Raw genomic sequence first — 110,028 nt, forward strand, 5'->3', positions numbered from 1 at the left:
TGGACGTGTGGACTAACGAGTGGACGTGTGGACTAACGAGTGGACGTGTGGACTAACGAGTGGACGTGTGGACTAACGAGTGGACGTGTGGACTAACGAGTGGACATGTGGACAGGCAGCAGTGACCCTGGGCTGTGTCGGGTGAAGGACGAGCTGTGACCTCTCAGCAGAGCTGCTACAAAGTTAACCATAAAAAAAATAAAACATGGCATCACATCGTGGAGGACGGATTGGGATGAAGACGGAGATGGAGGGGTGGAGGGGAGAGGAGGGGAAAAGAGAGGGGTTAATAACACACACACAGAGAGAGAGAGAGAGAGAGAGAGAGAGAGAGAGAGAGAGAGAGAGAGAGAGAGAGAGAGGGACTGTCGCACACACACAGAGAGAGAGAGAGAGAGAGAGGACAAAAACGTGACTAGGCAGACTAAGAGCTGTTATGCAACCGCTGACCTACTAACACATATTTCTAGAAAGGGAGCCGGAGAAACTGGAGCAAAGTGTCCGGTAGCGCACAACACACCCGCAGCCCGAGCCAGCAGCCTCACTCAGCATCCGCGCGTCCCAGCGAGCCGCTCAGCCGCCGCCGACCCGAGCACCGACGCACGGAAAAGCCGGACAAAGTTGCATTTTTCTCCCGTTTCATTTTTTTTTTCTTCTTCACAGGAAGAACAAGAAAGGAGGAAACGGGAGCGAGACTGCTTCTTTTTCTTTTCTCCCCCCTCCTCCTCCTCCTCCTCCTCCAGGACGCAGAGAGGTATGTTTTGACGGAGCCCGGCTGTGCGCAGGCTTTTGTCTTTGTCCTGTTGTATTTCTGAATATTCTCAATGCGGCGTGGCTGCGTGTGCACTGTGTGTGTTTCTCCTTCTCTATCTGTGTGTGTGTGTGTGTGTGTGTGTGTGTGTTGAGACAATAGCTTGACGCCTGTGGCCGGTTATTGTTCACATGGCGACTCGGTGCCGGTAAATCCTCGTGTCCGTCCGTGACTTTGACGCGTTTGCGGCCGCTTTCTGTCGCGACCCCAGCGAGGCTCAGGTGCCGCTTTGTTGTCACCGGGTTTAGTTTGTTGGGGGTTTTTTTTATGCTGTTGATTTGAAACGTGTGATGAAACACGGGACTGGGAAAACGTGGCTGCCTCATTATGTGTTCAATGTCAAGGCGAGGTAATTTCCCTCATGGCAGTGTTTTCCAGGGAGTCGGGGGGCAGCTGCCCGGCTCGGGATGAGCTGTCTGCTTAATTCAGACACAGCCATTAGCCTGTATTAACTCCTACACGTGGAAAGCTGCTGTTGGTTCTTTTGTTTTGTTTTGTCTTGTAATGTAGGTCACTAGATCACATCAGCTACTGAGATCATAATGAAAGGCTGAGGCAAACATTACAGCATTAGCCTGGATCACTGCATGGGGTCTTTATGGGGAATTTACTGATTGTGGCACATTTTTAAGTTTCATTGAAAATCATTTCATGATGAGGAATCCCAAACTGGTTTTATAGGCTAAAACTGTCCAACATGACAATATTACAAGCATAGACATCATAGGCAGCATTATAGAGATATTATAGAGGTAAACATGTGCCTGGTTTGTACTATTAAATAAGTACATTTGAATTCAAATGTCAATGTTTGTGTTGCTGTAGACCTAATATCCAGCAGATGTGCAGAGCATTCACTTCTGTTTTTAGGCTGCATCACTATCACATAATAAATGTTCAAGTTCAAAAGATAAAATATAATAATCACAAAATGTCAGATTTCCTCTCAGGCGTGAGACACCGGGTCATTCGTTTTTACTCGTTAGATGTGTTAAGTAAAGCACAGAGCTTTGCTTTGAGGGAGTTGGAGGGTATGACATAACCAGCACACAGCGGGGAGAAGCAATAAACAGCAGCTCTCTCCCGGGACAGAGAGGCTTGTAATTGATTCCCGTTCACACCCTGCGCTTTCTTCCCATCATTCTTACTCAGATTAACACTGGAACCTTGTTTCTAAAGAAGATAGATATTTAGCAAGTCAGCACAGTAGAAGCTGGATTGAAGAAAAAGCTTTCATCAGTGATGTAACACAGCTGCTCGGATGTCTGCAAGCTATTTTTAACTTGCTCAATCTTTCTCCTCCAAGAGAAAACATGGGACAGAAAAAAGCAGAAGTGTGTCTAAACCAGATGTAAAAATCTTCCTGCTTTCGTACAAAGTTCATCTCCCAAGATCCTGGCAACATGGTTGTGAAATTAGAATAACAACTGAACATCCAGGATGTGATGCAATGCATGGAAACCCCTGTCTGGCGAAGGCAGGCTGAGTTCTGGTGAGCTCTTTGTTCACCATATGCCAGCTGGACTGGTTTCAGAGCCGTCTGCATTGCTCTGTCCCAGCCAACTCTCAGAATATAGGTCAGACCTGTATGTGGGTGAGGAGAAACACGAGGTAGACGGGGCAAACCATGGACTACTTTAAGCACTGTGTTGCTGCTCTGAGGAATGTGAGCCAACAGATTGGCTATTTGTTCCAGTTTTCTTATTCTGGTGTTTGCTAATCATCATTTTCACTCTTGGTGATTTTACTCTATCTGCTAAAACCTTTTGAGTTGTTAGTATAACTGTCCAGGAAATTAGGTTAACTTGGGTTAATTAAGGACATTATGCAGATGTTCTTCACCAAATGTGTGACCTCTCAAAATGTAATAGTTAACTGATTTAGTACGTTTTATTGTCCATCCCTAATCGTCTAATTATTATTAGAATAGGTTTTTCTCTCATGTTACTTTGAGGAAGTGTTAAATGGCATGCTGTCCAGGTCAGTGTCACTAATTGACCTGGAATGTCTGGATTCCCGTCTCCTCGTTTTGTTCCTTGACACAAAACCGTAGGGCAAAATGGAGGCTGGTAGCCGGGGCCCTTCCACGTGTGTGGTGTTGGATCATCTAAAAGATGGAGGAGGGGAAGAGGATGCCGTACGTTTTACTCACACTTGCCTCAGAGGGGGTCAGAGGTGAAGCATTCCTCCCTGAGTGGCAAGTGCCTGGGAACTGTGTGGGGGCATTAATTTCCTCAGCCACAAACACAAGAATCTGCTTACTGCAGCTGCAGTGAATCGTTGGGAAAATTAGCAGTGAAAAACAGTTACACAGTCATTACACTCAGTATCTCTTTCTTTTCTGACTTTAGTGTTGGCTTTTATCCAGGGCTCAACATGTACAGAGTGGATAGTGAAAGAGGAGAATGCAGGGCATTCACAGCCAATAACCTACTGCTTCAGTTGCTATGTAATATGCATGCGTTACACAAGCTTTGCTCCGCAACAAGAGACATTCAGAGCACGTACGTTACAAGCAACAACAGCAGCCCCTCCCCATGCAGTCCTGAGAGAGAGCCTGTTATGTGTGAATTTGGCTGCAGAGATGGGTGTGTGCTCTGACGTCAAAGCCATCTCCCTGTGTCTCACTATCGTTTTTCATCTGCAACCGATGCACATTGTTATGTGTGGTAGGGTTTCTAGAGCGAGCAGGGATTAATGTTGCATAAAAATCACTGGGGCTTTCATAATGTGATTTTCGGGCAGATGATATATTCAGGTTCGTCGCTTTTATTCCTGCTGCTGCAGTCAGTTCCACCAACTGATTCCCTCATGTCACCCCACTCTCCTTCCTGCTTCCTCCCTCCCTCACCTCTTTCGGTCGCTCTATTTTTAGAGTGCACTCTAATACTCTCTTTCCCTCTCCTGCCCTCCCTCCCTTGCAGTCCCACTGACCTATTTTATGGCGCACCGTAGAAGACAGGAGGAGTGTTTACTGCTTAGCGTTGTTTCTAGGTCAGTGGGACAGCACAGACGTATGCGTGCTTCCTTTCCGCCCGCCTTTGTTACACTCCCTCCCTCCCATGGAAGTCTTTATGAAAATGATTCAGGGTTGGGGAGGGGAGCGGCTGACCCTACATTTTGTCCAAATCCCTTGCTGTTTAGCGGAGCATTACTCCAGTTCTTTGAGAAAAGAAGACAAACAAGAGACGGAGGAAAAAAATCTTTTTTCCGCCACTCTTGGCAAAATTCAATTGGAAGAACAGCCTGCAGCATATCTAGACGTAGCCCCTGAGTTACAACATACCACACACGGGTAAATAAATGGTTAATTATTCAGAGCAGTTGTCACGATGTTTCAAGGTCAGTGTGGGTTTTTTTGAAGTAGAGATTATGTAACAGGTTCACTGAATACAGTGGAAGCAGAGAAACGCAGTGAGCAGCCCAGATAAGACGTTCACTAGAAGAAATAGTTGTGTGGCATTGACTGGGTGGTCTGAAGTAAGTGCTTGGTGATATGGGAACAATGCACCACACTTTAGTTATACTCTATTTGGGATATCACCACGTTTTATTTTCTCACCCAAAAAACAAAATGGGAGTGTGAATTGTGTCCAGGAGCTCATGGCAGACTCTTTCCAGAATTCCTCTGCATCTTGCCACCTGCTGGTGACAAGTTTTGTCAGAGCAAAAAGGTTGCAGGACAGGTTCTACAGGGATTCAGTCATTGCTGCTGCAATAGTATAACACGCATCTATAACAGGACTCCTGTACCAATATGTAATTTGCATGCTCATGCTTCTCATTTGAATTTCAGTACTCGAGTAAGATTTGAAAGTCTCAATAAAAGTTGCTAGGCATTTGAGATGGAGAGAGGAAATGCACTGTGGTGAATATGAAAGTATTCAAGTTCACTGACTGAGCTTCACTGATTTCAGTTTCCAATTATTGAAATTGGGTGTTTCTGACAAATAACACAAAAATACAGAAATACCAGGCTAGTAGATGTATTTGTGATGATGAACGTTTAAACTTGTGGTCTGTTGTGTTCCAGCCTTTCAAATGAAAAGCACCACTAGAGGCTTTATTGTTACCCTGTGGCACAGTGACCTAGATTGAGTGTGTGAATGTTTTTTGTGTCCAAAAAAATGTAATCACGTTAGTAATGGAATCCAGCATTCAGTGTGATGGCGTGTTATTAATTTCTACATATCAACTTTGTACAGCTGTGCAGCGAGAGAACCAGAGCGAATGAGGAAATAGGCCTAAAACAAGAGCAGCTCTAATTATTACATAACACCGGTCTGGCATCAACATCCGTCTGTGCTGCATTCTGTATTGTTGTTAACTTCATGGTGTAAGACCTGCTGGGTGGGGAAAGCTTCCTGTTGACACAACATAAGGAAGCTCAGCAGCTTACGGTCTTGTGCAATTTCAGACAACGTGACAGCTATCAGGGGCACACCGTACCCAACACAGATGTGTGTCCAGATGTGTCAGTAACTTTGATGACTCCCATAAGCTCATTTTGTCCAATCCTCAAAGAATTTGTGACAGTAGTCCAACTACGATAAACTAATTTCATTTTTCTGTGATATATTGTAGAAAATAAAATATAAAAGCATAAATTATAGCTGCACACAGTTGGTTTCGTAATACATCACATTATAACCAGCATGTCAGTCTCTGCAGAGCTGGCACCAGGTCAGCCTGCCTCATTCGTAGTTATGTGAGTATGACAACGCTCTGTCTTACACAAGAGCTCTGCAGCAGCAGCGCATTTAGTATGCTTTGTCCCAGCCGCAACCTCTCATTTAGATTTTAGATTCCACTGATCCAATCACATTGTCTCTGTGAGGCAGGAAACAGACACATGAAAGACCAACAATGTAAAACTTTTGATGAAGGTTGAATTTATAGACTCTGTACTGATTGCATACCTAACTAACTAGTTACACTAAAGGCACCCACATTACAGCTTTGCGCTAAAGTTCATAAATTTAATTTGACCTGACTACAATGTACTATGTGCCACAATGAACTACAGTGGTTTTGCAGCTGATCTAACTGTCTCTCTTTGTCTCCCCCCTCCCTCTCTCTCTCTTACTGTCTCCATAACCCAGTTAGTGGTCAGCAAACAGCAGCACAGAAGCTGGATCCTCAGGGAGCTTTGAAGTTGACGCACTGACCTACATCCTATGTAAGATCCTGAGAGAAGCAGGGCAGCGACCTGACAGTCATCACAGCTCACAGCTGCTAAAGATTGAAGAAGACGAAAATAAACTCAAAATAACTTCCAGCAAGGCTCCGGAAGCTGCTTTCAAATACTTCTGCCAGGACAACTGGAAGACCCTTTGCTGAAGATATAAAATAGTTTCTTTTTTTTGGGCTCCTTGTTCAGAACACTAGTTCAATGTCTGAGGTTTTTGTGGAGTCTCACCTCTTTTTAATCTTCCTGGCTAATTTAGACACTTGAACGTTTTGATCTTGAGAAAAAGTAACAGAAATCAATGAGGCAATCTCTTCAAAGAGCACAAATACCTCATCCGGAAATATTTTCAGATCGTGTGACATAGGTCAAATTTCTTAGGAGTAGAAAGCTCATCATATAGTTTTACATATATTCCCTTCCCCCCTTTGCCCTTTGCCCTTTGCTAGAGTCACACTCTGGCCCCAAGCTAGGAAAAATGGAAAGTCTCAGTATACACCTTCCATCCACCAACAACAAGAGCGCCATGGAGGTAGACACTTTTTCTTCCTACAACGGGAGCCTCCCACCCCCCAGTCCCGAAGATGGAGGTCGGGTCATCCGCCAGGCTAAAGGTAGCAAGCCTACTGTCACTTCTCGTCGAAAACGAGAGTTCATTTCCGATGAGAAGAAAGATGCTTCCTATTGGGAAAAACGGAGGAAGAACAATGAAGCAGCCAAACGCTCAAGGGAAAAGCGTCGCCTTAATGACATGGTGCTAGAGAACCGGGTCATGGCGCTGAATGAGGAGAACGTTCGTCTAAAGACAGAGCTCCTTCAGCTCAAGCTGCGCTTTGGCCTCATTAGCACAGCCTCATACATGGAGAAAAGTCAGCAGATCTCCAACAGTGCTGCAGGTGGCGACACTGCTGGCAATGGGAGCTGCACCAACGGCACCCCAAATAATAATGCCTACCTCTCCAGCAGTGGCTACTCCAGTGCATCCCAGGTGATGCTGAATTCAGACTCATCTGAAACAGAACAGTCGAGCCGTGGTGAGCGCCACACCACACTCCACAACTACTCACCACGAGGCTCTGTCTCTGATATGTCTGATGGCTCCTCCAGGGACAGCCCAGAACCTATGAGCTACAACATAAAGAAGGAGCCCTCAAGTACAGAGATGGTCAGACTGGAAAGCAACGGGATATCCAATGGAATGACAAATGGGACTTACCATGGCAACCACGCCACTCTGGTTTCTCCTCACCAGCAGAGCTCCCAGTTGGCTAAAAATGCCATGGACTACCAGCACCACCAACAGCAGCTGCAGTCCCACGTGGATGCCTCCAGCCCCGCTCCTCAGGCCACCTCTGCACAGAGGAGCGTCATCCTGTATCGCTCCAGCAGTGCGTGTTATGCCAGGGAGCACCAGAGGCCAGAGGACCAGCAGTCCCAGCAGAGTAGACCATCACAGCATGGCCAGCACACCTCAACTTCTGAGTTCTCTGACTGCTCAGTTACGATCACAGAGGTCGCTGAGAAGCTAGAGAGGACGAAGACCCTGGACTCACCTCGGTATGACTACACCACTGGTCATGCTGAGCTGACAGAAGAGCTGCAGCAAAGATACAATCCCAGCAGCCAACAGCAGCATGACGACCATCATCATTACAGTTATGAAGGTCGGAAGAACTGTGTGCAGCACACAGAAAGCCACCAGAACTCCTTTGCCCCTGATTTGATCCACAACACTGAGGAGTGCGAGGGCAAGTCCTCCTTCACACAGCACAATGGCTACCTCAACACACTGGACGAAGAGCCTCCGCTGCTCACGTATGAGGGAGGCCCCAGAGCTGATGGTTTCTACCAGGAGAACTCCTCCACTAAGGACACTTCATCCAGTGATGGAGATCCTCGTAGCTCTGACAAGGAGGCCTCCACAGATGACGAGTCCCCCTCATCATCCTCCTCAGACATTAGCAGCTACCACCAGAAGGCAGTGGGAGCTGCCAGTTCGAACGGAGAGTGCCAGGCTGAGGTCAAAGCCACTGCCCTGCCTCACAAGCTCCGCCTCAAGTACAGAGCACTGTCCAGTGGGTCTGCAGGAGCACAAGTGGAGGGAACGATCAGCGCCTCCATGTCCCCCTCGCCCACCTTGCCCCAGCACCCTTACTTAGCACTACCTAGCAATCACAGCAGCCAGGCCAACGGGGAGAGTAGGGAGGTGGAGAATGAGACTGTGTACACAAAAGAGGTCAAACCTCAGGTGAAAGAGAGGGTGGAGGCTAAAAAGGAGGGAGGGAAAAAGGGATCTAACAGCGGGAGGGGTGGGCGTAACAAGAGGCGGGATTAAGGACAAGCCGGGCAGTGGCTCGAGCATTTTCCTGTCACCTCTCTGTTGTCTACAGCAGATAGACAACTATGACTCACATCGCCACCTTACAAGACAGAAAAAGAGCCAGAGATCTGTGTGAGGTGTAGTTAGGATGTGAATACACCATTAAGATTCACTGTGTCACCTGTTTCCCTTCTCTTTACTATCTCCTACCTCCCACCAGCCTCTCCTAATAAAATAAGAAATCACTTCATGAGGGAGGGGACAGAATGAAACTCTCCAGATCTGGAGTCTGGGTTACTTTTTCCTCATGGAAAATCTAAACTTAATTCAATTATTCATTCATTGTAAACTGCCTTGGTGGCTAGCAAGCATTTATTGTGGCATTATGGGAAGATTACTTTGACCAAAGATACACATCCTTCCTTTAGCGTCTCCCTTTTTGGCAAAGAGTTGCATTCTTCCTCCCTCTGAACACATCTGTACCATTTGATCCTCCACCCTCCTTCCATCTGCACAAGTCCCCTTCACTTCTGAAGCACTTAGATTGTATATTACTGTGTCATATAAATTTGCATATACGGAATATATATTTTACGAAGAAAATGTGGCAAAAACAAACAAAAAAATAATAATAAAGCAGTGGGATGTGGAAATTGTAGACTTAAAAGTGATCAGTTTGTTGTTGTTGAGACACCTTGTACAGTCCCTCTTTGTCTACAGAAAATGCCTCAAAATTTCTTTTAGTATGAGCCACCACTTATTTAAAAAAATGAAAAGAAAATGTAAGTTATTTTCAGGTTGATCAGCGATCCGCACTCTGAGACACACAAAAGCTGTCAAGTTGGTGGCCAGTTGTCCACATATCAGTCATGGCTATGCAGTTACACAGACACTGCTGTTGGCAAAACCTGACAAGCACAAGGCGAACCTCGCTTGCCAGCCGGTCAACTAAAATCGGTAAATCTCCATTGTCCAGACAAATATTGTCTGTCTAATAAATGAAATGGCTCTCCATTCACAACCAGCAAAGCTGCTCTCTCTTCTTAAGGTGCCTCTTTATTGTGTTGTCCCTCGTCCCCACATTGGCCATTGTCTGAACAATCCCACTCACTTCCACACAGAGTAGCGGCAGTAGATCATACAGTCTGTATAAGTTTTAACTGTTTCACTTCCTGGTGCCTGCCTTCGGCCACTATGTATAAATGTAAAGTTGTCTCTTTATCTCTTGTATACTGCTGTCATTATTTTATTATTATTATTTTATTAATATTGTTATTTTCTATTATATTCAGTTATTATTTTGGCTATCCTGTTGTGTCATTTTGCTCTATGCTCTTCCTGGTTGTGCTGTGTATTTACCCATTCTGCCCTCTGCCCCACTTACCATTTGTACTCTGTGTTACTGTATAATCTTTGTTGTTTGCCGAAAGGTTTTCCAAAAATTGAAAAAAAAAACTGAAACAGGCTTGTCCAGAAGTGATTATGTATTGCTATACTTCACATGGATATGCAAAATGGTTTCAAAAAACACACATTTTGAATTGTGAAAGATTCAAAATGTGGAAAAAATAAAAGGTTGTTGAATTTATATAAATATGTCTCTTTTGAACTTTTTGAGCCTCTCTTATGAAACGCATTCACATCCACACCAGGTTTTTTTTTTCTAGCAGAAGACCAAGTAGCTGATTCACAGCCCACAGACAGCAGCGTCCCAGTCTGCCAGTATAGTTCAGCGTGAGCCAGAAAAACTTCAGTGGTTCACCCCGTCATTACTACATACTCACTTCTGCCTCCTGGCAGAGATTCACTGAAAATAAAATCGGAACAATACACAGACTGTGTGGTGCAGCAGTACAGAAAGGAATCTGTTGGATAAATGTGACCTCAGTGTGAATATTTATGCCATATGTTAATAGTGACAGCTACAAAATACACACCAGGCAGCCTCTTCACCTTTATTTTCAGTAAGAAAAATATTACATTAAGACAAATATCGAGCTTAGAGCAGTCAGTGAGTCAGTCAGTGTACCAGACAAGGACTAGTTACAGTGAACAAAACAGAAATAAAATTTGTGCTGTATCTGTTTAGTAACACAAACACTTTATGAGACATAGTAGGTTAATGTCAGTGTTTTATTGCAGCTTGTTCCACTTTCCTCAATCGGCCAAAACAAACCAGTTTACTACTTTAATTAATTTATGATACAAGGAAATATTAGAGTACAGAGGAACTTAACTGGAAGAAAAAGGTCAGCCTTAAAACAGCACAGATAATAAGTAGTTGCCTGTATGTAAAGTTACATTCCTTTGCATTCTGTTTCTGATGAAGTCCAGAATTGCTTAATCTTATGAGCCAATACTTTCCCAGCTTTGCTTCAGCTGGAGAATCAGTGAGAGAAATTTTACAGAATGGATCAGAGTACAACAAGCAAAAACAAGTTTCACAACTGTCTTGGGAGAAAACGGCATCAGACTGTGAGGACTGAGTGTGGCAGCCTCTGTCTGAGCCTGGTGCTAATGCAGCAATGGCTGATGGTAAACGCCAGTTGTCATGGGCAGAGAGTGCCAGTGACAATAGTTACATAAGAGCCATTACAGCAATAACAGCTTATCTGATGTAGAGGTGTTGCAATTTCAAGGAAACACCTACGTTTCTTAAGAATCTCAGGATTAACACAGCTCCGGTGTGAAAGCCACAAATAAGGCAGCACCAACAGAACCGCTCGTGGACACGTTTTCATCCCCGGAGTTTATAACTAGAGTGCTTCACAATGGGCAATTCTATGACGCAAATGAAGTGCATCCACAGCACTTCTCATATACAGTAATTGAAGTTCCTGTGTCTTAGTTTCAGATGGAGGAAGGGTGCATGTGTGGAAGCAGCTGACCACGGACAGCCCTGCTGTTTTTTTCAGTAATATGAAACTCTAGTGTGTTTTTACTTCTGCACTCCATACCATCCACCAGACATCCATAAGAAGGCTGTTGCCTTCCTAAGAAAACCGCAGTGTTTTGTAGCACACTATCTTTTCCTCATTCCTTCTCCTGCCCCCCTCTTACACACCTCCCTCCCTTTATCTCTTGTTCATTCGCTCACTCATGCCCTTTTTTTCCCCCTAACCCATCTCTGAGCTGTAAAAGCTGCTTTGTATTGTGCAGAGGCTCCTGAAAACAGGCCAGGAGAGTAAAAGTAGGTCAATGAGCAAGGATAGGGCAGGATGGAGGAGAGGGTAAAGAGAGGAAAGGAGAGAAAAAGAGAGCGAGAGCAAGAGAGGGGGGTTATTCAGAGTGGAGGGCTGAGAGAGAGAGAGAAGGGAGAAGGGAGGGAGGGTTACATCACATGCCTTTACACTGTAAACTTGAGCAAACTACTCAGAAAGAAGCTCTCTTGTTGTTGCCAGAGGGATCGGGTCAGTAGCATTCACACACACACACACACACACACACACACACACACACACACACACACACACACACACACACACACACACACACACACACATTTGGCTTGGATCAATGATGAATCTGTTTGCCATTACATCAGGCTGACATTTTAAAATAAATACACACACTGCCTGATTAATTCCTCAGAGCTTATAGGATTATGTAATAAAAAGCTCCTTGAGATTTTCATTTGATTAGATTATTATTGTTATAATCATCAGTAAGTTTACTGAACTCCCGTCAAACATTCAAACTTATTATTGTAGTTCATTAGCTAACTGGAATTTGGGTGGGGGATATTTGTATTGCAAATAAAATTGCAAATATCCACTGTGGCCGTGACAGTAAACGAGGATGATACCAGCTGACAGATTCCCTTTAGAAACCAAACTCTGGACTATTAGTCTGACCTCATTTGGATTTTTGTGTTTGATGATACGCACCCTTTAAATCAACCTGTTTTTCAGGTGTGTGCACAACAGCACGGATCTTGAATATGGAAAAGTTAATAAATGCTTGTAGGTCACAGCAAAGAGAGCGTGCGTGTCTGTGTGTGTACATGTATGAAGGAGAGAAGGGGGTGTTGGCCCTGGGCTGCCTGTGGTGTTCAGCAGCCCTGGCTGGTTATGTAACCAGGATGCCGCAGTATCTAGGTCAGCAGCACAGGGAGAGCCAGGGGTGGGGTAGGAGGGATGAAGTCGAGCAGTGTGTGTTAGACTCCATGGTACGTCTGAGTGTGAGTGTTCACAGCTCTGTATTTCAGATTTCAGACATTTCAACCAGTCGTCCAGACACATTGTAAATTCACTGTTTACATCCTGCCAAGCAGATGTCAAATACCATCAGTCGCTGCAGAAATGTCTGCTGAAAAAGCTGAACTGTACAACATGAGAGGAGGAAATCATGAGATGCTTCATGCTGCATAAACTCGATGTGCAACTGAGCCAAACATACCTTTGTTCGAGCATTTAATGAATGTGCTGCTGCATGTTTGTTTGCTAGAGTTCAGTTCCAATTACCTTTGACTCACAGTGACACCAACATGCACTAAAAGACTAGTTAGTATATAGTACAGGCTTTGTTTAAACCAGGAAGGATAGAGACGTGTTGTGCTGTGTTAAAAAAAATCAAGATAATACTAATCATGATCAAAACATGATCTTATATTACATCATCTTAATACTCCACGCAGAAGGGACGCTGAGACGTTCCCTAGTTAACGAGTAAACCTCTGGAATGCATTTAATCAATTATTAAACACTTTGCAGCATGACTGGACACGGTGCTAATCGGGCATCTCAAGTTCACTCTGCGAGGTTTATTGGAGCAGTTAATAAACTTTAGGTGCAGCATTTGAATTTAAACCCTCATTTCCTGTACCGACAGCTGTATAATGTGAATAAATATCTGTGCTTATGGATCACCTTCTGTGTTTCTCCATCTGTCCATCTGTCCACAGTTTTTGGTATTTCCAGTAAAACCATGTATTTTCTGCAGTGGACATTTGCAGTGATTTTAATGCACTGTACATTGTATAATGACAGCATAGAGCCAAAACAATCCAGGCAATGTCACATTATCAGATTAACTTCCTCAGATGAATAAAAGCACCCACAGAACAACTGGTCAATGTGTTATCCGTACATATAACAATGCCTGCATATTATATTTCCATCCCAAGAAATGGGGCTCAGATTCAGTACACGCCTGTGTGAAGCCTAAAAGGGAAAGAACAGGAGAGAAAAATGACTCCTCTGCTGAACATGCTTGGTTGGCTGCGGTTCAGGACAGAGTTATGTTGCCTGCTGTGACCCTGCTGCCTCTGTCCCACACAGCACTGCAAAATAGGTCAGAGACTGTTTCTGTGTGTGTGTGCATTGCTACACATGTGTGCACAACAATGATTTGAGGGCTGCCATCCTCCCTGGCACACTGACACACACACACACACACACACACACACACACACACACACACACACACACACACCACTGATGCTTTTACATCACAGTGAAAATAGGCCACAAGAAAGTTGCGCGCTTTTGAAATGAAAGTAGGCCACTAGGAATAACTAAGTACGTGCGTGCCTGTGTATGAGAGATGAATCAGCTCCATGTTATGTAATGCTAAACCACCTTTGGGTCCCAGTGCCATATCTTGTGCCCTTGTGCCACAGGAAGTCGCCAGCTGACGAATGTGCAAATGTATGTTAATTGGTCCAAATGGAAGGTACAGTGATGCCCTTTTAGTGTCTGACGGGCAATGCAGTCATCTGCCTACTGAATCTGTCAGCTGTCTTCCCTTATTTTCAGAGTGTTGCCACAGCAGCAAATATTATTGTTGCTGTAATCATGGGATCCTCAGAGAATAATAATTAATAATTAAATAATGACGATGATTAAATAATTCCCTATCAGGTATTGCATTGAACCTGGTCTTTTCCTAATTTACTGTATGTGCAGCACAGTTTCACATTATCTACTGAAGAAGAGCTTTGTGCTCTCAGATGTAATCTGCTGATTCACTGAAGTCATATAGTTTCCCACGTAGCTGAGTGGTCTGACTCAGGTATTGTGAATGCTTCTCCAGAGCTCCCACATAAAGAAAAAAAAAAGATTCACACTTGTTGTCTTTATGTGTACCAGCAAAAATATTTTACTGACATCAGTAATGACCCTTAAACACATTAGCTCAAAGACAAACTTCTAAATCCAAGCTGCCTTGTTGTCCTAAAAACCTTTTAAGCAGCAACATCACTGGAGATCAATATAGTTAATTAAACACAGAGAGAAAGTAGACTACCTGCCTTCAAGTGGAACACGTTACAGAAGGCAATAAAGTTTAACATGTTGTTTCTAATGAAAAAACAAACAAATGTTGTATTATTAATAAGCTATTTACTTTAATGGTCCACTGATCAACAATAATCAATCAAAATGCAAGCTTTTCACTTTTTGTTCGTGACATTTTTCTACTTAAGTCATCATGTTTTTCAGTTTGAACTAAGTGCTCAAGCCCGCACCTACCTGGCTAACATGTAGCTGCCTGCACCTAGTTACATGTTAGCCAGCTTGGTGCAGTGCATGAAGAAACATGTCGTTTATTAACAGCATGTTTAGGGCGCTGATGAATAAGTCAAATCGGAATCTGGATTCATCTGTATATGTAAAAATGATGGCCTTATTTTTTTTTAAAGCCCTGTAAATTTAGAAAAATAGCAATTTGGGTAATGCAGAGCTGAATAAACCTCATAATAACATCAAATATATGAACCTGTCCTTTGACCCACATAAGTCTGTGCTTCACTATGGATACAGTAAATGGGTCATATTGTGCCGTTTGATTAGAAATAATGCACATGAGACAACTTCACTGAGCTCCAGCAGCCTGACAGACAAACAACATGCTGGAGAGTGAGGTAACCTGCAGCCCTTCTTGGTGGTTATTAAGTAGATTAACCCCTTTACATTGGTCTCAGCCAGTTCTCCCATCTGTCTACTGTTACGCGACAGGCCTGCTGCCGTACAAACACGGGAGAAACACAACAAAAGAGGAATTAGAAATATGTTTACATGAGCATATGAGCAAATCTTCTTTCACTGACCTACTAGCACGAGCAGACACGCTCAACACACCCAACAACGAGTGCTCACACATCACGTGTACGTTTTTTAATGTAGACATGTTCACACAGTAACCTCGTCCTCACATGCATGAAAACACGCACGTATGGACTAATCTGTGATTAGTCGTTGCTTATTATTTTCAGCTGGGTGAACAGGAGACACGCAACTCATGTCCAGTGCTGACACAATGAGGTGGAGAGGGTGACATGCAACTTCAGATTCGGCTGCATCTGCAGTGGAGGGATTTAGACTAAACGTAAAAGTGTGTCACTCTATGTTTGTGTGATTATGCTGAAGGTGAAACTCACACAACATTACTGTTTACTTAATGTTGTTCTCCTTGGCTTAGATATTTTGCTTGCCTTGTACTTCACTTGTAAGTCAAAAGCCAAATGACTAAATGTAAAAGTAAATGTAAAAGTACTGTCTTGAATTGGGTTTAAATATTTTTTGGTGATTTGGGTTGTTCAGTACTCATATACACAGTGACATGCAGTCTTGTATAGTCGTCTGTAATACCAGTGAGGTTAGGTTTTGGTTCCAGTTCCAATAATGAAAAAGTGAAGCACTATAACAAAACAATATCCCTCTCCCCTGGACCTCTTTTGTCTCTTTGCAGTCATTTGGTTTTGTTCTTCTTGTAGACATGTATACCTATTCTGTAATGTTTGACCTTTCTGAGTTGGACGGCATTGAACCAGTGAGTGGTACTAGAGCAACACAGTGAACCTAAACAACTAAAACTATTGAACATTCGGCACAATTCATCCTTGAACAAAGGCAGAGGAAAACTAAATGATGTTTTCCTCCTGAACCTGAACCCAAATGCAGATGAAAAAAAAAAAATTGACAGAAAATTGCCCCCTGGAGCCACTCCTAGTGCCTGGTAGACTCGTTTGGTAATCCATCCATAGTCAACTGTGGAGTAGAAGATTTTGCAGCACTGATAGCTGAATTTATGAATATCTCAGTGAATACCTCAAACAAGGTACTGTTTACATCACGATCTAGCCTACTGCTGTACCAATGCTTTATTTCTGTCATTTCGTGTAGACAAAGCGGCCTGATCAGAGTCATTAAGACTCAATTAGCCAAGAAGAGGACAAGAGGAAACCACAACCACCAGTGAGGAAAAAGAGGCTGCTCTGCCTCCCAGGGACAAATTGCTGCTTGGTTATTTCTGTATTTTAGCCGTGAACTCTCTCTCACACAAGAATGTCTTAATGTAATATAAGCAGTCTGCTGAGGGTGAGGGGGGGCGGGGGGGTTGTGACTTCAAGTATCAGTGTGGCAGCCTGCACAGGCGGTGACACACTGAAACTAATATAGCTAATGACACACACATATGAAGGGTGGATTACCATTTGATGTAGATAAACTACAAGTAGTAGGAAACATGTGGTTTTGGGGCATAAGCAGAGGATTGGAAAATATGTTGCCCCCAAACATAGATAGACATTAGTGTCAATAACACGTGTTACAGAAAAGAAGTCTTCAGGATACAGAAAATAGAGCTCTAAATATGCAGCAGAACAGGCCAGACAGGTCATAACCTCTTACAGCCGCACACACAGACACACAACCACATCTGACACAACATGTGACCTCTGACCTATTTAAGGCTAGTTCAGGGTGCAGAGGCGGGATCACCACCGTGTTGACCTCTCCTCTTTCTAATTTTGCAGCACGTCTGCTGCTCTTCACTCACGTGGTTCATCTCAATCTCATTTATTTAAATGCTCATCGACACTATTTCCTCTAAGAGATTTTCTCTGATGTTGCTTCGGTGTGGCCAAAAATGTAGGTCACTTCTGAAAAGCCTTGATGTTTGAATGAAGGATAAACCAGTTGTTTGTTATTGAATGCATCAGATTGAGAGGGTCAAAACAGTCAAAGTGTGTGTGGGCCTCCACCTAGTGGTCAGATCCAGGCATTATGTTTATCCAGATAGGGTCACTTGTGCATCATATTGACATAAAGTGACATCAGTTTTCTAAACCATTGTAAACTAGAGTCTTCTACAATATAAACTTCAATATTACTATATCAATAGCACGTAATATATTATGTTGATACCAACGACCCCACTACCAGCCTCTCCCCTTTTTCTTGGATTCATAACATATACAAGTACAAGAAAAGAAATAAAAACATAAGATTATAACTTTGTAAATTGGCTTTATTAGTCAACATTAAATACTAAATATTAACAGCAATTGCTTAGATTTAACTTAAAAATACAATAGAAATCTGTTAAAATAAAACATTAGGACAAATACATGTAGACTTAAAGTACGATGTGCGTAATGCTGATAGTTTTGTGTACATTTCCAATAGAAAAGGAAATAACTGATAAAAAAGGCGACTAATAATAAAGTTGAGAGACACAGCAGAAGTCCCGCTGTGGACCCTTCCTTCATAGATCGTAGCTGACAGACCTGATCATCAACCTTTCACTTGACTGTTCCTAAACCACAGTAGCTTTAAACCCTGCACGAGACTCGGCAGTCTTCATCAATGTGTATGTCTCTTTATTAAGTTATTTAACACATGGACGTGAACTACTCAGTGTATCTTCCAGTGACTGGAAAGCAGTAAACTGAATAGCACTTAGCACTTGCAGAAAGCTGACTGGTAGTTTTGGGAGGATTTTACATCACTGAGTTAATTCACATACTGAAACGTTTCATTTGCACATACCGGAGTCATTCTTCAGTTAAAACATAGAATTGCACATAGCAGGTGAAGTTATCTAGACACCACTTCCTAGCACAGGCCCTGTTCTTGCACGCTGACGTTGAGCTTCTCTAGATTCCAGACTTCAATGCAGCCTCGTCTCAATCACACTGTTTAACATACAACAAAGACGCCTCCATGTCACCAGTTCAGCTCCTCTTCCTCTTCCTCACAAATGCCACAGTCCAGGCACGACTGCTGGATAGGAACATTTATCATGTGCAGCTGGCATACAAAGTCTCCTTCATTTAATGACAGCAGTGTAAATCTGCTTACTTCATTTAAAGTGATGCAAACTTGAGCTGAGCTTATGAGATATCACAGATAACAGACATTAATGTCCGAGTGTAGCATTAAAGACAGAAAAACAAATATTTTGCTCTAATATGTGAATACTGTACTGTGTTAAATAATTTTAAATTATATTAAGTTACATTAAAACATTTAAAACCTCTACTAGAGGATGACTGAATACTCAGAGGACACATCAAATCTCCACGTCCGGAGAAACAAACACCATTTGATTTGGGCCACTGTCACTGTTGATCAGATTTCACATTTGACCCACATCAGTTACTCGTCAACAGTGAGCATCCCACACTCAGCCAGTCTCACTGGCTGTTGTTCTGTTATTTTGTTCAGCGGGGTTTTTGGAATCAGCAGCTCCTCGTGCTCATTCAGACAAACAAGCTGAAGGGAAAGTTCCACATCTGGTAGTTGCAGTAAAAGCTAGTGTTCTTCCAGGTTTGGCTCTGGATTCATGTTGAGCAGTGATCCACCATGTAATACCAGTATGTTTATTTAATATAAGACAGTCCTGGGTAAGTGCAGTTTATTTATCCACATATGTTGGATTTTAAGGTGAAAGTCACGTCTCTGGTTCTTCTTTGCATCCCACTCCTCAATACCTGGACATTTCCCTTGCACTCTCTTTAAACAGTCTACAGTATTTCTTGGTGTAACACATTTCCGTGTTGCTCTCGTTTTGGACTGTTTCACTGATGAGAACTCCTCAAGGTTATTTTTCAGCCAAAGCTCTCAGGTGTCCTTGTTTCTCCATGGAGCAGCTCACACCTGCTGCGCAGGGACAGTCTCATGGTGATGAGGGGTTTTTAACGGCCACAGATGTGGTGTTGCAGATGAACAGCTCAATCCTCTAGCTGGACTGCTAGCCTTCAGTCAGGACAGATGCTTTAGACTTGGTGTGGCGGATCTTGGGTTGAGCTCCAGGGCTGGAAGAATTGCAGAGATGTCCACCATGGCTCCTCCAGCGCTGGCGCAACACAAAGTCGTAGTTGGCGGTGGTACACATGGCATAAAATACATTGGCTTTGTCAGGGATCTGGAGCTCTGAGGCAGAAAGAGTAATAGTGTGAAGTGATGAAGTGTTTTCCCCAGCCTACTTCCACTTCATAAACTTGACTTCTAGATAGGAAGAGTCATTTTTGAAAATGTCTATTTTATGTTTAGTATAAAGATATAAAGATAAGTGAAGGCAGTGAAAATTCCACCTTGTCTCGCATGTTTTTTGGATTATTAATATTTATTAGAGGCAGAGTGGTGATTTACGTCTACAGTGAATTTTCTGCCATTTACTGCTGATGACGGCCTTTTTTCCTGCCTTTAAATGAAATATTGACTCTTATTTAGGCAGTTTATACACTTATACAAATTGTTGATGTGTCTTAAGACCAAGGTTTTAATTTTTAATGAAGCTCTGCTACTGCTTGACTGGCAGCTTTATAATTCAGGACCAGTACTGTCAAGAGGAACTTGTTCTGCACTGAGAAAACATCAGTCTGCTAGTCTAGAGGATATATTCACCTTTTCCATTGTTGAGCATCTGCCAGAGGTTGAAGTCCTGATAGCTGATGTCCTCCATGTTGTGTTTTTCAAGAGCCCTTTGAATCACCTGAGGTGTGTGGTCCTGACTGCTCAGCTGGAGAAGCAACATCAAGGTGAGATTTCAAAATCCAACCAAAGTCAATAATTAACATCTAATCAGACAGTGACATACTTTTAGGCCTGCAATTTTTCTATTTAGTATTTATGTAAGCATTCCTGCTTATAATAGACTAGGGACTGCAGTGACATCAGTCATAACTAGAAAAGAGACACAGTAATAATGTCTTTTTTAATGTTCCTATTTTTTTCATTTTATCACAAAGGTAGCATTTTGGGGATGGATAAATTGTGTTAGTTGCACTGTTAGATGCACAAATCCTGCAAAGAAGCTGTTTAAAGTGTAACTGTCAATAAAAAACCTTTTGATGAAACATGACGCCTTTTGTTTTCCATATAAAGGGGTTAAGACAGGTCATTAAGCAACAGCGAGTCCTGACACTTCTGCTTTTCTTTTAATAGAAAGTACTAAACTAAGTCAACCAACAAGAGGCTGGCTGACTTTAGTAATGCTCAATTACAAAACCTTTGCTCTTACCAATATGCTCTTGTAGACGTTTCCATTGCTGACACACTCCACGCTGACCCTGATGATACATAAGTCTGCAACCTGTTTGTTGTAAACAGGCAGCGTGGCCTGAGGAGCGCAGCAGGAGGTTGACGACTCAGGGCTCAGCATCAGAGATGAGGAGCTGAGGTCTGGATGAGAGGAGCTGCAGGAGGAGCTGGAAAGACTGGGAGAGGAGGACATGGTGCTGGAAGAGAAATCCTCTGCCACGTTGTTTAGAGAGCCCGAGAGAGACTGAGGACAAGAGAGGGGGGGAAAATGACATTATCTTCCAATTTCTAGTCAAGTCCAACTAATTGTAAGGCACCACAGAAGTAAATCTATGAAATAATGTTCATTTATGTTGTTAACTTTAATGGTCCCGACCTCCACTCAATACAAACCCATGTGTGTGAAGACCATCAGTGCTCATACCTTCACTTTAAGTCTGATGGGAGAGGGCTGAGGGTTAGAGAGGTCCTCCATGTCAGAACTACTACTGGAGCCAGATGACACACTGATCTGGTCAGCGTGGGTCTTTCTGATAGAGCTGTCACAGCCTGTTCGCAACCTTCATACACACAGTACAAACACCATTTAAGCTGAGAACTTTCACCTAAATGATTAAATGAGTTGTATATATCTATTTTATTAGAGGTTGTTTTCTTGACTTACGAGGTGAGCTTCTTAGCAAGCAGACGACTGCTCCATAAGTTGGGCGAGCTGGGACAGGGGTCAACTGGGGGCTCCAGGTCACGAGACAGTTCATGGCTGCACAAGGCAAAAAACACAGACTAATAAGACATGATGCAAGAGATTTTAATTGTCTTTATATTTATTTATATTTATACTTATACTGCTAGAACTGTAAGCATTTGTCTCACCTTTCCTGGTCTGTGAGCAGTGTGTGTGCCTGCAGCCATGATGTGATTAAAGGGTTCACTGGAAGTGAGTATTGGGAACAGGAAGTCTGAAGTTGTCGGATCTGGGAAAGAATTTCAAATTCCTAAAAGAGAAATAAATCAAAGAAAGGTAAACTCCAGGAACAGAAAATAATCAAAGAGCACAAAAATCTAAAATACATCAAGGTTATACATTTATACAAGACACCACTAGGAGGCGACACCTACCCGTCGGCGCTTCTCAAAGTTGATGAGTCCTCCCTGCAGCAAAAGAAAAACAACCAGAGTCAGTGTTTCAGTGTAAATACTGTATATACTGTATACTTCATACTTTAAATCAAAGTATCAAAGAAAGAGCAAAACAGGTGTTTGGCTGTGATGTGTACTGACCTCCACAGTGTCGGGCAGAGCTGTGTCCAGCATAGTGAGGACAGTCAGGTAAGTGCCCAGATATGGTACAACACCACTGCTGCAGTTCTGAGGACAAACAAAGACACGTTTACATTTCTGTAAAGAGTATGACTCCATAATTAACTCACTATACATATATTTCATTAGACCGCCTTTAGTTTTGATTAGAGCAAGATCTTGTGTTAATGATGGGAGAGTCAGACCGCTGCACAAGGTCTTCTCCAGCTCATCCCAAGGATTCTCAATGGGGTTAAGGTCTGGACTCTGTGGTGACTAATCCATGTGTGAAAATAATGTGCCATGCTCCCTGAACCACTCTTTCACAATTTGAGCCCGATGATTATGATGATGAGTCCTTAGATGAACACATTAACATCTTTTCCATGACCACAGGATGTGTCTTCAGACATGGTTGTTTAAGAATTGAGAAGCTACTCACTGCCTCAGTTAGAGTTAAATAACTTGTTTATAAGTTAACAAGTTTAGAACTTTTTGCCAGCTGAAACATAATCATCCATGCAGTAATTATCCAGTGGGAGGCTCTCACCCATTTGGTTGGTTATCGTTTATTTTGGATGGGCAGTGTATATTGTATATACTGTATGATACAGTATAAATACATAAAAAGACCACATTAGTCTCATTAACTTGGAGTAAAATTATTGTCTCTGAGCAAAGGATGGAGAAAACACAGGGACTATGACTTCCTGAACAAAGTGATTTTGGTAGTATAAAGAACTATTACATACATATGTGCTAAAATGTGGCACAAATTGCACATGCATGTAACGATTGACTGACTTGTTGAGTGTATAACCATTTTGTTCCACTGAACGGACAGACTGAAACTGAAGAGAGGAACTGGAAATTTAGTGTCAATTTTAGAAAAGTATTTCAGCTTGAAAACATGTGACTTTTGGGGAAGCAGAATTGATGATGCAGAGAAAACCAAACCTCTGCCTTTCATTTTTACTGCTTGGCATATTGATTTTATTTTGGTGGTGAAAAACAGAAACTGAGAGACCAAAAGGTTATTTTAAAGCAAATGATAACTGTTCTTGTGTGAAGGACACTCTTACCATCTGTCTAGACACCGAGCAGAGCCGGGATGATTTAGAGGTTGGGGTGGCTGTGCTGTCGGGTTGACTCCCATCCTGCACAATGACACACAGCAATGCAGTCAGATTTGATTAAATGAAATGACTCAAATTCAGCAAGTTCATGTGCGGGCACTTGGTGTGAGACGACAACAACGTGTTACATAACTGTTCTTTTTAAGGTTGAGCACCTGCTGACAGAGTGGGAGGGTAACTCAGCCATGCAGCCTGTGTGACAACTATGAGTTTGAGAACAATCCCATTCACTTACTGTAGTTACAGTCTATCTGCCCTCAGGGGTGTGTGTGTTTGTGTGCTATGAGAGCATTAAATAGTACATATACCGAACAGAATGTATTACTGCAGATAACTGCCCAGCTTGTCAGTGTTATTTGCGGTTTCATTTGAGGTGGCTACTAACGATGGCTTCATAGAAACCGGGTTCTGATAACAGCAGTATCACTAAATACACATTCATATGTATTGTTTTCTGCAGTGAACGACTCAGAACAAAGGCGGCAGAGCTGCAGGTAAGCTCAGGGACTAAATGTTCATTCTCTTTTGTTATTTAAGAGCACAATACATTCCAAGGTCCTGGAGAATAGGGAGTAACCTGTTATTTTCTTATACAGTGAACTGGACATCTGCTTTTTATCTTTCTATTAGACTTTAGGGTAGCTAAAGCTATAGGGTCAAAGGTCAAAAGCACACAGTGTAGTTACCTCCACCAGGATCTCCCTGCTGGTTAACACACAGTTCTCGTCAGGGAAAGTCTCACACAGGTTGTCAAAAGTGGCCATGCTTTCCCTGAAACCAAACAAGTTCAATCTGTTAGGACACTTTTAGTTTTGAAGAGTCAGTGTTCACCTTGAAGGTTCACAAGCTTTAAGTAAAATAACACTGCAGTGTTGCTGACATACCTGCTGACAACCGCCCAGGTCTTCTTGAGGCGATACACAGCATTGGACTGAAGGGCTGAAAGGATGGCCCTCAAAGATGAGAAATTCTTCAACTGTCTGCACTCCTATACGTGCACACAGATAGAGTACTGTTACATTGAGAGTAGTTACATTCAGCTGAGTCAGTTCCTTGAAATTATTTTCGACCCTGACCTGTGCAATAGCGATCCACCTCTCGATGATGCGTGCTCTGTGGGTGGGGCTGGTCTGCGAGCAAGGAGGTGAGCTTGGGGCAGTGGAGGGGTACAGGAAGGCAGAGGAGGAGCCGGGCGACGAGACGGGGGAGGAAGTCAGGGGGCTGGGTGAGGACGGACAGAGGAGAGAGGTGATGACACAGTTGGTGATGGCATTGAACTGGGAGATGGTGGCACGGACGGTGGGTGCCAGGCTTCGATTTTCTTTCTTGTCACGCTGGGACCAGATGCAGCCCAGGCAGTGGAAGGGCAACACTCTGACAAACAGTTCCTGAGGAAGACACAACATCAAGGACAGTGAAGAAGTGATACAGATGCCCACACTAACGCAGCGTTGAGATGTTTATTTCTAATAAAACCTACAGCATCCAGTCTGGTCAGCTGCTCAGCCACTTCTCTCACAGGGAAGTCCATAAAGCCGCATTTATCGTCCTCCTTAATGGACGTCTCTCCTCCATCCTCAAAATCTCTGTTGTCCTGCTGCAGTGATTCAACGTTGTGTTCTGACGCAGACTGGCTGCAATCTGTCAAACACATTGAATCATAAATGGCAATTTACTTTACAGAAATCATTTCTGTATCAGTGCACATGACCTCTCACTGTTCTAAAATTCTAAATGACACATTTAACATAATATAATCAGTGGATCTTATAAATGATGAATGATAAAAATGATGGATGTCTGATAATATCACATCATATTCACCTGTACCTTGTTCCTGGAGCCTCTTGAGCAGAGTCTGGGCAGTCTGAGCCAGGCGCCTGAAGCAGAGGCGATGTCGCAAGTGGACACACAGCAGTTTAAGAGCCTGAATCTGTGGCGGCCCGTTGAAGTCTTCGCTGTATTCCTCCAACCACTGACGGATCACAAGGTGTAACGGACTGATGGGGTAAGCACAGTCCTTCGTTACTGAACTAAGTCTACTGAGCTCAAGTTAAACGGATGAAAATTTGTGTAATTTGTGTCTGACAAATAGTCTGATAATTTATGTGAATAGACTTAAAATATGGGGAAAATACTAATATGAAGGTTCGATCTTACTCGGTTATGAAAAGTTCATTTGGGCGAGGGAAAAAAAAACAAAACAAAATCACAAAGAATAAACTGCACTCACCTGCGAGGGCAAACAGTGTTATCCAGGCTTGCAATTGAGTCATCTCTGTGAAAAAAGGTAAACACAATTATCACCTGAATGGTTAAGATACAGTATCACTATGTTGTTCGTTGCAAACAACATACGTATGTTCGCTGAGTTCAACCTTGGCATGTTCTCATCCTGTGGAAATGTCCTACATCGCTCTGAACCCCTGCACAGACCCTGTGGCCTCGCTACAGAGAGTTGGGAGCAAACAGACAAATGTCTCCCTCAGGGTTTAATAAAAGGTACTGTACATGTAGGACAACTGAAACATAGTGTCATGACCTCACAACTTCAAAACAGGATCTCTACTGTGTGAAACCTACACAGTGTTGAGGAGCGGCCATTTAAAATAAGGGTGTTTTTACGAGTAAAAGTCAAATTTATGAAGCAAATCAATAGATAATGACGATTTAAATGTATATAATAATAACAACAATTACAACGCAGTCAATTTAGGTAGTTTATAAGTTGACAACAGCAACAGAGGGCAACATCCTGTACAACATCCTGCAAGGCAAGGGTGGGAAAGCACTTCCCAGGTTGACCAGATGGTAATGTCACGTAAAGGTCAAAGGGAACCTGTTCTCCTCCACAGATATGAGGGCGACTGTTTGACAAATATAGCACCAGTTTTACAGTACATTCAGCAAAGAAGAGTCTTCAGCGCTTTATTATACTAATTCTCCTTATTTTAAATCAAAGTAGGAGAGATCACCTTACTCATTCCTATTCATGGCCTTAATAACCAAGTGAAGCAGCTCCTCTGCTGGGTGTGGAGGGTGTAGTCATGACCACTTTGCAGTGGAACAAAGAGTGAGACTGCTTTGTTTAACTCATGACGTTGATACCTGTCAAAGGAAACTGGCTAGTGTCAATACAGGTTTGCTTTATGAATAGAGATGGCGTTAAATGTCTCTCTTTTGTTGGATGTGTGCATCTGGCATTGTTAAGGCTGATTACTCATGTGCTCCACTTACATTTGCTTGAAGGGACAGTGTACTGTATTCAAAATTAGGGCACAATATGATATAACAAATCAATGCCAATACTTTAGTTTGGGGTTTTTGGTAAATGGAGGTGTCATTTGGTTGGAAAACTTAAGGAGTTTCTTTTTCAAATGCTGGAATTAGCACAGTAATTATAAGTAATACACATTTATTATAAAGGCTGATGGTTAAGCTTTTGGAAAGCGATCTTCATATTCAGCTCTCAGCAAGAAGGTAAATAAGTATATTTGCCAAAATATGGTACTATTTATTAAGAAATAGGCTCCATGAGGATGAATCTTTCATGCTACATTGAGTAGATCCCTGAGTCAAACAGCAACAAAGATCTCATGTTCCTCGCGGAGGATTTCCTTAACTCATGTATCGGCTAAACAAGAATCTCCCGAGCTTTGGTGTGAACTGTTTCTCACCTCTGAAAGAGCAGCTCAATGAGGGTGCTGGTGGAGGTGAAAGCCCTGTAGGTGGAAAGGAAGATGTGGGTGAAGTCGGGCTCCTGGTGCTCTGGGTCCAGCAGGTGGTTGACCAGTCGCTCCAGAGTGGCGGCCTTCAGCCTGCGCACCTTCACCGTGTGATACTGGACGAAGCTGAATGCAGAGGGCAGCTCTGCCGTGTCCGAGCTGGGCAGGACAGGCTCCCTGCGCAGCGTGATGCCAAACACAGCCCCATCCTCTTCCTCCTCTCCCCACTCCTGCACCGGGTCCTGCAGGAACAGATGGAAGGTCATCAAGATCTGGCAAGTAAGAAGGCTAAAAACACGATAAGGGTTTTCTATCCTGCTACTCAGATTACATATTGTAGTGTACAGAAAATAAAACCATATTCAAGCATGACATGATGGAGAAACAATAATTCACTGGACTTTATAGGGGAAATTTTTGAGGAACTGCGTTTTCCACCCTCACAATAATCTGAATTAACAGATTTAACTGGTTCACTGTGACAGCCTCATATATTCACAATAAACACCTCATGACTAATGCAATAAGCCCTCAAACTGAGTCATTTCATTAAAAAGGGTCAGGCTGACGCTGATGGGCACCTGCTGCCTGGAACGATCAGTCAGTGAAGCATTGACATACTCATGTCTTTATGTCCACAAACAAAGAGATTATGTATTGGACAATGACCCAGTTTGACACAGTTGGAGGAAAACTGTTTAGCAACAGCAATTTGTTTCCCCCTACACAACACTATGCTACACCGGTGTAGAGAAACAGAGACAAGTGGTGCGGAGAGATCGGCTCTTTCTTTGACCTCAACTGGCTTTGAAATGTTACAGTGCATGATGAGGTAAAGCAAATCACATCTTAAATCGATTTATGGGTTGTTGTTTTTATTTTATTTTATTGAGCATCCCATCTGTTGATCCCAACAACTAGTCACAGCCCTGGAACCCAGCTCTGTGACTGCATTGGAAGAAAAGCATGTCCATGTTATCTCAGTCTCTGAACAACACATTTGTAACAATAGACGCAGATCATCGTTGAAAAAGCTACACCTGATATCACCTGACAGAAAGTCGGACAAAAAGCAGTGAGCTGCTTTCAGCACACAAAGGTGAAACTGGTGGACCTGTACAGCCTGTAGTGAATGAAAACCATGAAATGTTTGTCCTGGTGTCCGGACAGAGCTGTAGAGAAGACATTATAAAATCTAATACAAAGTAAAACCACCTACCATTGATAGCTGCCATTTCCCCATGTTTGTCCTGCTCTTTTAGAAAAATAAATCCCCAAATGTCCAGTCTGTAAAGTCCTGTAGTTGAAGGGGACACAACTACGGCACGTAGAAAGGCAGAATTTAGCTCCTCTCTTTTTCGGACAGTTCCCCTTCAGTCTGAATTATGCCTGACATTAGTGACAGTAAACTAAATAAGTTAAAGTAAGAGAGTTTATCGGACATCGACAGCTGAGAGGAGAGGAGGACAGAGAGTGAGCGCCCTCAGACTGGGTGGGGCCAATTACACAGGTGTGGGCGGGGCTTACAATACTGACCAATAGGAAAATAAGATGACCAATGACATCAGCTATCGAGCAGATATTTATTAAATAGGATATTAGGCCTGACAAACACTAACATCCTATTTCAAATAAAATCACATTAAACTATCATACTAACTAATGACTACTGTTAACAATTGTGGTAGTAATTTATAGCTTATTAAAGGGTCAGTAAGGGAAAAAGGATTCAAACCCTTTAAAATACAACCATTTCATACTATATTAGCCCCGAAGGTCCTTTATCTGAAGTAAACAAATGTAATTGTGCATATCAATTATTAATAAAAAAAAAAGCATGATCCCAATAATCAATTTGGGTCTTACTACTTCAGTTGGTAAAATATAGAGATTATTTCATATTTAGTACCATAAAAACTTGTATGAATAGATAAATGTGGAGTGGAGTCAAATCACAACATGTCCCTCTAAAATTAAGTACAGTATTAAAAATCAATTCTGCACAGCGTAATCCATCCATCCATCCATTATCATGAATGCTTTTCCTCCTAAGTGTTGCAAAGACGCCCTGGACACGTTGCTGGTATACAACAACAGTTTTTAGAAATTTAAAGTATGACTGTAACAATTATCAAGGCCAATTGACATATATTGTGGAATGACTCATAAGTACATTCAGTGATACTACCCTTGAAATATTTTGTCATTAATAAGGCATCCTGCATTGTGTCTGTCGGTCAAGCAAAGCCAGTATTCCCAGTTACAGGGAAAGGCTGTGGCCTGTGGTGCCACAATCAACAAACTATGTTGTGGTTCTGCATGTGTTTGACTCCTGCAGTATGTTTGCTGGATGTTAACACACCCGCTTTTCTTGACAATAAGACGTTACTGTAACATAATTACCGTCAGGTGTGTAGTACCTTTGAATTATGTGCTGTGATTTGACACTTGATTAATAACACCTTAGGATTGTTAGTTTACACAGACTCAACTGTCACGGATTTAATCACAGTAGATATACTCTATTTAAACTTTCCTCCCTGTGTAAATGAATTGCAGAGACAATGTTGTGACATCTTGTGGCCAAATTTAAAACAAATAACAAAAAATAAATCAAATTTCCTCAAAATCACAGCTTCTGTTATCTACTGTATCCCACCTGTCTTCATTATTTTATTACTACTACTATTACTCTATTCTGTATTTTTGTACTATAATCTAAATTTATCCTGTTGTGATGTTTTTGATTTGACGTCATTTCTAATCTACTGCGGTGGCACCTTCATTTCTCCCTCACTTACTTTACCTCTCCTCTTTTTACCTTTCCTTACATTTCTAAACAAGCTCTGCAGGAAATGGTTATTTTCAGTATTACAAAGACACTAGTGATAATTTTACAGGAAGAGATTTAATGCAAGATACCAGAGGAAAAAAATTCAGCTAAATGCAGCTAAAGAAAGAAACTGATTTTAGGTTAATGTCACTATGCTGTAAAGAATCCAGCCAGGACTGTTTTTTTAACATAACATAAATTCCTGCTCATGGTGTCAGGGGTGTGGTGGGACATACCACATGAAACACGTCTATTGTGTTCCTACAAAGCAGGCTCTACGTTCAACTTTAAGGGAGTGCAATGTGAAGAAGCGTGTGTGTTAGCAAACTGTAAAACACTAAATATGATACAAGCAGATGTCTTCGAACACGCCACCCACTGCTCTTTTAGTTAAAAAGAGAATAATGATCTTTTTGTTTCCTTAATGAGCTTTTCTCTCTCTCAACTCCACAGAGTCTGAATCAAAGATCAGAGAAGCAAACAGTGCCGGGAGAGCTCTCAATTAGTGCTGATTAGACACATGAATGGGTGATGAGGCGGCAGGCAGGCAGGCAGCAAGGGTTGAAGTTGTTTCCTCAAAGACACGTGAGCAGCGCTCTTTTAGTTAGAAATCCACAACACACCCTGTGATACTGGATGCTTCCTGGAGAGTCTTCTCTCATTATTAACTAGTGTCTTTAAACGTGCTGGTCTTGATAAGACGGGGAGTGAAGCAATTCTCAGCTGAATGGAAACAATAGAGGAAGTTCCCAGAGAAAACACCTGCCACGAACTAAATATACGACAGCTGCTTCGTCACAGATACATAATTTATAGGGTGCGTTTGCTCAAATCAGGTCTAATAATTCACTGATTTGTCACATGTACACACATGAGAAGACAATAAATCTAATAGTTTATCTAATCTAGAAAAAAATAAAGTGTGTGTGTTAATTGAGACAACAGTGATGTAAAACAGCACCACCACTATACTGAGAGGTTGAGAATGGGAGACTGATAATTGATTCATCTATTATGTTGATTATTGTGCAGCAAAGAAAAACAAATATTTGTTGTAAAATTTGTGATAAATCAAAAATGGCAATAAGTGGACCTGCTGCAAATGGCACGTGACTTGTTTGTGACAACTTTGATTTAAGAAGACATTTAATTACTGCTAAACTTAGGTAAAATATTAAAGTGGTTTTAGGATGCACATAGACAGCAGCATCTCTCAGCTGGATAGGAATAACGCCATTAACTCTGTGTAGTTCTATTAAAACTCACCTCACACTGTCCATCAGTGTCCAACAGCTGGAAGCTCCGCAGCCACACGCCAGGCTCTGTGTCCATGTGGACGTCCACGCAGTGACTTGGCCTGAGCCACAGCAGCTTTCTCATCCTGCCCACTCTGCTGCGGAGGCTGCGGGACACCCCTCCATCACTGCCTCCGCACACAGGAAGAGTGGTCCTCATCTCAAGCTCTGTGTCACGCTACGGGCCCACACGCAGGTCTTTAGATCGCTCCCACAGTTGCTGCCTCATCTGTGGCAGGGAGGAGAGCATGAGGAAAAACCAGCCATGGCATCATTGTCACGCATTTGTATATATATTTTTTAGGTTATCTGTAAGCGCTAGAAACTTAAAATATTCTGTTCCCAGCTGAATTCATGAAACAAAGACCAGTATGGGCCAAGTGACTGGTTGAATTTGAGCGTAAAAATCATGATCAGATTTACAATGCAGGGACAGAAATAGGTCGATGTCTCATCATAACTCAGTTTGTTATGAGCAGCATAAAAACGCTGCACATAAAACCCCTAGACAAGATACAAACTACCTATAAAAAGCCTTTTTTATTTTTCTATATGAACGGGCAAATCTGAAACTGCCACAGCTTTATTATGGGCTACAACCTGTGTCACATAAAATACAAACACATCCAAGGATGTAGCATTTAGTGTAAATACCAGGGTGTCTATGTTGTAGTGAAATGACAGTACTTGAGGAACATGTGTCATGTCAGACAGTGAAACTGTGAAGGCAGCTGTAAGAGCATGACCTGTTCTCCAGTATACCTGGTAAATGTGCAATTTAACCAATAAATAAATCTTACAATTGTGCAATCCACCTTTCCCTACATAAAGCAAGAGAATCCCAGCTACAGAGAACCCATGTTTCTATTACATCTACCACAAGAAAACCCAGCATCACAGGCAGCACTGTGACTCTAATCTAAACCCTATAAACATTAAAAAATAGTCACTTAACTGTAATCCTGCTCCTGTTCAACGCGCGTCTCCTGGATCCTGATGATGCCCATGTTCAGAGCTGTATGTGTCCAGCTGGAATATTCACGTAGAGACAGTGTGAAACTTGGATGAAGAGACTCTGGCATATAAAACCTAGGACTGATTGTTCTTTGTGTTTGTGGGTGGATGATGCTCTGCCTGCATGTTTGTTTGTGCGTCTCTCTCTCTCTCTCTCTCTCTCTCTCTGTGTGTGTGTGTGAGTGTGTGTGTTGGAATGTCCTCCTCCCTGTTTGGCTCAGTGATATATAATTATGTGCCAGTTTGATTGCATTTCACATGTTATCATTCCAGGTCACTGCCTCCTCATTAGAATAAACTAATCCAAACTCTAGTCTCGTTTTCACGCTGGACATAGATGCAAATTATTGAAATAATACATTTATTTTTTGATTGTGGTAATAAAAAGCACGATCCTCCCCATTTCTAAATCGGTGTATTAACTGTGCCTGTCTGAGTTGAATCCAGTGACTGATGATAAACCAGCCCACGCTTCACTGATCACCTGTCAGACCTCTTACCTGGGAGCCGCTTCCTCCCTGTGGTTACATTATACTGTTCAGACACGACGATGAACGCACGATATCACGACAATATCCCAACGAGGAGCCAACACATACATGTTAAAGAGAAAGTCCTGTTGACAGATAGTGAGGAAGCACTGACGCTGCTGGCAGCGATTCAAACGCTGCACCAGGAAGCGCAGCGCCGCCTCCTCTAAAAGATTGGTTAAAAAAAACACCAATAAAACGTTTGATTACCATTAAACTTGTTTACTAGCCCCTATCAGCCTTTACATTGCTATTTATTTGGACTATACTGCGCGCATGATACTGTGCTTTAGCAAATGTCAGTGTCTTCTTTGGTTGTATTGTCCTCCTGTCCTCTCAGATCAGCAGAGACACATTGCTGAGGGTTCAGTGTCCTACCATGCTTTACATCATGCTTTACATCATGCTTCCTAACCTGTGGATCAGGACCACCCCTGACTGTGCAAATCACTGCTCATAACTTATGTCCACAGGTCTGTGATGTCTGGAGGGTCACTGCACTTTATTTGAAACCACAGGTGCAAATAAATACATACAAATGTTATAGTGTCAGTGGCTTCTTTTTTTTATTTAGACATACTAATAAACTGGTTAATGGTTAAACACTGATTGAATCTTCACAGTTTGTTGGGGGAAGAGTGGTCAAATCTTGTGATGCATTTTTCTATCATTTTCATTTATCATATATTGCTAGAATCCTGGTAGCTCCTGGTAATGTGTGCAAATAATTCAAGATTAAAAGATGCTTCTACTTTACATCCTGTTTCAAATGCTGGTAAATCAGTAAATGGGTGTGGCATGAATCTATCTGCAGTTGAGGTTATAACCATGGCTACTAATCCATGTGCTCCAATGACCTTTTGTTGACAGACAAATGTTGTCTGTCTGTTGTTGGTTGGTTACACCCATTCAATTACTGCTGCTGTGGTAACCGTGCATCGGCTGTCAGGCAATTAAAGAGAAAGAACGCCACCGAGGTTGTCCTCTGACGTTCAGCGATGACGATTTATTGTTCTGCCATCAGCTTAAAGGTGTAACAGAACAAGTCACTTCCCCCTAGAGCCCATGTGCGCGCTGCAACAACTGCAGAGGACGAGCCATCTCTGAAATGCTAAACATAGCTGAGATATTTGAGCCGATGGTGCTACATGAGTAAGTTCACATGCATCTTATACTGAGACAGAGTGTTTTTAGTTTTGATGTGATACACCAAAGAATAAAGGCCATGTTCGTGACAAGTGCTGGGTTTCAGTGCTGCCAGCTACAGTGTAACATGTCTGTAAAATAAAACCTATCCTATTCACAATGGGAAGGTTTTGACCATCAGGACAATAGCTGAGAACACCTTTGGTTACAGGTTGCCTGTTTCTCCCACATACTTTACAGCCATTTATTGTTAAAATAAAAACAGGTATCTATAAAAGTGACAGAGTTGTTGTGGTTGTTTTTTTCAGCTTCCCATTAAGCAGCAGGGTGGGACTCTGAAATGTGAGAATGAGGTAGACATGTGAGTGCTGGTGCAGGAGTGATGTATGAGAACACAACGCTTTGTCAAAATAAATTCACCTATGTAACCAGCAACCAGCTTCAAATGCACAAACATTTCTATTAATACATATAATCTAATACTGTGCTCATCACATGTCAAATATTGTTTTCATTCAAGTATTTAATTAAATCTAATATTCTTTGCAGGAACTGTTCTGAGTGTGAAACATTCAGCTGTTAAAGTAGCAACTCAAGTTCATTTTACACTTAGTTCAGAGTATTTTATTTTTTCTTGACATTGTGGTGTCAGATCAGAACTTTCCCTTCTTCTTCTTCCAGGGCTTCTTCTTGGACTTGGATTCAATGATCAGCTGAGACTGACGCTTCAGTGCCTCCCGTGAGATGATGTCAGCTTCGTCGTCTTCTTCACTCTCATCCTCTGAAATACAAACACTATAAGTTTAAGAAAACCATACAGTGTTACACTGTGTGTGTGTGTGTGTGTGTGTGTGTGTGTGTGTGTGTGTGTGTGTGTGTGTGTGTGTGTGTGTGTGTGTGTGTGTGAAAGCGACCCCCAACTCACCTTCATCAAACAGGTCCAGTCTTTGGTCTTCAGGGAGCTTGACACGAGTGTTGTAAGACGGCAGTTTCCCCTCAATCCTGACATAGAACTGCTCAAAGAAAGTGGAGAAGAACATGCACCATGTTATATAAAGGTAAGTTCACTTTATCTACAGTTTTCTATTCCTAACAAAATAAAATGAATGTAAAATACTGTACTGGTAGAGGTGCAAGATTGACCAGGATAGCCAAGCATATTCCAACTGTACCAGTCAAGTAAACAAGGCAGGACTGATTTTCAAATGATCAGCTCAGAGCTATGTCAGTTATGCTAGACTATGCCTTCTAAAAGTGGATCTGAGAGTCAAATGGTCAATGTCATTAGTAAATGACTACAAACTGTTACGTATTTCCTGAGGTACAATCTGATATCCTATGTTCTCAAACAGAGAAGGTGCTGCCAAGCGTTAGTAATCAAGAACAAACACTTCAGGCTCTAGTGGCTGCATTTCCATTTGGATAATGTGCAAGCACAGCGGCTTGCATACGTACATGCTCAGCCATGCACTGTGTAATGGAGGGTAAGCAGGAGACCTAGAAGCCAGGGTTTTTAAAGATCTTCTTAGTGCCACATAATGCAAATAAATACCTCACAGTTATTCGAGTTCACACCAGTCAAAAGTTTTAAAGTATTATGAAAGACCTCGAAGGCTCCAATGGCCTAGAAACAATTACTATTAAATCACTTTTGTTAAGAATGTCCAATCACGATATTACAATAATTCCCAATTATATAACTGAATCAAATAATCTGTACTTCCATTAGAGGCAGTAAATGGATGTCTGGATTGACCAGTTAAAAATGATGATAAGCTTCTTTGCTACTGTAGCTACAAATATACTGACAGTGTTTGCTGCTACAATGAGTAACATTCCCGGCTATGGTATGTCTTTGGAGGAACTGAATGCTTTTGATGACATTTCAAGACTTGTGCATAGCCTGGATCAAGCTAACACACTATGTTTTATGCATTTCATTTCTTTTCAGGAAGTTGCCAAAAACTTCCCTGTTAACAATTACACAGGTATTTATCAAAAATATGATATGATTGATCACATGACCTTCATTTGGCAACTCATCAGAGACACCTTATCACACGTGCCGTTCCACTCATGTGCCAACACTCGATACTCGTGTATCGTGTTCTTGTAAAAGAACATTTTTGCACTTTCGACAGACCAACAACCTGTACTGCAAATAACTGTGATGCAGGCTGAGAATTCAGAGAGCTTGGTCTCACCTCCTCTTCCTCCATCTCCTTCATAATAGCGGCCAGGTCCTTTCCTTGAAGCTCCTCGAGCAGTAACTGTAACTTCAGCTCACACTGGGTCATCAGCTCCACAACAAACTCATCTGAGTCTGGAGAAACCTCAGCCACTATGTCCTCACTCTAGAGAGGAATGGAAGATGTCAGCTTGGTTGTTTGCGGAAAGTTTGAGAGAACAGGGGAAAAGAATCTAGTCATGATGGCTGAGGTTGTATTTACCAGGGTGATGTGCTGAAGTTTGTCTGCCAGGTGTTCCACTCCAGCTCGGACAGTACTGAGGATTTTAACAAGCCAATCCAGGCGCTCCTTAGCCATATCACACCTCTGCTGCTGAGTCTGCAGGTGCTGCTCATGCTCCTCCAGCATCTGTCGGCCACTATTAAACACAAAGAGAATGACGGTGAGAAAGAGAACAAGCATAACTTTGTTCCTCTGCTACTGTCTACATGTCTCACCTGGACAGTTTAGCCTCTCCAGAGTATTTCACATCCTGGAACTGTTGGGTCAAAAGCTCCTTCTGCTCCTTCAGCTGCTGTAGAACCGTCTCATTCTCTACCTTAAGCTTCTCCAACTGTTGATGTGTCTCCTTTTGTGAGATAAATCGCTCCACTATCTCCTATATGTGGAACACATCAAATGAATTCTTTTAAATGTGTCTAAGCATAACTGTGTCCATTAAATATTAGGTGCACATTGGATATAGCAAATCCTTCTCTGTCCACATCCAACACCTGTATATCTGTGACTCCTGTGGCTTCCTTGATCCTTCGGAAAGCTTCCTCAAAAGTGGAGATGACTTTCTCCTCTTCACCTCCCATCCTGGTGGTGCTGCGCTGGGGCTCGCTACTCAGTTCATCTGGCTGCATAGTTGTTCTCTGTGTCTGCGGTTATACAGTACAGGTGTAAATGACTTATTTTCATTCTACATAATGTCTCTGTTTTATAGCATTGAGAGTATTGTAGGCTCTTCTGTGATTAAGCTTAATCACAAGTGAACACTAGCGGTATGAGAGGAGCATGTACCATTGAAATAAAGGTGTGTACTAAAATGATATTCTGACCGTGTGCATATGATATGTATCAATATTAGCATCTCACCCTTCGATCAACTTTTTCAGCCTGGGCCTTGCGCTCCTCAACCTTTTTTCTGTAGCTGGCTATAATAGTCTCTCTCTCTTTGCGCTCCTTGTAAAGCAGCTCCTCCTGCTGCTGTAATTCAGTCTGGCAGGAAGAAGAAAGAGACGAAATGGTGGAAAGGGAGTGAAGGAAATAAGGGACAGACAGAAGAAAAGAGATTTATTACTAACTATACGGTAATTTAAATACAACAGTGGTTTTATTCTTGTAGAAGACTGTGTGGACAAACACCTTTGACTATCACAATCTTCAGCTGGCAAACATGTTCTGGGAGGGCAGGGGGAAATGTTTGCTTCAGCAAAATACAGGAGATATCCGTACTTACACGTTGTATGCACCAACATGTTAACTAGACACTAGAAAATCCTTGTAACTGCTTAATTTTTGACTTTACTATCCACATGCATCCTGTAAAACTTGCTGAGGAGGTTGCAGGTCACCTTAGCAGTTTCTTTAGAGAGCTGGGCGTCATTATTCATGACCTGCAGGTTGTGAAGCTCCTCTCTGTGCTTCAGAATTTCAGCTTCCAGACTGTCCAGTTGGCCCTGGAAAGTCAGACTCTCCTCCTAAAAGCGTGCGATTGAGGAACACACAGGACATAAAATACAGATGGAAAGAGCAAGAGAGCAGGCACATATCTCCTGGACCACTGCATATTTATTATATACTAGATACTATAAAATCTAAGCATAAAGGCATTTCAGTAATTTAGGCAAGACGACGATAAAGTTTCTGGAATAGAGTACAGTACAAGTGCATCCAGAGGTAAAGTGAGTGAGGAAGCACTGTGGATATCTGTTGTTTCTACCTGAATGAAAATGATAAGCACACTGTGTATGCAACATTTATAGTGTCACTGTCATATGGGTACCTGCTGATAGCTGCTGTATATTTACATCATGTGTACTTCAAAGGGCAGCTCAGCTAAGAGGTTGTTTTATATACACAAACACTATGGGAGTTTATGTTAATGTGTCCTACGAAAAGAGGTATAAAATATTACTTTACGGCTAAAGATGTGTTGTTTGACACACCTGCAAGTGACTTTTAAGTTTCAGGTAGTTAGTCATGATGTTCTCAGCCTCCTTGCACTTAAACTGAGTCTTCTCCAGACTGTTCTCCAGCGCTCTCAGGTTCTGAAGACAGACGCAAACACAGACACATTAATCTTCATGTGCACTTGTATGTCAGTGTATTTCATCATAAGTGAAAGTTAACTCCAAGTAAAACAGAAACAAAAAAACACTAAGATAGTCGTAGTTTGGTCATCCCTGCAGAAGGCCGTAACTACCATGGCGTCTTCTTCTTTTTTGCGAGCTCGACCATCAGCTGACTGCGTTTCACTGCTGCCCTCTGGTTTCATTCTCTGGTATTCTGTCTTCAGTTCCTCAAGGCGTTGCTGGTAGGTCTGGGTTGTGTGTTTTAGGGCATTGAGACGCTTTGTCTTTGACAGCACCCTCTGGTCGAGTGTTGTCAGCGCCTCCTAACAAAAAGGCAGTGAAAAGCGTGTGTTTTACAGTGAGACAGCTGTACTGGTTAGAAACTAGGCAGAGAACTCTTCTCTAAAGATATATGTAATTTTAAATGTTGTTGACACATAGCCAATAACACAGAGTTATATATTAACAGTAGAACCATTATAAGAACAGAGTCAAACAGTAAAACTGAACTGAAACAGAACAATGCTATTTTGTCTGTATATATGTTCTTTTCCCTCTCACCTTCACTGACATGTTGCGGTAGGCATCCTTCTCCAAGCCTCTGTTCTGAAAGGCCACTTTGATGATACGTTCATCCCCCTAGGAAGCCAGACAGCAATCAGATGTGAACTGTCCAAAAGGTTAGCTATGGTGTGTTTTGTCGTATCTCAAACTAAGATTAACATACAGCATTGGCCTCTGCCAGCTTCCTGTACAGCCTCTTGTTGTCCTGCCTCAGCTGGAGGATGACCTCCCTGTTCTTCTTGATGGTGGACTGAGAGCTCTCGTAGAATGCTGTTCTGTCGCCCTCTGGTGGACACATTTCACCATTACACCAATAACTTCACGGACAAGCTAGCACAGTAGACGTCTCGTTATGTGTCAATATAACAGCTTTTCTTTTCTTTCCTTTTTTTTTTTTTTTTGGTAATGGGTTTACAGTGGCTAAGCACATGGACGCACTTCAACTAAGTTACTTAATAAAATCCCCCCTAACATAGCTAACTAAGCTAACAAACTAGACGCTCAGACTAACGTTACTTAAAAACAAACTTACCCAGTAGCTGGATTTTGCGCTGCATCTCCGTTATTTGGTCATGCAGCGGGGCCTTCACTGTCTCAGCACTGAACGGCATTTTTGTGCTGTATTACTTTTGCACAATTTGCTATTAAAATATCTCCCCCGTCAGTTTTAGCTTCATCCAAGTGCTCCTGTAGTGTCCAGTGTTGCCTAGCAACGTGTAAACGTAAAGCGAGGCTCGGAGTTTCAGTGTAAAAGCTCCAGAGCTGCTGCCATGATGGAAATAACACTGGAGCTTTTATATTATTATTATTATTATTATTATTATTATTATTATTATTATTATTATTAGTCTGAAATAAAAATGTAAGCCAAGGCAAAAAAGTAAAAACTCAAAATTGATACATTAACTTTAATATTCTCAGTTGAGAGTACAAAAACACACACAAGCTATTAAAAAAAGCTGTAAGTCCAAGCTACACAACTTGATTTTTATGAAATCTCTTAAGGCTTTAAGTATTTGTAAGCTTTTTATCACGCAGTTTAGCTATTTTACTTTGGTGAGTTTTTTTTAAACAGTGCAACATGTCTAAGCAAATACACACAAAAAAAGACTGCATTATGTATGTAATGACAATTCACTTAAAACGTCGTAATATAATCTTAAAGGATCAATAGTATACAGATACATGATAAATGACAGACAGACTGTCTGTACCCACTTAATGAAGCACAGAGAATGGCACTGTAATTCCTGCTTTTGTTCTGATTGTTGTTGATCTCTCTCTCTCTCTCTCACACACACACACACACACACACACACACACACACACACACACACACACACACACACACACACACACACACACAGTGACTTAATCTACAGATGTGGCCTCTTTATTGGACTTGTTTAGGAGGGTTAGCAGGTTCTGTGACATGAAATACGGCCTCTCTGCTGATCCATCGTTGCGCTCCAGGTCCTCCACTGTGACATGAACAGAAGCAGTTATAGGACAAACGAACTAAATTCCCAACAGCATGCCAACACTGAACTACTACTAACTGAGGCACTGTTTATCTATAGTCACTTTTGTCTCTTAAAATTAAATGGGTTCTCACGCAAGTTGTTCACAAGTGTGCAGTGTTGCAGCTACTAGTACAACCACAGAGTACACCTGCTTATTAGTGCAGCAAAGTGAGAAGATGAACAACTACAGGTAAACAAAACTAAGATATTCAGGTGGTGTTGAGTCATGAGATGAATTAAGGCATAAGTAGGAATAAAATGCATATTTGTTTTACAAAGATTGTTTATGTTATCAGACTTTTCTCTCATGTTTTTGTCCTACTGTGTGCTACCTGTTCTGATATGTAAAACTCCTTCCTCACTGCTTTTCCACTAAAAAGTCCACAACCTGTGACTTCTGTTAAGTTTGTTAACTACAGTAAGCAATTAAGAGAGTAACTTTCCTTGACTTTAGACAGAATACATTATAGAACTAATCTACAGATTGAATAGGGATTCTTGGGACACGTAAATTGCAAAACCTTTGGAGTGCCCCTTTTAGATAAACTCAAAGTGGTAGCTGAGTTCAGACATGAAACCTCACCTGTTTCTGGCTGCCAAACCACCTCGACCCACATGTTTACCCATTAACAGAACTACTGTGATTAAATACAATCACCTTTAATCGAGCTTTACATCCAGTAAATACGGAATGTCATCAGTAACTTGAGTGGAAAATCATCTTACAACTTTCACACTGTGACAAACATGAAAAAAGGTACAAAAGCATCCAGAGACTTAAAGATGTTAGTTGCGAGCATCCAGAAAGGCCATGTTTACACCATGCAGCACTTAGAGAGGGAGAGACAGAGAGAGACAAAGAGAGGATAGGGACAGAGCAAGGTAGTGTGTTCATTGAACAACTGGGGCGTCCGCAGCATAGATCACGGTGGCTGAGTCAAGGTCACACAATCACAGGACTTACGCCAGTCTGAAATACCAAGGCAAGTAGGTGGCTATACAATACGCGGACCCACTTCATGGTGAGGATCCCTACTGAAGCAAAAAATACATAATAGACATCCACTGCTGTATATACACACACACAAGTCCATAGGAAAGAAAGATCCAATAATATTACAGAATGTCAAACATGTCTCTATTGTTTTGGCGTCAGCTGGTGTTATTGTAAACAGTGAAAGAGATCCACCATTGATTGAGATGTCTTTGTTCTGACTGTAAACATTGTACATAGGTGTTTCTGTAGTGCATCCATTAACAGCTTTAAGACAACAAATATTAGTGACAGTAATCAGGCACAGGGTCAGCACTCACAATGTTCTACAGATCTTCACAATACCAAAACCAACACTGTTCTAAAACCAACACAACAGAGCATTTTTTATTGTCAAGCTACAGATATGCACTGGGCGGTTGACTTGCCTCTGATCTCTTATGTCAATCACAACTCTGTCCAGCTGGAAGCCACATCACTCATCTAGAAAGGCCATCTGAAATTTTAGTTTGCTTAATGGCGTACATTTAACAGGTCCATACCACAAAGCTGTAAGTACAGTTCTTTCATTCTTTATGCTCGACGAGGTTTTACCAAGCCTCACTATTCTGCTGTGACATTAACATCTACTCCTGTGGCTTGGCGGGGGGATTATCTTCCTTGGATTCTTCTTTTTCCACTTCTTTTTCACCAGTCTCCTCTTTAGCAGCCTCCGCAGCTGGAGGTGACGCCTCCTCCGTCTTCTTCTCTGGTTTCTCCTCCTGGTCTTCTGTCGGTTCTTTCACCTCTTCTTCTTTCTTTTCAGCCTCCTCTGTCTGACTGACTTTTTTTTCCGTTTCTGTTTTCTCCTCTTCTGGCTCTTCAGCATCTGTCTTGCTCTTCAGTGGCTGCTCTTCTTCGTTGTCCTGCTTGAGCACCTCCTGCTGTTTCAGTTGAATTTCTCCATCTTGCGGCTGCTGCTGCAGAGGCGTCTCCTCCTCCAGTTTCACGTCATCCATTTGCTTTGCAGAATCTGCCTGCTCAACACCATCTTGGTCGTCCTCCTTTGTTTTGGAGAGGATATCGTGCAGTTCAGGGGACATGAAGTAAGGCCTTTCAGAGGAGCCATCGTTTCTTTCCAAGTCCTCACCTTTTGCGGTTTGGGGATGTGTGTGTATTGTGTTTGATTGGGTTAATGGAAAATTAGGGGGGGAAATGTAAACATGGAAATAAAGGGAATGTGTGAAAATAAAAGTAAAGTGAAATTAATGAGGAAAATGAGAAAAAGAGAAGAGCAGTCAGAAACATGTCAGGAAGAAGAAACCAACAGCTCAGCTTGATGTAGTTTTATAGGTGCTTGAAAAAAAGGAGGACGAGATTTCTACAAAATGCAAAGTTACTCACAGAAGCAGAGGAAGAGTGTGTCCACACACATGGCGTAGACGCTGAAGAAACCATGGGCAATGAGGTAAGATCCCACCACCACGGTCTATATGGACAAAATCACAAATGTCAGGGCAACAGAACCTACACGTGAGCTTAAATATGAGGGATTGAATCATACAAAAGCAATAGTTTCTTACGAGTATTGGAACCCAATAGTAGTTCAAAGTTGGAGCAGCATCCTGTGCTGCTTTAATTCTTCCAGAGAAGAAGAAGAAAGAGAAGATCCCTGTATAAAAACAAATTGAAGTTCAAAGACACACAGAGATCTCCAGTGGTTTATAAAATACAGAATCTGGGTCCAAAACTAAAAGTCCCTTACCAACAATGCCAACAACGAGGAGCTTCCCGAGAAACAGCAAGAAGTCTGTGACTTTATCTAAAACAGCCACCCTATGTTGAAATGGGAACCGTGCAGAATGTGAGAGGGCATCAAACTAACTAGGCTGAGAATAGCTTAAATAGCAAATGCTCTAGTCTCATACTTCATATTATTTCATGAAATCCCACCTGACAATATTTCTCATGAGAAGGAAAAATGCATCTCGAGCTGAGGTACAGAAATTTTTTCCATAAACGGCAATCTATGGAGAAAAAACATAAAATGCACTAATTTAAAATCTGACCACATACAACAGCTCTTGTGGAGCCATATCCAGTTACCACAACTCACCATGATGTAGGCATTTCTGTTAAGGAACTTGATGCACTTCTCCAGACACCAGAAGCAGCACTTCATGCAGCTTAACAGAAATTTAGCAAACTTGTTCTGAGCACCTGAAGGAGAGAAGCAAGACTGTTACAACACAGGCATTGTGTTATTTTTATTTCTATATTTTTATAGTTATACTTTAGAAGCACAGAATAATATCTCTCTCTACTTTGGTTAAAACATCACTGATAAGTTGATGTTACCCTGTGTCTATAAATATATCAAAATCAAATCAAGCATCTATTGAAAAGGTTCCTACTGTATGGAAGGGGTTGATAAAATTAGGAAGAAAAAAATATATTTACCAATAGAGAACAAGACAAGGTTTTATAATAATAACACAATGAGTATTAGACTTCTTAACCAGGAGCTGTGCTAAAGGCAGTTTTTAATCTGGCTGAGTTAGATGAAATCAGTCAGATTTCCAAAGCCTTCTCGCTCGGAGTGCAGGTCCTATGTCTGTGAGAAGTTAGTGAACTTGTGTTTTATAAACAGAATGATTATGAACTTTAAAAAAAAAGATTTTTGAGTCCATTCATTAAAGACTGGACCAGCTTACCAAGAAATCAAACCAATTCAGTAACACTGTGGAAGAAGGACACTTACAGACATGAGGGACACACAGAGTCAAATCTGTGGACACTGCCTCTTCTCTCATCTCAGCATTTCTCTTTTTCCTTACTAAAGGTTCCTCTCAGCAGTTTTGTGAATACCTCTTAATTAAGAGTTTACAGCTAGACAGACTCCTGGTAAGATACAATTTTATACAGAGCCAGGTCTTTTATCATTAGAAAGTTTGTGTTATTCAGTCTTTACTGTCCATCTGAAGCCAGGATTCAGAAGTTACCAGCTTAAAACCAACTTCTTATATAATCACTCGTACATGTATGATAATCATGAAGGTACACAGGGTGTCACACACTCAAGTGTATTTATTAAGCTGGTTTGAGTTTAACATTTCTGACCTTTCAACTTGTGATCCAGGTACTCCAGGATGACTCTGATGACCTGAACCAAAGACAGGATCAGAGAGCCAAAAGCCAGGGAACCAGTGTGGTATCTATACAAGAGGAGGAAAACAGGCCAACTGTGATCAGTGACACTGGTAGGATAACCCACCTACTGACACCCTTGTTCAAATGTAGCTGTTTTCTGAACCAAGTCTTCATACTTACTAACCACAGACAACTTTATGTAGTGTAAACATCAGTTCTTATTATGCTGCTGTGCAGATGTCTGTATTTGCATATCACAAAGTAATATCATGTCTATAAAATAGCAGGAATTAAACAGAACCACTTAAAATGTTGACGCATACAAATTCAGTTTCTAACCTGAGGGCACGTCCCAGTGAGGAGAAGATGGGGAAGGAGGGAATATCATCCGGCTTCTTGAAGGCCCAGTAATATGAAGCAAAGGCCCCTGCAAGAGTGACCTGACCCAGGGCCGTAACAAAGTTGGCGCACCAGAAGAAGAGGAAGACGTTATAGAACTGGAACAGGATGAGGTATTTGTGGTAGAGGGTCTCCCCACCGTAGAAGGCAAACATGCACTCTGCATCAGGGCACTGAGCTGATATATTGGAGGTGTTAAATGTCTGGAAAAAGAAAGAAAAGAAAAAACTGCTGATTATTACTAGAAGATTTTTCATACAGTAAACCTTGATGAAAATTGTGACGTTATCCATGTAAACACCAGTTTTGTGAATCATTTTCTTCCATAAAAGGTGTCAAATATTAACAGACTATGTATTTCTGGCTTTTTTGGCAGACCTTTCTGAAATTAGCAGTGACATTTAGAGACATACCTTGGGGTCACAGTTCTTCCCTGAGTGCACACACTCAGAGTTGTTAAACACTTTGTACACCTGCTCATTAGAAGTGGACAGGAAACTGGTCAGATGTGTCAAGGAGATTATTCCACAAAGGGGAGGTAATCTATGAAGAGATCACCATCATTCCTATCTGTCTATATAAAAGGTCTTCCCATGCTCCAGTGAGATAACGTGAATAATTACAAAGTAAAAGGTATTTTTATGTCATTTGCTCATCATTTGAAAATTATAAGGATACACAGCAGTGACGGCCCAGTATGCAATCACCACAGCCAGGAGGGCAAAGGTCAGCAGTGGGTAGAAAAGAGATGACATCACATGCCCAACCGCTCTGACAGAGAAAACAGTGGTTAAGGTGCCATGTCAACATGATTTTATATACATAAATATAAAAGCCCAGCCCTCTTGAAGTCATGTAAGAACTAAAAGTCTATATGTTAATATTAAAGCAACAGTAACACAACAGAATTCAAAATAACACTGATATACAGTATAATTACTCTATAATTCTGTTACCCATTTATCCTGTTAGGATAAATATGTTAGAGAACAAGCAATCTAAGTGCAATATAATATAAGCTATGTTTCAACTCATTCACATGCAAAGTATTTGGCTCTGTAGCTATTTAATACTTTACTAGGTTTACCAGCTATGATAGTAAATCTAAACAGTAAACCAGATAAAAAAGCTAAAATGCTTCATAGAGCTGAGGGAATCACTTTGGTTGGCAATTCTATTTGTTTAGTAGTATTAACATTTTGAATAAATGCAGCTTTGAAATATGTGAGCAGGATATTGACAATTAGAATAATAAATAATAATAATAAATAAGTAAAGATAGAGACAATAATAAATAAATAAATAAACCCACTGTGACTGACCTGCTAGCCTCTTTGATAAGAGCGATAGCGATTAGGATTCTCTTCCTCAGGAAAAACAGCAACAAGATGATGATGACCTCCACAATGGCCAGGATGATCACTGAACAACAGTAAATGAAGCCGATTAACATGATTTATTAACATGTCCTACAGAGATATTACAGAATGAATGTGTGCTTGTGCTTACTGAAGGCCAGCCAGGTCTGTCTGATCTGCAGGTAGACAGAGAAATCTGTCTGGAGGCCCAGATCACGAATGGTGACATTAGCCCCAGGCTCTCCCTTCAGTTTAGCATATTCCATGTAACAGTGGAAAATACCTAAACAGATAGATAGATAGATAGATAGATAGATAGATAGATAGATAGATTTAAAATCTGCTTTTTTCATATTAATGAAAGCAAAACAATGTTAATACCCGGCCAACTTTTGAACATGGACTATCTTACCATATCCAATGACTAGAATAACTAGAACAATCATGATCCAGACCATGACACCAGCCAAGAATCGCAGCAGGACGATGAAAATCAAGCTGACGATCATGGCTATCACCAGACCTCTGTAGGGGGTGGAAACACACATCATTTTTATTCATTCATTCAATTACAACATACAATTATGATGAATTATGAAATAATTTAAGTTGGTTCTTTTACACATACACACACACACACACACACACACACACACAAATACAACTGAAAAACTAAAACTTTTCCTGTCACAGTAAATATAATATATAATATTAGATAGAAATAGTTTTTTTTTTAATGGCCAACATTTTCTATCATCCTGTGTTCTAGTTAATATTTTTGGTTACTGTAACTGGTAGAGAATGGACAGACTTACAGAAGGATCCAATGCCACGACTGAGTGTAGTCTTCAAAGATTCTCATAGCCACCTGGCGAGCTTCGACAACAACATTAGACTTCCTGTGAGAAAAGAAAATGAAATTAAGTATGGAGCCCTCAAACTGACAAACTCTAGCAAAATGTTATAATTAACACTGAGTATATCATTTTACTCTTGTTATGATATTGTGTTAGTGTGTCCTTATCACGTTTGCATATGTAATCTGATTCGGTGGTGTACGTGTAGCTCTACGTAGCATAATAACAGCACTTATCGTCTTGATAAATATAGTGATTATATTGTTTTTCTCGTCATTGTTAGGATGCTGTCTTTGACTTTCAGGTTTAGGAGAATGTGAAATTATAACAGAATCATGATAATAAAACAAGAGAGAGAAACACTGGTTTGTAGAAGTGTGTCATGGATTAAACATAGGAGATTTCTGAAGACCTTAGAATAAGAGTTCTTGACAGAAAGAACCTACTTTGATGCCTCCAGTATATCTGTGGCACTGACATTATTGTTTTCGACCTTAAAGGAGGTTTGGTTGCCCACCACCACCACCCCACTTTTTGTGGTTCCCAAGGCAGGAAGGCAGCGACGCGTGACTGTGGATGGAGAACACGATTACTTGGTTACTTGGAACCTGGTTTTATTTGTTTCACCATCACAGGAGATAATAAAAAGATACAACTGCTTGTTATGTGAGTGGAAAATGTAGGGAAGTGTCTCACTTACAGGGTTTACTGGGTATGATCATGGCTGGGCACAATTTAGCCATCAGGATTACAGGAGCAGAAGTACCCTTGAATTTAGTTTTCGAAACACTGTTTGTTAAAATGTGCATTTCACAGAATCATGTAAGCATACATTGAATGTAATTAATCAGCATATTTACCGGTTCGGTTAAATCCACTCCTTCCTTGCAGTATTTCTGGTAGTACTGATGGTCATTTTTGCTCACCCCACTTACTACTTTCGCCAATGTGAGAAACCTGTCCGGACATCTTTCCACACATAACTGGACACAAATAACAACATACAAAATTGGCATGAATAATATGACTGATAAGAAGGGAAAGCAGCTGTAATGAATAGGAATAGAAGAGCAGATCTTATTTCTGACCTGAGTAGTCGGACACTGAAATTCAAGCAGCACCAGAGGACTGGCACATTTCAGTATGTTAAAGTAGAACAGAAGAGGCTTCTTCCTGTAAGACCAGTGAAACAATATTATTATTAGGCTGGTATAAAAAACAATCAGATTACAGGAATACAGTATAAGATAAGCTGTATGTGAAAAGACTGAAGACGTATTCTAATCGTCAAATGACTCACTCCTGAGGTGTTCCAGCTTGACCACAGAACTGTCCCCTGCTGTCGGTGGGATAAATCACTTTCCTGGGGTCACCCTGAGACCAGGCTGCACGGACAAGAATCAAATATATTAGAACAAAAGTGGCCATCAAATTAAATTGCAGGGTTTGCTGCGTGCTCATTACCAAACAGTATGAATTATTGAAGTATGAAGTATTAGATGATATGTATGCAGTAATTATGAAGGCTATGATTGACAAAATGTGGAGTTAATTAAGGCTGCATTGAGACAGTTTAATTTCTTCTTTCTTCTGTATATTTGTCTGAGTCTTATTCGATTTAGTGTAGCAATGGTCTGGATTATATTAGCGTATTTTACTACTGATTTAAGAAGTAGATCAACATCTGAAGCTTTGTGCTCTCTGACAGGAGGCCTGTAGTGAATATATACTCTCCTGCTAATTTATATGCTACAAACCTAACACCACCTCTTTAGCTACTGTACTTTGTGTTCATCAGAGTGGCTGTTTCTAGTTTCATATGCAAAGTTTATCACATTTATCACTTATGTGACCTAAAGATGACCACAACTATACAAAACCACCAGCATCTAATAAAAATGTGCCCTACATCATTTTTCTAGTAAAGTGGTGTTGCATGTTTAGTGCTGATGGTTATTTATATACTGTGTGTGAAGTGAACATTATGCATAAGACAAACCAAAAAAAAAAAACAAAAAAAAAGAAGAAAATAGTATGGTACTCTGGAGAAGGTGCAAGTCTTAAACAGAAATAGACCATCAGTCTTACCGAGGATACCCACAGCAAAGTACCCAAGCAAGGCTATGATGAAGAGAATACAGCAGAAGATATCTGTGCAGCCCCTGAGGAGAGGAGAGGAGAGGAGAGGAGAGGAGAGGAGAGGAGAGGAGAGGAGAGGAGAGGAGAGGAGAGGAGAGGAGAGGAGAGGAGAGGAGAGGAGAGGAGAGGAGAGGAGAGGAGAGGAGAGGAGAGGAGGCAAAATCTTGTTGTTACTCATGTCTCATACTATAAAAAGAAATGAGAAGTGACAAAAACACACGTCTTACCTGTTGTGAATTGGCCCTTTGAAGTTTGGGTCAAACTTCCTGGACTCCCCTGAGGATAAAATGAGACCTGTTAATGTGTCTTCATACAAAGGCTAGTTAAACCCGCTAAGCCAGAAATAAACATCTGTGTTCAAATGTAGGTCACCCATCACACAGGATAATTAACTTTTTTTGTTTTTACTTCTAATTATTTATTAGGAAACATGTCAGGATATGGTAAATGTGTGCAGTGTTGCATATGAAATTATAAAACTGATATTCAGTGCAATGGTTTCTAAGATGTTCAGTTATTTCTTTTATAACAGACAAAACCTTTTTAAAACATTTTTCTAAAATGATCAAACTGTATGATCATATGGTATCACTTTAATACAAATCAGCACTTGTGTATACTCACAGTTGAGTACTTCCTGGCACAATAAGTGTAAATATGTAAGAATGACTATAGTACCATAGCTTTAACAACTGGTCGAATACAACTGGTAATTGGGTAACTGATCATCAAAAAAATAAATATTTCCCACTTAAAGGGGCTATATTTGGCGTTTTTTATTATTTCTATATACCCTCACTATTACAATGAACAAGCTGATCTGCTCAGTAAAATTTACTTTCTTTTCTTTCTACTGTATTTCTTTCTTTCAAGGAACAAAACATAAAACAGTTGATACAGATGTTTTTTTCAGGTCAGACACAGACGTGTGACAATGTTTTCATCTGTTCACAGCTACTCACTACACAGTATCGGTAGATTTTCCCTCAAAAACATTATTTTGTCTACTTCAGTAGCATTGTAGATCTAACAGCAGTAATGCTACACTGCGATTTGCTGCATACAAATGATTAACATAAAAAAGGTAGGTTAGTTACGTCTGTCAACATTAAAGTAACGTCACTGTCAATAAAATTGCAAATCATCCAAAACTATGAAGGTAGAGCCCCATAATATGAATCTGCATATAATTTAAAGCTTCCAGTTGTGATTATTTTCTGAATGTAAGTCTTGCATGTGATAATAACTTGTGTTTGACTCCAAAAGGTTGACTTTGTTTTTCTGAAACCATTCTGTCGTGTGTTTTCGTTCATTGGCCTGTAGCATCACCCAACTTCTACAGAGTTTCAGCTGACGTACAGACATTCTCACATTATCCTGAAGAATTTTTTGATACACTTTAGAATTCATCTTCCCTCCAATCAATGCAAGGTGGCCATGCCCTGATGCAGCAAAGCAGGCCCAAATCATGATGTTTCCTCCACCACACTTTATGACCAAATCTAGTGCTGTGTGTTCTTAGTAGTTAGTCTTAGTAGATCTTAGTTTCATCAGTCCACAAAACACTAGTCCATACCCTCAAAACAATTTTCAAAACAAAAACAAACAAAAAGTGCACGTCTGCTAACACTTGACTCTAGTTAGCTTTTTTGTTGACATTATTCTAAGGGTTCCCATACTTTTTCTGCTCCCACCATGAGGTTTTTATGGTTGTTCTCAATAAAGACATGAAAGATCAGAATTTTTTGTGTTATTGTTTTAGACACATCATATCACATCACACACATTAATACTCTTTACTTAAACAAAGATCAGATCATGTTTTATGACAAATGAATGCAGAAAACCACTAAATTCTAAAAGGTTTACATTCCAGTGTTTAAGACTAAGCCCATGCATTTGAGAAAGAGAGGCAGTTCTCACAAACAAAAGGATTCTAAGGCCTGACAATTGTGCCAAGAAACCCACAAAATGGCTTATCACAGACGACCAGCTTCCTATCACCCATCACCAGCCTTCATGAAAACACCTCAGAGACAGCAGAGGAGAAAAATCCACTGAGCGCACTCTGCCTACAGTGAGATTATCACAACACAATGACATTTCATACATCAAAATGACACGGAAAAAGTTTCACACAGGAAATCAGCTTGGTAAAGAATTTACCTATGCATAAACATCACCCTCTGGAACCAAATCCTTTTGTAAGATAGCCAGATGCCGCTGGGCTATTATATATTCTGTTACATTACTGTGACTGTCTGCCACACCTGCATATTAATTCACATTATAATGTAGTATTTAACTAAAATGCTCTGCTACAGATGCAAAGTCACTTGTTACTGCCTCTTGCTCAAAAATAGGACCTTTCTTACTTCACTGTGAATGTGGTAACACTCACGGTGAATTAGTAGGTGCTCATACACTCCTACTGCCCACACGTTACAGACTTTTCTGAAAGGCATTATTTTATATTTTAAACAGTGGTGTGTTAGCTGGAGCTGATATATGGCTTCTAAAAGGCCATTAGCTGTTACAATTATCAAACCATGAGCCATTAGTCAACGTAGCTTTCTCCGTGAAAAGTTGAGTCAAGTTAACAAGACATTCTGCAACAAATGAGCCTCCATCTTAACAGAAATCAAGCTGGGCAGACTGTTACAGTACCTTGTCTTTCGGATTTTGTCATTCTGTCGATACTTCTCTTGACATTTGTACGTTCCACGCAGTAAGCTGTGTTTCTTTATGTCTCCTTCCTGTGTGAGGTCTGCGTCTTCCAACCTCGAACTCTTTCCTTCCTTCTTTCTTTCAGTGCATTCCCTCTCTCTGGTCCCTGCTTCGGCGCAGAGCTTGTCAGGGGAGTTGCAGTAAAAACAGTATTGATGAGGGAATTGAGAGCAGGGCTCAGAAGCAACAAAGATTTGTGGCGCCTGCTGTTTACGCACACATACACGGTAGTAAATGCGTGAGTTTTACACTTCTGACTATGGTGAGTGTTTGCTTAGCTGAGGTTAACTGTTCTGACATCAAAACAGTCTTCTGGTCCACAACCATAACAATTATTTTCAGCCTAATAAAAGCCACTGAATCAATGTGATGTAGGCTGCTGTGTTCACCGTTTCCTTGTTTCAGCTGCTTTCACAGCATGCAACTGCACAAGAGCAGCTGCAGTCGTCTCACAGTAGTCACATGACCTAAATATCTGTCTCACTTCAACCACCCAGCACTTGAAAAAAGAAAGGGAACCACTGATCCACTACTATGCAGTTTCAATCCTTTTATGTATTTGCAGCTTCCTGTAAATAACATGAACTGCGATTTGCTACAGCTTTGTTCGCCTGCCAAATGACTAAATGTAAATGTAAATATAGAAACTAACTTCCTAAATGATAGTCAAAAATGTCCTGAAATGGTGTCATGCTTTCTTAAGACAATGATTTGATTACAATGAGCTGACTGGACATGAGAAATGAGAAGACCATGCTGCATCCTCTCTGGTGGCACACGACTCTTGTCACGTCTGCCCAGCGCGGCTGCCATGTGAAAGACTGGCACAGCAGAAAATACAATATTAACTACTGATCATGAACACAGACAAACATAGACAGAGCCATGTCCCTGCTTATACGAGCTCAACCAGGTTCTTCTCACAGAACAAACTAAAGTAATAGAGTACTTGGATAGAGATGTCTGTTAAAAGCTCCAGTAAAGAGATGATTAGCTGCGGTATAGTCTATAGATGTAATGCACATTAAAACCAAAGTGTAAAAAAAAAAAAAAAAAACCTCAACCACATCACAACCCGGTAGAAGCACAACGCTTCAAAACATACGAGGTAATGTGTGTGCGTTGGTTGATTTTTGTTACATTTGGACATAGAGAGCAAGCGGTTTGCCCCATGTTTCCTGTCTCAATGCTAAACTAACTAAAGCAGATAACACTTTGTTCATACTTATCTTTTGTAACTAGAAGCAAGAATGCAAAGAACCTTTTTTACTAAAATACTGTACTATTCTTAACATGACATTATGGGTTGTTTAGTATCCTGGTTGCAAATAGTATAAAGTTATTAATTCAGCATACTTTCAGTTTTCCTTTACACACACATCCTGATGACGGCTTGCTGTTGCTGCACTCCCACTCCCTTGCCATCAACTTTTCTGTATAGATTTTCCTTTTTTCTTTACCAAAGAGCACTGGAAGTGATTTTTCCACTATCCATTTGTTGTGCCATCTGCGAATGTGAGACACACAGCTCCATCAGAGCCTGTTCTGTGCCATAAAATTATCGCAGATTATTCTGAAAATCATTCCAGCAGATTTGTTGTAGTGTACGAGCTGCCAAAGTCGTGTAAATGGTTTTGTTTGTTTGTGTATGTGTCAAAATTAATGTGACAGTAGTTTAATGGTGTCAATCTGCTACACTATATAAAACAACTATAAGAAGAGCTGGTGTAAATATATGTATAAATATATTTACTGTATACAACTGGAGGATAAATGCTAAATAGGATAAGATATAGTTTTATAATTATGAGTCTGTGTGTATGTGTGCGTGTGTGTGCATGTGTGGAATGATGTCATCACTGCAGTGATTCACTAATGGGCCCAGAGGGGTTATCAGATGAAACCTTCCTAGACTACGTTAATGGGTTAGTGGCCACTGTGGTTGCATGCATGTGAGGTAGGAGAGGTGCATTTGGTCTCCTTTGCTTCTCACGTTTGTATTTTTCTACACAGAGCATGCAGATAAAAATGACACCAAAAACTCAGCTGCCACTGTTTTAAATAAAAACAACCTCTTTTACATAAAATAACTCAAATGGCTAGAGAGAAATATTTAAGTTGCTTTCTGCAGAGCTAAACGCATAAAAACTGGCAAGCCCTAGTTCAGATCGCTGTCTTTCTCTCTCTGTTCCTCCGAGTCAGTGCTTGGATCAAACAGCAACAGTTTGTCTTATTTTCCCAAAGCAACAGCCAAAATCTGAATAACAAGAGATCATTGTGAAGCGTTTAGCATAAGTGCGTGCGTGCGTGTACATAAAGTGTGTGTGGCGATGCATTCAAGTGTTTGTCAGCTAAATATTGACTGGGAGCGCCTTAACTGTGTCTGCTGAGTGGGCAGACAAGGCAAGGCTGAACACAGTCCAGGCAGTACAGGCTGCAACCTGCCTGCCTGCAAGCATGCATGCTGCCTGCAAGCATGCCATCCTAGAAGTGGGGAAAACGTACTGTAGTACTAACTAATGTCAGCAACCAGGGACAAAACTCTGCAAATAAAGACCGCTGCTATAGATAACTGAAGAGCAGGAATCCAGTGTTGGTCTTGTACAAATCTTTATCTCCGCTTTACAAAGACTTTTGTTTTTGACCTTTTAGCCTTTGTACTGTGGGAGCCACAGAAAAGCGCTGTTGACATGGTAACAGGAAAGCCCCACGGAAAAGCTCCACAGTGGATTGACTAGAGAGGATGTGTACTTAACATTGTGGGTACCTACATTATACATTATGAAAAAAAGGACAGTACTAGTGCCATCTTCTAATTAAATGCCAGTGTGAAGGTCGCTGTTGGCAAAAGTCTATCACCGTCTTCTCATGTAAGAAAAACTGACATGAGGTATTTAGTCGGGAACAACACTGAACTCTTCATGACTCAACAGTCCATATGAACCAGAACCCAGCCCAGACACAAGACTGCCACAGCAGACTGCTGCAGGCCTCTAAGTTGGTGCATGTGTGACACACATAACAATCAGCAATGAGTCATGTCTTTGGCTGGTACAGAGGAAGTATGTTTTTCCATAACGTGTGTATGAAACAAATCACTGAACAAAAGCAAATCCCATCTGTGAAAAATGTGTGTTTGTGAGAGCACATGTGTGTGGGTACGTGTATATGTTTACGTTAGTATATGACATATAGAAAACACCAAATGTTTTTTTGAGTCCAGGGGAAAATAAAATAAAAAATCATGCATTTGTGCACGCCTCCATTTCTGTAGCTGCACAGATGAACCTAATTTGTAAACCCAATAAATACCTAGGTTTAGTTTTTAGTTTCATTTAGTTCTATTGGGTTTGTGCAGACTGCAGAATGGCCAAACACACGCACCATTTAAACCCATGTTGCTTTTCTTCACTGTGTATGTGAAATGAAAAGACTAATTCTGTGCTAATTTTCTTGAGATTTAAAGTGTGAACTCCAGTGAAAAAAAAACATTTCGGCTGCGGAGGATGAGCACGTCTCCAGATCTGCATAAGACTCATGAGGTCCACACCCATCCATCCATTGCAGTCATTGTTTCCATTTCTTCGCCCGTTCAGAGAAAAATCAAAGCTCGTAGTAAAATCAGTAGCAGAAACCTCTTCTTACCGTATTTGGGGTCCGGATTTTTTTCCTCCAGCTCCATTCTCACACACTGCTCGGCTCCTGGCTGCTGATCAGACCTTAGACAGGACAGTTACCATGGAAATGTCGAGGAAAAAAACATCAATAAGTGCAGCAGCCTGCTGGAGCAGAGAGGGAGACCATCCCAAACAAAACTGAAGCCCAGCGCATCGCTGACGCAGAGGAGCTGCAGCCAATCAGAGAGCACAGTCTGATGACTGACGGCTGAGCCAGCCGCCGACAGCCAATCAGAGAGCCCCTTAACGGGTCCAAACTGAACCAGATAATATCTCGCCGCTACTTCAATGGAATGTGGGCGTGTCTGTCTGAGCTGCTCATGACCATTAGACTTTAATTAATAAATACCGCTTTTATGATTAATAATGAATCAAGAGGTTATTTATTTATTTATTATGTTGTTATGTACAGAGACGTGTCTCAGGGAAAGACAGGTTGTGGAAAAAAAAGTACTACTACTAACGTAGTTAAAGCTAGTAGACCTACTTGCAGAACACAAAATATTATCAAAAATATGTCACTTAAATTTCTACCACGCAATAATACAGAAGCAGCAGCCGAAGTGGAGATTCTTTTTTTTATCATATCATCGCTGTATTAACCTGCTGCTTTTTTTCTCAATAAATCCACTGATTGTTTGTCACAATTCTGAAAATAATTAGAAATAATGTCACAATTTCCCAGAGCTGAAGTGTCCCTGTTGAATCCCAGGTTTCTCTACACCTGACTCAGCCTCAAACCACCTCCCCTTACTCACTTAATTACACAGACAGATTATTTGTCTACTATTGAATTCTGTTTATGTGTTTTCATCTAGCCATAGGTTCACCTGCTCGTCCATACTTAAAGTTTACTTGATTAAAATAAATGGTTGGAATGGCTTATTTAAATCCTGTGTTTAAATGTGCACTCCACTTAGATGTTTTATGAGTCAGGGATACCATTACCCAAGTAGATTTTACATGGACCTTAGAGCCAGAGACAACATCAACACTGGTAGATGGATTCACAGACACCTTTCACCATAAGACAAAGAACAACAGAAAAGGACAGAGAGAGAGGAACCATCCAAAGTATTACTGTTTTATTGAGACAAGAAGTAGCAGGAATAAAGGGAAATGGAAGTGTTGAACAATATGAACAGAGTTGCATGTATGTAACCAGCCTTTTTATTATGAGAAATGTTTATGTTAAAATAAAAGTGAATTGAATAGTAATATTGGTCACGTGGCTTGAGGTTGAATTTCAAAATATTTGGAGAATATTTAGTGTCTGTAGCTTTTGCGCACTAGTAATAGAAGCGAATAGGTAAATGACCCAACGCTAAAATGTTTGATTACAGCCACAGGTTGAGTTGTTATCTTAGTCCACTGTTAGCGTCACACTTGTTCAAAGTTGGGGTGAGACTCTGATGACTTTTTATTTTACCAGCCAATGAGCAGTAAAGACTGGGCCGACACCCTCCACACACCCCGACACACGGCCGTCCATAAACGCCATTTTGAGTGTGGAAACTCTAAGTTACTACACTTTTAACTTCATATACGTTCAGACACAGGAGATAGGAACTGGTCCCAACAGATAAAACTCCATATTTGTATCTTTTCGCAGCTAAAAGCAGCATATAGCGGTACATTTTCCCTGCGTCCTTGTTGATCCGCTGCAGCGTGTCGCGCCTCACCTGTCATGGTGGAAACGAGCTCCCACGGCGACATAGACATATAAACACCCAGATGCCGCCTGACCCGCTTCTGTTCAGTGTTGGCGATGCGTCAACTCGGCCGCCATGTTGGATCAGGGAATCCGCTGCTCTTAAAGCATGTGTGTATGAAGGTAGAGGTTGAATCGTCATAACTCACTCATTTTACAGTCGATTTATAGCAGATGGGTTTGTAACAAATGCCAGAAATATATTTATGATACAGGGAAAGGTTAAATTTCAAATGCTGGTTATTAAATTAATTAAACAAGGCGAACTCCCCCTACGTAATTTAGTTTTTAATAATTTTATCATTATCATTATTTTTACTAGTAGTAACATAACATATTATATGTTATTTTCAAATAAAGCTATAAAGCCGTTTTCTTCATAGTGAGTTTAAGTTGCTAATTTAGTTAATAACTTAGTTATTCATTGCCACAACTTAACTATTACTTACTTTGAAGCTGTATATCACATTGTACGTTTTAGTGACACTAAAAAATTCTGAGATCACTTCTTACTTGTGAAATAATATTCCTCATTGCTTGGCATTGCAATTTCTTTCAAAGTCTGTAGTTTTCTATTACTTGAATTGGTCACTACAGGATGGAGTCCTGATCCAATATGGCGGCGCGACAGACGCATTTCAGCAGCCCCGAGGCGGCTTCTACGTGCACATATCTATGCCACGTCCAGACGTGACGTACACTGTGACGTTCCACCTGAGAATTATGACTTAGAAGTTACTGAACTGTCATAGCTCCTATCACCTCGGAAAAGTCTTGAGATCATCAGATAAACTCAGCGAGAGGAAAAAGGTACCGTACTGCTGGATGTTCAGAGTCAAGGCTCATGTATAAAAGTCAGACTGTTGCATGGGCAAGTTAATGTTGCTCTAATCCACATGCAGTGCTTTAAGGATTGCTCCAGACAGGGCAGCAAGGCAATGCTCTAAACATCCATAACAGGATAGAGCTTGATTCCTGAGAAAATATTTAAGATAATATCCTACGGTAATAGTAGAACAATACTCAAAGATCTACTGCATGTCTTGTAAAATAACAATACCTCTATACTCACTCGTATTCAAACTCAAAGTGTGTGTTTTTTAGCCCAATAAAGGGTAATGAAGGAAACTATAGTGTAAAATTCTACTATATTTGCCTTATATTTGACCTTATCTGTCTACTGACCTTGCAGCGTGGTTGCATAACATGAAGTGTAAAATAAGCTTACAATCTGTTATATTGAAATATTGTTATTTTAATATGTATTGCATGTGAACATCTTCTTTTCCTCTATGTACAGTAAATATATGGCCCTCAGAAGTACTGTCTCCCACCTGCTCTCCAGCAGCCAAAAATGTGCTGCTGTCCTGTTGTCCAGAGCCCAGGGCACGGCCGCTTCACCTGACAAACGTGTGTTTGAATTTTATTATTCATTTTTTCAGTGTACATAGAAATAGTCAGATACATGGTGGAGTGACAGTCTTAAGGGGCTAACTATGTTTCTTAATATGGTACAAAGTCTTTTCAATTGAAATAAAAAAAGACAAAGAACACACAGGAGAAATATATATATATATATATATATATATATATATATATATATATATATATATATATATATATATATTTGTGTAAGATGACGTAAATGCTCTTTTATTTTTCTTCTCTTTAGATGTTGAAGTAGTCAACAAGCCAGCAAAGGCACGTAAGTGAAAGTCTAACTAAATGACCCTGATCCGTCCAGATTACTTCACATGTGCTTCTACACCACACACACACACACGCAACAGTGACATAACCACTATGTGTGTTCTTGTTTTTACCCACAGCCAAGGTCCCATTTAACTGGCGGGATGCTCTGGATCTGGAGGGTCAACTGACAGAGGAGGAGATCATGATCCGAGACTCCTTCCGCGACTACTGCCAGGAAAAACTGATGCCCCGCATCATCATGGCCAACAGACATGAACGTGAGCTAAACACACACCCGAGATCAGAGCATATGGGGCTGTTATATCTGAATAACTGAACTAAACGAAATAACCGTAACAGATAGTTCACTGGTTTAAGATTTTTCCTTGTTATGTCTCTATTAAAAGAGTGTGAAAATATATTGAGATTGTGATGGGTATTTTATTGTGAGTTTTTATTCTCCTAACATGCACTGTACAACAGACTTCCATCGTGAGATTGTCTCAGAGATGGGAGAGTTGGGCGTCCTAGGCCCAACTATTAAAGGTAACCAAAAACAGAATTACCTCATCATTATTTTGAACTTTAGACCTTTTAGCTGTTATTGAAGCCATGTAGTATGTTGAAGATCTTTGTGTGCGTATATATGAGTTCTTTAAGTTGAAAAACAAGACTTGCTCTTTTGTCATATTTACTCCTCACAAGTTTAACCTACTTTTTATTTACCTTCCAGGATTCGGCTGTGCAGGCACTAGTTATGTGGCATATGGCTTGATTGCCAGAGAGGTTGAGAGAGTGGACAGTGGGTATCGCTCAGTCCTGAGTGTCCAGTCTTCACTGGTCATGCATCCAATCAATGCTTACGGCACAGAGGCTCAGAAGGAGAAGTACCTGCCCAGGCTCGGTGAGAGTCTGCTATCGTAAACATCTCAGAATAACTTCTTATAATCAGTAACTTTTACTTTAATTGATCTGGCTCTGGTTTGTGTGTTAACTTGTGTTGCAGCTAGTGGAGAAATCCTAGGCTGCTTTGGCTTGACAGAGCCGAACCATGGCAGTGATCCTGGCAGTATGGAAACCAAAGCCAAGTACAACTCATCCAGTGGTACCTTCACCATCAGTGGGGCAAAGACTTGGTTGGTACTGTAGAAACAGCATAGGTCTAAGTTCACCACTGTCTTAGAACAGGGCAAATGTGAAGATACTGATTCCCAGTCCTGGATAAAGAATTGCCTTGTAGAGAAAATTCAGGGTCTGCTTTAGTCCTGGACCATAAGGTAGTTTACTGTTCTGTTTGTCTATTGCTAAGGACTTTATCTGATGTGGACGTCTGGTATTTGATGAGACCATTATCCATGCTTCAAAAGCCCTTCACTGATACTTCACTTGTCATCACAATGCGTCATTCCTTGAGACATTTTCTAGTGTTTCTGTATGTGATCCTAACAGCTGTAGTACATTACGTTACTAAACCTATTGTCTTTTGGGATATCTTTGTGCCACAGCGATAGAAAACTTGAAACCTATATCAAGTATCAGTATCTTTGTGAAATACATTAGTGTGCAAGTTAACGTTAATAAATCTTTTACATTATAGATACATTATATTATACTGTTTTTTTTCTTCTTTCTCTTCTAGGATCACAAATTCCCCTGTAGCAGACATTGCAATAGTCTGGGCCAAATGTGAGGATGGAAAAGTGCGGGGTTTTATCTTGGAGCGTGGAATGAAGGGTTTTTCCACCCCCAAGATTGAAGGCAAGTTCTCACTGAGAGTGTCAACCACTGGCATGATCCTGATGGATGAAGTGGAAGTTCCTCAGGAGAACCTTCTACCCAATGTCTCCGGTTTAGCTGTGAGTGGTTGCTCTTTTCGATCAATTTCAAGTTGAACAAACCCAAATGAATTTTTCTAATGTTACAGCACTGATGTGACTATGTGCTACTCTTATCTACTTATTTGGTTGTTGACCTCTGTGACAAGGGACCCTTTGGCTGCCTCAATAACGCCCGGTATGGCATTGCCTGGGGAGCTCTGGGAGCTGCCGAATTCTGTTTTCACGCTGCTCGACAGTACACTCTGGACAGGTACATGATATTCTGTCTACAGTGTGTGTGTGTGTGTGTGTGTGTGTGTGTTCACGAAGGTCAAGGTCATTGGATCTGCCTGACATAACAAAATCCATATGCAGCGAAAAATGTGGACACATTATCATTATCATACTGTGTATCTTGATAGATTGTCTCCACGTGTTATGCCATCCTCAGCTACTTTTGGAGAAGGATCTGTTTTCATGGCTTTGTTTCCTCCAATCAGAATCCAGTTTGGGGTGCCACTGGCAAAGAACCAGCTGATGCAGAAGAAGATGGCTGACATGCTGACAGATATCACTATAGGGCTGCAGTCATGTCTGGCCCTGGGGAGACTTATGGATCAGAAGAAGTGAGTCTTTTCATATTTGTCATATTTGCTTCGCTTGTCCTCACTTCTCTTTTAAACAGTTTTCAGCTAATGAGATCGTTCTCATCCTAACAGAACAGCACCAGAGATGATCTCCATGTTGAAGAGGAATAGCTGTGGCAAGGCTTTGGATATTGCCAGACAAGCCAGGGACATGTTGGGAGGAAATGGCATTGCAGATGAGTACCACATTATTCGTCACGTTATGAACCTGGAGGCCGTCAACACATATGAGGGTAGGCACATACAAACGGTCAACTCTGAACTTGAATGCTAAACATTTTCACAATTACAGCCACCTATGGTTTAAGAATTTAGCTGCAGTTATGGTTTTGCACCACCAGATATCAGTAGTACACACATTATGACACACTGACACTGGAGAGACACATTTTTAAATTTGTTTAAATGACAATCAAACTTTTAAGTAATTTAATTTAATTAAGTAAAGTATCTCTGAAGATAAAATCAACTTGTTCATAATGTTTTATGATTGTTTTGTTTTTTTAGGAACTCACGACATTCATGCATTGATCCTGGGTAGAGCCATTACTGGACTGCAGTCTTTCACAGTTGGAAACTAAAGCATTTCCATTGTCCCGTGAGCTGAGCGGGAACCTTCAACACCGTGCTACCTGTTCATCTGTTCACTGAGAAACTAATGTCTACAAATTTGCAGAAACACAAGGCACAATAAATACACCTCACATTAGGACTGTGAACAACAAGCACTAATAGCTCATCAGATTAAAACTAACTGTATGTAACAGTTTTCTAATGGCTGACTGTCATCATTTATTACTTCCTCTGTTTGGTATCTTCGGTTAATTCAGTCAATTCAGCAAAAGATTAGGGCCAAGTCAGCTGACAATCTTCTGAAATGTGTTTTACAAGGCAAAGTGACAAACTGTGGCATTCAGAGTTAGTTTTATTTATGGTAACTGAATAATGTGTAAATATATAGTTTTGAATGAGACAAGGTATGAGCTTAACAGAGATGCTGAATGTGCAAGCATCTTTATACTGTGCACTTAAATTCTTAGCCAAATTAAGTGCATGACAAATGTATAATAATCTTTATAAATTATAAAATTTTAACACCAGTAAGACAAATTATCTTTGTTGATAGTTGCAATTTTATTCACTGAATCAACAGATATTGACATTGCACATAAATAAAAGTTTCAGCTTTTTAAATTTGTATTCTTTGAGTTGTGAACTGTAACGGTAACCACCAGGACACACACGACCTTGTGTTCTTGGAAAAAACAGGAAGAAGAAGGTGGAAACTAAGATGAGTAATCTTATTCTGAATATTCAATATAATAACACAAATAACTGACTCAGAAAACACATGAATCACTTCAAAATAATATGGACATCAGAACAGAAACTAGTTTATTGGGATTCTGATGTCTGGCTAACGGCCAGACCCTCTCTGAGACTTGCCAGGGCACGGTTGGCCTCCAGGAGCTCATTATTGAGCTTAGTACAGCTCTCAAGCACCTCAGACAGCTCCTGCAGCTTAACCTGCATCTCATTACCGTTGTCTTCATAGACGGTGTACATGTGCTCCTTCATCAGCAGGCACGTCTCTGTCACCTGGCACAGGATAATAATCAGATCACTGACAAGATTAGAAGCTTTTGTGGGCAGAGATACTCCAGGATATGCACTGGACAACTCCACTGTAAGCATTTTTCTCCAGAACATGGAGGCTTTTCAGGGCAGTCATAAAAGGCATATTGCATATGCATATACCAATGAAATCACATGCATAATTGTTGTACCTTTGCCAATAAGTTCTCCTGAAAGCTGTCCATCACCTTCTGGTTGCTGGCACGGCTGTTGTTAATCTTTTCTACCAGTTCCTGCGCTCGTTTGCTGATGACATCTATGCTTGAGCTACAACACATGGTTACATACAAAAGTCCATATGGGAGCAGCTTAAATTTGGATTTATTGTCATGTCTTATTCATTGAGGCAGTAAATGAAGCAGCTTGTACACTGGGTAGTACTGATATCATGTAATGCACGAGTTATTACTTCTGTGAATGAACTGTACAAGCTGTAGGTGATTGTCTACCTGCTATGCTGCTCTTGAAGCTCTGTCATGCTCCCACTTGAAGACTTCTCTCTTAATGAACCACTGTCTGTGTTTTCTGCCTGCATTAGCAGAGACAATGTAAAACAGTCATAAAGTTTTCACTTTGCAGTTAGTATTATTTCATCGAGACTAAAACCTGTGGCAATAAAATTATACTACGAGAACAAACCATACAGTACAATCCTATCTCCAGCTTATTGTGGTAGCTAACTTGAACCTAACAAGTTGACTGGTAGCTAACCTGGTAGTAGCTCACTCGTGGATCATGTTCTTCACTGAATCATTGCCCTAGTTTAGGTTAATGGGTTAGTTACACTATCGTTAATAAACCACATAGGACACCTTTGACATTTTCTAATTTCATGTTACCAGGTGTTGATCTTCATGTCCATTGTTGGGAGAGGCTGGTGAAGTTAGGTCTTCTAAGAAAAAATCCATGTTCAGTCGAAGTTACACCTGTTAGATTGAAATTAAATATTAAATATCAGTATGTTACCGGGAAAAAAAACAATGTGAATATCTTCAAAAATAATTGACGTCTATATAACATTAGAAAATACAAAGAACAGCTGGTCAGTCACTAGCTAGCTAGGTTAACGTTAGCTACGTCAACTTTAGCTTTAGCTAACATGAAGCTGTAACATGGAGCTTTACTAAGTGCTGCAAATGTCCTATAATGTTCAAAGTTATACAGTTATACAGTTAGCTCAACAACTATACAACTATTTGGGATTAATTACCTTAGAGTTAATGTGCTAATCTTCCTAGCAAGTCTCTTTGTTTCCTCCTCTGTTTTCTCTTTCTTTCTTTTAAAGGCCTACATCAAGTGATATGTTTTATAAATGAAGTGTTTAGGTTAAAATCACAAACTGTAGTATATTTCTTTACTGTCCACAATCAGAAGCAGGAGGTGTTCTTACCTGGCTAACAGTGGTGTAAAAACAAGTGAATTAACACCCACCCTACTAATTAAGAATGAAAAACGCAGCTCCTTAGAACCTATTAAAAGTGCTACTTGGATTATTTACATGTTATTTACCAACAGCTTCTGTTAATTATAATTTTGCACTGCTTAGATAATGCACTGTAATGTAGCACCTGTCTATGTTAAGATCATTTAATGAACAGAGGGGAGAAAGCACTTCAACTGCTGTGGATTAAGTGTGGGATTGGAGAGGGAGAGGATGAGGGCCTGATTGATAATTGCTGTGATTGGAGGTGTAATCCCTCTGGTCTTCTCTCTGTGACACGGCCCCACAGTCTGGATTGTTTGTGCACAGAGCAGCCAGGCGCACAGGGCTGGAAGAAACGTCCTGATGTCTGTTTGCTGGAGGATGAAGTGATGGTGACAGCATGATACTAATGACAGTACGTAACCGCTGAGGGTGGACTCTCGCACTGCAAAGACTGAAATGTGTTTAACATGGAAGCTACCAAAACCTGGCCCTGACAGGTGGGTGAACTTACTATTCACATTTGTTAAGTGCCATGTCAATTAAATATACTTTAATCTACTGTAATTGTTTCATTTTCTATTTGAGCAGTGTGTCTAATTATGGCTCTGCTTCTCTGTATTTTAGGGAATAACTTCTCAGCAAATTAGGAAATCTAATTAGGAACATATGACTCTGAATGTAATGGAATAACTCATGAAATACTGACTGGAGGCTCCTACTCTGGGAATATGAACAGCTTTAACTACACAAACAGTGGACAGTCGTACCAGTATTTGGTTCAAAATGTGGAGCCTTTGTATAAGGAGTACAAGCCTCCTCCCAGGGACCTCATCCAGCTACCCAAATCGGTTCTGTACCTCCTGGTGGCTGCCCTGGTTGTGATTGCTGTGGCTTACGCTATTGTGGGTCACCTCATCAAAGATCTCATGCTGGATATAACAGGTACTCGAGTGTACTTAAGATACCGGCTCTCCGTCCCAGAATAGCAATGTGCAATATAGTGTGAAAATATGGTGGTGCATGTTGCTGTAGCTTTGGGTTTGGGTACTTTAAATAATCTTTGGTATATATGGTGTTTTATTTGATTTTAACCACCCTCTAGTGTGAGTATTTTAACATAAACTAATTAAATAAATAGCTTTTAATAATGCAACATAACATTTATGTTACTGCTTCCATTAATGTATGTGAGAAAACACTGTACATATTCTGAATTCTTTGCTGTGCATGTGAATTTTGGGAGTTGATCTTGGAATCATGGTCGTACTGATTTTGTCTTCTGCACTGCTCCTTTCCCTCGGCATTAATCATCAGAGGCCGATACAAGTCAAGCGTTGCATAGACCACTGTTGTCTCTACATCAAATATCTCCCCGTAGCACAGAAAAACCTCTCAAGAGTAATTTATTTTGGGAATGGAGCAGAAGCACAGTAATGATGTCTCTGTAAAAGGCCTTTTACTACATTTCACTTTGTAAATGAAGAACTGCAGGACTTTTAATAAAGGTAGTTTGGATGTTGTGTATCCTCTAATGTGCTCTCACTCTTCTCCTTCTGTCCATCCACAGACTGTTTGCTGGGCCCAATGGATGAGGACCTGAAAAAAGATGGAAAGATGGAGGGAGTCAGCCCGCTGCACATGCCACCTGCCCTCAGCCACTCACACCCAAATGCCTTTCATGTGTGGGACCAGGACGACGTCATCATCCCCATGAGTCCTCTAGATGAGAGCCCAGTGTCAAGCCCTCTGATGTCAGTCATCCCATACATACCTTCATTTTTCCCCACTGCCCTCAGCATTGGAAGCCCTTCCCAAAATCAGCCGATCCCAAAGGAGAGTGATACATGAGGGAAATTATGCAAGACGGTTGCATTTTTACAGTTTTTCCCCTTTTTCCCTTCTCGCTTTGGCTTCTTCTACTTTGTTTGAGCTTTAGCTACTTGTTTTTGCCTGTACTCTAATTTTGAACACGGGTTGGAAAAAGCTGTTGGGACAGATGTCGTACAAATCAGTTAGTGTCATAAATCCAACAACATTAGATGGTCAACAGAAATGTACAAATTCTGCACTGGGATTTTTTATTTTTAACATTTAACTGAAAACGAACAAGCAGCAATGAATGGCAGTCTGATTGTATGGCTTTACTTCTGTTGGAGCGACTGAGCTGTAATTTTCTTAGGCTGAGCCAGAGATACTCAGCAGGAAGGCCTCTCCTTGATCATTTTCCCAGTGGATTTGTGCCAAGATAGCGTCATTATTATTCTCCTTGTCCTGCCAGACTTTCACATCAGCCCAAGCTGCTGCTTTTGTCGGATGCAGGATTTGATTTCACAAACTTCAGATTTACTGTAGTTGAGTTATAAAAAGCTTGTGATCACGTCCCACATAAAATAACCCAAAGTCACAAGTGCTGTACTTCACTTGTGTCATGGACATGTGAAAAATAACTTCAGTAAACAATAGATCCTGTTGAAATTATATCTAAATTCTTCACTGTTTCACTGGATGTTTCTTAAATATATTACACAGATACAAATACCTGAAGGGAATTAATGAAGAAAGCTGAGCGCACAATGCAGGAAGTTTGGGTTAAACTCTTGTGTCAAATAAAGGTGAAAACCAGTGTCTCCTAAGGTAACGTTCCACACATGTCTCAGTCTTGTTCTGATACTAAATATATTTGCACGCTTTAGAAGGATCGGCCTAACCTACCAACTAATAGGGTGGAGTTAGTTCAATTAGTGGGGGTGACCACATTAAGGTGAGTGTGTGATACCTTTTTGGTCCAGTGCGTAACTCAGTGAGTATAATACAATACAAAGAAAGGAAGCATCTAAAACAGAACTATTACCTCTACTTCTTAATTTTAGTAAGTAGTAGAATACATTTAGAAATGATTGATTCTTTGAATTCTTTTAAACTTTTTGGTGTATTATTCATGCATCTCTTATCTGTCGTTGCAGTATGATGATGTATATTTTGGGTGTAACTGCATACAGCCTTTTGTTTGGTGCTGTGGAAAACAAACAAACAAACAAACAAAAAAAAAACACAAATGCACTGTTACACAACACAAAAAGACAGATTTCAGGGTCCTTTTTAAGCAGGATATTGGCCGAGATGCAGAAATCCGGGGATATTAAAAGCACATGAAGGCTGTGACATCATGCATGCACACACAGTATCAGCACTTTTAATCATCTCTCAGTTTGTCTACATTATGTCTGCACCCTACTGAATAGGAGGTTACTCCCCCTTTTACTCTGTTTATCTTCTTATGTATCACCGGTGTCTTTAATTTTATAATAACTGTGTGAGAACTCTCATTGAGTCAGCATTGCTCATTCCATCTGTGAAATTCAGAGTGCCTCTATTCAGTGAGGGATGGGGATTAGGTAGGGAAGATTAGATGAGCAGCTTAGCTTTTAATACAACATGCTTTTATTACTTTTGGGCTGTGGAATTAGATATCGCACAGCAACACACCAGTGGACAGAAACTTAGATTGTTATAGTTGTTATACAAGAGGATTGATTGGATCCAGCTTGAGACTGACAGTGAAGAGCAGAAACAATGTGTGGAATCAGTGACGAAAAGCACAGAGCAGCACAGAAGGTCTGTTTTCAGTGTGTGTGTGTCAGATACACTGTGCTCAAGTTTTCTTTTCACATGGGATTTCTATGTTTTTCCTTCCATGTAGCAGTCAGGATGTTAAATGTAGCTTAACCACTTCACACTAATATGCTGATATCAGGCTAAGATTATCCTCATTTACCTGTTTTAGATCTCTGAAAGCAGTTTGAGGATCAGCATTTGTTAACCCTGGATGAAGTTACCTTGTTCTCATGCTTTAAATAACAGCAGTCACGATCAGGATTTGACTCGGGGGATGATCATAGGATTGACGGTGAATCGTGGACACGAGTTGTATTTAAAGCATGCTCCTGCTTTTAACTGCGCTTGTTTTGTTTGTATTGTGTTACATGATGTGCACACTTTCATCACTGTTAAATGATAAGTTACCAGCGAACATGTTTAGGTCATGGGTTATTTTGGTGCATGTCTGGTTAGGTTCCAGTTCCAGGTTCACTTCTCCCCTGCAGACATTTAAGGGACTGTTAGAGTGATAAATAAACTGCTATGAAAATAAAACATTTAGAATATTGCCTTAAAGGTAGCTTTAAATACATGAGCAATTTCCAGTCCTGCAGCTAATCGTTTAGTAAGTCTGATAATGATGACTAAATCTAAATTTCAAATCAATTCTGTTCTTATTTAAACAGCTAAAATCTCTAAGTTGTCCTTTTGGTCACAGTATCTCAACATCTGGATTTTGTCCCTGTACAAGCTTTGTTTTTTGTTTGATATTTTATCATTAGGTATATCATGCTGGAGGGAATCTATCTTTTATATCTTGTTAAGCATATTTTATTCAATGATGTATGTAGAATCCAAAAATAGGTGCAACTTTAAATGTTAACGTCTGACCTGTTCTAATGAATATCTCATTATCCTAGCAGCACGGTGTTGTGAACATAGCACCTTTATTTGAGGAAAGTTGCAATTTAAATTTAGCTTTTTAAAAATGGCTTTTCAGTTGGGACTAGAGGGAAGGTTTGCTAATCCTATTTCCTGAGGCAGGAGATCTCAGGGCTTTAGGCTACACACACAATCTGGGAGATGTGCTGATGGCAGCAGCTCTCTCCAGCCAGAGCAAAAGGTTTAAGGCTTAAGGTGGAACCAATAAAGATTCAAATAAGGTCAGGCTGCAAGGAAGTGATACAACAGAAGGTTCCAGACCAGAGATACGTCACATTAACTCACTGTAACGGTAGAAATTATTATTATTCTTAAGTCTTGTATCGACATGTTGGCTATAAATTTTATTTTCACATAACTGTGGACAATAACATCACACATTTCTACAGCAACTCACAGATAATAAGAGTATGAGTTGGCGGGATGCCACAGTGTGTTATTTATGTGTGTTTTGGGAAGTGACTTGTTTCAGCGTGAATCAGGTCAAAGCAAAACTCAGCGAGCACCTGTCCATATTCTGCAGTAGATTATCAGAATGACCATGACCAGTACGGTGTGATGGAGCCACAATGAGCTGTCTGACCAACAAAGCGATAAAAACACTGTTAATGTGGCCAAATATTTGTGAAAGCACCCTTTTACTTGTGTTCACCAATGACAGTTAACAGTATTTTAACAAAGGACATTAACGTCGCATCTGTCTGAGTTAGTTAGAGGAACACGCGAGCTTGTTCCTCTTTGTAGGTGCTAAAATCTGAGTTAACTTTTTGAGTAATGTTCCTGAAATGTGGTGGGGACATGGTAATGTGAACCGCAGAGTATATCTGATTTAATTTAATTTAATTTCAGATTAATATATACAGTACCTGTGTAACAGCCTACAAATAAATGATATTAAAGAACTACTGTTACTTCAGGTACGTTAGTGTCTAATCATCAGTCTGTGTGACCTGGAGGCTTTCCTTTGGCCTCCAGGGAGGTTATGTCAGTAACACTTAAGTGATCCTTACCTGCCCTTTATCCTCAGGTAACAGCTGACCTTCGCCCACTTCGGCTCTGTTCTGTCAGTCCAACTCTCGCTCTGACATTACATGACACCAGCAGAGTGTAGCTTAATCTAATGGGATCAGGACAGCATTCAGTAACAGCCAGTAACCATGTGGAGGGCAGACAAGATAGGAAAAGCATGAAGAAAAAAGATTCTCCATAGCATTTAATGGGATTATAATACATCTTATCATGGTTGGTAATTTGGTAACTTATTAGTCAAAACTTTGTAATTGTTTACATACATTCATTTTCTCTAAAATGAATAATTGGGTGAGAATCTCCTGCAATGTTTATTTCAAACAGGCTTTAAAAGCAGAAAAGTTCAACAATTGAACATGGGAAAAAATTCCAACCTGTCTGTTCTGTGTCTCTGCTTCGCTCCAATGTTAATTGTCATTGGTTGGCTGAGTTTATCCTGGATACAGACACTGCCAATCTGCTGCCATCAAGCCTGATCCTCTGTTGGCAGGCCAGGTGGTCCTATGTAACGGACATAGGAACAGGGACTGCAGAAATCTTCACCTCTTCTGTTCTTCTCCTGCATCAGTATTGAAATTCTGCACATGGGCTTCTTAATATACATATGAAACAAATGTACTATATATTTTAGGGCTGTGTCACAGGATCAGAATGTGTCAATGATTCTCTGGGGGTCAGGTTGGGTACCCTGACTGATCTGTGGCTATGCAGCCATGATAAACTCTTTGCTCTAACACCTATCACCCATGGTCAGAAATTAAATTAACATGCTGGCTCAGTCCATCACAACAATACAACTATCAGGTAGTGTTGAATTTGTGACCAATTAGTGTAGATTAGAAACCTACTTGAACTCAACAGCATAAGCTGTATGGTCTGATTGACTCAGCCTGGCAGCCTTTTAACTAACCTGAAACAAAAAGTTGTCAATTATTCAGACATTGAAAACAGTTTCCTGCTGTGACATTCAAGAGGGTTTAGCAGCAAGTCATCCATATTCAGATTTGCTTAAGTTGCACATGGAACAAGTTTAAAAATTTTAAGATGCAGAACTAAGTGCGCACACAAGAAATGTTTAAATGCTGTAGGCGCAAACTACAGCAGCAAAAGGGAAATGACACTTGACACTCATACCAGAGTTCAGTAAAAGCGAACACACCGATCAAATGTTTAGGACTTTTATTCAGGGAGAACATTAAACAGCATAAGGTTCAAAGGTGGTCCCCCCACCACCAAGCCAAGTGAAGCAAATCATGTGAGATAAGTCACAAGACTACAGTTAAGCTGAGTAGACACATTTAACAGTCAAACCATTTATTCTTATATTTTAAAGTTCATAAAAAGATTTCCATATAAAAACAAGTTGATTCTGTAAAATACTAAATGCTTAATATTAATACCAATGTTTAAAAATCACTGGAAACAGTTATTACTTTCATAAACTTCACTGCAGACTCTTACTGCACGTAACTGACCACGCAACACTTCCAGCGTTTGGGTAGCTTAATTAAATTCCCTTTGAGAGAGGACTGTACGATAGAGAGAAGTGCCTTTAGCCTGGAAGAAGGTCACCGTCATTTTGTTCTTTGTGACTTCTGCATGGATGAAGCCTCCCAGAGTTGATGCTTGGCCAGTAAAGAACTTCACAGAACCTTTGGGAACATTGTTCCAGTGACGGGTGTCAGGATCCAGGAAGTTTCCAGCACCACTCACCACATAGCCGATATCAGACTCTTCTATATACTGAAATAAGAAAGACGGGATAATTGAAGAAAGTTTGATATTAAAAAAACAAAAACGTACTACAAAATTTACCAACACACATTTCTCATGAACCGACCTGCAGATTGTGGTCATGGCCGCAGAGGTAGGCGGTGGCCTTGTATTTTTTGAGAAGGGGATTAAGGTTGTGCAGCAGACACTGTGTGGGGCCCATGTTCAGACACAGACCACACAGGATAGTGGCCTGCTACCAACAGAAAGTCTGCCTTGGACCGAGCCAGTCTCTCCTGCAACCAGGTCAGCTGCCTGTTTGCAGCCACCAAACTCACAGGTCCTCTAGGCTTCTCGTCTGCGTAGTCGAGGGAGTTGCCGCACAGCATTACAGTGTCGAGCATGATTATGGTCAGAGTCTTGCCAGTGTTGGGAATGTGGAAGTTCAGCTCGTAATAATAGGACGGGAATTTCCTGAGGTAACAAAAAGGTACAAAGTTCAGCTAAATGTTCAATTAACAGTTTGAGATGTCAGAACATTAATTTTAAGTTGCTCCTTACCATCTGTCAGATCTCTGGCTGTAGTCGATCTGGGCTTTAACATTCCCTGCATGGTCATGATTGCCTGCAATCACGTACCAGGGGACTTGGAGGGACTTTGCAGTAAATACAGCCTCAAAGGTATCCTGACATGAAGATTCAAAGGTGACACTTAACTCAAAGCATGCAGCTTTATAATCATGTTTTTCCACCGTTTGTTAAACATTTCAACTGACCTTAAACCGAGGAGAATCCACACTGTCCACACCTTTGTAGTAAAAGTTATCACCGAGGGCCAGAATAAAGTCAGCACCCATCTGGTCTGCTACGATGCCCATTTCTCGAGCAGTAGCTCTCTGCACAGCAGTGACATAAGGGGCATAAGGCAATCCGCCCCAGTCCCCTACAGCCAGGAACTTAATGGAGGTTCTGTTCTCTGTAAGGGAACAAAAAGGTAAAAGGTCTAGGAGCTGAGAATCACAAGAGCAAAAACAGAAAGTTCAGAAAAAAAAGAATCAAAACCAAAGTAACAATACTCACTGTTAGTTTTTGCCAGGTCTTGATAGGCAGTAGGATAGCAATAGGCCACAGAGAGGGCAGCAATTAGGATGGATAGCAGTGTGAGTGCCATCTTTCAAGGAGAAAGAGATAAAAATCAGCACTTAAGCCGCGGAACTAACCCCGACTCAAACAGACAACATGACATTCAGTCATAACTGAAAGTTAACTTAAAACAGGAACACGAAACAAGCACAACAAACCACAGCTACGTTACCATGTGAGCCTACGCTTCCGCCCTCACTCTTGCTCTCTCTCTCTCCACTTCTACATCACCAAACAAACATGCTCTCCTTGTTTTTATGCCTAATGGTGGCTCGTGATTGGCTGCAGCCAGAAGCTGACAGGTTCCAGCTGGAGCTCATAGAAACTAATCAAAGCAGTCTTAGCAGGTCAGAGGTCACAGTTTCATGTTTGCCTAAGCATATCAGTGAAACTGTGCCTCTTTTAAATAAGTAAATGTCACAGATCAAATTACTCCCAGGTCAAATTACCCTCCTCAAAGACATCTCCAAACAAATCAGAGGAGTAAAGCAGAATCGAATGGCGCACTCCTCTCAGATAACAAGAAAACAAACCCAGCTGACAAGAAAAACGGGTTGAACGTGTGAAGAGTAGGCATCAATGTGAAGAGATAATAATGTCAAAGATAAAATGCTCACTGCTGATTAGAGGTGAAGTGTGCTCAGGACGACCCGATGGGACACTGTCCTCACAGTGCTCTTCCTGCTGGCTTTTTATCAGTGCTCCTGGAAGGAAGGCTCCAGCAGGACCAGCCTCAGCGCACGTCCCTGGAGCATGATCGTTGCTCACAACCTGAGTCAGTCTCGACTGGAATGTCGCCCAGGTCACATGTGACTGACAAAGATTATTATAGCTAGCATACAGACGGTTTCCAGTGTTAATCACAGTTTGTTTTTCCATCCCTGTTTCCATGTTTTTGGAGAATCTTTAAATGAAATGTGAATACGCAACCTCCTGAGTTTATTTCAGTTTGTTAATGGTTAACATAATGCACAATAAATGGTCGATGCAGTTTTGTATGTTTTTGTGCTTTGCATTGTTAACTTTGGTAATAATGGTTCCCCAACCATTTGCAGTCTCTTTCAGGTAAATGAAAAGCAGCTGGCAACAGATTTCAGTGTACCTGTATATCCAGGATCTAGAAATTATTTCTTGTACTGCTTACATGTGTTTAAAAGGAGACTCAACTGTCTTTACAAATGACAATTCTGCTAAAAAACAAAAAACACTTTGAGATATCATTTGGGTTATTGCCCAGTGACAGTGGTGTCATCAGGGATTTCACTGTTTTGTTTTGAGACTTCAAACTTTTAACAGAGAGCTTGTTGTTTTATGGACTGGGGATGTGGGGGTTTGTTGTCAGGAAAGTCTTGTGAAAAATGCAATGGAGCATTATGAGAAGTGCCTTTCTGAAGCTTGACCCACACTAAAAAGTGAAAAGTCTGTATATCTCAGCTTCTGTTGCCTTAATTTATTAATTACCCTGAATTTTATTGAGAAACGTTTGATTGCTGGATTAATATACTACTTTATAGAGTATACTATTCATACAGGTCTGCAGGTTTTCACAACTACAGTGATGCTTTTTCTTCAAGGGGTAAATCGGGCTTGATCTTGTCTTTATTAAGCCCATAAAAGCATGCATGCAACATGGCTTGATAAAAGCTAGATTGAGTGAGGAGTATTATTTAAGAGGAACTTTAACTTAACCTTATTTTGACAGTTTCGTTATCCAACAAATGGGTTACCCAACTCTGACCTGAACTGCAGCTCTTCTATCAAAGTAACTGAAAAGATAAGCCTGTAAAATCCCACCAACCGACTACAACACCACCTAACAACTTTGTACTTTGCTCCAAAATAAGTCATTTATTTTACAAGAAGGTTTAGAGCATGTTATGTGACACAAATGAATAGCTCTTCAGTTCCAAACTCCAAGCACTTTTAAAACAAAATATTATACAGACAGTACACTACAAAAGAAATAATGATAAAGCTGAATGCTTATTTTTTTTACACTTATTTCAAGATGTTCAAGATGAGAACTGTTGCAGTGAAAATCAAAGACTTGCATCTGTCACTTGAGATTGTTTTAACCAGACAGGTGAGGTGAAGGGTGACTCAACAAAAACACCATTCCAGTCTCAGAGACGACACAAGCATTTTCCTTCCATTTCAGAAGTGGTGTCCCAGGGTATTCACTGACGGTGGACCATCAAAAGACGGTATAGTGTGGTGAGAAAGGCTGTACATGACGTGGTGATCAGTAATTCATGTCACTGTATCCAGAGTATGAGCCCTGGCTTTGTCCTCCGAAGCCCTGGTACATAACGTACCCCTGCTGACTCCCCCAGGACGACTGGTTTCCCCACCCTATAGAACAAGATTATATCAGAAAGTATTAACCCTTCTGACTTTTATATATTAAATACAGGTCATGAATGTAGCAACAGAAAACAAACATTTCAAAATTAGCATCAGGTACCTTACTCACCATAATTATTATACACTTGGCCCCCCGTCACTGAGCTGGGGTAAGCCGTGCTGTACATGGAGTAGTCCCCCCCAGTGCCCTGGCCTTCATTCTGTTCTTGGGTCAGCATCTTCTTCTTCTCATCTCCATACCCGTAGCTGTAGGGGCTCTCCTGATCAGCAGGAGGAGGCATTGACTGGTAGCTCTCTCCCTTAGTGGTGCTGGCGTTGGAGCTGGAGACGGGAGGGGAGGAGTAGGTGGTGCTGCTCTCAGGGTAAAATGTGCCATAGCCAATGTTGCTGCTCGGTCCGCTGGAGCCTCCGCCTCTTCCTGTGGTGCTTGCTGTATTACTGCCATAGAGTTTATCTTAAAAAGAAGCAAAACCTCTATGTTAAATCATCTGTTTATTTAATAGTCTTTTTATTAACTGCATCGTCTACATAATATGTGGAAATAGTGAACAATGCCCAACACAGCCTCACATAGCCCAATGTGACATTTAAAATGTTTCGTCTAAAAGCCACAAACTCGTCACTTTATTACCACAAATTCACACATTCAACACAAACAGCTCTAGCTGGTGCAAACTAAACTTAACATGCACAAAGTGTACACGCAACATAGCATGCAAAATGTCAAGCTGTAATTATTCAAGCCATATTTTCATTACAACACAACTGTAAAAGTAAATGTTCTCAATGAATTTCTTAATTTTCAAGTTATAATCCTCTTTTACTGTATATAATAAAACAGAAATAATGTATGCATAACAATAATTCCTGTTGTGCTATTCACCATGACGATGTAACAGCAGTCTGCACACAGCTAACAGAGGTGAGCAGTGTGTACTTACGATAGCCTGTGCCAGTGCTGCTCTCATAACTGTAGTTAGCTTTTGAAGTAAAGAATAGAAATTACTTAGAATTTTTATAAGGATATTTAAAGAATCCTGGTTTGTCTTTGTGAAATTCCTTACTTTTGTTATAGCTGGGTCCTGAAGGAAACTGTCTGCCTCGGCCTCTGCCTCGACCTCTGTTAGGACCCCAGCCACGGGACCCGGAGTCTGAAGGAATTCCACGGATAGTGCCGAACCCTGGGATGTGCTGTTGAAAAGGAAAAGTAAAGTGAAGAAAGTAAGAAAGCCGAATGTAAAGAGCCCTCATGCATTGTGATGACAAATTACCATGTCTGTGTAGGTGACTTTCTTCTTTGAACTAGTTCTGTTGGTATTTGGAACACCGTTGTCGTCTGGGAACAGTTTCTCCAGGGCAGCCAGGGCAGCGTACGCCTTTGCTTCCTTCTTATTTGAGCCTCTGCCTTTGAACTTCTGCCCATCAACCTCCACCTGAGACACAGCAAAGATATAACCGAACTCTGTTTGTTCTGTTTAATCGTCAGCAAGCATTACTTTCTATGAAGGGGGTTCTGCTGATCTGATTCTGCAACCACTGGAAATGTCCACATCCAGAACACAGGAGCTGTATTGCTTTAAACAAATATGAAAATCTATAGTAGACCCTACAGTGGTGTAATGAGAGAAGGCCTATGAACTTTTAGTATAAGTGTAATTTTAGTCATCTTTACACACTTTTACTTTTCGTTTAATTTTAGCTTTGCTTCTACCAAGCAATACTACTGGTTTACCTCCATGACAAAGCACTTTTCATGGGAACCCCCCGTCTCTGCGGACAGCTCATACTTCAGGCTGCGGCGCTTCTCATTCAGCTCCATCACAGGGTTCTTGCCATTTTTGGTCAGGATAGGACCCTGACCACCCTGCCCATCACAAGAGGACAAAAATGGCTGTCAAATGCACAGAAACATAAAATTATTTACTCAAGAATGTATTTCTTTTTTCCTCCTTCTGAGTGAAGGACATGTTACGACAGCTTCATGGTTAATACTGGTTTCTACAATAAATCCAAAGGGAACTCAAGCATTTACATCTTCTGATGTTGAAGACGTGGGGACAGTTTGTACTAATTCCAGATTTCCTCCAGTGTCACCAGTGGACTCAGATTTCAACTCTGAGCCTGTTGGAAGACCAAGATCCTGCAAAACCTGAAACAAAAAGACAAACAAAAAAACTGTTAAATCAAAAAAATCTGATGTTTCAGGTAAAAGCAACGTTGTGTTCATAAAAAAGTGCACAAGTGGGTTGAGGTTTAGGACATGTTTTCTGTCATGCGCATAGTGAAGATAAACACAAGTCAATAACAATAAGGTTAACGGCTAGCTGCTTTTAACCTGTGCTGTGGTGTTGTCCCTTGTCTGGGAGCCAAACTACAACAAGAATTCAGATCAACAAACAAAGAGATGTGGCAGCCCAGCTGATAAGTGTGACAGCAGAGGGTCACTGACACATTGCTCCAGCAGACAACTGAATGCTGTGTATGTTCTTTAAGGTTAACTAAAACAAATAAAAGTCAGCTTATGTGGACAGAAATACAAGAGTCTTACCTTGGTGGCTACATTGAGCTTGGCAGCTCGTTTGGAAGGCCCAGTGGCCTCGTACGTTTTCCCATTTAAGTCCACAGCCATTGTGAAGACCGGTTCGTGAACTGGGCCAGTCTGAGATGTAAGCCGGTACTCCAGGCCAGGTCGGTACTGGTTTAGACGCATCACAGCATTCATGCTAAAATCATCGTTGACTACAGGGATATAAATATGAGATATGTAAGCAGAGATTGACCCTACAAAATAAGTGGGTGTTTAGCAGCACTTTATCGTTTAATTACTGATATTGACCAAAGCTGGTAGCTTTAAATAATTTTTACTTCTTCAGAAGATTTAGAGCAAATAGCTCTTTATAATTACAAGTTTCTGAGAGCAGAGTTAAAACGATTCTGAATGTCAGCAACATCATAATCAACTTTTGTCATGAGATTATGCCTTTTGAACATTCAGTAAAAATTCACAGATCTGTGACATTGCTATGTTTTGCTTGCAGTAATGACAATGTACAGCATTAGGAACAGGTACAGAATCACATCAGGGTTAGCTAAAGATAATATACACAATGAATTAGCACTTAAATGTACATTAATGCATATTGGATTCAGTGTATTTGTAAAAGTCCTTTAAATCGACCTACTTAAGATGACAAATATATAATTTTATACTATGACACATCTACAATGTCTGATTCATGATTTGTTGTAGAGTTGAAGACATACAACATAATCTGGTTAATAATCTACCATTCAAGAAACATATTACATCTGCCAGGTCATGTTTCTGTAGTTAATGTTGCTCCTCTGACCATTAAAAGGCTCAGCCTACATTAAGGCCTTCAATACCCAGCACTAACATGATTTCCTCTGAAATCGCTTCTGGAACTTGAGAAACTTCCTCTGTTTGCTGTTAAGGTGGGGCTCTTCATCTCCTTTCTCCACATCTGTGTAAGGTCTCTTAGCTGGCAGGCTGAAGTGTCCAGCAGGTCCTATCTGTGCTGCATGAAAGACAAAGAGAGAGAGAAACATATCTGAGAACATCTCTTTTCATGAAAGTGTTAAGTGAGCTGAACAGAAAGGGGGAAGGATGCATGTCATTAGTTACCAGTGACATCTTTGCTGATGGCTCCTATTGATTTCCGTGGCTTTACAGGTTTGTAATCCATCCCCAACACTTTGTGCATCTGTCCAAATGCACACAGCCTCAAGGCAAACTGACAAATATATATAAGTTAGGCTCTGTTTCCCGGCTTTAATAATAACACTGTACTTGTGCTGATGTGCATTAGTGGCCTCATCTTACCTGAGCACTCAGTGTGATGTCTTCACGCTGCTGCAGAGTCACTTTTTCAAGGGCATCAACTGTTTCTTTTTCACACGGATCTTTAATTCCAGGGCCGTCTTCACACAGAAAGCACACTAATCAGTGGACCAGTTTACAACACGGGTGGACCATTCATGTTGTTTTGACAGCTCAATAGAAATCTCACCTTCCAAAAGCATTCCAGAGGCAACACACTCTAAAACCCTGCGGAAGGACTCGCCTGCTCCCATGGGTCTCTCAGCTGTTACAATGACCCTCTCTACTAACAGTTCAAGAGGCTATTTTGAGAAAACAGACATTATATTCTACTCATAATTCATCCAGACACTGCTCCACTGTTAAAAGTTAAGACGTTGATCACAGGGCTAAAAATGAGTTCCTAAAATTGAAACAAAACATGTGTGATGGCTTCCTTACCCAACCTGAGAGCGGCAACCATGTAGGAACACGGTTACACATGTCCCTCATGATACGGATCACCACAACGGCAGAACTTAGGTTGCTGACTTTGGCCTGGAGACACAAACCAAAGCCAGTTCAGTTAGAGGAGCTGCCACCACTTTTACCCCACCACTGTGCTTTCTGGGTTTTCCCAAAACAATCCCGAATACAAAACAAGCACAGAAAGGTCAGAGCAACTGAGCCATCTCCAAATCAACAAACGTTAAAACGAATATGTATTAGATACAGTAAAGTAGAAATTTACATCCACACGCTCTTCTTTGTACAATAGTGGAGTTGAAATTGAGAGAGCTCAGTTCGGCACAGGGCATTTTGACAACTCAAATCATATGCTGGAGTCAATACCAATGATTTTTCCAGTTCAGCCATTGGTATGGATCAGCAGATTTTTTTTTTTTTACTTTTTTAAAACTCTTCCAATTTGACATTTTAAGATTATAAACTACATCAACAGCAACTGAGAGCTGAGCTAAAAACTGTCACAGCCTCTGCATGATTAGAGAACATAAAGAACAGAGGTCATTCACAGAAACAATTCAACCTAATGCACAAATAAGGACGTGAATGCAAACCTGGAACCACTTGGCATGGCGGAGAGACGCCAAGGCAGTAAGGCATTTCTGCCTGTCCAGAATGTCCGGCGGATCGTTGACTGTTCGCGTTTCTACTGACGAGGTGGGGTAAGAAGAAAAGGTACAGTTTGACCAAGGGGGTCGGCTCTGTCTTGCAGCTCAGGGAGCAGCAGCTTCCCACAAACCACCAGGAGGAGGGAAAGAGGGTCTCAAGCACCCAGCGTATAAATCTATGGTCCCAACAATCTTAATATTCACCAATCATAGATGCCAGCTTTCTCTTCCACAGTGTGTGAAAGTGGAAGCAAAAAACTGTCATAAAGACACAGTGATAATTTCAACACCTCATCATATACTGTTGATGTTTCCACCAGGTAAACTACGATAAATACCCCCTTTCCCTCATCCCCTTGGTTTGGGGTTGCTGCTATCCCCCCCTCCTGAGACAGTGTTTCCAGTTGGTCAAAGGTCCAGCGTTCCTAAAAAAACTTGACAAACTAAAAGGCAATCAGTTGTAAATCACAAGCATTGAGATGTTCTTCACGTCTGCCCCACATTGCAGCAAAACTGATGTAGTCCCTGATTCAAATGTGGCTTAAACAAACCTTCTGAAAGACTGGAACCACAAAGAGCCATACCAGCTTTGTGCAAGTTTTTGCTCATTTTCTACTGTTGACATTTAGCAACAGACAATTAAATGTGCCAAACTTTGAGTGAGCATTCCCATGGAAGCATCATCATTTGTCTTGAATCCTGGGCTTCCAGAGAAATGCTCACCCAGCATTTGACTCATTTGACTGTACTTATAACAGTTAACTAGTCCTAATCTATCCCTAGCAAGTGTCACAGTAAGCGTCTGAGCAATGATCTCTATACTGTTCTACAATGGATGTTTGCACAAATACAGGACAAATGAAAAACAGAAAAACGAATTTCCGACAGTCAAGTATTCAGGCTACACTATAACATCCAAAATTATATTCTCAATAATATTTAACTGAAATAATTCCTGGCATCCTTATTTGGGGAAAAACTGCTGCTTATTAAAAAATTTTATATCTTAAAATGAAATGTAAAAAACAAATGCTGTAACAGTAGTAGCAAAATTACCAAGTAACAATTATTCATACACTGAAGATAACTGTAATCCTGTAACTGTTTCAAGTCTCCCGCCAGAAGCAACAATCTGATCTGTAAATAAAAACTTCCAAATCACAATCTGCACATAACTAACCTCTGACTGCTTGATTTGTTGAACTGCAGCAGGTCATATATACACAAACTGTCACCTGATCAAGTCTGACTCACTGTGGAAGCTAAAATCATGATCACAGTTAGTGCAGTACATGATTTTAATTGTGCCGCAGCAGCGTGCAGTGTAGTAAATGGACTAAACTGCACTGAGACTGGTATGGTTATTCATTGAACTGACTTACTGTAACTTGCGATTCCAATATAAACACAGCTTGTGCCGATTTACCCAGGACCTCCACTAACCATTACATTACATTTATTTAACACTGTAGTTGCTTCCACCATGTTCCTGTCTATAAATTCTCTCAAAGAAGCCACAGAAATGCCCTCACTGTCGATCAGTTTTGCTGCAGCTGGCGCCAAATGTACATATTCAGCATCAAGTACATGCAATGCGCGCATTAACTTGTTATTCTTGAAAAAGCTTTGACTTTAAACAATAAAACAAATCCACAAGAATAAACAAAATAGTTTTTTTTTTTTTTTTTTATGAGGCATTGTCATTATCAGTATGTGCAAAAGGTATGAGCGGCTAAAGAGGAAAATACAGAGGTGGCAAATGCCAGTTTGACACAAAACGACTACATGGCTCTTGAGCGAGTGAAGAGCCAACATTAGTTGGTTGTTCACTGGCCTTGGTCTGTGACAGTCACTGAACAAGCTCCGCTGATGATTAATGAAATAATGTGTGTGTGGCTTAAACTGTCAGAGCAGGGTTAAAGATCAGTGGAGCAGTACAGTGTCTGCGTACTGTTAACAGATCAGGACTGTAGTAGCTGAGATCTAGCTGGAGGCTGGACCATCACACGTACCGTCATCTTCTGCAGCTTTATTCTCTTCCTCCGCCCTGACTAGAGGTGATGTCAGGTAGATAGTGAGAGTTAGAATTAAGTCCTTGATGTTTGTCACAACAATGGCTGCATCCCCTGGACTCTGGCTTACTGTGTATGTCCCTGTGGAAATAGCCTATTAAAAGGTAGACAGAATGAGGATGGCAAAGACAGACTCTAAAAACAAAAAAAAACTCATTCAAAAATCTGAGAAATATCTTTTTATACAATACATGAAGATGTTAAAGATATAAAAAACTGCAAGAATTCATTTTTACCTCTAACTCTGCCATTAGCTTTTCAGCCACTTGTGTAAGCAGGGTAGCTGTTGGCTTGTTAGAACAAAGCAGCACCAATTCTAGGTCTTTGTCTCCCTTCAGGAGGAGTCCCTTGGCCACCAGGCTGACCCTCATAACCCCACGCAGAACACGCTCCTGTGACTCACCATGAGTACTGTGACAGTGAAAGAAAAGACAACTTAAAACAATTCTGTTACTTTCAGATTCAGTACCTGAGTTTGAGCATTTTGCGTTTGGTTTTGTTTCTTTTTTATCACTAGGATCTCTGCCAGAGTCCATTTAGACGTCTTGCTTACCTCCCTGCCTCTGTATTTTTATTGCCATCTTTTGCAGCATCCATCTGATCAGACACAATCTTCAAGGCACACTCAACATGAGAAACAATCGTCTGCACTGCCTCCAGCTCCTCTAATGAAGGATACACTTCAGAGTGTTTAGCCATCACCTGGCGGTCATATGGCCCCATGTGTACCTGTGGGGATGCAAGTTCCTTGAAAGAGAAAGATTTAAAAATATTTCTTTATAGTGGAGATAAATGTATCTTAAATTTAATTACTTCGTAAACAGAATATTATGATACAGGATATTCTAGACACATGGCAAAGTAAACATAGAAGTAGGAAGTATAGTATTAGTCAGGAAGTGGGTAATTTAAAAAAAACTCTGGAAAAAAAAAACATTCTCATGCACAGAAGAGCAATCGTTTTAAGGTTCAGAAGGAAAGAATATGTTGATGGAAAACACTAGGTGTTCACAGTCTCAATGTGGATGAAGAAGTGAGTAAAATGGCTCAAATTAAAGGCCTTTGATTATTTTAAGCCTACATATCAATTAAGCAGGTAAAAGAATAACCTCATGGTGCCGTTTATCCTCAATTTCAATCTCCTCAATAGCAGCAATGTAGTCATGGTACTGTCTTAGCTCCTCCTCGTAGCACAGGCAGTCATACCAGTAACGCAGCTCCTCATACCTGGAAATAGCATATGACAAACTCTGAAGTCAAACCCCTAGTACTCCCCAGTAAAAGTAAAAAGTCAAAAACAGGTTCTACAACAATGAATGAATCTGAGGAAGAGGCGCCTGATGAGTGCAATAACAACAGTAACATAACAATCAATATCCACAGAGACTACATTAGTTTTGCTGCAATGTGGGGCAGACGTGAATCTTGTGATCTTGTGATTTACAGCTGATTGCCTTTTATTTATTTTTTTTTTTTTAGGAACACGGGATCTTTGACCAACAGCATATGAAGAGGTGTTGAAATTATCACAGTGTCTTTATGACAACATTAACGCTACGTGAATCCAGTTTTTGATCTGTGTTTGAGGTGTGGCTGTGTTTATTTGTGTTTTAGAACGTTACCGCAGTGAAACCATCAGAAAATAACTATTTATTTTTCATTGATTTGCTTTGTTTTTGTTAACGTAGCTCAATCTTCCAATGTCTACACCCATGACCGAAATCTCCTTTCAGACTCTGGGTTGGACCAGCTACTGAAATTGGTGGAAAGGGTGGATTTGTAAAGCACAGAAAAATAACAAATAGGTGGAAAGTTTATTCCAATAAAGCGCTGAGAACAGGCATCTCTGAACCACACCTTTACTGAAGCGCTAGTAAGATGGTTATATTGTGATGGTAATGAAAATACATTTTAATCACATAATCCTCGTGCCACAGATGTGCTCAAAATATAAGATTGATGGGGTTAGAGCACTGATGTGATCATATAAAACGGTTTTACCAAAAACCTGTATTGTGTTATTTACTGTATTTACATACACACACATTTACCTAAAGCGCCTGAGCATGTTCCTTAAAAATGATGAACCACTAGAGTTTCTTTATCTCTCTCCACGTCGATCTCTGATAAGGATTGTGCACCAGGTTGGATTCCTGACGGGTAACCCACAAAGATCCTTTCTAATGGTTAAAAAATGACTAATATTAAATCACAAGTAAAAAATGACTCAACATGGGCAGGTAGCGCCAGTGAATGAGATGATGGCCGACACAAAAGAAATCCGATGAAAATAAAGCATAGTTTTTATAAGATTAATTTATCAAGTGTTTTTATCATGTTTTACTTGGAAATGCAACAGACTGACACCAAGAGGAGATGTTATATCTTTGTTATTTTATATTACATAAACAACTGGAGCTGCGCAAGTGTTTTACTTATCTGAATGGAACAAGTCATTCAGGTTGGGTGGGGTGTAGACTACATTTAGAGAAATTCCACCCCACCCCCAGTTCTGACAGATTGTCGGGAGGGACCCCCTTGACATAGTGACAACAATATATATAAAATATATATAAAATATATCTGAAATTATTAATGCATTATTAACTCATTTCAAACAAAGTTTTAATGCACAAACCAGAAAAACACTGCAGCACCTGTTCACCCTACATTCCATTTGCCCACTTGTCATGGATGATTTTAATTTGAACTTGTGGTGTTAAATATTTGAATGATAATTGTATGGATTGGTGACACCATTAATGTCACAACAACTATGATAAGCTTGCCTAAACATATGAAAATTACTCCATGCACTGGTTTATGTATTTTAATGTGTTTTTTTGGTGGTGCCCTGAAATGGGGCTTACCTGGGGGTGGTTACTTTGGAATGTCTAAACCCCCTAACAGGGAACAAGAGAAGGAGGTAGCTGAGAACTGGCAGATAATTGGCTGGAAATTGGCTGAAACCGACCGAACAATGTAGGAATTTACTGACCAGCTCACCAGCAAACTGAACCCTTGCATCCCGAGTCACATCTGTGCTCACATTGCAAATCAAATATTGTTTTTTCACAATCAAATTATTAATTTCTATACGTGTGTCTGTATTTATGGTGATCCTTCTCTCTTCATCTTGTTTTTTATTTACTGTCATTGGTATTTTAAAAAATGATTTGATGAATGAGTGATCTCAGCTGTTGTTTACCTGTTAATGCTGAGTATATTGAATATACTTGCAATAAACGATTGACTGAATAAATGATTATAATTGTATTTAACTTTGAGTTATGTAGTTACCCGAACGCTACATGTCATGTGTGTACCTATCAAAATCCTCTGGAAGAAGGCGGTGGCCCTGTTGGATCAGGCTGTCCCAGTAGAGCAGCTCCTCATAAGCCTGGTGCTCGTCCCACACTGGCGCTGCAGCGGCCGCCATGCTGTCGCAACGCCCGGTCCGATGCGAGCTGTTTTGTCAGCAGAATAAACTTTCTTAATCAGCATGCAGTCAGACGTCAGACAACTGACAACACAATTCACATCAAAGCTAACGTAATGAATGAGATTAAGTTGTGCACAGGCAGCTAACAGGACACAGGTTGAGTCGGGTCGTTTGTTTGGATGCCAATAAACGCCAACCAAATACACATGTTCTAATACAACTGTCCATTAATACTATAATTGTATCCTCCCACGCCATTTGAAACGAAGATACTGTGATAAAGTATGACCATTTTTTTGGCTAATGTGTCTAGCCGCTCCGCCTACCTGATGCTAGCCAGCTAGCTAGCTAACGTTAGCCAAATTATCCGTATCATTTTTTACCGTTTACCATAAGGTGTCAAATTTGCACAGTAGCACTGAAATCTATACAACTTGCGTTTGTACATTGCGCACTTACTTAATAAGAGAATTAATAGGTGAATCTTTCGCGGTAACGTTGCTACCTTTTTGTTGTCAACCAACGACGAGTCGCCTGTAGATGACGTCATCACATGACCTTTTAAAAACGTCGTTTCAGATTTTTTCTAAATAGATAAATAAAATGCATGTTGTTGTTTTTTTCTATAATTTTACATATTCTATAAACTCACCAAAAAATTAAGCAATTTCATTATTTGTTCATATACAAAAAATAGGAGGCTTGTACACACATGTACTAAGGTCACTAAAGCTTAATGTGAGAAAAGGAATACAATGTTTCTTCAGGTTTTATTCTTATTTTTATTTGTTTAGTGGTGCTTTTATAATATTGTACTTAATTTCTATATATTTGTATCATGGCTTTGTTTTTCCTTCCTTCATGAAAATTGTATTTAATTGTAACTATTGATCCCCATGGACAAATTCAGGACACACTGTTAGAGGTGTAGGTGCCAATTTTTTCACAACCTGGATTTAAAAATTCTGACTGTCTGACTTATTTCTCTTGATCAACCTGAGCAAGTGGCCAATTTTTTAAATGATGTTTATGATGTAAATTCTACTGCACATTGTCCTAAAAATACGTGCTGGGCTATGTTTGACATCTAATTAATTCTGAGAATGAGCCTGAAATTCATTGTACAAAGAAAAGTCAATACAATAAATTCCAAAGAATTTTGGAATCTGTTCACTGAAGATATTAACAAGCTGGTCGCTGCATAGTGCTGCCTGGTTATAACCATATGAAGTCTTGTAAACTAATAAGGCTGTAGAGAAGTATATTTAAACATCTCACATAATATCTAATGCACTAATGTTCTTGTTTCACTCTTCATACTCGTGTAAGTTTATTTCCAAATATTTGTCAGGTCTCATTTCAATATCATTTAAATATAAATACTTCCTAGATTAATCTTAGTGCAAATGCAATGATTATAGTGGGAACATTTCTATTCTTAAAATATTTTATGTTTTCATTTAATTTTACAAGAAATGAAAAAAAGCAATTAAAAAAGATAATTTATTTTAAAAAAAAAAGTGCAGTTATTGTCATCATTGCAAAAACACTGGAGGGTGCCATGTTGTGTACTCAAATATATTTCAAATGATGCAGTGGAGGAAGAAAACATACCTGACTTGCCCAAAAACTTGCCCTAGAGGGAAGATAGTGAGTCAGCCCTGAATCAAAACAAATTTCTTGATTTTAAGTTATTATTAGCATAATATTATCATGAACTATGTGGCTGATACCTGTCAATTAATTCATCGTCATAATAACATATGGAAAGTGAAGTCCAGACAGACTTTGCAGGAAATCCTTGCACCATCATCAGAGTAAATTCTTATAAATGTATTCACGTAGAGCCCAAATTACAGTACTAAAGTACTGCAGTACAAACTTGTTTTGTAATTTAATTGAAATTAATCAAATTATTACTCCAGTTATTGGTGAATAGAAATTCAGTTCATGCCTAACACACTTACTTATCAGAATAATTACAGATGATAATATGAAAAACATATACAGTTTAATAACACTACTGTTAGCAGTGTAGTACATTTATTAACTAGACACATATCTTCCTTCTCAACGTAGACATATTTGATAACAAAGTCGTGGAATAGACGGTCAAAAATACATCCAAAATGTCAAAAATAAACGTTATACACCAATATTTTATTTACATTCAGTCTTTACATTTCCTCAGAAAATTGAGGTTATAATTCAAGTATCAACTTATAAAATCTTACATCATTTCACAAAAGCAATGTATGAACACATGGGAAGCATACTTAAACTTTAACAGACATAAACTCCACAGTACTTGCATGTCAACATTCATTTATGACTACATTCAGCAGAGTACCTAAGTACACAAACACACTCCTAGGAGTTTTAGGTTTGGAGCTCCCTCTGATGGTTATAGTGACTCAGGCCTCCATTAAAAGCTGGTGAAAATGAGGTTGAGAAATAAAATCAAACAAGCCTTATTCCCTCTACAAGTAATATTCTTGCAGACCTTGCTCTGAGTCTGAGGATAGGGTATAGTCGCTACATAATGCAACCAGCAGCTTTCTTGTGGATGTCCAAATAAGAGTATGAATTATGGAGTAAGGAATTTTTTCTTTTCTAAGTAAACTGTAGAAGGTTTAGTCTATTTTGTGCAAAATCAGAGCATTAGCTAGCTTCCATTTGTTGAGCATTTAATGAACTCACTGATAAACTATGATGGAGTATGAAAGAGAATGGACCAGCCAAAAAAAACTAGTGTGTTCCACCATCACAGGCACAAAGCTCGCTCCTTCCACCTGCTGGGTCGTCCTTCAAAACCTTGCTGAGATCTTCGAATGTGCGTTTGACCTGGTGACAAAGTTCATCCACCAATGACGACATCAGATCACACTTGATTGACTTCCTTCTTCTCTGAGCTGTGAAAAGAGGTGGGCTCCCAGCGGCCTAATTTATTGCCCCTCAGCCCTGCTTGACACTTTGCGATGAGGTATATTTTGCGGAGGACAGTGCGCCGCAACAGGATGTAAACCCAAGGATCAAGGATCTGGTTCCACGTGGCCAGCCTCACGCCCATCACCATCAGGGTTTTATAATTGGACAAGTCGTCACCGATGGGTCCTGTGTAGGAGCGGATGGCTGACATCAGGCCAAAGATCTGCAGAAATGAGACACAGGCTTTTATGAGTTTATAATGTAATAATGGAGTGAGTTTATTTAAGCTTTCATCAATCGTGTTACTTGACAATAGTACTAAATGTCCATAAAGAATCTACTGTAATTTTTGTTTTTATTGTATAATGTTATAATATTGGTATTATTTATGACATACACAATGCTTTGGCATTTTACATTAACATTACTTTTAAATCCTCTAGTGTATTGTTTCAGAATTTAATGGTAAATACAGGAACTAAATACAGTGTTTGTTGTTTGAATTCTGTGCAATCACACAAAAGCTGTCCCGACAAAGGAAAGTGTACATGCGTACATGGGTGGTCTTATGTAGCAGTACTGATTCACACTGACTCTCACTAGTAGCTTTGAGATTAGATATTGATCTGGCCATCCCTGTTTGACAAGATCTGCAGACAGTGTTTCATACCTGACCTGTCTTTCTCACCAAGTATAATTTGTATAATATATCAATATTAAGCATTATTACTGTCAGTGCAAATTAAAACTCATTCCATAATTCCCCATCTTAGACAATTATTGAATAAAGTGAAGTGAAAAATAAATATCAGACACAAAATAAAACAGATGAATGTCGCTCTGCTCCTAACAGGTCTCTAACACAGTACTAAGCTAGTACAAGCTACCAGGAGTCTCACAGTTGTATGCTTTTTATATGAAAGGACAACCATTTTAATCTGAGCAGCAGAGAAGAAAAGATGCTGTTTGGCTATAGTGAGGATGAACACAGTGACAGAGGTTTATGACCTATGATGTAAAATATTTAATTCAAATCTGTTTAATTTACAATTTTTATATCCACTGTTGTTTGTCTGTTGGTCATGCTAGTTTTTCCTAGTTCTCCTTCTACGTCCATTTTTTTTATTATTATTATTTTCTTTTTTTTTTATGTAACACAGTGCTCTTGCCATGTGTGACTGTGGCCATACTGTGGGCTTCCGTATTAGTACTTCCTGAAACTCACCAGCAGAGGGCTCCAGCAGATACATGAGGTGACCATGATGCCCACCAGCTGCACCACCATCTCTATGTCGTGTGACTTGGCTGAATGATGGGAGCCGGGCTTCCTCCTGAGGCGGGCGAGCACCAATGTCAGTCCACTGATGGTGTTACAGACTAGCGCCACAGCTAGGGAAGTTATTCCAAGTCCAGAGAACAGCACCACAAATGCCACGTCCACCTCCTCAGTGTCACTGAGAACTTTAATGAAACACCAGGTTCCTGGGTTCTGGTAAGTGTAAGAGCCCAGCTTAAAGCAGGGCAGCATGGCCACACACAGAGCAGCCAGCCAAATGACACAAAGGCAGACCTTTGTGCGCCTTTTGGTGACCAGCGATGAGTGCAGCAGTGGCTTAGTGACACCCAGGCACCGCTCAGCAGCCATGGCACAGCCCATGAAGAGAGGACACAGACCAAAGAACACCATGCTGCCACCCAGGAACTGACACAAGCCATCAGAGGTGTTGAAGGCCTCGGGGTGTGCACCTCCATGGAGGTAGAGTCTGAGAACAAGGGCACCAGGTATCAAGTGGCCAACGAAATCTGTGAACACCAGGGAGGCAGCAAACAGAAGGAATGTGGCTTTGGAGCGCCGGCGCTGGAGGGAGTAGGCATTAACTAGGATGAAGAGGGCCACAATGTTGGAGATGATGCCCAGCGTCATAGACAATATGACGACGATGGCCCCGGCGGTGGTGGGCTGCACCAAGGTGAAGTTTCCTTGCTGTGACAGCCCTTCGATAGTCACCCTGGTGTCTAACTCGTCTCCACTGTCGTTAGAGAAACGAGGGACGAGGGGCGAGGCTGACGAGTTGTAGTGGCTCAAAGCTAACATCACTGAACACTGAAGGTCATGACGTCCAGAGTGAAAGGAAGCTGCAAGAGGGAGAACAGGATCTGGTTTGTGTTCATTAATCATGACAAACTGTAAATAGAGTACACATGAAAACCCTGAATAAATAAGTGGGGAAACACAAATTTAGACACTTCTACTTAAATCATCATTCCTGAACAATGTGGTGAGTAAAGAACAGCTGTGAATCATATGTTAGGACCTTCACCATCACCTTATTTCAACCTAAGAGGAACTCAGGTGGACGAGTTAGTCTCGCGTTCTCAAAACACCAAATGAGGTCATATCTTTAGGACTGGAAGACCAGTTCGGAGAATAGATGACAAGAAACAGTGAAGCTGTTTTGGACAAAGACCATATTAACTACTTTTACGGTAAGTTTGTCTTTCCATGTCTAAATGCAGTGTGGTTTTAAGATTCACATTTGAGGGCGTCTAACAATGTTACACACATACTCCAACAAATCCCCTACAGATGACTTACGTGTCAAAGAAAAGCAAAGAGTAACAGAAATGTAATAAAACACATAGAGGCAGATGTTACAGAACACAAAAAGCCACTCTTAACTTAACAAATAAACTTTCTGTATTGCCTGCTGCTTTATAATTTTTCTCAACTGTGACATAGGAAAGACGAACAAGTAGCAATACTGTGATGTGGAAATTCTCCGTTACATGAAAAGACCTAAGATTCAGCATGCAGAATGACACAGTGTCAGAATAATGCAAATTATATTAGTGGAGTGTTGAGATCCACTGTAATCCTGCAGCTAGGAACAGAGGGAGACTCATTTTAATTAGTTTTTGTAGTTGTGAATGTGCCTCTAGGGAGAAGTGTACTGTAAAAAATATATACAAATCATAATTAATGGGTTGGTTAATCTCATTCTTTAAGTAACTAGTAACTACAGCTGCCACGTAGGTGCAGTAGGAAACAGTTCAGTATTACCCTGTAATTAAATAAAAGTCATTTTGGCTAAATTCTGCAAATAGGATACAAAAATGAATTCAAGTACAGTACTTAGTTACTTTCCACTGTGAGTTTTTCTCCCTTTGAAGTGATTAAAACACAATGCAGGTAAATTAAGACGCGAAAAAGAAAAAAACCCAGTTGTGAAATTGTGGTTAATCTTTAAAAAAGTCCTATGCATTCATTATAAGAGCAGACATAACTCCTGCTGAGGGTTTCATATTAAGATTTCGTACCACTACATGGCTCGGATATCCTTCTGAGTGCGGCTGAACATCCTAAACAGAGCTGTCCTTTCAGGCAGACGTCTAGAGAAACTCCCAGCAGTCCAGAACCAGACCTTAACATCTGAAACCACGTCTCCCTCGGATGGAGGTAAAGGTCTCCGCGTCTTTTGCAGAATAGTTCCCACGGCTGAATCCGTGCGGCTGCAGCATGGTGGCTTGAAGGTGCTAAAAGAGTCTGAGTGACACCAAAAACCCCCGAGTCACCTCTTTATAGCTCATCTCTCTGCCTTCAGCCTGTGTGGGCGTCTTCTCTGCAGCCGTGGACGTCTCCAAGCTGCGCGTCTGCGCTTTGTGCCGCTCCCCTCTGTTTACATGACCTGCACTGTAAACCTGTACCTCCACTTACTCACCTCATTGCATGTGTGTGTGTGCGTGTGTGTGTGTGTGTGTGTGTGTCACCTACATTTCCAGGAAAGTATAGTAGCTATACTACATCCGAGCTCCTTGTTGAGATTTCTGCAGCTTTTATGTTTCAACGTCGCCAAAACGGTCCAGTTTGAAACCTTGGCAATGAAACAGTTGAGAAAAGTGACGGCTTTTACTGGCTGTCGACCAAAGACATTGTTCAGCCTCTTGTTTTCAGGAATCTGGATCGATGTGAGCAGATTCAGTTTCGTATTTACATGTCTTTTTTTATGCTGGTTGATGCGCAACTCTGTGCTGGAAATAACCCCTGAGGTGTATCAAGTTGTCCAGAAAGAGCCAGTGGTGGACATGTAGTCCATCCATCTGCTGTTGGAGAGGTTTTCTGTTTCAATTCCCTCTGAATAACTGACCTCAGGACACAGGAGGTAGGTCAGAGTTAAATTAAAGGTTTAGTTAGGTGAAAGTATTTTAAAAGTTGCTTCTTCAAAAAAGTTGATGTTATGAAAACGCATAAGAAGGTATAGAAAACCCGATCCAGATGTTGCTCAAGGACCCTGATGTTGATCTTGATTGACAGTCTGAGAGGAAAAAAACCACAAGGAGATACAAAGCTGCTCTCATTGAGATCCTTTTGCTGCATACTGTGGACAGGTGGTCATGTTTGTTTGAATTCTACAAGGACCTGGCAGCTCAAGTGGACACATACCTACGGTGTGGAAACATCTGAAACTGGCAACCGGTTCACAGGAAGGAGAGTGGAGGTCGCCACTGGCACATAAGTAGGTTTACAAAAAACATAAAACAAGAGGCAGCTGGAGGAAAAGCTGCCCTGGTGAAATGTAAGTAGGTCTACTAAAGCACTGTAGTTATGTACAATTTTAAGGTGTTTCTGCTTGAGTTTCCATTTTCACTACATTGTAGAGGCAAACGTCCACTTAACTCCACCACGTTTCATTCTACATAATGCAGCACAATCACAAGACGTGTGATACCCAGTGTGAAGTTTCACAAGCAGCAGAGTGATCAGTAATTCAAATGATAATTAGTACATTTGAAACACATGATCATCAAAACTGTGTTTAAGCGAGTTACAATATGATTCATCATTACTAGCTGTAACCTCATCCTAATCGAATTTCAAATATGAAAAAAAGGCAGTTTTGAAGGTATTTAGACAAAACCAAAATACTGGACAAATAGCATTTTTTGCCCTATTGCAGAGGGGTTTAAGGCTCTGACCATGAACTATGCTGCCAGTTTGTGTTCATCTGGGGACCTCTTTCATGTGATTTCCCATGCGTCTCCTCTTGACTCTCTAATGAAGGCATAAACTGCCAAAAACCAACGCAAAAAGCAAAACTAAACAACTGGGGCATCCCTGCAGCTTAGAGGATAACATGCATGAACTATAATACTTGGTAAGGGAATGGTTTTTCCATTTCGCTCTCTCTCTCTTGTTTCCTTTTCTCACTCTAATGAATTTTCATTAAATAAAAAACGTGAAGCTAGTAGAACTAAAGTCATCTATGGATATGCTAAAATACAGTCATAACATGCTGTGAATTTATGCACATTCAGTTCTGGTTCAGGCTGTTTTTGATTTCAAAACCCGCAGAGGGAATTCAATATGAGACATTACAAGGTCTGGGTGGAAGTCAGTGCTGTTTTTGATTGCTTTTTTATTTTATTATGCTCATACATCTTATTAGCACGTCAGAATAGACATGTTTCAGTGCCTGTTGCTCTTGGATTAAAGAGCCAGTAATTCATGTCTGGGTTGTCTTCCTGTCCTAATACCCATTTAGACTACAAACTGTAACAATCCAGCGTTTGGCCCGCAGTGCATGTTTTCCCTCCAGCTCTGAAAAGAGACCCCGTTACCCCCAGTTTCATCTTCAGTTCTTGCAAATGGTGCCATTTTGGCCATTGCAGATTGTTGCTTCTTCCAATACTAAGTCTGGGGTTTATGGGTTTGAGGTTGCTTCTACACCCGTTCTCCCTCCACTGACCACGAAGGAAAAAAGAAAAAACACTGCATACTTTATGACCATAGAAGCACTCGGAGATAGAGGAAATCTTTAGATTGAAAAGAGGTTTGAGTAAGACCTCTCTCTCTAAGTTGTCAATGTATTATTGAGGAAATGTCTCATCTCATTGTATATGCACAAATATTCTATCTGGGCTCAAAACCTTCTCCACATTATGGGCAACTGTGTCTCAGTAGGTAGGACAGTTGTCTATGAACCTCATGTTTGGTGGTTCGATTTCAGGTTCCCCCTAATGCCACATGTCGAAGTGTCTCTGAACAAGACACTGAACCCTGAGCCCTTGGCGCCTCCCTTTAATAAACTATCAAGATTGTCAAGTCAACAGTGCAAGCTGGCAAAAATGTAATAGCTAAGGATCTAATTAAAACAATATGCGAGCAACTGAAAACGCTTACTAGGTGGATAACTAACAAACCAGACCAAAAAAAAAAAAAAAAAGAAAGAAAGAATCACCCAACGAAGCTCAAGGAAGAAAGAGAAAACAAAATCACTGCAAAAGCATAAAAAGATCTAAATTTGGAAGGGCTATAAGGGCCCTTCAAGGGCCACAGCAGGTTGTGGAGAGGATGTGTGCTGCTCTCCATCATGTTTAACAGTTTGTTCAGCATCCTCCACTCCACAACCTGCTCCAAGGGTTCCAGTGAAGTCCCCAGCACAGAGTCAGCCTTCCTGATCAGGTAGTTCAGTTTGGTGTTGTCCCTGGATCTAATGCTGCTGCCCCAGCAGACAATTGCACTGGCTACAGTAACCATTAAAGCTTCCCTCTCATCAGGGCGTGCTGGATTGTATTAAAGGCAAAAAAACATGATCCTCACAGTGCTGTGTGAGAGGGCTGTCTCTAACCTGGGGGTGATAGACTGTACTGTAATAGGTCTAAAGATGTTTCAGCTTCAGGCCTCATATGGGTCAGGACCAATCTCCAGAACTTTCATGACGTATAAACTGAGGGCGACTGGCCTTTAATCATTTAGATCAGCTGGAGATGAACATTTCTGCAGTGGCACAAGATATAATGTCTTCCAAAGCTTCAGCACATGCTCCCGTCTCAGGCTGAGGTTGAAGAAGTGCTTTTCCCAAACCTTTCTGCAGAGCACATGCCTGTATGTCAGAGAGATTGAGTATTTCTTAGCATCTGAGTAGCTTTGAAGCTGACAGGAGGTTGGATTGCCAGTAACTGGGCTTTTGAAAATGTATTTATAATTTTAGCACAACAAAGACATTCAGGCCTAAAACAGTCATTCTTACTACTGCAGTGTGCTAGCGTCAATTAAACCAAAGGTAACCATCGGGTGCTTGTGCATTCCTCGCTGACATTTTAAGGCGATGCCGGCTAATCCGACTGTCCAGCCACACGGTATCGGATTGGGAGCCTCAGAGACTACTAGACAGAAGTGAAACAGAGGAATGTTTGCATGAGAATATTCAGCAGAGGGACGAGGAGACAAACACACTGTCAAAGAGAGAAACACATTCAGCTACTTTTCTCTGATGAAACACACACACACACACACACACACTGTGCAGTTCAGATTGTTTAAAAACTACTGTCTGACTGTCTGGCTGGAACCCAGAGCTCATTTCTAACATCCACTTACTGTTCTGCCTACTGTGTGTCTCATGACATATCATCTCATCTGCGCTCTTTTGATATGGTAGTGAGATGGGTATTCAGCTAAAGGTCAATGTCAACATTTTGTGTCGCCTCTTGTGAGTACTGCTTCTTCAGTAGTGGTTGATATTACACAACAGCTGTACAAATAAAATGAATAGCTTGTTCAGGATGGAGGGGCTGTGTCACAGCATTCCGCAATAAAACGTAAGACTGTTTGACGCATAAAGTGACACCAGACATACCTGCACTTTGTTTTTGGGGAGACAAAAAGCAGAAACGAAGAGCAGAAGGACTGAGTCGCTGCGCTGTGTTGACACATGCAGCTGAATATTTACCAGAGCATCTCGGCAAATAGAACCAAAATGTTTAGACAGAAGAGCTTTAGCAGATCGCTCTATTCAGCATCCATTTCCACAGCAATGTAGGTTAACCCCGCGATGTGACGTGATGTGAAAGAAAGCAAAAGGCTGTGAAGTTACAAATGGATGTTTTAAACTCAAATTCCTGGAGCGCCTTGCATTGGTTATGTGTTTTACTTAGATCTCTCGGAAGCTTATCGAGCTTATCCAACCAAATATTTTCTCTTGCGGTGCTAAAACAGATGTCATCATCCACCTATGGCTTTGGTTTGTTTTACAACCTCCAAACAGCAAACTGTTCAGAGGATTATTTGGTAAATGTAGGGCTGGGTTGATTTTGATGCTTGCAAAGGCAAAAATGGAGAAAGACTAAAAGAATTATGTTATGGTCAGTAAAATAAAATTAATTTAAATTTAAATGAACAAGCACAAAACAAAAGTCTTAATATTTTCTTCAAACATTGTATCTATGAAGTCAACATTTTGCAGCATCTTTCCTCAGACAGTCATAAACATCACCACACTATATTTAAATTATGCTGCTCCAAAATGGTTGGCTGGAGATGAGGTCATGTGGTCCTCTCTGCTGGTGGGACCTGCATGTTGTTACGTACTCCCTGATCATATTCTTTGGTTCTTGTTGATCTTCTTTCTCTCTCTGCTTCACCAAAACCAGTTGAGGCAGACGATTTGGCGGGACATATAGTAGATATCACTCTGATGACTTAACAAAACATAATGGCACAAAACAACAAGTACAGCTTAGACCTATTACTTTCAGGTTATTTATATGCAGTAGTTGTGCTGAGGTATTGTTACAGTCAATAAATATGTAAATGGAGATTGCTCAATATTCACAAATGTTAGGCCAATTTTTCACAACAATTCGACATCATTCCTCTTGAGTCATATGGTTTCAAATCACATCTGTTCTGGAGGAGACTTTTCTCCTTTTATTAGTGCTTCAGCCAAACAGTGGCTGGTCAGGAAGCTGACACTAAACGCGCGTGGTGGCGTTAGTCTGTCTGTATCTTTCTGAGGCTGTAATTCCACAAGGCTTTCGAAGACTGAGCAGTGTGTCACAGCGAGGAGATACTGGCACAGCCAACATGATGAGGCCGTAAAATTGATGATGTGTGTCAGCATTTTATTGTTGTGGTTCAGAGAGTTGGAGGGAGAAGAGACAGGAATAGGCACTAGGACTCCAGTTACTCCAGAGTTACTGTAGTGAGACAAATTAGTGTCATTAAATGTACAAAGTAAAAAGAAAATACTTCTGTTACTGGGACACCAGCCTGGCCATCATGTCTAGTCAAGCATGAAATTATACACGCTGTGCAGTCCTTCATGCAGGGGATTTAACAACTGCAGGCGCAATCTCGAGTGCTTTCCCCGTACAATTTTACAGATTATACAAACCAGCTTCTGAAATGTCCTGTAACACCAAGTATAATAAATAAGACAAATGCTTTGTGCTACCACTCTTCTGGAGAAGAGTTACTACCTTCTAAATGACAGACGCTTTCAGTCCAGTGTCATCAGCAGCAGCTTGAAAGGTGCCAAGAAATAAACCCGGCACAGAGTCGCTCGACCAAATCCAGTTCCGAGAAGTGAAAGTCTTATGGATTCCTTCCTGTTACATTTGCAAATACTGTTAATATAACATTTCTGTGGCTTTTCCCCCTCATAAAGCCAATGACACTTTTCCATATCATTGTTTATTGGTTCACATTAGATCACATTTTCCCACATCAAACCCATGTTTAGTCAGTATCTGAATGAGTCTAACAGATCTGGTTGGACACAGACAAAAACTTTTGATCCAAGATTGACAATAATAAACAGAAATTCTGAGTTTGTTGTGTTTGTGTTACATCCATGTTCCCAGTTCAATCCAGAGAAGGGAAGAGTAAAATCAAATCTGCTGCAGCACCCAGTTAGACAATGACATAGAAACAGGAAGGAAGACTCAGCACACAGCATGTGAGGACTCTGAACAGTCTGATCCATGACAACAGTACCCCATCAGACCACGTGGGCCATGCACTCAGTCCCCCCCCCCACCCCCTCCCAGGTCTTTGTGTATAATGAAACTGAAGGGTTCTCTGCGCAGCGACTAACGAGGGCTCCTGTCAGTGTGCATAAAGGAGAGGAAGTGGTAATTAAATTCCATCTGCTGCGGAGCGAGATTTATTAACACAGCTGAGCTGTTAACAATAGAAGTTGGTGACACAGGCACCCATCAATCACACACAAACAAATACTCCACTCAGTCAGTTCCATCCATTTACCTTTTACCTGGAACCTGCAGCGAGTGTCTCAACTGTCCCCATGTGCTTGTTGTATCTGTTCAAATGTTAACCTTGAATCTGAACTGATGCCATGTAAAATAGTTTTATTTAAGTAGACTTCAACCTCGACACGACTGTCTATTTACTGCAATTTACGTAAGTAGCATCAGCATTGTTTTTGCATGGAAAACGTTTCACATTTTTAATGAAAATATTAAATGGAAACCAGGCGAACCAAGTGCAGGATGTTGCTTTATATTTACCATAGAGACGTGACTGTGCTGCAAAGCATTTCCAGCTTGGCAACAAAGTGAATAAGCAGATTTCCCAAAAAGTAATTTTTTCAAATGTTTATTGAAGTTTCTTATTGGTCACTGAAAGGTCCTGATAATATTTTTCAGTTGAAAGATCAAAGATCTTCACAGAACGATCTGCAAGGAGAAAACTTTTACTCCCATAAATTATGTAATAAAAGCTCAATTGTCTCAGTTCGTGCACAGATGTTTTCTGATTTTCCACTCCATTTTGCTAGAAGGTAATTCATGATCTCACACGTCATAACTTTCATTTGTCAGTATCAAGCCATAGAAAATATGTGACGAGACTCGTACATAAATCATTTTTGGCACATTTTAAACATTTTTCTTCACCATGTAACCAGTATTTGCTGTATCCACCTCCGTCACTTCCTTCCATTTCCATTTCATGTCAGTGCTCTGTGGTTTGAGGCTTGAAACCTTTCACCATTGATAAAAAATGTGCTTTTACACACACACACACACACACACACACACTCGCAGAACTCCGCCAGCAAAATCTTAAAAATGTTCCTCACGTTCAATTAAAAATGGTCCATGAGGAGTAATTGTGTGTACAAGCAGCTGGACTCTTGCCTCCTACTTTCCCTGCATTTGTCTTCATCTGGAACAGTTGTGCAGGGACGACTGCGCTGCACTGTACGGGAGATTCAGTGCAGGCCACACACAGCTGTGACGCTACAGGAGGCAGCGTAGGCAGACGAACAGATAACTCACACTTTCCTGACCCTGACACTTTTGCTGCTTTCCTGACACTGAACTTGCTCAGCGTAGTTCTCCTAAAGGTACATACTGTGCTGTGGTGGTGACACAGCACAGCGAAAGTTACATGCCAGCTCACTGATTCTGGTAATATTGCTGATAGTTATCACGCTGTGTTTACCTCTGCTCAAGCTTTGTCTGTGTGATGGGATATTTTTTTTCTACATACTTCGGAGAAGGGGTTTTAAAATTTTAAATTGCCCTGTATTTTACCTGTTAAATAGGTAAATGGTAATGACGATCACACATTTCAATAATACATTGTTAATAAGACTAAACTATATATAGGAACATTTGCTTATGAATATATGAAGCATCTGTAACTGGTATAAACACAATCATTAATGTATTGTAATACTTACATACTCATGATGCACTGGATTCGTTTGACTCTGGAAATAGTAAATTAAATAGAAAAACTCTGTGCACTTATTACATCCATCCATATGTTTGAAATTAATACTTTGCTGTTAAGTATAATAAATAATAATATTTTACATGGGCACAATATGATTACAGCTTTTCTTTATTTTTTGTCCTGTTGTTCTTTGAGCTTTGAGGTTTCTTCATTCAGATTGAATTTCATTATTTGGTGAGCAAAGTTAAACCAGCCCATTGTTTGAACTGTAAATAACAAAAAAACTCCTTTAGAGTTGCATGGTTCAAAGGTCACGCTGCTGTAATGGTGGTATAGTTAATCGAACTCATCTGGAGCGTGAAGACAGGACATTCCTTAAAACTCAAAGTGACTCAACACCAAACTCAGACCGAGAAATTGCACAGAAAACACATTGTATGTGACTCTGTTTCCTCAGCACAGCTGGTGCCCCGAGGATCCTGTTTGTTTTCCCTGTTGCAGTCTCTCGGTGATGATGAAAACCCGACAGCTGGGATAGGCTATACAGGAGTGATCCCTCAGTGTGGTGCTCTTTTATGAACCTGTCGAGGCTTTATGCGGGATCATGGGCTCATCACCGAGCCGTGACCACAGAGCGCCACTACAATCCAGGCTCAGACTGACGTGATGGCATCTTGAGTTCACTGGAAAGTAAACGTGATAAAGATAAAGATGATCTGAAATTTAAGGAATGTCGCTGAATGTCGACACAGTTGTTGTTGTTTTTTCCAAATTGGCTTTGTCTTACCTTTCATTGTGTTTGCAGCAAAACACTGCAAATAAAACACTAGTACATGTATATTTAGGTTATTTGTGCAGTTTGTCTGAAAAAAGTTTTTTATGATTTAAACTGGAGACACTTAGACACTAGCTGATGATAAACAACGCAGCCAGACACTTTGCTAAAAGGTTTTATAGAAGGAACATTATGTCATGATTAGGAATGATGAGACATAACCCTTAAAACTGAATGTGTAACTGAACTGTTAATTCAGTCTCACTGTTTTCTCATAATCCTGTTTTATAACCTTTCTTCTTTATGAAACACTGAAAGGTCAAATAACAAGCAGGGCCTCCTTCATTTTAAACATCCAAATGTTTTTGACAAGCTGTGAATTAATAAATGTGCTCATTCACACACACACACACACACACACACACACACACACACACACACACACACACACACACACACACACACACACACACAGGTGTTTGCATCTATGCACAGACCATTTGTCCTGTTCCTGTGCCTGATGAAGAATCTTGTCTGTTAACCTCACAGTTTATTAGTGAGCTTTAGAGGTACCAGTAAATAAAGACTTGTCAGTTTATACTAAGAAACTTGTTTTTTACTTATTTACATTTATGTCCATGGTTATAAATGTGACCATTACCATAACCATGCTTTTTTGTTTTACAACATTAACTCAACAGTGAACCGTCCAGATGTGGAAGCTTAGTCAGCAGTGATGACTATTTTGTAATTTCCATTTAATGCAGCTGAAAGTTTGACTTCTGCTCTTTTGTCTTTCTCACACTGGAAACTTAAAACATGTGCTCAGTAAAATAACAGTGAAGAAGGGGATTTTAGTGCTCTATTATACTGGTTATATGTTTGTGTGTGCACCCTGGGCTCCTTGCACACTAGACCTAGTCCTTATGTTTGGCACATGCTGCAGCTCACTGCAACCAAACTCTGAGCCAATAACTGCTATATTCATGTCAGGGTAGCGCAAGATACATTTAATGTGGTTAAGAAGTTGTTTCATCTAATCCTAGTTCTATATCAGTGAAGATGGTATAGCTCTAACAGCAACAAACAAAGAAAAATGTTAATAAAATATAACTAATCAAAAACCCTTTCCCTTAGTTCAGGATAAATACAGTATTTGAGGTCACAGACTTTTTGTATGTTAATACAATGGCACTTGTTCAAAGCACAGATTAGAGGTCCAGGCTTTAAAACATCTGGTACAATTAATAATAAGATCTTAGCATGAATGGAGGGTTTTCCACATTTCACACATACTGCAAGCAGGTGTAAGTGATAAATACATATCATACTGAATAATAGACCAAACGCATCCAGGAAGGGCTTAGATCTAAAAGGCAAAAACTCACACAAACTCTGATGACCATAATTGATGTATGACATTAGTGTCACATTTGTACGTGACCCGATGACCTTTTCCATGCTCTCAGTGCATCTGTGAATTTGAACTCAGTTCAAGATGACCTTTCCTTCATCTGGCAGTTTCCTGTTGCTGTAGAGGTTTTATTAATGGTCTTTAGTGATGTCACTGCACTAGTCCCATTACTCATTCCCTTCTTCCAGACACATTAATAATATTAAAACCCAGGTAAATCTCTGCATTTATTCCAAAACCATCTGTCCTTCCAGTTCCATAGTAATTACAGTTAGCGTGTATCCATGTGTATCATCTACATTTACTATGGAAAAGGTTTAAAGATGGTCAGTAATGATGGTATTCAATAGTACTGGCATTAAAGTTCATGATAATATTACTTATTAAATTAGGATTGTCTTCACAGAAAATATAAAAAAACTGAGAACAGAAAATAAACCTCAATTGTTCTGCTGATTCACAGATTGTAATTCAAACCAGAGATGATGACGTGACTCCACAGACACAGACTTTCTGCAAGGATATAATAGTAAATATCACTCTTATCTTATTTAAAATTTTTGGAAAAATACTTGCAACCACATACTGACATCATATTAAGTAAAAGCGACTTAAATTAAATCAGCTTGTGATATCGTTTAATGAGACACGATGTTGACTTAATTGCATAATTATTTAATCACAATGAAGTTTAATGACTCTTAACAAAATCTCCACAATACTCACGTCAAATCTCAGCTGTGAAATGAGGAAATGAGGTTTAGTTATCATCAAGTTATCATTAAACAGCATCAACAGCATTTGAAAGCCTCTCCCCTCACACTCTGAACTCTGCGTCCAACAATTCTTGTCGCCTATTATAATTGCTAATACAACAAGCCTACTTCGTACAAACAGCACTTCGTACAACAGTCCACATAAACTGATTTGTTTCAAACATTTTGCAGCCTTAATAGTGCCAGCTGTCAGTCTATAAGTCTGTTTGAAGCTCAAGCCAGTTCAAAGTAGGTCAAGCGATGACTTGTGCTCCTTTTGACACAGGTGAACCTCCGAATCCTGTGTTGGTGTGAACGGCCATGAAAAATAAATAATGTTTCATCTAATCAAAAAGCAAATGGCTTCAATATGTCCGTGGCAGGAAAAATGCTAAACCAAACAGACTTAAAACATAGTTTTCAATCAAGAAGTGGAGCTGAAGAAGTTTTAACACCTAGCAGACATTTGAACTCAGCTGTTCTCACACCATTCTCGAACACCGCTGCTCTACATGATGTTTTTCCTTTGAACTGTGTCTGGCTTGGATCTCTATCTTTATACTGTACATACTCATTAACTTCAAATGGTGTGAAATGAGAAAGAAACAAACAAAAAACTGATCAGCCTCCTTGTGATCAAGAGAAAATAAAGTTCATGTTGACTACTTCTGTATGTATTTAGGAATCTGGAATCTAAATTAAATGAATATTGGGAAATGAATGAACCAAATGTTGCAGTTGTTACCAGTGAAGAAATGGAGTTGCATGCTGTGCCACATATCCTGGAAATCCACACCACTGCAGAAACTCCCTGAATATCCATTATATATTTACATAATGAGTCTATCAGACGTGAAATATAATATAATTGTCACTTATTTCCCATCTCTTATAACTATGTTGACAACCTTAGAACTTGAGCTAAATGTTAAAAATCATAACAGATGTTTAACTGTTATGACTTTTTAGCAAAACGCAGCTTAACATTGTCCAGTCCTAACTTTGAAACTGAGGCACAGCAGACGTGTCAAGCTTTGAATTTTGAAGTGGATTGTAGTATGTGGTTGTAATAAGAGCTTTTAAGAAGTAGATTGGATAAGAGTTTGATTAAACTTGTTTTATGTAAGCAACATGCTTGGCTAACCAGCTTTGTTCTTTGGAGCTTGATGTTTTGAAACTGTAAACTGCACACACGCCTTTTGAGACAGAACGATTGACCTCACCAAACTTTTCCAAAACCTTTTCAGCCCAGTAGCTACAGTAACATGTCAGTGTGCAGTGTTTCACAACGCAACATCACAATAACACAAGAATTTACATTTAACTACACAAGAATGAATCATTCTGTAAATATGAATGTAGCTACCAACCAACTACCAATCGTGTGATTGCAACATTGCAGTTCACCTGTAGCTGTTTGACTACATGTAGTTCACTACTCCCCTCCAGTGCAACTTGGCAGGTTCATTGCTCTGTGTCCTCACTGGGAATTTTCAATACTTTGTAATCGCAGCAAGACTATTTCACTCACAAGAGAACAATGTTCTCTTAACCCCACCTCTACTGTGCTTGTTCTCCCTGGGCTTCTGAAATGCTTGAACTAATGAATCACAGATCCCAGGAGAAAGGTGGAGAGGGGTAAAAGAAGCAGAGATCATCCCTTTTTACCATAAAAGTGGTGATGAAAATCAAGAAACTACATGCAGGGCTGATCCAAATGGACATAAAGCTGAAAATCGACTCATGGATGTTAGTACATTTATTTTGGCGGTTTGTCCATTAAACTGGCTGACTCTTTCTGTTTTAACATGATCCACCTGACATCTGCAGTATCACACATTGCCATTTCATATTCCTTCTCTTTCTCTCTGGAGCCCTGTTGCTGTCCTGGGTGGGTCATTTTTTTAATAAACCATTACGCATCCATATTTTTAGCCTTTACAGTTAGAAAGGTACAGCGTGTCCTGAAGTGGTCCCTGTGTGAATTTATGGGACCAGTCACAGGCAAACATTGTCAACTGTGCAGCCCCAAAATGGAGCTGTTAAACTTTCCACCTCGGGGAAGTTATATAAAAATACCTCACTGCTAATTTGTTGACTGGCGTCTCTGTAGTGTGGGTGGAGAGGACGCTGGATTACTGGACTTGTATCATCCAGTCACAAAGAGTGCGGGTGGAGTCCATTGGCTGACTTCCACGATTGTCCAAAAACAGCTCACGAGAGATTTGCAGGGAGCCGGGGAGCTAGAGATGTTTGTGTGAGCCCCCGTGACAGTGATCGATCTGTTGAGCAACTTGTTTGTGAATACAATCAGGTTTCTTTGTCCTTTAACACACTTAATACAAAGTTCTGACTTGAAACCGATTTCTTACTAATTGAAGCACAACATTAATTACACTCTACTGGCAGATCTGTCAATATAGCTCTGACACCGGGGAGTAAACAAGCTTCTTCATGAGAAGGTCATTAATGTCCTCCACAGCCTCGAGGAGCTCCAGAAACGATCTATCCTGCTGGTGGTGGCAGTGGTTGATGGGAAATGTTAGCATCTCTTTGTATTGGATTCTAATTACATGTGTCTTTATCAGATGTTTAGTGTTTCTTTGTTTTTGTTTTGTGATAACAGCCATGAGAAAGTCAACTTTTAATAGAAGAAAAATCAACACATTCACTCCTTGGAGTGAATTCTCGTGTTTTTCACCGTTAACATGTTTTGATTTTTGAAAGCACTCCAGCTGAGGTGAACCTCCGCAGAGAGCACAAGTGGAACACAGTGAGACAAATCGAAGAGCCGAGTGAACAATCCGTTATGAAACAACATGAGTCAAATGCTGTTTGCCAGCCAAACTCGGTTTTGTTCCTTCAGTGGGATCAAGATTAGAGAGAGAGGCAGCTCCATTAGGCCACACTCGCTGCAGGACGAGGCATCCGTGTAAACACAGCAGAAATAAAATCATGCAATGAGCTTTTAGAGATTTTGGTTGCTTCCCAATATATTTGGTTCCATATTTGGAGCTTGTGCTGCCCTGTTGAGCTTCACGGCGCTGTGTAGGAGTCGTGTGTTTATGTGACACAGGGACGAGTCATTGAATGTTATGTAAAAACTGCGAATGTAAAGTATACTTTCACTGCCCTGCTCAGCAAATGATGTGAGACATACACATATGTCACAAAATTCAAGAAGGTATGGCTGTTGCTCACCTTAACTTGAGATGACTCATGTACAGGTCAGTGGCCTTCACTTTTTGAACACTATTATGTTGTGTGTGTTGTAAAATTGATTGGAATTCATTCTCGTCTATTGGTCTACTCTTAGTCACCCATAATGACAAAACAAAACATGTATTTAGATTTTGTTTGTTGTTTTTCTTGGTTGTTTTATTGTTGTTGTTTGCAACTGTTTTAAAAATGAAAAACTGAATTCTCTTATTTTTACACATATTCAGAACTTTAATTTAGTCTTTTGTAGACGTTTCTTTGGCAGTTCTTCACTATCACAGTTTATGACAAATCCTTTAAAAGAAGACAGGAACTGTCATCTTCAAGTGTCTTCACAAATGGGTTTTTAGTTTTGGGCTCAGACTGGACTACTTAAGGACAGTCAATGACTTGTCACAGTAGTCCCTTGGCTACACTATATGCGTCATGCCACTGTTCTGCAGAAAGCTTTACCATTACCCCAGTCTCACATCTCATAGGTTTTCTTCAAAAACGACTTCGAACTCCCTATCTCTGCTGCTAAGGAGCAACTCCACAGCATGATGCTGCCACCACCATACATCATCATAGGGATAGTATCAGTCAAACGATGAGCAGTGCCTGGTGTTTGCCAGAAACAGAGCTTGGAGTTCTTACAATAGGGTGCAGAATCAGAGTCCTTCTGCAGGTTTCAAATCTCTGCAGAAGACTGAAATCCTGTTAGAGTGACCAGGTTCCAGGTCACCTCTCTGACCATTTCACAGCTATAAAGGCTGGTGTGCTCCTGGGAACACTAAGCGATTTTATGCCCCTGCCCTGATGTATTCCTCACCACAGTTTTACTGCAGGGATCTACAGAGAGCTCCTTGGACTTTGTGGCTTGGTTTATGTCCTGGAAAATCTAAGCAAACAGTATGAATCTGACCACAATTTGGAGTGCCACAGCTGAATACTTTTGAAAATCAGAGATTTCAATAGCTGATTTTTAATAAATTAGCCTTAATATGGATTCACTTTGTCATTAAGTGTTATGGAGGTTTGATTGATGGGGGGAAAATGATTTTTTATCCTTTTAAAATTAACTGAATGTTACCCAGCAGGATAACATACTGCACATTTAAGTGTGTGATTTGTGTTCACTGGTGAATATATTTTATCCTTTAATTTGCATGCCTAGCCCATAAAACATAAATTGTGCTTCGCAGTGCTATAATTTCTGTATTTCATCTTCTTTAATCGAGTTTGTGGCCAAGGGTTTCTACCTCAGCCTTTATGGGGTCAGAGAGAAAAAAAAGTCCAAAGAAAATACTTTTTAATTTAATAATAATGATTATTATTTTCGCAGCAGTGGGAAAGGAAGAGTCAGTGTCAGTGGCTAATCTCCCCTGACGGTTAAAAATACTCTCGCTAAATAGTTTCGGGTTTTGGGAAAGGATGTGAAATATCTATTTTGCATGGCTTACATCTGATAAGGCACTGCCACATGAGTTTGGATCATAGTGTAACGGCTTTTGGCCCAGAAGCTATTCTGTAATATGGAGAGCTGCAGTCTCTGTCACTGTATCCTCTCAAGTTAAAAATGGGTCACGTAAGGTTAGACAGTGTCATGAGGGAAACGTGGTTCAGTTTTTCATTGAACTATAATGAACTATGATCTCTCATCTCTTTCAACTGAAATCTTGTATTCTCCTGAGTCCCATTTATGTTACATAGTTAATGTGGAGGGACGCCGTTAGATGAGGAAAATGATGAGTAAGTCAGGATTCCACGATTCAGAGTCCGACAGCGGGCCTGAGAAAAACCAGGGATTAGATGTAAGGTATTTATTGTGCGGAAGCTGGGATGCACTGTCAGTGTCTGACATCTGTTTCCATAGTTAAGTACACACTCATCCAAGGTGTAACATCCAAGGTGTAACATCCAAGGTCCACACTCAACCAACAAGTCACTCATCTTTCCTTAAATATAGCAAAAACTCCACAGAATCATCTGCACCAATGTTTTGCTAATCACTGATTTCCTGAAGGAAGCAATTATATGCTCGGTCACATCTCTTTTTTCTTATGATCACCAACATGAACATGAATCATACTGCATCTGCCCATCAGCATTAGTGCTGTCAAGGACTGGCATCCTGCCCTGGCTCTGTCTCCCGGCCTCCATTTTGATGTCGCAGAATGTTTTTTAGCTTTTTTGCCTTTTGCACAGTAAGAATTTCTTGGCCGGTCATACTGAGAGGAAATATTGTATAGGCCAAATAATTTTACTGGCACCTGTACGTTCTGGTGCAAACTTGGTGTTTTAAACTTGGAGCATATTCAGAGAGTGGGAGCTGATTTAAGAAAATCTGTTTTGACATCCTTTAGCTGCTCTGTTCAACGAGCGAACTAAAAGCAACCAAAGATTAAACTGTGCACATGTGCTTCTGTTAAATAACCCACAACAACTGCAAGACCTTACATGGTTTTCTTAAATGCTAATAGGCACTATGATTGATATTTTTTTGTTAACATTTTCTGCAGTTAACAGTTTTTGGAGTACAGTCAATAGAAATCAAAAGCAGTTGTACAGAAAAAAAGGCCTGTGCTGCACTTTTCAGCAAATTCATCTGCAGAAGCAAAACCACTTATGGTTTGATTAAAGTGGCTCAGTGATGAAAATGACCTGCTATGTCAGTGCCAAATAGTTTTATAAATAGCATGTGGTGTTATTAGGGGTATTACATGACAAGATAATGACAATTACAGTCCAGTCATTCCATCTCTTCTTGTATCTATAGAACAAACTCTAAAACTAGTCCTGCTACATGTCTACAGCCATTATTTCAAGATTCAGGATTCTAAAACACACACATTGGTGCTTGTGAAGGTAGCGGCAGTGAGTCATAGGTATCTGGAGCAATTTGGTGCCCATGCACCAGAGTTTAATGGGGCTCAGTGATTGTCTTGATAAAGCAGTCACAGTTTGTTGCAGTTTTATGTTTGTTGCTTCATGCTATTCAGACAGATATGACACACTGAGGAGCACTTTTTCCTATTTTTGTTATGTGTCCAGAGTTTAAATCATGTTTTGTCACATGTGGAACATGTCCACAAATGAGTAAGAGTATGGATCAGTCAGAGGGCAAACAGGAAGTATGAACTGGCCTTAGGTGTTTCAATCTAATAGTGTTTAGACTAAAACGCTGACTTAAGAATATTTGGCTATTGGGCAGTTTATCAGATTTCCTGCAACTTCCTATGCAGCTACAAAAGGCATCATCAAACTTTACTACATACTGTTTGCAGTAGTACTCCCCTATAAACAGACTGTAACATGTAAAATCCCATTCCCATTTAAGTTGTCACTAAACAAAATCTGTTGCTGCAGCTTTAATGTTCAGTATTAGAGATTTGTATCTAGTCATTAATGAAAAATGAGTCTGCAATTAATCTAATTTAAATTAAAATGAAACCACATTATTAGAAACAAAGATGTTTTTGTCTTGTCTCTACTCTCTCGGGTCTCATGCATGCTGTCATACCACTATTTCCTAAATGTCTCACTATTGAGTTATGGGAACATTTTGTGTGTGTGTGTGTGTGTGTGTGTGTGTGTGTGTGTGTGTGTGTGTGTGTGTGTGTGTGTGTGTGTTTTCAAAATCACATTGAAACCATGTGACTAATGGCTCCAAACACAGACATATTTATGTATCTCCTAGTGCTGGACCAGAGGTGACATTAGTGTTTGAGGTTTTCATAATCTGCCTTTCACTGCAGCCGACAGTGATTTATATTAATGCCTTCTCCCACCTCTTTCATTATCCTGTTTGTTTGGCTTGTTGTCCCAGCAGGGG

The 110,028-nt window shown here is 40.5% G+C and overlaps 9 protein-coding genes across 18 annotated transcripts; 2 read left to right on the forward strand and 7 right to left on the reverse strand.

Moving 5' to 3' along the window:
- The first annotated feature begins 386 nt into the window (after positions 1–386).
- Positions 387–9,895, forward strand: nfil3-5 (nuclear factor, interleukin 3 regulated, member 5). Its single transcript, XM_026360179.1, has 2 exons — positions 387–754; positions 5,914–9,895. The coding sequence occupies exon 2, from the start codon at positions 6,478–6,480 to the stop codon at positions 8,332–8,334; it is 1,857 nt and encodes a 618-aa protein (XP_026215964.1). The 5' UTR covers positions 387–754; positions 5,914–6,477; the 3' UTR covers positions 8,335–9,895.
- A 7,719-nt stretch (positions 9,896–17,614) lies between these two features.
- rgl3a (ral guanine nucleotide dissociation stimulator-like 3a) lies at positions 17,615–32,505 on the reverse strand. 3 transcript variants are annotated; one of them, XM_026360476.2, is made up of 19 exons: positions 32,388–32,505; positions 31,829–31,902; positions 30,845–31,102; positions 26,698–26,987; positions 25,254–25,298; positions 24,851–25,020; positions 24,501–24,661; positions 24,097–24,408; positions 23,905–24,008; positions 23,707–23,791; positions 22,967–23,041; positions 21,867–21,953; positions 21,705–21,737; positions 21,459–21,580; positions 21,250–21,345; positions 21,010–21,145; positions 20,566–20,829; positions 19,950–20,064; positions 17,615–19,475 (listed from the first exon to the last, which is right to left on the reverse strand). In XM_026360476.2, the coding sequence occupies exons 3-19, from the start codon at positions 31,031–31,033 to the stop codon at positions 19,294–19,296; spliced, it is 2,466 nt and encodes an 821-aa protein (XP_026216261.1). In that variant the 5' UTR covers positions 31,034–31,102; positions 31,829–31,902; positions 32,388–32,505; the 3' UTR covers positions 17,615–19,293. The 3 variants fall into 3 exon arrangements, with proteins under 3 accessions (XP_026216261.1, XP_026216260.1, XP_026216262.1); XM_026360475.2 differs by having other exon boundaries at positions 24,845–25,020; XM_026360477.2 differs by lacking the exons at positions 30,845–31,102; positions 31,829–31,902; positions 32,388–32,505 and adding an exon at positions 27,965–28,204 and having other exon boundaries at positions 24,845–25,020.
- Positions 32,506–33,586: 1,081 nt separating this feature from the next.
- Positions 33,587–39,492, reverse strand: ccdc151 (coiled-coil domain containing 151). The gene is made up of 13 exons (XM_026359725.1): positions 39,188–39,492; positions 38,819–38,940; positions 38,653–38,730; positions 38,223–38,414; positions 37,966–38,067; positions 37,372–37,497; positions 36,893–37,015; positions 36,526–36,675; positions 36,250–36,410; positions 36,014–36,170; positions 35,768–35,917; positions 34,489–34,576; positions 33,587–34,344 (listed from the first exon to the last, which is right to left on the reverse strand). Exons 1-13 carry the CDS (start codon positions 39,264–39,266, stop codon positions 34,217–34,219), a joined length of 1,656 nt encoding a protein of 551 aa, XP_026215510.1. The 5' UTR covers positions 39,267–39,492; the 3' UTR covers positions 33,587–34,216.
- Positions 39,493–39,548: 56 nt separating this feature from the next.
- On the reverse strand, positions 39,549–55,601 carry slc44a2 (solute carrier family 44 member 2). Of its 3 annotated transcripts, none has more exons than XM_026359727.1 (22): positions 55,427–55,601; positions 49,282–49,330; positions 49,004–49,077; positions 48,216–48,300; positions 48,004–48,088; positions 47,776–47,898; positions 47,616–47,682; positions 47,362–47,485; positions 46,874–46,957; positions 46,471–46,583; positions 46,210–46,341; positions 46,023–46,122; positions 45,379–45,471; positions 45,114–45,198; positions 44,641–44,903; positions 44,272–44,366; positions 43,268–43,371; positions 43,105–43,178; positions 42,917–42,987; positions 42,735–42,823; positions 42,556–42,640; positions 39,549–40,136 (listed from the first exon to the last, which is right to left on the reverse strand). In XM_026359727.1, exons 1-22 carry the CDS (start codon positions 55,461–55,463, stop codon positions 40,027–40,029), a joined length of 2,142 nt encoding a protein of 713 aa, XP_026215512.1. In that variant the 5' UTR covers positions 55,464–55,601; the 3' UTR covers positions 39,549–40,026. The 3 variants fall into 3 exon arrangements, with proteins under 3 accessions (XP_026215512.1, XP_033181888.1, XP_026215511.1); XM_033325997.1 differs by lacking the exon at positions 55,427–55,601 and adding an exon at positions 51,722–52,195; XM_026359726.1 differs by lacking the exon at positions 39,549–40,136 and adding an exon at positions 40,143–42,301.
- A 2,134-nt stretch (positions 55,602–57,735) lies between these two features.
- On the forward strand, positions 57,736–62,238 carry gcdha (glutaryl-CoA dehydrogenase a). Its single transcript, XM_026358772.1, has 12 exons — positions 57,736–57,979; positions 58,470–58,579; positions 58,842–58,874; positions 58,999–59,139; positions 59,345–59,407; positions 59,595–59,765; positions 59,868–59,997; positions 60,501–60,717; positions 60,846–60,949; positions 61,179–61,304; positions 61,398–61,558; positions 61,833–62,238. The coding sequence occupies exons 2-12, from the start codon at positions 58,477–58,479 to the stop codon at positions 61,904–61,906; spliced, it is 1,323 nt and encodes a 440-aa protein (XP_026214557.1). The 5' UTR covers positions 57,736–57,979; positions 58,470–58,476; the 3' UTR covers positions 61,907–62,238.
- Positions 62,239–62,535: 297 nt separating this feature from the next.
- syce2 (synaptonemal complex central element protein 2) lies at positions 62,536–64,286 on the reverse strand. Of its 2 annotated transcripts, XM_026358774.1 has the most exons (6): positions 64,171–64,216; positions 63,800–63,886; positions 63,672–63,718; positions 63,410–63,489; positions 63,113–63,227; positions 62,536–62,924 (listed from the first exon to the last, which is right to left on the reverse strand). In XM_026358774.1, exons 4-6 carry the CDS (start codon positions 63,436–63,438, stop codon positions 62,721–62,723), a joined length of 348 nt encoding a protein of 115 aa, XP_026214559.1. In that variant the 5' UTR covers positions 63,439–63,489; positions 63,672–63,718; positions 63,800–63,886; positions 64,171–64,216; the 3' UTR covers positions 62,536–62,720. The 2 variants fall into 2 exon arrangements, with proteins under 2 accessions (XP_026214559.1, XP_026214558.1); XM_026358773.1 differs by lacking the exon at positions 63,672–63,718 and having other exon boundaries at positions 64,171–64,286.
- A 6,832-nt stretch (positions 64,287–71,118) lies between these two features.
- Positions 71,119–72,954, reverse strand: acp5a (acid phosphatase 5a, tartrate resistant). Its single transcript, XM_026358710.1, is given in 6 exon segments — positions 71,119–71,697; positions 71,795–71,887; positions 71,889–72,141; positions 72,229–72,353; positions 72,444–72,643; positions 72,748–72,954. Coding segments are annotated over 6 exon segments (1,002 nt in total). The 5' UTR covers positions 72,839–72,954; the 3' UTR covers positions 71,119–71,457.
- A 1,359-nt stretch (positions 72,955–74,313) lies between these two features.
- Positions 74,314–86,193, reverse strand: LOC113162032 (interleukin enhancer-binding factor 3-like). Of its 5 annotated transcripts, none has more exons than XM_026359984.2 (20): positions 86,101–86,193; positions 85,526–85,666; positions 83,309–83,426; positions 82,753–82,946; positions 82,436–82,610; positions 82,140–82,293; positions 80,074–80,168; positions 79,457–79,552; positions 79,206–79,317; positions 79,019–79,116; positions 78,821–78,929; positions 78,573–78,713; positions 77,723–77,913; positions 77,207–77,323; positions 76,907–77,065; positions 76,446–76,607; positions 76,239–76,365; positions 76,116–76,154; positions 75,284–75,628; positions 74,314–75,162 (listed from the first exon to the last, which is right to left on the reverse strand). In XM_026359984.2, the coding sequence occupies exons 2-20, from the start codon at positions 85,636–85,638 to the stop codon at positions 75,053–75,055; spliced, it is 2,655 nt and encodes an 884-aa protein (XP_026215769.1). In that variant the 5' UTR covers positions 85,639–85,666; positions 86,101–86,193; the 3' UTR covers positions 74,314–75,052. The 5 variants fall into 5 exon arrangements, with proteins under 5 accessions (XP_026215769.1, XP_026215770.1, XP_026215771.1 ...); XM_026359985.1 differs by having other exon boundaries at positions 86,147–86,186; XM_026359986.1 differs by having other exon boundaries at positions 74,315–75,162; positions 80,074–80,165.
- A 1,302-nt stretch (positions 86,194–87,495) lies between these two features.
- Positions 87,496–92,104, reverse strand: LOC113162164 (prostaglandin E2 receptor EP1 subtype-like). Its single transcript, XM_026360193.1, has 3 exons — positions 91,888–92,104; positions 89,795–90,705; positions 87,496–88,792 (listed from the first exon to the last, which is right to left on the reverse strand). Exons 1-3 carry the CDS (start codon positions 91,997–91,999, stop codon positions 88,523–88,525), a joined length of 1,293 nt encoding a protein of 430 aa, XP_026215978.1. The 5' UTR covers positions 92,000–92,104; the 3' UTR covers positions 87,496–88,522.
- Positions 92,105–110,028: the final 17,924 nt, after the last annotated feature.

This window comes from Anabas testudineus, chromosome 1 (assembly GCF_900324465.2).
Source record: "Anabas testudineus chromosome 1, fAnaTes1.2, whole genome shotgun sequence".
Taxonomy (NCBI): domain Eukaryota; kingdom Metazoa; phylum Chordata; class Actinopteri; order Anabantiformes; family Anabantidae; genus Anabas; species Anabas testudineus.

What these genes read in the sequence shown, in the direction of transcription:
- nfil3-5 (XM_026360179.1), top strand. Translation starts at nt 6,478, where the DNA reads ATGGAAAGTCTCAGTATACACCTTCCATCCACCAACAACAAGAGCGCC.
- rgl3a (XM_026360475.2), bottom strand. Translation starts at nt 31,033, where the DNA reads ATGAGGACCACTCTTCCTGTGTGCGGAGGCAGTGATGGAGGGGTGTCC. An exon ending in GGTGGATCGCTATTGCACAG is followed by an intron (nt 24,009 to 24,096) that starts GTCAGGGTCGAA and finishes GTGCACGTATAG; the next exon opens with GAGTGCAGACAGTTGAAGAA. An exon ending in GATGCTCAACAATGGAAAAG is followed by an intron (nt 19,476 to 19,949) that starts GTGAATATATCC and finishes TTTCTGCCTCAG; the next exon opens with AGCTCCAGATCCCTGACAAA.
- ccdc151 (XM_026359725.1), bottom strand. Translation starts at nt 39,266, where the DNA reads ATGCCGTTCAGTGCTGAGACAGTGAAGGCCCCGCTGCATGACCAAATA. An exon ending in GCGCAAAATCCAGCTACTGG is followed by an intron (nt 38,941 to 39,187) that starts GTAAGTTTGTTT and finishes TGTGTCCACCAG; the next exon opens with AGGGCGACAGAACAGCATTC. An exon ending in ACTGGACCTGTTTGATGAAG is followed by an intron (nt 34,345 to 34,488) that starts GTGAGTTGGGGG and finishes TTTGTATTTCAG; the next exon opens with AGGATGAGAGTGAAGAAGAC.
- slc44a2 (XM_026359726.1), bottom strand. Translation starts at nt 55,463, where the DNA reads ATGGAGCTGGAGGAAAAAAATCCGGACCCCAAATACG. An exon ending in TCACTGGGACGTGCCCTCAG is followed by an intron (nt 44,367 to 44,640) that starts GTTAGAAACTGA and finishes CCTCTTGTATAG; the next exon opens with ATACCACACTGGTTCCCTGG. An exon ending in CACACTCTTCCTCTGCTTCT is followed by an intron (nt 42,302 to 42,555) that starts GTGAGTAACTTT and finishes AAACCGCAAAAG; the next exon opens with GTGAGGACTTGGAAAGAAAC.
- gcdha (XM_026358772.1), top strand. Translation starts at nt 58,477, where the DNA reads ATGGCCCTCAGAAGTACTGTCTCCCACCTGCTCTCCAGCAGCCAAAAA. An exon ending in CGACAGTACACTCTGGACAG is followed by an intron (nt 60,950 to 61,178) that starts GTACATGATATT and finishes TCCTCCAATCAG; the next exon opens with AATCCAGTTTGGGGTGCCAC. An exon ending in GGCCGTCAACACATATGAGG is followed by an intron (nt 61,559 to 61,832) that starts GTAGGCACATAC and finishes TTGTTTTTTTAG; the next exon opens with GAACTCACGACATTCATGCA.
- syce2 (XM_026358773.1), bottom strand. Translation starts at nt 63,868, where the DNA reads ATGGATTTTTTCTTAGAAGACCTAACTTCACCAGCCTCTCCCAACAAT. An exon ending in GACATGAAGATCAACACCTG is followed by an intron (nt 63,490 to 63,799) that starts GTAACATGAAAT and finishes CTGCTAATGCAG; the next exon opens with GCAGAAAACACAGACAGTGG. An exon ending in CTTCAAGAGCAGCATAGCAG is followed by an intron (nt 63,228 to 63,409) that starts GTAGACAATCAC and finishes CATGTGTTGTAG; the next exon opens with CTCAAGCATAGATGTCATCA.
- LOC113162032 (XM_026359984.2), bottom strand. Translation starts at nt 85,638, where the DNA reads ATGGCGGCCGCTGCAGCGCCAGTGTGGGACGAGCACCAGGCTTATGAG. An exon ending in AGGATAAACGGCACCATGAG is followed by an intron (nt 82,947 to 83,308) that starts GTTATTCTTTTA and finishes TTCTCTTTCAAG; the next exon opens with GAACTTGCATCCCCACAGGT. An exon ending in AGCTCAATGTAGCCACCAAG is followed by an intron (nt 77,324 to 77,722) that starts GTAAGACTCTTG and finishes TTTTTGTTTCAG; the next exon opens with GTTTTGCAGGATCTTGGTCT.
- LOC113162164 (XM_026360193.1), bottom strand. Translation starts at nt 91,999, where the DNA reads ATGTTAAGGTCTGGTTCTGGACTGCTGGGAGTTTCTCTAGACGTCTGC. An exon ending in GATATCCGAGCCATGTAGTG is followed by an intron (nt 90,706 to 91,887) that starts GTACGAAATCTT and finishes TCCCTCTTGCAG; the next exon opens with CTTCCTTTCACTCTGGACGT. An exon ending in TCTGCTGGAGCCCTCTGCTG is followed by an intron (nt 88,793 to 89,794) that starts GTGAGTTTCAGG and finishes TCATTTCTGCAG; the next exon opens with ATCTTTGGCCTGATGTCAGC.